Source organism: Boleophthalmus pectinirostris, unplaced genomic scaffold (assembly GCF_026225935.1).
Source record: "Boleophthalmus pectinirostris isolate CB_2022bp ecotype Guang Dong unplaced genomic scaffold, ASM2622593v1 HiC_scaffold_4, whole genome shotgun sequence".
In the NCBI taxonomy this organism is placed as follows: domain Eukaryota; kingdom Metazoa; phylum Chordata; class Actinopteri; order Gobiiformes; family Gobiidae; genus Boleophthalmus; species Boleophthalmus pectinirostris.
In genome coordinates this window covers 37,292,954-37,437,132 of record NW_026571353.1, presented here as the reverse complement: position 1 = coordinate 37,437,132, position 144,179 = coordinate 37,292,954, and the positions used below count along the sequence as shown (strand labels likewise).

At 41.2% G+C, this 144,179-nt stretch overlaps 3 protein-coding genes and 1 pseudogene across 3 annotated transcripts; 3 read left to right on the top strand and 1 right to left on the bottom strand.

Moving 5' to 3' along the window:
* Positions 1-13,803: 13,803 nt before the first annotated feature.
* foxb2 (forkhead box B2) lies at positions 13,804-14,679 on the top strand. The gene has a single exon (XM_020926960.2). It carries the CDS (start codon positions 13,804-13,806, stop codon positions 14,677-14,679), a length of 876 nt encoding a protein of 291 aa, XP_020782619.1.
* A 21,590-nt stretch (positions 14,680-36,269) lies between these two features.
* Positions 36,270-38,577, top strand: LOC129411331 (C2 calcium-dependent domain-containing protein 4C). Its single transcript, XM_055161966.1, has 2 exons — positions 36,270-36,773; positions 38,104-38,577. The coding sequence occupies exons 1-2, from the start codon at positions 36,270-36,272 to the stop codon at positions 38,575-38,577; spliced, it is 978 nt and encodes a 325-aa protein (XP_055017941.1).
* A 1,617-nt stretch (positions 38,578-40,194) lies between these two features.
* On the top strand, positions 40,195-130,842 carry vps13a (vacuolar protein sorting 13 homolog A). The gene is made up of 75 exons (XM_055161364.1): positions 40,195-40,367; positions 41,304-41,347; positions 42,505-42,547; positions 42,617-42,712; positions 44,371-44,472; positions 50,076-50,185; positions 50,779-50,838; positions 52,000-52,059; positions 54,125-54,205; positions 54,319-54,376; positions 55,143-55,270; positions 55,353-55,459; positions 56,921-57,092; positions 58,875-58,937; positions 60,568-60,703; positions 61,970-62,064; positions 62,177-62,319; positions 63,708-63,909; positions 64,212-64,326; positions 65,293-65,429; positions 69,609-69,741; positions 70,441-70,558; positions 71,490-71,634; positions 72,393-72,504; positions 72,604-72,770; positions 73,854-74,010; positions 75,446-75,525; positions 75,619-75,678; positions 77,045-77,249; positions 77,373-77,489; positions 77,612-77,715; positions 78,767-78,934; positions 79,647-79,954; positions 80,341-80,488; positions 80,869-81,055; positions 82,009-82,133; positions 83,936-84,105; positions 85,359-85,609; positions 86,041-86,222; positions 86,743-86,886; positions 87,816-88,025; positions 89,106-89,249; positions 89,329-89,430; positions 89,678-89,830; positions 91,237-91,495; positions 94,403-94,563; positions 94,699-94,802; positions 95,081-95,390; positions 95,472-95,608; positions 95,759-96,050; positions 96,195-96,299; positions 97,646-97,792; positions 101,129-101,257; positions 101,576-101,709; positions 105,553-105,685; positions 108,147-108,204; positions 108,291-108,462; positions 108,546-108,702; positions 108,948-109,094; positions 109,244-109,325; positions 109,438-109,507; positions 109,844-109,958; positions 111,089-111,202; positions 111,296-111,441; positions 113,682-113,763; positions 114,212-114,325; positions 114,410-114,485; positions 115,936-116,099; positions 118,105-118,150; positions 118,269-118,392; positions 118,765-118,879; positions 126,642-126,727; positions 127,343-127,466; positions 128,914-128,988; positions 130,358-130,842. The coding sequence occupies exons 1-75, from the start codon at positions 40,268-40,270 to the stop codon at positions 130,406-130,408; spliced, it is 9,771 nt and encodes a 3,256-aa protein (XP_055017339.1). The 5' UTR covers positions 40,195-40,267; the 3' UTR covers positions 130,409-130,842.
* Positions 130,843-138,949: 8,107 nt separating this feature from the next.
* LOC110162086 (guanine nucleotide-binding protein subunit alpha-14-like) overlaps positions 138,950-144,179 on the bottom strand; it is a 21,142-nt pseudogene continuing 15,912 nt past the window's right edge.

Genomic DNA, 144,179 nt, shown 5'->3' with positions numbered 1-144,179 from the left:
CTGAACCAGAACTGGACTAGGACTAAACCAGGACTGATCCTAGGACTGAACCAGGACTAAACCAGGACTGATCCTAGGACTGAACCAGCTCATGTTTTTAAGATATTTTACATTTAGAAAAGTTTTTTGGGGGATAATCTGTTTTAAAGTTATTGAGTCATTAATTAGCTCCAATATTATTCTTTACTGTTATTGTGACAGGCCAGAATCCCGACAGGTCCTCCTCAGAAACAGCAATGAAACAGTGTTTAGACAAGAGGCAGATCTCTGTCCTGGGCGATGTGAGTGAAGTGTCTTGCCTAAGGACACGACAACAACTTCCAGTAAAGTCACCGCTGTCTCACTCTGGCACGTGGTTTTCCCAGAGGTCCTCAGTCCAAGTACTAACCAGACCCAGAACAGACACTGAGGAGGTCTGTCCAAATACACAAACGAACCAATCACAGACAAGCACCTGTGAGTCTCAGCCAATCATCTCTGCTGACACTCAAATACACTCACGTCCCGCCCTGTTTCTCCTGTTTCTCCCACCGCAGCAGCAGAACCAACAGCCTCCTCAGCCTCTTCACCACAGCCTTCTCTCCCTTCATCACAACACTGACTCACAGACTCTCTCACCTCCATTCAGACACATAAACAGATAAACAGATAAATGTTGTATGTTCCGTGTTATCGTTGTCACTCTGAGGCCTGAATAAACCAAAATGATCCGTCTGTGTGAGCGCACGCGGCTGAGCCTGTGTAGTGCTGTGATCCTGAGCATTATGGAGCATTATGTCATCTCTGTTTGTGGATGGGCTCGGGCCTCAGAGTGTGTCGGGGTAAAAAGAGCCGGTGTAATATTTACATGGACCGTGCGCTGTATGCGGCGTGTTATTCAAATGAGCCGCACAGGTGTCTCTGAACACAAGAGCCACTGTTACTGTGGCTCTCACACACAGAGCCGTGGATAACATGCAAATGTGGCTCTGCGGCGCCTCAGACTCGCGGGGGCCGCCGGGAGCAGAACTTGTTGATGTCACGCCTCTCGTGTTCGTGACAGACGCTCGTGTAAACACGGCGGAGCAGACGGAGCGGCTCGGCCCGAGAGCCGCGCAGCCTGCGGGCTTTAGTCGATCTACAGGTGCTTTGGGGAACCGAGGACCGGAGGACCGAGCTGCGAGGCGTTTTCAGCGGCGGCGGCGGCGGCGGCCCGTGCCGATCACGTTTCATTCATACGAGCAAACGCCACTCACCGTGAGCCTGCTCTGGACGCTCCGTAGAAACGCTTCCATGTCGGCCTGCGTCGCTATGATGCTGTCGCAGTTCGCTCCATAGACAAGTTTGAGCCGCGTGCGCCGCCTGGAGCCGCGGGCGTGTGCGTGCGTGAGCGTGCGTCTCTCTCTCCTCGTGCCGCTGGTCCCCCGCTGCGCTCGGCTCACTGCAGCACTGCGAGAGGCTGTGAGTGCGGCTGCTCCCTCCTCTCTCCTCCTCCTCCTCCTCCTCTGCTCTCTGTTCTTCCCCCTCTCCTCCTCCTCCTCCTCCTCTTCCTCTTCCTCTCTCCCGCTGCTGGAGCTCCACGCGCGGCACGGACCCACAGCAGCGCGCGCGGTGGGTGGGTGTGGCGGGAAGAGCAGGACACGAGCGAGGCGCGCGCTCCCTGCGGTAAAGATCAGAGAGCCCCGCTCCCGCCACAGCCCTTCACTTCCTGCCCGCGGTCCAATCACAGCCCGACCCGCTCCCACTACTCCTCTTCCTCCGCCAATCAGCACACGCACGCGCAGCCTTTAATTAAGCACCACGGACAGCTCCTCGGACCCTCCGCACGAGGCCCCGGAGAGGCGCGCGGGGCCCGGATCAAGACTCAGAGCCCGGACTGAGCCGCAGGGTCCGGCCGCGGTTTAACTCGAGAAACACACTCAGAATGTGCTCACCTGACCAAGGAACTGAGTTTGTAAAAGAAGTGAAAAACGCACAGAGTCATGCACAGAGTTTGTTTAGGCGCGTGAACAGTGTGTGTGTGTGTGTGAGTGTGTGTGTGTGTGAGTGTGAGTGTGAGTGTGTGTCCATCCAAATCCCGCTAAACTTCCAGATCACAGAAGAACTGAGCAGCAGTGAAATCTCTGTATCTGTCTGAGTTTTTAATGGACTCATCAGCTCCAGGCCTGATAAGAAACATAGAACTCTAACTCTAACTCTAACTCTAACTCTTCCATAAGTCTTTATTCATCCCGTTGAACATGTTTATAATGTGTGGAGCAGATGGAGCTTTGAAAACCAGAGCAGTTAATCAGAGGCTGAACACAAAGAGTTAACAGCTCTTTATAACACGAGTGTGTGTTCATATTCAGACATGTTTACACAGACACAATGTTCTCTGTGGACATGTGCATTTGACCCGTTCCTTCAGTGTCTCTGGGTTAAACCTGCAGGAGCGGTGGTCTCAGATCTGGAGCTGGTCCTGGTCTGGTGGAGGATTTGATTTGTGCTGTATGTTTTGGGTGGATGGAGGAAACCAGAGTGCGCGGAGGAAACCCACTCAGACGCAGAGAGAACATGCAAACTCCACACAGAGAGGCCTGAGTGGGACCTTCCTGGTGTGAGGTGTGAGTGACGTGTGTGTGAGCAGAGACACACAGCTCCATGTTCACTCGTGCACTTGAGTCATTTTATTGTTGTATTGTTGTAACGACAGGCGTCTGCTGTGGAGCTTCTGTTTACTCTGTGTTTGCTGCAGAAGAGTCCGACTGGATCAGAGTTCACTTAAAGAGTTTATGTCAGAGCTAAAAATAAAAACAATCAGTGTCTTTTACTTGTTACTCATCCTGATGTATTGATGTGCACATTTATACACACATCTATATTATACATCTATATACTGTACATCTATATATAAATATATACACACTCTGTTTATGGAGCCTGTCTGCTCCAGTCTGACTCTGCACAAATAAAAACACTCTGAGACTGTTTGATACACACACACACACACACACACACTCACACACACACACACTAAAGCACGCACACACACCCACACACGCACAAAAACACATACACACACACACACACACACACACACACGCACACACACACACACACACACACAGACACACACACTCACACACACACACACACACACACACACACACACACACACACCACACACACACACACTTACGCACACACAGACACACACACTACAGCACGCACACACACACACACTCACACACACACTTACGCACACACACACACACACACACACACGCACACACACACACACTCACACACACTCCTGAGACACATTTAGACTCCAATAACAACAGAACATGATCCTTCGTGCACTTAAAGCAACATTGTGTAACTTTTTGGTGGCATTTCCTGCATGGCTCAGTGAAAATTCAAACCTTTCTTCAGTTTCCATAGAGATTTATGTAAAACAGTTTTCCCATGATGAGAAGAAGCCCTCCTGCAGGTGTGAGTCAGGTTTGTGGAGATGCAATCCCGCTCATTGTAATAATGCAAAATGTTTTTAGTGTAATACATCCAGAGATTTATCATACAAATATTTACTCTGTGAAGGTGTTATGTTGCGAAAATCTTTTTAGCCCAAATATTATGACAATAAAATCTTCAAGGCTCAAAGAGACATCTGCAAAAAAATGCACAGCACACTCAGATGGCAGATGTCCAAAAGTTTTTTTTTTTTTAAAAAAAGCCTTTGTCAGTACACACAGCACACGCAGCACACGGTATGTACTGTGTGTACTGTGTGGTATGTACTGTGTGTACTGTGTGTACACCGTATGTACTGTGTGTACTGTGTGTATGTACTGTGTGTACTGTGTGTACACCGTATGTACTGTGTGTACTGTGTGTACACCGTATGTACTGTGTGTACTGTGTGTACTGTGTGTACACCGTATGTACTGTGTGTACTGTGTGTACACCGTATGTACTGTGTGTACTGTGGTCCAAAGCAAGAAAAATATCTGACAAAGGCTTTTTTTGGCGAAACGTTATTTAAAAATAAAAAAGCTTTTGGACATCTGCCATCTGCGTGTGCTGTGCATTTTTTCACGTTTGTCTTGCTGCTCGTTGCATTGGCACCTCTACAAGAATTTTGTTGTGCGTGTTCTGTTTCTTTTAATTCAAAGAGACGTCTGACCACACTTCTGTTGAGATTAATAACCTTTATACTTTGTCCCCACGGGGAAATGTGTCTGCATTTGACCCGTCCTACACAGTCTCCAGGTTAAACCTGGGCAGAACTCCCTGATCTGTATGTTCTGGCTGTCTGAAGCCTTCTCCTGTCCAGTGGCAGAGTGGTTAAGACCCTCACCTCACAGCAAGAAGGTTCCTGGTTTGGTTCTTCTAGAATGTGCTTTATAACAAATGACATTGTTTATTTTTCTGTTATTTTGACAGAAGTACAGAAGGTTCATCCTCCAGTTCCAGACTTGCTCTGCTCCTCACAGGTTTCTCATGAAGCACTGAAACATGGATCTTTGAAAACTACAATTACAACATTTACTGAGTTTGAGTTTTGGAGGAATTGTACAAATTATTCTGAAAACATGTTTTACTTATTCTCCTGTACAGGTCTATTATTTATTTCTGAGAGTTTCACACTGCTGCCAGAAAGATGACGGATTTCCATGGTAATGACCATTTTTTGACTCTCTTAACAAACTCTATTGATATTTTGCATTGTTGTCATGCTGGGGGTGCTTTGCATGTATGTGTACGGTGGAATGTTCAGCAGTTACCATGGTGACACAATGCACGTATTCATTAATACAGCCAAAAATTCATCCATCCATCCATCCATTTTCTTCTGCTTATCCGGGGCCGGGTTGTGGGGGCAGCAGTCTGAGCAGGGACTCCCAGACTTCCCTCACCCCAGACACTTCCTCCAGCTCCTCCAGGGGAACCCCGAGGTGTTCCCAGGCCAGCCCAGAGACATAGTCCCTCCAGCGTGTCCTGGATCTTCCCCGGGGCCTCCTCCTCGTGGAGCGTGCCCGGAACACCTCCCCAGGGAGACGCCCAGGAGGCATTCGCAACAGATGCCTGAGCCTCAGCTGCTCCTCTCGACGTGGAGGAGCAGCGTCTCTACTCTGAGCTCCTCCATTGTGACTGAGCTCCTCACCCTGTCTCTAATGGAGTGAACAGACACCCTGCGGAGGAAACTCATTTCAGCCACTTGTGTCAGCGTATCCAGAAAATTATTTTATTTGTTCAAATATTTAGATGTGTCAGAACACCACTGTTATTCATTTTCTATATATTTTATCTGTAAAAATATTTAGTCATGTGGCCTTTTACTTTGCCCCAGAAGTAAACAGAGAGTGAGAAAAAGAGAGAAAAAGACAACAGAGAGAAACACAAAAAAGTGTAAAAAAAAAAAAAAAAAAAGACGTCAAACTTAAAGATGTGCTCTGTATTGCTGATGTACAGGCGAACACTGTAAATATATTGTTTTGTATTCTGTATGTTATTCTGTCTTTACCCTGGGCCGTGTCTCAGGGGCAGCAGTTTAACCAGGGAGGTTCAGACTTTCTTCTCCACACACACGTCCTCCAGCTCCTCCGGGGGGATCCTGAGGTGTTCCCAGGTCAGCCCAGAGACACAGTCCCTTCAGTGTGTCCTGGGTCTTCCCGGGGCCTCCTCCTCCTGGTGGCACATGCCTGGAACACCTCCGACCCTCCGCTGCTCCTCTCGACATGGAGGAGGAGCGGCTCTACTCCGTGCTCCTCCCGTGCGACTGAGCTCCTCACCCTGTGTCTAAGGGAGCGCGCAGACACCCTTGATCGTCCGAAATGAGAGGAAACTCATTTTGGATGATCTTGTCCTTTTGGTTATTACCCAAAAATTCAGTCTGAAAACTAAATACAAAATACAAAATTGATTTAAACAACCTGTGATCAATACAAGTGTTCGTGGTCCTGTTTAAGAGTTTAATTTTCAGCAAAAAAAACAAGAGTGACTAACTGAGCTGTTTGGACTGTAAAATTATTTGAGAGGAACTTGTTTAACAGCAAAAATCATTTCAGCTCTAAGTCCTTTTTGGTCAGATTATGTGAAAACAAAACTCAGATTAAACTCTAGCAAAGCCTCAGACAGAGCAGAGCCTCTAGTTAACATCACACCTCCAGGGAATTTTGTTAGTTTACTTTTGCTGCAAAGTATCAACACATAAGTTCAGAATCGCACTGCGGAATATTTCAAGGAAATCAAGATTTTTTTTAAGGGAAGAGAAATACAGTGACAGTCCTTTTTCAAATGTTGTGCACGTGTGACACCACCTTCCTCCTCCACAGCCTCAGTAGAAACATCTCCTCCCGCCTCTTTACTCTAGAAATCACGTTTGTTCAGAATTAGTGTTGAAGTGACCGGTCTAGAAATAATTTAGTGACCGACACGTCAGTTTTTAGACCCTTCGACTGCTTCATTCGCGCAATCGCTGCAAGAGATCTCCAACAATCACCTCAGTTTGTCTTCGCTCCTTTTCCCCTTCTCTCTTCTTCTTTCCTCAAAAACAGTTTCTTTCTTCGAACTGGTCGTGGATTCTCGTCCGCCGTCGCGACAAACTTTGTGCAAACAGCGAGGAAGCTACAGTTTAAAAAAGCCTCTAAGAACCGTTGCGTAGACCAACTAATCCCCGCGCGTTGGCGAGTCAGTTACACTAGAAACGTAGGGAGTTTGATTGACAACCTAACAGCCAATAGAAAACGAGGTAGCCTTGTTTTCTATTGGCTGATGTTTATCTGGCCTCACTACTTCCACAGTTGATGGATTTTCATTCTTTTTTTTTTTTTGGTCATCATCAATTATAAGGCTGCTGCGACTCTGTAAAGGTATTTTAAACTTTCACTGACAATTTGAACCTATAAAAAAAATCCTCCATGCCACCTTTAAATGATTAATTGGGAGACTTCCTTGGATAATACCTGGAGTAAGTTTGAGTCCACGTGCGTCCTGTGTCAAGTGTCTTGTTTCTGAGCTGCATCATGACATAAACACATGAACACGTAATAAAACACGTATTATTGCACCGCCACACACGTCGCTCCATCCCATAATACTCCTCCTTAAAACAAAGCGCCGCTAATTGATTTGAATGTGCTCCTCCGCCATGCTCCGCGCGCCCCTTATGAGCTGAGAGCCTCTTTAAGACTATTATTATTAGTGTAATTGCCATTAGCCCCGCACTTTGAGAGACGGAGGAAGACGCGTGCCCTTAAGCTCAGCAAATAATTATTCGAGACAGGAGCAAACAGACGACAGCGAGCGCACACACACGCACACACACACACGCACACACGCGAGCGCACACACGAGCACCTTGGAGCATCAGACCCACCGAGGTACTCCGAGCGCTAGAGAGATCGTCGCCATGGCAACCGACAACCAACCCACATCCTGCTCCGTCGGCCATGTTGCGAGGGTAAAATTTTGGACTTGGAAAATGAATATAAAATGGAGCTGGACTTACTCATGGCGATTGTTAATACTGAAAAATTATACTTTTTTATATTTGTACGTTAACGGATGTTCTACTACACCTTGAAAGTCCAAAAAAATATTTAAAATAAATTAAAAATGTGTGAAGTTTGTGGAATTATTGAAAATTGTGTTGTGGACTGACAATAGCCTGATTTCACTTCGTAAAAACCGTCTGACCTCGCAGCGTTAGAATTCGTAGATGGGTACTTTTTTTTTTTATTTAACCAATCGCTGCTATTTGGTCGTGACGTACGTAATGCTCCGCCAACGAGGAAGGACAATAACGTCTTTCCCCTTTAATAAATTCACCAATCATTCTCTTTGTTCCGACTTTAAATCCTCGATCTTGGGAATCGTTGATAACACAGAATATTTGACTCTTTGCTAGTGCCCGAACTCGCACTTCAAGGGGTTTTGTGAACCGTCTAATACAGACATGTCAAATTCAGACCCGATCATATCAAACATGTATTAGAGCTCCAGATAGGCTGTAGAGGCATTATTATTATAGACATTATTTATTTAAAATTTAGTTTATTAATTATAATTATTTTATATGATGCTTGTTCTGGATTCAATGTTTAAGCCAAATTATTATTAAACATTTATTTTAATAAGAAAAGGTTTAACATTACATATCTCAAAAGAAGAGGAAATATGCAGATGTTGCTGAAAATGTTCAATAAATATTTAGTTTGGCCCATGACTTAGTCCCAGATTTTACACAGGGTCCCCTCTGTGAATCTGATCTTGAATTTGGGTGCTGGTCTAGTGTATTTTGATTTCTGACCTAGTCTCTGGAGAGAAATGAAATTGAGCAGAGGCACTAGGTGACGTCAGACTGACTAGACTGACACACAAACATGGTTTAATTCTGCGTAAAATCCAGACCAGTGCAGGGTTTTTCCATACACTTTGACAAAACTTTACAAAGACGAGTGGGTCTGGAGCTGTATCCTTTCTCCCTGATTTTAGCGGGACCATGATTGACAGGTGGATTAACCAATCAGAGAGACGCACGCTCTGTTTGGGTCAAAACAAACACGGCTGCTTACGGATAAAAAGGTAAAGAAAACAACATAAACTCTGAGAAACAACAGATTTCTGAAAAATCAACAATCGAATCACCAAACTCTTATGTATCTCAGGTAAAAGAAGTTTTAGATTTAGTTCTGACTGATACAAGAATTTTAGAGAGGACATGTCTTCCACAATTGAGAAATCCATGATACTGAAATATTGTTTGAGCATTTGATATGAAATAAAATCATAGCAGAGTATATTGGAGTGAGTCAGATCTCCTTTTTTCATCCAGTAAGTCATTTTCCCACTTGGGATCTCCAAAGAGCACCTCATTATTATTATATTATTATTTCATTGCGGCGGTGATCCAGCGAGCGCTCTAACTAACATCTACTTCTAAAATATTGCAATATTCTGGTTTGGAGGGAGATTTGTCCCGCTATGATCCGATTCCAAACCAGGGTAGTTGCAGGGTCTTAAAAGTCTTAAAAAGGTCTTAAATTTCATGTTCCTAAATTAAGGCCTTAAAAAGTCTTAAAGTATGTTAACCAAGTCTTATTTTTTTCACAAAGGTCTTAAATTTCATTAGTCTCTTTTGGGGTTTTTTGGACATTCAATCAGGCAGCAGATGTTAAAAGGAGGGAGGAAAACAACAACGTGAAAACATGTAACGTGAATGGACGTCTAATTTGGAGTATGACATTCATTCCAGTCTCTTACAATCACAAGATGGCCGCTCTAATTGTTCATTCTGAGCGCACTCGCTGCGTGTGTGTGTGACGTCGTCGTGTTTAAAGTTCACACTGAGATCACACACAAGTCACATTTAACTGGAAACGTGAACGACCTCGCAAACAAAATCCCATTTCACTAAAAAGTCCGAATTGAGCTTTAATCCCTGCAGTCTGAACGGAGCCTCTGGAACCACAAAAGACGGATTGGATGGATCATGAGGAAGTGTAAATTTAATCCACAGTGGTTCTAGAAATAATAATTGTTTGGTCATTATTAGAGTTGGATCTGGTGTTTTTCGCCTGCATAATGGGTGCGATGTTGGTCTTAATTTTCACTTAAGTGGTTTTAAAAGGGTCTTTAAAAACGTCTTAAATTTGGGGTAGTCAAACCTGGGGATATTCTGCAGAAGCTCCTGGACTCTAACAGAATGTAGAAGGAACTGGCTTTCAGGTAACTGCTTTAAAAGTAAATATAAATTTTCATAATTCTGATAAAAATGTCCTAACAGAGACAGGTACAGGTAACGTCCCGTGCATTAATTAAGTCCACAAATACACCGTTATTATCTATTGTCAGTTTAAACACTTCATCAGTTAATACCAAAGCCTTGTGCACGATTTGTTCTATAATTTCAGTCTCTTACAATCAGTGTTGGGGAGTAACAGATTACATGTACCAGCGTTAAGTAATCAGAGTACAAATTATGAGTAACTGTATTCAGTTACAGTTACTGTTTCAATGAGTGGTAATTACAGTTACTTTGTTGAAATAAATTGATTACACGACTGGATTTTCCTGTTTTCACATTTTGGGCTAAACCAGGACTAAACCAGGACTAAACAGGACTAAAACCAGGACTAAACCAGGTCTAAACCAGGTCTAAAAGCAGGACTAAACAGGACTAAAACAGGACTAAACGAGGTCTAAAAACAGGACTAAAGCAAGACTAAAACAGGTCTAGAAACAGGACTAAAACAAAACTAAACCAGGTCTAAAAGCAGGACTAAACAGGACTAAACTAGGAGTAAAACCAGGTCTAAACAATATGAGACTTAACATTAGTGTGGACATAATTTAAAGCAGCAGTGATCTCATATAAAAACTATTTCTCTATCAATAATATTTTTAATCTGGTTAAGGAAAGACTGGACTTTTTATTTTCTTTTAGCAGATAAAACATCTCATGTTAAGATTTCCTCGTCTTAAATCTCTTCATGGAGACTTGGGCTCAACAGACAATTTGAAGAGAACAAACATGAATTTTCAGGATGTGGTTTTTACATTCATGTCTTTTTAAAAAGCATAACAATATCAAGTAATCCAAAGTATTCAGATTACGTTACTCACTTTAAGTAATTTAATGGATTACGTTGCAAACTACATTTTGGTGTATGTAATCTGTAATCTGTAGGGGAATACATTTTAAAAGTCACCTTCCCAACACTTCTTACAATCACAAGATGGCCGCTGTAATTGCCACGGTAACGGGATGATGATCTCTCTAGTCTTTATTGTACCTCAGCTCCCCTCGCCCCCCTCCCCTCGCCCCCCGGCCCCGCAGTCCCCCCGCTGCCCCGCTCCTGCGCACTCCCGCCTGTAATTTATGCAAAATTAATTGATACATCTCTTATAATTGATGTGCTGTAAACTTAATGAGTAATTTATGTAATTAGTCAATTAAGGCTAATTCCAGCATATGTTCCGTATGCCCAGAAGGTGCGCTTTACAACTAGTTATTTGTCCAGGAGTTGTGCACAGGCACGAGCCGCAGCCTAATTAATTTTGTTATGCAGATGAGCGCGCGCGGTGTCTGTTTAACGGCCCCCTTTGCGAAAACAGATTTAATATTGATCTTTCCCGGGCGTTTACGCACGAGCCTTCATCCAAACGGCCTCGGAGGGCACGCGCTGCAGCCCGCTCGTTTTTCACGCGCCAGAAAAACACTTCACCAAAACAAGTTTAGAGGGCTGCCGCGGGCGCAGAGCCGGGGGAGCGCAGGTCAGACACACAAATATTACAAAAGATCCGCTCCGAGTAAACAGCGAGAGGGAAACGCGATGTCAAGTGTGTGTGTCTGTGTCTGTGTGTGTGTCTGCGTCTGCTATATTTAACTTGGCTGATGGACACGTCTCATGAAGTGATTTCAGTGATTTAAAAGTGTATGCACCAACAGAATCAAAAGCACCATGTGTTGGACGTGTTTTTGGAGAGTGGGAATGACTTCCACCGAGAAAAACGATCTTGTTTTGAATTTTGGTAAATGTTTAAATTTAGATTATTTGGCTTCACATAATTACATCGTTTCATTACAGCCAATTTATTATTCTTATTTTGAAGCTATTTTTAGAGAACTGAAAAACGCTCCGCACGTAAATGTATAAATTATTAGTCTAATATCATCATCATTTTTATTCCAGACTTTAAAACAGACAAGGACAGTGACAAAACAAAACAACAACATTTATGTTTTCAAAAGACAAACACCAGTGTCTCCACATGTTGGACTGATCTTATTGCTCTGAATCTCAAATTTGTGAGTGACATTATTATTATTTCATTGTCTGATTTGTTCAGTCTGCAAATAAAACTGTACATTAAAATTTTGATTGCAGCTTCCAAAGTGTTCACTCGTACCTTAATAATTCCATTAATTTGATTGATTTGAGAACATCCCGATGTTTTTTTATTAATATAGAAAAACAAATATCTGCTCCATTAAAGTCAAAATTGTTGTTTCATGTAATTTCTCACATTTTTAAACAACACTACATATTTGATAAACTGTGGAACATTCTCAATAATTAATAAAAAACGATTTGATGCGCGTAATAAGCGTGCGTAAACCGTGCGTAAAACTAAAGCCCAACCGCCCCCGAGCGCTGCTTTACCAGAACACTTTCTCCATCAAATCTTTTCCTCCTTAATTCCTCCAAAGCGCTCTCCGCTGACAGTTGACCTTTGAGGGGGCTGAAGGACTGAGTGTAACGCCAGACACGCGGCGCCCTAATGAATTGACACAGTTTTGAATATTCATCGCTTAATATCGCTTCGTCCTTAATTACAATGTTGGACTTCTCTCGGAGGAGCCTAAATCACGGAAGGCTTAATTATTGTAATGTATTCGCGCGATCCGAAGGGGCACGAGGGCTCGGGAGGGGGGCCGCCATGACACCTGTCCGGAGATAAACGAGACGGCACCGCGCGCTTTTGTTGTGCGTCGTGCGTAAGAGTTTGTTTACCACCTCCTCGCGCTCGCAGCCGCGCACCTGACGCACCTGAGAGCCTCTGGAGCAGACACGAGACGGACTCCCCTCTCTGCAATTAATCAACATCGCGCACACGCTCGCGCACGCAGGCTCGCGCGCGCTCGCACACACAGGCCGGATGCGCGCTCGTGCGTAATGAAGCCGGTGAAGGCAGAAGAGGAGCGCGCAAAGGAACACATGATTTATTGTTGGCAAAGTCTGAAAGTGCAGTCGAGCACATTTCATAAAGAACTCGTTTGTTTTGGGCTTTTCTTGTTGTTTCAAGTAAATAAGCAACTTGTTCCAACACGGTCTCACGTGACAGACGCAAACAAGACGTGCATCTCCGCGGAACACGAGCAACCAGAGCGAGGATATGAATATGAATGAGACCAAATGGAGTTAGAAAATACAGTACTTAATTTAATAACAATAGAACTGGATTCAGATTTCAAGTGCGCGGTGTCCATTAAGAAGAGGAGAAGAAGAAGAGTATTTTTGTATCAATTACGCACACTTTGAGTTAAGAAATATTTTTGTACTTATGTTTTCATAGTGTAAATATTATAAGTAAGTTTAAATCAGTTCTAGGCCCAGCTGGTAGTTTATTCAAAACGTCACTAACTCCGTAATAAAATATCTCATCATCTCTTTTAAACGTGAATGTTGAATTTGTGCGTCAGAGCTGTTTGACTCGAGCTCGTGTCTCTCTAAACACGCTCTAATATAACTGTCTCCGCTTCTGTGTAGACCAAGAGGTCAAAGGTCACGGTGCACTACAGTGCCAGGCTGAGTGAGACCGGCGCGCGCTCAGTTCGGTCCTGAGCCGCTCCTCTGGACTTGGATTGGCACGCGCTCAATTAGAGTCGTCAGACGTCAGTGAAACACGCGCCTCCCTCTCTGTATTCACCGCTCATGTCTCCCTCTCTTTCTCTATCTCTCTCCCTCGAGCCCCTCACGTCTGGATCACGCATAATAGAGGCTGCGACCTGCGGGGGTCTCAAAAACAGCGCTCTGACACTGAGCGCGTCAGACCCGCATTACACGGAGCAGAGGAGCGTTTCAGCGGAGACAAACTCAGTCAAAGCTCAAAGCAAAGAGACACGTCAGCCAACACCAACCCCGCTCCTCCAGAGTCTGCAGAGCCGCTCCAAGAGGTCAGACTTTACGCACGGACTTTTACGCACGGACAAACCCTCTGGGGACGGTGCTTACTGAGGACGTGTGGAGAGACTCCAGCGGACCGCCGTGCGCTCCGGTGATGGCCTAAACCTCCGGGACAGTTTGACACAGACAGAGCCGAAGAGGAGCAGCCATGCCGCGGCCCGGGAAGAGCTCCTACAGCGACCAGAAGCCGCCATACTCCTACATCTCCCTCACGGCCATGGCCATCCAGAACTCCTCCGAGAAGATGCTTCCGCTCAGCGACATCTACAAGTTCATCATGGAGCGCTTCCCCTACTATCGCGAGAACACGCAGCGCTGGCAGAACTCCCTGCGCCACAACCTGTCCTTTAACGACTGTTTCATCAAGATCCCGCGGAGGCCGGACCAGCCCGGGAAGGGCAGCTTCTGGGCGCTGCATCCAGACTGTGGAGACATGTTTGAAAACGGAAGCTTTCTGCGCAGACGCAAGCGTTTCAAAGTCCTCCGCGCGGAGCACGTGTCCTGTAAGAGCGCGCCGATGATGCATTACTTTCACCAGCACCACGCGGGCACCAAACCTCCGGGTCACCACGAGCACGCGGCGGGCGCCGTGGGCTCGCGCCTGCCGCACTTCCAGAGCTACACGCAGCCCGCGGCCTTCAGACACCCGTTTGCCATCGAGAACCTGATCGGGCGAGAGTACAAGGGCGCGCTCCCGCTCAGCGTCATGCACCATCTGGGTTACCCCGTGCCCGCGCAGCTCAGCAGCATGGTCAACTCCATGTGGCCGCACGTGCTGTCGGAGCCCGTGCCCGCCGCCACAGACTATGGGCCTTTCAGTGTCTCCAAAAGTCTGTACCACAACCCGGGCGCGCCCCCGCTGCCCGCTGTGCCCGTGCCCATCAAAGCCACGCCAGGACTTGGGCCCGTCCCCGGCCTCAGCGCGCTCCCGCCTGGAGCTCAGCTGTGCGCGCCCCCGGGGGGTCTGGACAAGTCTGACCTGCTGGAGTCCAAAACCACAGCCCTGCACCCGCTTCTGCTGTAGAGCCGAACCAGGACGGGTCCAGCCGGGCCAGAGCGGGACCGCAGTGTCCCGGGAGCACACGGACAGTCCCGCTCCCGGCGCTCCGGCCCCGGACACGCGGACACAGACTAAAATGAGCGGGAGTGTGTTCACAGACACTGCGCTCCAGAGTCACCCCCAGGTCCCGCTCAACCCGAGACTGATCCCTGAAGATCCGTGAAGATCCGTGAAGATCCGTGAACCGTTTGCACTTTGTCCCGCAGCCTCTCCGCGCGCGAGCCCCAATCACAGCCGCGCTCCAAAGACCGAGGCCTGCTGCACTTTGTCTCATGTGCGCGCGCTCAGCCTGTACTATTCTGTGTAGTTAAGATTATTATTATTAAACATTTATCTCCTCTTTCTGCCACGCTTTATTTCACTCTTTATTTATCCCACACTAAAAACTCTCCGGAGGCGCGTTACATTTATTCTGACGCGTTTCTTAAATGTTTCTGGAGAGTGTGTTCTGATGCTGCGCGTAATGACGCGCTCAAATATGTTTCTCTTTTTTACAAAGAAGCATCCAGAAAAACGGCCGAGCCTGTCCGAGTTTAAAGATTAAATGATCATTTTGCAAAGACGAATCACGACGCGCGTGAAATGTGTGAGGCTCAGAAGAACCGAGCGGACCTGGTTTATTTTAAATTAAAGTCTATTTAAAAGGACAGAAGAGCCAAGAGTGAAAATATTTTACATCCTCTGCATCACGCGCACTCACACACGCGCGCGCTCCTAATGCCAAATGTTTTATCCAAATGTTTCTTTTTTTTTTCTTTCCGCGTCGGTGAGTCTGATGTCTCTTTTCTAAAAGGAAGGATTTTGGATTTTGCATTTTGGGTCAAATATTCTCCGATCTAAAATTGTAAAATGTAAAAGACATTTGAGAGTTTATTTGTCTGCGCATGAGCCGATACATGAAATCACATTTATGTGTGTTTCCCCTCAGTCTTCAGGTGCAGGTTATTTTATAAGAATAAAAATAATTCTAAAATAGTAAATATCTGATTTGATTTGACACACTGGAGCTGGTGTCTGTTTAAAAACGCGACTCTGCGGCACGAGACTCTTTAACATGTTTAATTTTCTAGTTTTTTCATTTCGTGATGAAAATCACAAATCCACAATTTGGGCCTTTTCTCTTTTTCTTCTTTTTATTTTTGGAGGAGGAACCTATAATAATTACTAAACCACTGTCTGAGTGTTCTCTGCTTTATTATGACTTCAGTCATATTTAAAAAATAAATACATTTTGTAAGTGTTAAAATGAGTCATTGTTTAATAATGTAACAAGCAAATGAAAAAAGAACTTTCATGAAATAAAAGATCTCAAATATATTTATTCACTCTGTGCGTCCTCCTCAAATGTTAAGAGTAATTTATTCTTCCTTTTAAGCTGTTTATCATCTGCCCATATTATTATTATTATTATTATTATTATTATTATTATTATTATTATTATTATTATTATTATTATTATGTTGAGTGTGAGTGAAATTGTAGCTGAAAAATTTCACATTTATATCACTTTTTAAATTGGTTGCTATTAAATCTTACTTTCAGTATGTTCTCTTTTTTTGGCGTATGTTTTCAGTATGTTGTTTTTTTTTTTGGCGCTTACAGGGACAAACACGAGAAGCAAAATAAGATGACGATTTTGCAGCTGTAGTGGTGAAAAATAGGAAAGAGTTTCTGTTCTGCCGCAAACACAGAACAGAACAGAACAGAACAGAAGAGAACAGAACAGAGTCTCTGAGTCTCTGAGTCTCTGAGCCGTGGATTCATTAGATTCTGTTTTGTTCTCACTCGATCATGAAGCTCACAGTGTGACTGGGGACACAGTGTGACGGGGGACAGTGTCAGTGTGACGGGGGACACAGTGTCAGTGTGACGGGGGACAGTGTCAGTGTGACAGTGTGAGGACAGTGTGACGGGGACAGTGTCAGTGTGACGGGGGACAGTGTCGGTGTGACGGGGACAGTGTCAGTGTGACGGGGGACAGTGTCAGTGTGACAGTGTCAGTGTGAGGACAGTGTCAGTGTGACGGGGGACAGTGTCAGTGTGACGGGGACAGTGTCAGTGTGACTGAGGACAGTGTCAGTGTGACGGGGGACAGTGTCAGTGTGACGGGGACAGTGTCAGTGTGACGGGGGACAGTGTCAGTGTGTGACGGGGGACAGTGTCAGTGTGACGTGAGGGACAGTGTCAGTGTGACTGGGACAGTGTCAGTGTGACGGGGACAGTGTCAGTGTGACGGGGGACAGTGTCAGTGTGACTGAGGACAGTGTGGACAGGTGTGACGGGGACAGTGTCAGTGTGACAGTGTGAGGACAGTGTCAGTGTGACGGGGGACAGTGTCAGTGTGACGGGGGACAGTGTCAGTGTCAGTGTGACGGGGGACAGTGTCAGTGTGACGGGGACAGTGTCAGTGTGACGGGGACAGTGTCAGTGTGACGGGGGACAGTGTCAGTGTGACTGAGGACAGTGTCAGTGTGACGGGGGACAGTGTCAGTGTGACGGGGACAGTGTCAGTGTGACGGGGACAGTGTCAGTGTGACGGGGGACAGTGTCAGTGTGACTGAGGACAGTGTCAGTGTGACGGGGGACAGTGTCAGTGTGACGGGGGACAGTGTCAGTGTGGGGACAGTGTCAGTGTGACGGGGACAGTGTCAGTGTGACGGGGGACAGTGTCAGTGTGACGGGGGACGGGGGACAGTGTCAGTGTGACGGGGGACAGTGTCAGTGTGACGGGGACAGTGTCAGTGTGACGGGGGACAGTGTCAGTGTCGGTGTGACTGAGGACAGTGTCAGTGTGACGGGGGACAGTGTCGGTGTGACGGGGGACAGTGTCAGTGTGACGGGGGACAGTGTCAGTGTGTGACGGGGGACAGTGTCAGTGTGACGGGGGACAGTGTCAGTGTGACGGGGGACAGTGTCAGTGTGACGGGGGACAGTGTCAGTGTGACGGGGACAGTGTCAGTGTGACTGAGGACAGTGTCAGTGTGACGGGGGACAGTGTCAGTGTGACGGGGGACAGTGTCAGTGTGACGGGGACAGTGTCAGTGTGACGGGGGACAGTGTCAGTGTGACGGGGACAGTGTGTCAGTGTCAGTGTGACGGGGGACAGTGTCAGTGTGACGGGGGACAGTGTCAGTGTGACGGGGGACAGTGTCAGTGTGACGGGGGACAGTGTCAGTGTGACGGGGGACAGTGTCAGTGTGACGGGGACAGTGTCAGTGTGACGGGGGACAGTGTCAGTGTGACGGGGGACAGTGTCAGTTTGGTAAATGTGTTTTTTAAATAAGACAAAGTGAAATATTGGCCCATTAAACACACACACACTCACACACTTGTGTCCCTGTAGGAAACTCGTCCTCTGCATTTGACCCGTCCTGACGCTGCTGGGTCAAACCTGGAGCAGTGGGTGAGTCTCTGGTCTGGACTATGGGACATTTGTGCATGTTGAGGTTAATGAGGAAACCCCATGACACAGGGAGAACATGCAAATACAGAGCAAATGAGAAATTCATTTTGTCGACTGGACGAAAGTTTCTTTGGTGGAATATGTTTCACAGCTCATTCAAACTGCTGCTTCAGTTCATAGAGAAGTGAGTTCATTCAGAACTGAAGAAGCAGCGTGGATGAGCTGTGAAACATATTCCACCAAAGAAACTTTTGTCCAGTCGACAAATTGAATTTCTCCTTTGCTGTGGATTCTACCTGGACGACTGAGGGATTTTACACACATGTAAATACAGAGTCAAGCAGCAGTGCAAAGATCAGATGATCTGTGTTTCCACCACATACGAGCTGAGGCCTACAGGCTGACGGAGAAATACGGGTGATACTTTTTGAAGCAGTTTTCGGGTTTGAAGCCTGAAGAAAGGCCAGGATCAGGTCTTACTCTAATACAGTGAATACTCTTTATGCATGTCTTCTAGGGACGTAACAATAACTGAAATATCGTGATATCGTATCGTCAAAAGTCTAACAATAACACCGTGGGCATCACAATATACTGAATTACAAGTCTCTTTGTTTAAATTCATTGTTTTGGTGCAGCAATAGCTAAAAAAAAAAAAAAAAACTGAGTGAACTACACATCCCATGATCCTTTGCTCCATTACATGCACACTACATGAAAAGTAATACAAATAATAATACTAGGCATAATTTTTAAGCTTGTTTAAATTTTAGGTTTGTGACAGAACACAGATCTTTAAAGGCATTTTAAAAGGAAATTGTTGGATTTTCACAGTTTTGTTCGCCTCAACCAAATATCGCAGTAAATATCGTACTGTGGGACATATATTGTGAAAATACTGTATCGAGAGATTTGAAGATCGTTACGTCCCTAATGTCCTATTATTTTATATTGGACTTATTTATTTCATGTTGCCCCATATCACTGAAGCACATGTTTGATTTGGTTCAAGTTTGGTTCAAATGTTTGGTTAAAGGACAGGGCTCGGGAACCATCTCCAGGTCTTGGTCAGGTCTTGGTCATGTCTTTGTCCGGTCTTTGTCTAGTCTAGGTCATGTCTTGGTCAGGTTTTGGTCAGGCCTTGGTCAGGTCTTGGTCAGGTCTAGGTCGTGTCTTGGTCGGGTCTTGGTCAGGTCTTGGTCAGGTCTTGGTCAGGTCTTTGTCGGGTTTTGGTCAGGTCTTAGTCAGGTCTTGGTCAGGTCTTTCAGGTCAGGTCTTGGTGTCTTGTCAGGTCTTGGTCAGGTCTTTGTCGGGTTTTGGTCAGGTCTTTGTCAGGTCTTGGTCAGGTCTTTGTCGGGTTTTGGTCAGGTCTTAGTCAGGTCTTGGTCAGGTCTTTGTCAGGTCTTGGTTAGGTCTTGGTCAGATCTTAGTCAGGTCTTGGTCAGGTCTTTGTCGTGTTTTGGTCAGGTCAGGTCTTGGTCAGGTCTTTGTCGGGTTTTGGTCAGGTCTTAGTCAGGTCTTGGTCAGGTCTTGGTCAGGTCTTGGTCAGGTCTTGGTATTGGTCAGGTCAGGTCTTGGTCAGGTCTTGGTCAGGTCTAGGTCGTGTCTTGGTCAGGTCTTGGTCAGGGGTTTGTCGGGTCTTGGGTCAGGTCTTTGTCAGGCCTTGGTCAGATCTTGGACAGATCTTGGTCAGGTCTTGGTCAGGTCTTAGTCATGTCTTAGTCAGGTCTTGGTCAGGTCTTGGTCAGGTCTTGGTCAGGTCTTGGTCATGGTCTTGGTCAGGTCTTGGTCAGGTCTAGGTTGTGTCTTGGTCAGGTCAAGGTTGTGTCTTGGTCAGGTCAAGGTCAGGTCTTGGTCAGGTCTTGGCCAGGCTTTCTTCAGGTCTTTGTTGGGTCTTGGTCAGGTTTTAATCAGGTTTTGGTCAGGTCTTTGTCAGGTCTTGGTTAGGTCTTAGTCAGGTCTTTTCAGGTCTTTGTTCATTTCTTAATCATGTCTTGGTCAGGTCTTTGTCAGGTCTTGGTCAGGTCTTAGTCAGGTCTTGGTCAGGTCTTGGTCAGGTCTTGGTCAGGTCTTGGTCAGGTCTTAGTCAGGTCTTGGTCAGGTCTTGGTCAGGTCTCGGTCAGGTCTCGGTCAGGTCTCGGTCAGGTCTACATGAATGATATGAGGAGGTCACTGTCACTGTGGATCTTTGACCCTTATGGGACTTTTCTGGAGCGTCTGCCACCTCCTGTCACCATGGAAATGTTTTGGAATGTTCCAGAGTATGGCAAAATTAACACACGCACACACACACACACACACACACACACACACACACACACACACACACACACACACACACACACACACACACACACACACACACACACACACTCTCTCCTCTATCATGGGCCCACAGTCTCATCCATCTTTTCTCTTTATTGTCGCTCATCAGACAGAACACAGGAGCCACTTCAGACAGATCAGGTTCTGCTCTTTGTGGAGGTGGAGGGGCCCTTAACGCGGGGCCCCGGACTGCACCTAACCTGACCCCAAACGGCCCCGGGGCCAGCGGCTGCACTGGGGTCAGGCAAATATTAGACTCTTTAAAGTGTCAGTCCATTGTCCCACGTCTGTGTGTAGATTTACTCATTTGATCTGAGTTTACCCCGTGTGTGTGTCATAAAAAAAACACATTTGAACATTTAGAATTTGACTTTTGTATGATTTTGTTTTGAATTTAATTTTAAATTCACTGTATTTGATTTCCACTGTCTTTGCAGTGGTCCCAAGTTACTCTTTATTCACCTTCTGCTTTCAGAGCAAATTACTCACCACGAGGAGTTTATAAGTGTATTTCATAATATTTAGAGACAAAAGCAGAGTTTTACCACCACGGTAATTCAACAACAACAACTAGCATGTTAACTGTGCACTAGGGCTGGGTATCATTAAGAAGTTGCCACAATACAATACATATCTCGATACAGTGCACTTTTGATTCAATACGATATATTTCAAATCGATTCAATACGGTTCAATAAAAATAAAGTCTAAATCATGACTGTGATACTAAAAGTCTTTGTTAAACCACTTCTTGTGCAAAGTTCATATGAAACACAAACATTTTAATCATCAAAACAGTGAAAATGTCAAAATGTGTTTGATAAAAAAAAAAAAAAAGTTTCCATCCTTTAAATAAGCAACAAAATTGTAGCTGTAACAAAATCATTTAGTCAAATACACCAAAAAACGCTCTTGGCGATATATCGATACAGCAGCCTGTATCGATATCCTGTATCATCACATTAAATGATACGATATAACGATATTTCAATATTTTTGCACACTCCTACTGTGCATTTCTTGATTTTCAGACAATAAGATGATAGAGAAAGTTCACCATGGAATTATTTTGACCTCAAGAGTTGTTTATACATTATATCTGACCTGGGCCAAGACACATTTTGCTTAAATACTTAAACTTAAACAAACTTTACTGATCCAGGAGCTCAAATATTTAAACACAGAAGCTCACAGGCGGCAGAAGCTCAGTTGGTCGAGCGTTCGTCCACTGATCTGAAGGTAATCGTCCGAATCCAGCTCTCCATGTGAAAATCCCAGGTTGTGCGATCGAATCCACTGAGCCACAGGTTGACGGTGCGATTCCAGCTCCCACAGACGAATGCTGTCGTTGTGTCCTCGGGCAAGACACTTAACCCACCTCCCCGCAGTGTCTGTGTTCACTGGTGTGTGATTGTGTGTGTGAAAGTGTGAGCGGTTCCTTGTTGTAAAGCGATTTGAGACTCTTGAAGGTTTACATATTTACAAATCATAATATAATAAGAGAAAATAATAAAACAATATAATATAATAATATGCAGTAATAAGAGAAAAACATAACATAATAAGAGAAAAAATGATAATAAATTCTAAATAAGTAGCAAAAATAGCAAGAGACTGATTAAAATAAGGCATTAATATATAAATGTAAATGTATGATACTTCAAGGCGGGTGAAGAGTCTTGCTCAAGGACACAACAATACATCCTGATCTGAGAATCAAACCACCGACCTGCTGTGGCACTGTCACCCCAGAGTCAGTGCTTTTTGTACAGACGGTTATGTAAAAGAAAACATGTAATAAATGCCACGAAAAAGACAAAATAAATATTTAAAAAAAATAAATTCAAAAGTAAATTAATTAAGACTTTTTCCATGGCATGAGAATTTGTGTGTTCTGACAGTATTTTATTGATTTTATCTTCTATTTTTTGTATTTTCTATTTCTTTTTTTTAAGATATCAGAGACTATTTTATTTTATTTACTATTTTATTTTATTCAATTTTTAACCTAGATTTAAATACATTATATAAATGTGTTTGTAAAAGTAAAAATCAAATATAGAAATACAAACACAAATACATCTACATACAAGAGGTCGTAAAGACAAAATAAACGCAAAGAAAATAAACACGACGAAAATCCTGTCCAGGTTCTTTTAATTCTTTGCGTTTTTTTTCAGTTTTGTGTGTTTAGTCACAACATTTGAAATCCCAAATCACAAGTTTGGGTTTAGATTTTGAAGGGACAACTGCAGGTCTGGTTCAGTGTTTAGAAATGAGGAATTAGAAATGTGATAAAATCAGACAGAAGCTTTTGTGAAGATGAGGAGGAACTGAAGCGAGACGTGTTCTGGGTTTTTGAGAAGAAGAAAAAAAACACTGATCTGGGGAAGTTGAATTAATTAAACCATAATTGTTAATGTATTATTAAAGCATTAGACTAATACAGAGCTTTTCAGACTCTCAAAGACGCTCTAAAGATGCATTATGTAACTTTTTGGTCGCCGACTCATCTCTGCCTGGAATGTTCCACAGTGTGACATTAAACAGATCTACCTTACATATTTACATTTATTCAATTACGGGTGGTTTTATTACTCAAAAAGGCATTCTCACTCTCACCTTTTTGCAAATCTGGCCCGTAGCTTGGTCTGGTTTGGTCTCCATGACGACAGAAAGGTTCAATGCCATACCGTGTAACATTCCAGACAAAGCGAAAATGAAGAAAAGCGTTCGATGGACCCTCCTCCACCGGAAAAGTTACGCAATGCATCGTTAAAATACTGGGCGTTGTTCGTCACTTCTTGCAAGGCGGCGGTAAGACACTTCAAGGCGGGTAAAGAGTCTTGCTCAAGGGCACGACAACACGCCCCGGTCCGAGAGAATCAAACCACGGACTGCTGTGGCGCTGTAACCCCAGAGTCAGTGCTTTTTGGACCGACGCCAGCACAGCAAAAATCCGTTTGTTAATGGAGACAAACAGACTGAGCTGCACTTTCTTGTTCTTGTGGTTTTACAGCAACATCACGTCTCGGTCTCTTTGCAGTGGAAGGTGTTTCTTGGTGAACAGCTGGCAGTGTTGGGAAGGCGACTTTTAAAATGTTTTCCCCTACAGATTACAGATTACACACACCGAAATGTAGTTTGTAACGTAATCCATTAAATTACTTAAAGTGAGTAATGTAATCTGATTACTTTGGATTACTTGATTTGCTGTAGAGAAGCAAAGACGAGGAAATCTTCACATAAGATGTTTTGTCTGTTAAAAGACAATAAAAAAAACTTTACTTAACCAAATTAGAAATAGTATTGATAGAAGAGGAGGAGACACGGTCCACGCGGCATAGTTTAGTCCTGTTAAATCCTGTTTGAGACATAGTTTAGACCTGGTTTAGTCCTTGGTTTAGATCTGGTTTAGACCTGGTTTTAGACCTGGTTTAGACCTGGTTTGGACCTGGTTTAGTCCTGGTTTAGTCCTGGTTTTAGTCTTGGTTTAGTCCTAGTTTAGACCTAGTTTAGACCTGATTTTAGACCTGGTTTTAGACCCAGTTTAGACCTGGTTTGGACCTGGTTTTAGTCCTGGTTTAGACCTGGTTTTAGACCTAGTTTAGACCTGGTTTGGACCTGGGTTTAGTCCTGGTTTTAGACCTGGTTTGGACCTGGTTTGTTTTTCCTGGTTTAGTCTTGGTTTAGTCCTGGTTTAGTCCTGGTTTGAGTCCTAGTTTAGACCTAGTTTAGACCTGATTTTAGACCTGGTTTAGACCTGGTATTAGACCTGGTTTAGACCTGGTTTTAGACCTGGCAATGAGTGGAATTACAGAAAAAAAAAAAAAGAAAAAAAAAAAGGGATATCGCCCAAAATGTGAAAACAGGAAAATACCTCCGTGTAATCCATTTATTTCAACCAAGTAACTGTAATCTAATTACCACTCACTGAAACAGTAACTGTAACTGAATACAGTTACTCATAATTTGTACTCTGATTACGTAACTCTGGTACATGTAATCTGTTACTCCCCAACACTGACAGTTGGAGCCTTTCACTTTGGCGTTGACTTTTTAAATTCATAACCGAGGTGGAGCGAGGCATCGGGATTTTGCTTTGTTGTCGCTCCACATACAAAATGTTCACTGCAAACTCAGGATGATTTCTTAGACAGACAAATGTTTCCTTTTTGGTTCTTCCTGTGGATCAATCCTGCCCATCACCTTCACCTTTCACTATTTTTCAATTCCGTTGGGAAGAGAAACAGTTTGAACAGAGGTTTGAGTCACACACATCTGATTCCCTTTTGCATTTATGGAGTTCGCAAACTTTCAAAGCCCGTTTTCCGTTGTTAGGATCCAACAACCACACAATTACAATGTCTAAATCCAAAAACTAAAATATGACAATATCAGAAGCAGAAACAAAAGTGATTTGGTTCAAAAGACTTGAAAAGATCGACTTTGACAATAGACACATCCCACTGGGAAAACAAACATGGTGGTTTGATGCTCAGTTTTTCGGAGGATCCTTCCCAGTGTGACTTACACGATGACCAGAAGAGCGAAATTCTGGATGCATGTATTCTTCGTGAAGACAAACAACTGACACCACAAGTAAAAACAAGTAAAAACATTTAACTGTCTCTAGAAAAGTTCCACAGTGCACCTTTAAAGGACCTGAATCTGCTTTTGTGACGTTGCGCAATGACACAAAAACAACCGTCTGGGATTGTGCCGTGCATTTGTTTCCTTATTGTTCTTAAATTACGAGAGAAAACACTGTAAACTGTCTTTATTTTTTCTTATTTCGCAGCTTTTACTAAACCCTGCATGATGTCGAGAGCGTTTATCTGGAGAAGAATAAATGAAAATCAGGTTTGATCAGACGTTCCGCGGTCTTGGCCTTTTGTTCGCTGTAACTCCACTTGTTTGCAGTAATAAGTCCTATATCACTCTGTGCTCCTTTTAATTACTCTCATTAGGAGTGACGAGCGCCGGTGTTTCGTGTGGATATGAATATGGACCAGGCCGACGCTAATGGAACGCAGCGCGAGTTCAGAATGAGCGCGTTAAGAGGGGTCAGAGGTCGCCGTCAGTCCTGCACGAATCGCAGATCGCAAATTAAAGAGAATTATCCCCCGCTCAGGTCTGAAGTGACGAGGAAACCAAAACCGAACAAAACCGAACCAAGCCTGGGTCTGGCTCACGACGCATCAGCCTGCGAAGAGACGGTCTGAGCTGTGGACCGACCACCAACGGATTCAAATGTCAAACTCGATTTCAATACTAAGAAATAGACTCAATACTCGATACCGATTCCACAGTGATAATCAAAGGCTACGTTCAGACTGCAGGGATTAATGCTCAATTTTTTGTGTGAAATCTGTCGCCTAAACCACAGGTGTCAAACACAAGGCCCGGTGGCCAGATCCGGCCCTTCAAGACCTTTAATCTGGCCCTCGGCTGATATTTTCTATTAAAATATTTGTAATTTTCTGTGTCGCTGAGCATATCAGCATCTCCAGTGTCTCTGTACGTGGCCCCTCCCACTAGAGCAGCACAAATGAAGACTTGTCTCTTTCCAAACGCTCTTAAAGGACGATCGTTTTGACTGTTGACCGTGACACCCTCATCAGAAAAATGTTCAAAATGAGAAAAGTGGAGCCGAGTGCAGGATTTTACAAGAAAAATGTACTTATTCCTATTTACATACAAGTTAATGTTAAAACATTGTGTTGAAATGGCATTTTTCTTAAAGCTTCAGGTTGTTCATAATATATAATATTTTGTAAAAGAAAGAGTTCATCAATTAAAAAAGATTTCTGTAATAGATTTGCGTTTCTCTGCACAAATATTTGAACTTATTGTTATTTTTAAGGTTTATATGACATGAGTTTCAGAGTAGGTTGGATACGGCCCCCGGACCAAAATGAGTTTGACACCCCTGTCCTAAACGCTGGGCTCGTCTCCCAAAATACGGTCCAGTTCTTCGTGAAAATGAACAGTTTACACGTCTACAGCTGCTTCATTTGTTTGAGTCTTTATCCTCCTTGCATTTGGCTCGCAGACTCTATTTTTCGTTGACGTCGCAGCCGGGTCTGTAGCCGCGCTCTCACATTTCTTTGGCAATCATTTCAAAAACCGCCCAGTTCAGATAAGACTCCTCTAATTTGTCCCGAATACAGTGATCCCCCCAAATATGAATTCACTTGCTAACCTCTCTTCCCCTCCATTGACAAGACTCCAAGCGTGGGATGAATGTGACCTGGTCGTTCAGACTGAAGTCGCATGTCAAAAGATCGGATATTTATCGGTTTTAGGAGCACATATCCAAGTGGCCTGGATCACGTTTGAAAAAATCTGATCTGTGTCGTTCAGACTGTCTTTAAAAGATCAGATACAGTCTGAACGTAGCCAAAAACTGTCTTTCATAGCACATGTGCTGCACACCTGGTGTAGTCCTGGTCCAGTCCTGGTGTAGTCCTGGTCCAGTCCTGGTGTGGTTCTGGTTCAGTCCTGGTGTGGTTCTGGTTCAATCCTGGTCCAGTCCTTGTGTAGTCCAGTTTGTAGTCCTGGTGTAGTCCTGGTCCAGTCCTTGTGTAGTCCTGCTCCAGTCCTTGTGTAGTCCTGGTGTAGTCCTGATGTAGTCCTGGTCCAGTCCTTGTGTAGTCCTGGTGTAGTCCTGGTCCAGTCCTTGTGTAGTCCTGTGGTCCAGTCCTTGGTGTAGTCCTGGTGTAGTCCTGGTCCAGTCCTTGTGTAGTCCTGGTCCAGTCCTTGTGTAGTCCTGTCCAGTCCTGTGTAGTCCTGGTCCAGTCCTGGTGTAGTCCTGGTGTAGTCCTGGTCCAGTCCTTGTGTAGTCCTGGTCCAGTCCTTGTGTAGTCCTGGTCCAGTCCTTGTGTAGTCCTGGTGTCCAGTCCTGGTGTAGTCCTGGTGTGGTTCTGGTTCAGTCCTGGCGATCGACTCTGCAGTTGTGGCGCGTATGTATTTATAATCTGCTAATGACATGGTGTAGGTTCAGTCCTGGTTTAGTCCTGGTTTAGTCCTGGTTTGGTCCTGGACTATTGGGTTGTTGGACTAATGGTCTGACCCCGATTTACCACAGGCATGGACAGGTAACGGGTGGTAACGGGTCCAGGCAGGTGTGGATTTCATGTTGATATAATCTCGGGTTAACGGCGAGTGTGGTGCTGCTCAGGCACGGCTCTCCAAAAATGGACCAGTACAGGACTGTGAGTCGCCCACATTCTCCACCACCAACCGCCTCAAACCCCTGAACCCTTGAACCCTTGGGACGGAAGAGCCCATCTCCTGAGCTGAAGGAGAGGAGAATTCGTCAGTAGTCCACAGTATAGTTTCAGCTGACGTCATGCGTTGCTGCTGGGAAATATTTTGGTCGGAGGCAAGAAACACGGTAGCGTCAAACACAGTGCGTAACCTCGCGTATTTATCCCCGATAATGGTAAATTCCTGCTGCATTATCGGATGCACAAATAGAAGCACGGAAGAAGGAAAATTTATTTTTCGTCTTCTGAGTGAAAAGAACCACTAACGGTGAATTAAACGACTTTCAAACATCCACAGAGCAAACGTAGAAGATCCTAACAAACCGTGGACTCCAACAAGTTCAACAACACATAGACTCTTGGAGGTTTTCATCTTTTCTGCTGTGAATGGCCCAGGAGTTTCCACCAAGTCATTGTGGATGTCGCCCAAGTGAATATTTGTCCAGGTAGTTGGTGATTCTGACCAGAAATTTGGTTTGGTCCACCTTTTGTCGGGGTTGAAAAGGGTGATTTGGCTCCGTCGATGCTTATGACCAATTTCTGGTCAAATGGTCTTGGCTCCTCTGCCGTTAGAGTGGATAAATAACCGGGATCAATACCCTTTACGTGCTTTCTCTCTCCGTCCGTCATGTTGAATTAGTGTTTCTTGCCGCTGACTGAAATAATTCCCAGCATGCAACGCGTGCTTTTGTCAACAATGAAACTCGCCTATAGTCAGTGATGTTCGTGGTGCATTTTGGACTCCCCAGGGCTGCCCTTTGTCACCAGTTCTGTTTATTGCTTTTACAAAATTTCTAGATAAATAGTGTAATAATTCTGGTTCCACGGGATCTCACGTGTGCTGAAGCGTCGAGTGAAACAACAACGATGAAATTAAAAACTATAGTGGCCATTGTCTTTGCTTTAGACAATGGCTTTTAGCAAACTGTCCCTAAACCTAATCTCACTTATGAAGTTTGCAAAGCCTCCCCCCTCCCTCCTCCTTCTCTTCCTCCTGTCGTGATGAACTGCCCGGGTCACTTTTTATCCTCCTGGAGCCAGTTCTGAGCGCACAGCATCTTCAGCCTGTCAGCCTTAAATACGAGCGCTCATTAAAGGCGTCATCTCATTATCACATTATTACCACACTTTCATTCAGTGCAGGTCGCTCGGGCTCATCGGCGGAGTGCGCTCGGACGAGGCCAAAACTCCAGACTTTTCGCATTAAAGTGAATTAAAACGTGTCCTCGGCTTTTTACGGCTCTCTAAAGTTTGGAAGTCACAAGGCAAAGTGGAAGCAGCGTCTGTGCAAAAAGTTGGTTTAGTGAATGTCTGTGTTCACACGTACAGCACAGATCCGATCGTTATCTGATTTCTGGAGTAATCTGATTATTGAAATGTCACGTAAACAGCTGATTGGATTTCTTTGTTCGCGTGTAAGTTTGGCGTGCAGTTTTACTCTTTCTCCACGGATCTGATCTGTAACTTGGCCTGTTGGTGTCACTCGCTTGTCTCAATAAAGTTAATGGAATAAAATGGAACATTCCAGGTTAAGTAATAACATCTCCATGGAGACAAGCAGGTGGTTGACTCTATACAAGAAAAGTTACACATTCCTTTTGCCACCACTGTGCCTGTTCAGTGGTTCTGGCAGCTCGTTTTTCCACCAAAAGGCTGTTCTTCTCTATTCTAGCATTTTTATTTATTTTTTTACTGTGTTTTAAATTTATTTTTGACTTTTTCGTTACTTACATTTAGTAAATCTCAACTATGAAATGTAACTTTCATATTTAGCATTGAACTGGAACAGGTTCAGCTCTGGTGCTGAATCAGGTTTCAGCTCCAGCAGCAGCAGGTCAGTGTTTGGACTGAGACGTGATTCTGAAATGAGCCCCGGCCCAGTCTGGTGGAACAGGCAGAATACAGGGCAAGTCATATGGGCAGCGGTCTAAACAGGGACTCCTAGACTTCCTTCACCCCAGACACTTCCTCCAGCTCCTCCGGGAGGACCACAATGTCAGGCCAATGATGTTCATTATGTCTTCTTATATACTTTAACTTCTTAGGTTCTTTTTAAAGACCACGCCTACAGGAAGTAACAACAGCTGATATACGACACGTCACCACCAACACCGGTGACAGTTCTGAAGATGGCTTGCAGCTAGCAGCCAAAACATGTCAACAAGGTAAATACACTTTACTGCATTGTCTTTAAAAAGAACCTAAGTTAAAGGACCACAATGTGTTCCCAGGTCCTAGGTCTTCCCTGGGGCCTCCTGCAGGTAGGACACGCCTGGAACACCTCCCGAGAGAGACGCCCTAAAGGCATCAGAACAGATGCCGGAGCCACCACAACTGGCTCCTCTCGAAGTGGAGGAGCAGCGGCTCTACTCCGAGCTCCTCCCGTGTGACTGAGCTCTTCACCCTGTCTCTAAGGGAGCGTCCAGCCACCCTGCGGAGGAAACTCATTTCGACCACTGGAATTCACGATCTCGTCCTTTCAGTCTTCACCCAGAGCTCATGACCATAGGTGAGGGGAGGAACGGACATTGACGGTAAATTTAGAGCTTTGCTTTTCTGCTCGTCCTCCATCCTCCCCTCACTCGTGAACAAGACCCCGAGATACTTGAACTCCTCCACTTGAGGCAGCGACTCTCCACCCACCCGGAGAATTCAAGACATCTATAAACGTGAAAACATACTGAGTTTTAACACATGATCCACAACTCTCCTCTGACCATCTCCACCGCAGCAGCAGAACCCTGAGCCGCTTCAGCCTCTCCACTCATCTCCTCCTCTCCACCTCCAGTATAATAGCGGCATAAGTGGTAATAATCACGGTGAAATACAGCAGCAGATTTAAAGTGCCTCTCGTATCATTGTCCTGTTCACTCTCTTTCTCATTAGCGCTAATTGCAGCGTCTCGGGTCTGTCCCATGTGACCTCCGCTCTGACCACGCCCCCTCCGCTTTTATTAGAGCCATAAAACTGTTCTGAGGAGGACATGGACTCCAGACCCTCACAGACCCCTGCCCCCTCCTCTCATTTAACACTTTGTATTGTTAAATCCTTCAGAAACTCAACACATGAAACTCTGCTGCAGCTCTTTTATTTCCTTTATCTTAAAGTCACATTGTGTAACTTTTCCATGGAGATGTTATTGTTTTGTTCTCTGTATAAAATGAAACATATGTCGCCGTGGACCCAAGCAGGGGACGCCACCAGGCCAAGCAACAAGTCAGGTCTGTGGAGAGGCGACATGCTCACAGTATAAATGCAGGTTTTTTATTGGATCTTTGAGCTCTAAAACACCTGTAATAAAACTAATGTAATACGTTTAATGCCACACTGTGGAACTTTCAGGTAAACCAACAATAATCTCTGAACCCCAGAAAGACTCCGTGCACCTTTAAGTAGATGATTAGATTGGTTCAAAATGTAAAACTTGCAAAATGCTTTTATATTAACATTGTATTTCTGAATTTTACCATAAAATTGCATTAATATGAAACTTCAAAGTTGTGAGTGTTTGTGGAGGTCGAGGGGCTGATGGAGCAGATTGTCAGCCTCGCTTCAGTCAGTCTGCCCCTACAAAAGTAAAAGACCTTAACTCACCAGAGTGTGAAACTGAGAAAAATGACTTCAGAGTTTTTGTTTTGTCCAGACAAAAGTACAATAGGTAGGTCTCCTAAAATTTGACAACTAGTTGCTATAATGAAGAAATATTTGTATGCGGGAAAATATCTACCTTTGACTCTTATTTGTCAGTTCCTGTTCTCTGCCTTTGTATCATGAGTCAAAAATAAGGAGACGTGCAAAGACAAAAGGCAGAAACTGACATCGTTATTATTTGCTTGATTTTGACTTTCATCCATTATAAGTCCACTGATCTGAAGGTTGGCGGTTCGATTCCAGCTCTCGACATAAAACATCACAGGTTGAGCGGTCAGATCCACTGACCCACAGGTTGGCTGGTGTGATTCCAGCTCCCACAGATGAATGCTGTCGTTGTGTCCTTGGGCAAGACACTTAACCCACCTTGCCCACAGTGTCTGCGTACACTGGTGTGTGAATGTGTGTGTGAATGGGTGAGTGGTTCCTTGATGTTAAGCGCTTTGAGTGACTTGAAGGTGGAAAAGCGCTATAGAAAAATGTGACCATTTACCATAAGAACATCTCACCAAGGTCGAGTCATCATGGAGTTTGTTTGAAATGACGTAGAAGAGCTTTGGATTTCCTGTTTAGTGCTGATGAGGATCGTGCGGCGACACTTACACAGTTTGACACACACATGACTTTGCAGTATAGTGTGTACAGTTTGAATAAATACACAAAATACTTTCACATTAAAGATCATTTAAGAATCATTGAATACAAAAAATATATCTATATTAACAAAATCACAAACAAAACATACACTGTTATTGCCTTTTGTCTTTGCACGACTCCTTATTTTTGGCTCATGATACAAAGGCAGAGAACAGGAACTGACAGATAAGGGTCAAAGATCAATTTTGAGCTCAGTATTTTTCAAGATATTTATTCACACAATAAAGGAGGTCTCAAATACAAACAAAATGACTTGAACCCATTTCTGACCAAACATGATGTTACAGCGTTGGGCCTTTTGTAGGACAGAGCTGTGAAAAAGAGTGAGGATTTTTAATTTTCTTCATTTATACAGAGAGAGTCCGGTGAGTGGACCAGACTCTCTTTTTCATGAGCTTAGACAGTTCAAACGAAACAAACAAAACAGTAAAACAGACAAACATTTAAAACAGGGGCAGGTGTGATTATAAATGAAGTGAATGAATGGTGAACAGTGTTTATAAAAGTATTATAATTCATTTAAAAAACATTTAACAAAAACTAAACACCAGGACCGATATTGAATAAATGAAAAACTAGATATTATAAACATTTCAATAAAAAAAATACAGGTTTTAACGCTTCTTCTAAAAAAAAAAAAAAAACATAAGAAAATAAATGAGCCTAATTCCGTACAGTTTGTTTAAGGAAATACAAGTGTGCCCTCTAGTGGTGGTAGTCAGTAGTACTTTTCACCTGTTTCAGCTTCCTGTCCTCACCTGTCCTGTTTCTGTCCTAACTTAACCTCACAGTTTCAGAAAGTTTCCCCCTTTAAAAGATATAGTTAATATTTTGTTTATTTAATCGCTATGGTAACAGCGTCATTTCCCATCATTTTAAACCCTCGTATAAACCCCTGAGAGGGTCTGACCTGGTTTAGGTGAGTCGAGCTCCTGCTGCGAGTGGCCCCTGAGCTAAAGGTGAGTCCCCAGAGGAGCGAGGCCCCCCGCGGTGCCCCCTGTGGTCAGGCTTTGAACTGCAGAGGTCAGTGTGTGATCAGAGCGCTCGCACCGTCCACTGCAAAGGACAAACCAACCAACAAGAGTGTGTCAGTGAATCTAAAGTATTATTGTATTTAAATGTGAGAGTAAATGAAACCTGCACTTTTTAAAACATACAGAGTCATTATTTTCTTACTACAGACAGTGTTGTGAAGGTGACTTTTAAAATGTATTCCCCTACAGATTACAGATTACAGATTACATACACCAAAATGTAGTTTGTAACATAATCCATGAAGTTACTTAAGGGGAGTAACGTAATCTGAATACTTTGGATTACTTGATATTGTCCTGTTTTTTAAAAGTACATGAATGCAGCGACCACATCCTGAAAATTCTTGTTTGTTCTCTTCAAATTGGCTGTTGAACCCAAATCTCCATGAATAAGCAACTGTTTACTGTAAAGTAGCAAAGACTAGGAAATCTTAACATAAGATGTTTAGTCCTGGTTTTAGTTCCTAGTTTAGTCCTAGTTTAGTTCTGGTTTAGTTCTAGTCCTGGTTTAGTCCTGGTTTAGTTCTGGTTTTAGTCCTGGTTTAGACCTAGTTTAGTCCTGGTTTAGTCCTGGTTTAGTTCTGGTTTTAGTCCTGGTTTAGACCTAGTTTAGTCCTGGTTTAGTCCTGGTTTAGTTCTGGTTTTAGTCCTGGTTTTAGTCCTGGTTTAGACCTAGTTTAGTCCTGGTTTAGTCCTGGTTTTAGTCCTGGTTTAGACCTAGTTTAGTCCTGGTTTAGTCCTGGTTTTAGTCCTGGTTTTAGTCTTGGTTTAGACCTAGTTTAGGCCTAGTTTAGTCCTGGTTTAGTCCTGGTTTACTTCTGGTTTTAGTCCTAGTTGAGTCGTGGTTCAGTCCTGGTTTAGTCCTGGTTTTAGTCCTGGTTTAAACCTGGTTTTAGTCTTAGTTTAGGCCTGGTTTAATCCTGGTTTAAACCTGGTTTTAGTCTTAGTTTAGGCCTGGTTTAATCCTGGTTTAGGACCTAGTTTAGTCCTAGTTTAGTCCTGGTTTAGTCCTGGTTTATTCCTGGTTTTAGTCTTAGTTTAGGCCTGGTTTAGTCCTGGTTTAGACCTGGTTTAGTCCTACTTTTAGTCCTGGTTTAGTCCTGGTTTAAACCTGGTTTTAGTCTTAGTTTAGGCCTGGTTTAGTCCTGGACTGGTTTAGTCCTGGTTTAGTCCTGGTTTTAGTCCTGGTTAGAGGCACACAGTAGACCTGCATGTCTACGCTGTACTGAAGGCAGACGTGGGATTTAGCCCAAACATGAAAATGTGACAGGAAAATACCTCTGTGTAATCCATTTATTTCAACAAAGTTGTCACGTGGAAACAGAGGGAGGACCCAAAATGCAGGACTGCTTCAAAAATATTTAATGTCAAATCAAAAAATCCAAAACTCAAGACTAAATTGCCATGACAAGAGACACAGAGACACTCGGACAGAGACAATGGACCAACCAAGGGCAGAGGAGAACACAGGGTATAAATGCAAACACATAGACACAGGTGAAACACATTAGGGCGGGGCAAACAATCAAGACAGGAAGTAAAACTCAAAAATACAAGGTGACAGGACAAATGTCAAAATAAAACACAAACTACAACCACTACAAAACATGAACCATGACAAAAGTAACTGTAATCCAATTACCACTCACTGAAACAGTAACTGTAACTGAATACAGTTACTCTAATCTGTTACTCCCCAACACTGAGTACAGAAGAGTTCATTTGTAAAACCAGATACAAGTCCAGTTTAAAAAGTATTGAGAAGCTTTACACTGAACTCTTTATATACCAATATTTTCAAGAGAAGAAAATAAAAATAGGTCTAATTCTGGTAAAATGTATCAAAATGCAGTAATCCTGTTTTTGGGATTGAACCAATTGTTGACTACATGAATAAAGTTAAAATACTTAAATACTTCATTCAGAATATGCAGATTAAGACATTTTAAAGACAGATTTATAGGTTAAATTTGAGTTATTTTATCGGCTGTAGATTTTCAGAGTCACTTGTTTTGGGGTCGGTGAAGCGGAGAAAACGATTGTGACTCAGGCGTGGGCAGAGACCGAGGGCTATATAAAGACCAGAGGCACACGCAAGACCCCAGACCTGAAACAGACCAGACTAGAGACCTGAGACCAGACCAGAGACCAGAGACCAGAGACCAGAGACCAGAGACCAGAGACTAGAGATCAGAGACCAGAGACTAGAGATCAGAGACCAGAGACCAGAGACCAGAGACCAGAGACCAGAGACCAGAGACCAGAGAGACCAGAGACCAGAGACCAGAGACCAGAGACCAGAGACCAGAGACCAGAGACTAGAGACTAGAGACTAGAGACCAGAGACCAGAGACCAGAGACCAGAGACTAGAGACTGGACTAAAGACCAGAGACCAGCAACCAGAGACCAGAGACCAGAGACCAGAGACCAGAGACCAGAGACCACTAGACCAGAAACTACAGACCAGAGACCAGAGACTAGAGACCAGAGACTGAGACTAAGAGACCAGAGACCAGAGACCAGAGACCAGAGACTAGAGACCAGAGACCAGAGACCAGAGAGACCAGAGACCAGAGACTAGAGACTGGACTAAAGACCAGAGACCAACAACCAGAGACCAGAGACCAGAGACCAGAGACCAGAGACTAGAGATCAGAGACCAGAGACTAGACCAGAAACTACAGACCAGAGACCAGAGACTAGAGACCAGAGACCAGAGACCAGAGACCAGAGACTGGACTAAAGACCAGAGACCAGAGACCAGAGATCAGAGACCACAGACCAGAGACCAGAGACTAGAGACCAGAGACCAGAGACTGGACTAAAGACCAGAGACCAGCAACCAGAGACCAGATACTAGAGATCAGAGATCCAATTAAAAACCAGACCAGAGACCAGAGATCGAAAATAGCCCTCAAAGAAGACCAGAGACCGAAGACCAGACACCAGAGAACGAAGACCAGAGTGAATTTTCAGGTGAGTCTAGAAAGTGTGGACTTTTTACCAACATTGTTGTAATGAGTAAAACAGAAGTGTGATTATGTCGTATTTCAACTGGAGGGCAGGAGTCAACTAAACTCAAATACTATTGAATTTCACTCTGTTTTAAAAGTTGAAACCATTCCAAGTACTCCTGGTTGGATTACACTTGCAGAATGTCATAATTTTTAGCTGCACTATTGAGTATTTTTCTTCCACGGTTTGGTTTCAGGATGTGGGTTCTGGAGAAGTTGAAGGACACCGTGTCTTTGGACTGGAGCTTTTTCCTGGACAAACCCGAGGCGTCCGGATCTTCTCGCCGCCTCCATCAGAACATCATCACTCCAGAGCAGATCCCAGAGTTCTGTTTACCCCCCCGACTGTGCAAGAGCCCCTCCCTGCCCCTCACCCACCCGGACCCGCCCCACAGACCCCACCGACCCCACAAACCCCACCCGGAGAGACCCGTCCGACCCGAGAGTCTGGGTCTCTACGAGCGCCCCAACACCAGACGTAAAGAGTCGCTGTTCCACGCCAGACGCCCGCTCTACCTGTTTGACCGCAGCCCGGGTACCCCCCCTCCTGGGCTCAGAGCGGCGGGGGCGATTAGCGGCGCGGTGGCCCCTCAGTCCGGGTCCGTGTCGTCGGTGTGTGAAGGCCCCTCGTCCAGTGGCTCGTCCCCCCTGGCGTCTCCCAGCATGCTCCGGGGCTCGGCCTCGTGCCCCGCCCTAACACAGGTGAGAGCATCTGCGTGTCATTGGTTCATTCGTTTTTCAAAATAAAATTAAAAATAAGAAAACAAAAAAACAACAGTTCTTTTCATTATTTGTCTCCAAAACCAAAGTGAAAAAACGGATAAAGGATTTTCAGTTTTCATGACTTAAACTGCAGGACTGAACCCGGACTGAACCAGGACTAAATCAAGACTGAACCAGGAGTGTAGGGACTGGCCCAGAGGTGCGCCCACGTAGACTGCCAGGTGACCAGGACTGAGACCGGGACCAGACCGGGACAGAGACTGGGACCAGGACTAAGCCCAGGACTGAGACTAGTTTAGTCCTGGTTCATTCCTGGTTCAGTCCTGTTTTAGTCCGGTTTTAGTTCGGTTTTAGTTCGGTTTTAGTCTTGGTTTAGTCCTGGCTCAGTCCTGTTTTAGTCCTGTTTTAGTCTTGGTTCAGTCCCGGTTCAGTCCCGGTTCAGTCCTGTTTTAGTCCTGTTTTAGTCTTGGTTCAGTCCTGTTTTAGTCCTGTTTTAGTCCTGGTTTAGTCCTGGTTCAGTCCTGGTTCAGTCTTGGTTTAGTCCTGGTTCAGTCCTGTTTTGGTCTTGGTTCAGTCCTGGTTCAGTCCTGTTTTAGTCTTGGTTTAGTCCTGGTTCAGTCCTGTTTTAGTCCTGGTTTAGTCCTGGTTCAGTCCTGTTTTAGTCTTGGTTTAGTCCTGGTTCAGTCCTGTTTTAGTCTTGGTTCAGTCCTGGTTCAGTCCTGTTTTAGTCCTTGTTTAGTCCTGGTGTAGTTCTGTTTTAGTCCTGGTTCAGTCCTGTTTTAGTTCTTGTTTAGTCCTGGTTTAGTTCTGTTTTAGTCCTGGTTCAGTCCTGGTTCAGTTCTGTTTTAGTCCTGGTTCAGTCCTGTTTTAATCTTGTTTTAGTTTTGTTTTAACTGAAAAAATGAATCATTATCTGTTTTTTTCATTTTGGTTTTGGAGACAAATAATGAAGAAAACAGTTGTTTTTTCATTTTCTTTTTTTTTTCATTTTACTTTGAAAAAAACAAATGAATGAATGTTTGTAGTCGAGAGTTTCTCAGTGCAGTGTTTGCATGTGTGTATTTACATTTTAGGGCTGTTAAATCAAATTTGCATTTACATATTTTCTGTTCCCTTATATCTTTTGTTTGTTTGTTTTTTTTTTTTTGGCAACACCAAAACGCACTTACACTTTTTATTAAAACAGTGCAGCTTTAGTCCATGCATGAGATAAAATAATGTTTAATTTGTAATTCCAAATTATCTTAAAAGGACCGGTCAGAGTCAAATAAAGTGATTGTATAAACGTCTCTCACATGTTCTGGTTCAGATCCAGAGGAGCCCCGCAGGCCTGTGCCCCCCGCTGCTCTTCCCCCTGGACGTGCTGCGCTGCTGGGACAGACTGCCCACAGAACACGAGCTTCCTCTGGAGGGACGAGGGACCATCCGCCTCTCCATCGAGCACTACCACACCCACGCCGCCCCCCTGTCGCCCGGCTGCACCGTCCGCCTCCGAGTCGCGTCTGTGGAGCGGGTGTCGGCCCTCAGCTGTGCCCTCCACGTGTGCCTGATGCCCGGGAGGAGGCAGAGGCAGAGGAGCGCCGTCATCAGGCAGAGCAGGGTCACGTACAGGTTTAACGAGGACTTCTTCTTCACGGAGCTGGAGGAGGGCGAGCTCAGGGGGCTGGAGCTCAGGGTGAAGGTGGTGGATAAGACTGCAGGGGGCGCTAGACTCAGGAGAGGGGCCCTGGTCGGTGAGGTCATTAAACCACTGAGAGAGCTGCTGCCCATTGACAAGCAGTAGAAGAAACATGTGTTGGTAGAATTATACGTAAAGTGTACAATATTATGATGTCATTTGTGTTAGAAATTATGAATGTTTGTCCGTTTAACCGTGGTTCTTAAACTTTTCACACAAAGAACTGGAAATTAGAACTAGAATAATATATGTTGCCATCCGAGTGCCACCAGATCTAAACCAGGACTATTCCATGTCTAAATTAGATCTAGCTATATCAAATTTAATAAATAATAATCTTCATTTCTTTGTTCTGTTATTGCTACAGTTCCAAATGAGGATCATCCCAGAAGAAAATAAAAATGTGGATAAAACTGACTCAAACTGGAAGCTTTCAAAACTGAAGAAGAGCTTCAGTTTGACCAGAGGTTTGAGAACCACTGACCTATAATATTATGCTTCTTTATGCTGTTATTAAGAAACCATTTACTTCCACTCTAAATACTTTAAATGAATGTAAAACATTGTGTAAATAGTAAATATTACATTTATAACATAGCTGTTATCCTATATGATGTGACATTATTAGCAGCTGTTAGTTCGATGTAAAGTTCAACGGTGCTGTTTACATTGTGAGTGCTTTACTCAACAGGTCACACAATAAACCTTCAAACTTATTCATGTTTTGTTATTTGATAAATAGTGGTTTTAAATGTACTTTAAAGCTATAGTATGTAACTTTTTAGGCAAAAAATAGACTGTGTTGGAGCATAAAGACACTTGCGAGGACCCTGCATTCTCCAAACGGCTTCTGCTCTTTTCACCTGAGCCTGACTCTAGTTCATTCATAAAAAATTTTAAATGAAACGGTGTCATATTAGATTGAAGCACAGTGGTATAGTAAACATAAAGGGAAGTTAAGATTAAAGAATGGCAGTAGTTCATTTGGTAAGAGCGTACACTGATCTTGACATTAACGTCCTTCGTTGAGTGGTCAGATCCACTGACACACAGTTTGGTTGTTGTGTTTCCAGCTCCCACAGATGAATGCTGTCATTGTGTCCAAGGGCAAGACACTTAACCCACCTCGCCCCCAGTGTCTGTGTACACTGGTGTGTGAATGGGTATGTGATATATATATATATATATATATATATATATATATATATATATATATATATATATATATATATATATATATATATATATATATATATATATATATATATATATATATATAAATAAATAAATAAATAATAATAACAATAAATAAATACATAAATATATAAATAAGGGGGGCGCCAGTCTCAAAAAATAAATAAATAAATTAAAAAAACTGTTGTTGTGTCCTTGGGCAAGTCACTTCATACTTGTCCTTGGGCAAGTCATTTCATACATTGCCTAGTATGAAAGTGGTGTGTGCGTGAGTGTGATGGTGGTGATCGGAGAGGTCGATGGTCGAAATATATATATATATATATATATATATATATATATATATATATATATATATATATATATATATATATATATATATATATATATATATATATATATACATAAAAAAAAAAAAAAAAACATTTTCATTATAGATCCATGGTTGCAGCAGCGGGCGGTCACCTTACGTCGTGACGCACCGCCCTCCCTCCCCCCGTACGTCACGTCACGTCAGCCCGTGAGCCGAGCAGTTGTAGTCCTGTGATGTAAACACTGTAGTCCAACATGACGCTTCCATGAGAGCAGCGCACATTACACCATGGTTTTCGAGAGCGTGGTGGTCGACGTCCTCAACAGGTTCCTGGGGGATTACGTGGTGAACCTCGACTCGTCACAGCTGCAGCTCGGCATCTGGGGAGGTAAAAGAAACAAAACGTGAAACTAGTGACACATGCTAACAAGCTAACGTGCTACCTGCATTGGAGCTAACGAGGAGCGGAGCAGTCACCCGAGCGGCTCCCTCCTTCAGCTGTCAGTGTCAGTTTGTCCTTAAATCACTTCTGCTCCACTTCCTATTGTCATTTTCAAACATTACCAACGCGTATTCATTCAGACATGATCATAGATTGGTACGTGATTGCGTTTTCTGTGTGCATTTGTGGACTTGGAGTGTGTTGCTGCTTCCCAAGTAGGTTTACACTGGACCATAGACTGTAAGCACAAATAGGTAGTTCTGGGTCACACCCTTTTTTTTTTTTACACAGCGAGACTCTGAGATCACTGTAGGCTTCTATTTCAGCTCCTCCGGGAAGAAGACTACCCAGAAATTTGCCTTGAATTGGAGGACAGGCGTCAGAATGCCATTGTAAACAAGCTGAAACGTGCAAGTGTCATGTCACGTCGAGCTACATCCACCCCCTCTGGCTTGTGTTTGTTTAGTGATTTTTATACATTATTCTATAGCTCAAAGTTACCATTTTTGATTACACGTGCTGGTTGTTAACAAAAATAGAAAGCGAAACAAAAAAGTAATAAAACATGCATAGAAAGTAGTACAAGGAAAAACTACAGGTGCATTTAAACACAAAATTTGAGTTTTTGGTGTTGGGTGGTTAAGAATGATCACATTTTGTTTTGGTTGAAAGTAAATTGGACTTTGCTGTTTAGACATTATGGATCATTATTGTAGTTCACTGGGGTAGAAGTCAAGTCACATGACAGAAAGCAAAGACCTGAAGATAGCTCTGTGTTTACGGGTCTCGTTCCTAAATATGCTCAGTAGTAGTAGTGCTGGTGGTGCTGGTGGTGCTGGTGATAGCAGTAACCTTTCTTAACCAAATGTATTCTGTTCACAGGTGATGCCATTCTTAAAAATCTTGAAATCAAGGAAAATGCTCTGGTAGGTACACATCATATCGAAACTGGAACTAAACTAGGACTAAACCAGGACTAAACTACGACTAAACTAGGACTAAAAAAGGACTAAACCAGGACTAAACTAGGACTAAAATTAAATTAAATACTGCATACTGCAAAGCAAATAAATAAACAAATAAATAAATAAACCAGGTCTAGCACAGAACTACACCTAGCCTACATCAAGACGAAACTAGAATCAAATTTAGGCCACACCAGAGTCATATCAAAATGCTGACTAAACCATGACTAAACTTGAAACTAAATCAGGACTAAACCAGGGCTTAACCAGGGCTAAACCAGGACTAAACCTGGGCTAGAACAGGACCAAACCTAGTCTATATCAGGACTAAACTAGAATAAAATCTGGGCTAAACCAGGGCCATATCAAAATTGTGACTAAACCTGACTAAACCATGACTAAACCAGGACTAAACCAGGACTAAACCAGGACTAAACCCTGGCTAAAAAGGACTAAACCAGGACTAAACCAGGACTAAACAAGGGCTAAACCACGACTAAACCAAGACTAAACCCTGGCTAAAAAGGACTAAACCACGACTAAACCAAGACTAAACCCTGGCTAAAAAGGACTAAACCAGGACTAAACCAGGACTAAACCAGGACTAAACCAGGACTAAACAAGGGCTAAACAATGGCTGAACCAGGACTAAACCAGAGCTTAACTAGGACTAAACCAGGACTAAACCAGGACTAAACCAGGACTAGATAAAGACTGAACTAGCCTCAAATCAGGACCAACCCATATATATATATATATATATATATATATATATATATAATATATATATATATCCGGACTAAACTGGAATCAAACCAGGACAATTTTAGACACAGCCTCGGGCAAAAATATCGATCCGTGACCACAAGGGAAATTACTTGGACAGTAACTCAAAATGCAATTTAGGAACACAGAGCAGAGGTTGTTTACATTAATAACAAAGAGCTAATACAATATTAATAGAACACTGACTAATGCTGTGCTGGTGCTCACTCTTACAACAAATTAATGGTGAGACTAAACCCAGAACTAAACCAGGACCAAGTCTACGAAACCAGACTCAAACCTGGACGTAACCAATATACTGTAAGTGGTAACACATTTTTCATTTCTTTCAGAGTCAGCTTGACATTCCCTTTAAAGTAAAAGCTGGGCACATAGGTAAGAAAGTGCACGGAAAAATGATAATATTTGCATTCATTTAACTAATAATTTTGAATGTGTTTGTAGGACGTTTGGAGCTTAAAATTCCCTGGAAGAATCTTTACACACAGTCGGTGGAAGCTACACTCGATGGGGTCTACCTCCTCATAGTCCCCACAGCAAGTAAGTTCAATAGATGCATCACGAATTTCGGACTTCAGGTCATCGCGCAATGCATACTGGGAAGGATTTTCTGAAAAAGCGAGCATCAAACCTCCATGTTTGTTTACCTAGTGGGATGTGTCTATTGTCAAAGTCGATCTTTTCAAGTCTTTTGAACCATATCACTTTTGTTTCTGGTTCTGATATTGTCATATTTTAGTTTTGGGATTCGGACATCGTAATTGTGTGGTTGTTGGATCCTAACAGTGGAAAACGGCTTGAGAAATGTGTTTATGAACTCCATAAATGCAAAAGTGAATCAGATGTGTGTGACTGCAAACCTCCGTTCAAACTGTTTCTCTTCCCAACGGAATTGAAAAATAGTGAAAGGTGAAGGTGATGGGCAGGATTGATCCACAGGAAGGACCAAAAAGGAAACCTCTGGCTGCCTAAGAAATCATCCCGAGTTTGTAGCGAACATTTTGTATGTGGAGCGTCAACTAAACAAAATCCTGATCCCTCACTCAATCTTGGTTATGAATTTAAAAAGTCAACGCCGAAGTGAAAGGCTCCAACTGTTCACCAAGAAACAACTTCGACTGCAAAGCGACCAAGACGTGATGTTGCTGTAAAACCACAAGAACAAGAAAGTGCAGCTCAGTCTGTTTGTCTTCTGTGCCTCTCGATTAACAAACAGGATTTTGCTTAGCCGTCGCTCCACATACAAAATATTCGCTGCAAACTCGGGATGATTTCTTAGGCAGCCAAATGTTTCCTTTTTGGTTCTTCCTGTGGATCAATCCTGCCCATCGCCTTCACCTGTCACTATTTTTCAATTCCGTTGGAAAGAGAAACAGTTTGAACGGAGGTTTCACATAGATTCACACAGATCTGATTCCCATTTGCGTTTATGGAGTTTGCAAACTTCCAAAGCCCATTTCTCGAGCCGTTTTCCGCTGTTAGGATCCAACAACCACAGAATTACGATGTCCGAATGCCAAAACTAAAATATGACAATATCAGAAACAGAAACAAAAGTGATATGGTTCAAAAGACTTGAAAAGATCGATTTTGCCAATAGACACATCCCACTGGAAAAACAAACATGGTGGTTTGATGCTCAGTTTTTAAGAAAATCCTTCCCAGTATGTATTACACAGTGACCGGACGTCCAAAATTCATGATGCATGTATTAATATAAGATTGTAGATGATGTGTAATCAGTGGCTTTTGTGTTTGTAATTTAACTCCATTTACAATTTTGAAATTAAACAAAATATTTATTAGTTCTTACTTCTTGGGCATTCATAATTGTCTCATTTAAAGCTGTACAATGAAAGTTTTTGGATGTTATTGTGTTGCCTGAAATGTTAAAATTACAAAAAGAGACAAACAGGTGACGCTACCAGGCCTAGTTACAGATCTGTGGAGAGGCGAGCCCTCTCGCAGTAACAATGTGTGTATTGTTTTTGCAATTAAAACCACATGATAGTGAATAAATGCCAAATAGAAAAGTTTAATCACATACTGTTCCGGGCAAAGCAATAAAATTTCCATGGAGTCAGATGGTAGCAGACACTCCACCAGAAAAGTTATTACGCAAAAAGTAGTAGCACCTATGCAGTATTTATGAAGTGCTTTAAAATGTGTAATAAAGCTTGATTTGTGTGTGTTTCCAGGTATAAAATATGACGCGGAGAAGGAGGAAAAGCAGTTCTTGGAGGCTCGACAGAGGGAGCTGCAGAGGATAGAGGAGACCAAACTCAAGGCAGCTGAGCAAGGTACAGAGCTGTGAATCAATCAATACTATTATTATTCACAGTCAATGAATAAATAATAATTGTGAGGCGCAAAAAATGAAACCCAAAAGTAAACCTTAACCTTATGATATTTATAGGTTTAGTCTCTTTTTCTAGTAATTTTGAATAGTTTTAATTATAGACTCTATGTACTATTACTCCGTTTTACTTCGTATTTTAACGTTTATGTTTCAAATTGTCATTGAAAGTTTAAAGTACCATTACAGAGACACAGCAGCCTTGTAATTATGATGACCGAAAAAAAAAAGAATGAAAATCTATCAACTGTGGACGTAGTGAGGCCAGATAAACATCAGCCAATAGAAAACGAGGCTCCCTCTTTATCTACTGGCTGTTAGGTTGTCAATCAAACTCCCTTCATTTTTTGTGTAACTGACTCGCCGGCGCTCAGGGATTACATGGTTTATGCAGCGGTTCTTAGGGGCTTTTTCAAGCTGTAGCTTCCTCGCAATTCGCACAAAGTTTGTTGCGATGGCGGACGAGAATCCACGACAAGTTCGCCGCAAAAGAAAGTCCGAAGGGTCTAAAAACTGACGCGTCGGTCGCTGAATTATTTCTAGGCAGGTCACTTCAACTGTAATTCTGAACACGCACTGGATGTAAACAAACGTGATTTGTAGAGTAAAGAGGCGGGAGGAGGTGTTTGTACTGAGGCTGTGGAGGAGGGAGGTGGTGTCACATATGCACAACATTTGAAAAAGAACTGTCGCTGTATTTCACCTCCCTTAAAAAATCCTCTATACAACCTTTAAGCTTTTCCCAAATCCCGTAGGAAGAAGGACAATAACGTCTTTCCCCTTGATAAAATTCACCAAACATTCTCTTTAATCCGGCTTTAAATCCTTGATCTTGGGAATCGTTGCCAACAAAGAATGTATGGTTGGGTGACCATATTTCCGTTTGTGAAAACCCGGACACCTTACCGGGGGTGGGGGATTGGACCTCGACATTCAGCTACTCTCACCTTGCAAACTGTGCATGTGGACTCCCACTTGTCCTGACCGGGACCGAAAATGGAGAATTTCTTGTGCAAGTCATTGTTAAATGCACATTTGTACTTCGGCATGTTGCAGGCTGACCGACTGTTTGTGTCTGCTCGCTCCTTCTGAGTCACAGAGAGCTACAAGAGACACTCAGTTTAATGGCCCCAATGAACGGCAATGAAAACCCAGACATTTCCATCACTTAAAAAACAAAAACAAAAAAACGGATGCCCAGGAGAGGACGCAAAAAATTGACATGTCTGGGGAAAAACGGACGTTTGGTCACCCTAATATATGGCTCTTGGTTTTTGTGAACTGTCTAGTGTATTCTGATTCCTGATCTAATCGCTGGAGAAAAATTAATTGAGCGGAGGCACTAGGTGGTTCCAGCCTGGCTATACAGTTAAATACTCAATGTTTTGTAATTTTGCATATCTTCGACTTCAAAACAACAAGTTGTGGTAAAAATAAATAGCTTTTTTTCTGATCGTATTTATGAGATTATATATGTTAAATATGACTGTTTATGAATTAATGTCAAAATATACCTGTGACTGAAATAAATAAATGAATAATAATAAAAGATTAATTTAAGTTGCTCATTCATAAAGTTTGATTTGATAAAGCTGCTCACAGACTAGACGAGTGCTGCTCTATTAGACAATGTGAATGTAAGGGAATGAAAAATATATTGGAAAAAAAAAAAAGAAATTCAGTAATTATAAAATTGTAGTAATGCCTCTTCTCAGAATATTTGTAACACTAATAGTTTGATTTTTGCAACTTTCTCATTCATGTCAGGTCCAGTTTAGCAAATCTTCGGTATTTGTCCATCTACATTACTGTTAGACCTTCACTATTACTATTAAAAAAAATGAAAATGCTTTTTTTAAATTTATTTTATTTCTTCATTTTCATTCCCGCTTTAAGGTAGATTGTGTAACTTTTCTGGTCAAATGCTTTTCTCCGTGAACATTTTATTACTTTGTCTGGAATGTTTCACAGTGTTTCGTTAAACCTTTGTATTTTCACGGAGAACAAACCAGACCAAGTTACAGGTCAGATCTGCGGCGAGGCAAGCCCGTTCCTAGTCAGAGTAGTTGTTTTTGTAGGTATTTTTGAGCTGTAAAACCACCAGTAATTGAATACATTTATGATAGAGCTGTTTAATATCACACTGTGGAAAATTCCAGGCAGAGCAAAGACATCTCCATAATCAAAAAGTTACAAAAAACACACAAAATAGCCACATTTCTGCCTCCAAAAGTCTCCCCTCTGCTCTAAACCACACATTTTTCCTGATTAAAAAGAGCCAGGCTGATTGTTGACCATTACAAACGCCCGGAGCTCGAAATGAATCGAATTACACGGCCCCGAAGCTCAGTTATAGTGTTTGTTTTGGTCACTACTTTACATTATAGCAGCTAAATGCACAAACATTAGAGGAGATAGACTGTGGCGGTTGTGGTTTCCTGTGTTATCTGGCTTCACACTGGTCTGTTTTGTGGCGTTACACTGTGAAAAACAAAGTGACCAACTTCCCCCAAGCTCTTCCCCGTGACACTTGAACAGGCAAAATGAAGCTAAACTACGTTCTACGAAGAGCTTTTTGGTGGCTCACTGACTCATATTGGGTTCAGTTTTATTATTGTGTACTCAGTAGTGTTATTAAAGCGGTATTAAAAATGAAAACACAACATCAGTACTGAGGAAAACAGAGAGAATAAAAACACACACAATGTTTTTAGGCAATAGTCATTTTCTTTCTTTCGTTTTATTTAAAGTTGAAATTGAAACTGGAATTAAACATAGAACTAAACATGGAATTAAACCAGGACTAAACCAGGGCTAAACTAGGTCTAAACTAGGGCTAAACTGGGACTAAACCCGGACTAAACCCGGGCAAACAAGATCTAAACAAGATCTAAACCAGGGCTAAACTAGGGCTAAACTAGGGCTAAACCGGGGCTAAACCGGGGCTAAACCGGGGCTAAACCAGGGCTAAACCAGGGCTAAACCCGGACTAAACCCGGGCAAACAAGATCTAAACAAGATCTAAACAAGGTCTAAACAAGGTCTAAACTAGGGCTCAATCCGGGCTCAATCCGGGCTCAATCCGGGCTCAATCCGGGCTCAATCCGGGCTCAACCAGGACTAAACCAGGACTAAACCAGGACTAAACCAGGACTAACCAGGGTCTAACCAGGTCTACACCAGGTCTAACCAGGTCTAACACCAGGGCTAACCAGGGCTACACCAGGGCTAAACCAGGGCTAAACCAGGGCTAAACCAGGACTAAACCAGGACTAAACCACGATTAAACCAGGGATAAAATAGGACCAAATCTTGTCTACATTTGGACTAAACTAGAGTCAAATTTAAAGTTGATTTTAGTATTCTAGTATTGTTAACAGTAATAGACGAGTGCATCAAACCATCACTGTAAGCACACACACGCACACTAACACGCACTCACACACACACACACACACACACACAATCCGGGATAATTCATTTCAAAACAAAACAACAATAGTGTGACAGTAAAGTCCCCATTTCGGTAATTTTCAAAGCCTTTCAATAAACTGATGCGAATGGACATTTTTATTATGTTTATAAAACCTAAAAATTCTGAGCTGTTGCCTCCAAGACGCTCAGCTCTTCCCACAAGTATTTTCTTTCTTGTTTTAATGTCCTGATAAATGCAAAGACCAGGCTATAAAAGTTTACGAAAGGTCCAGTTTTGTCCTATCAGTGCTTTTTTTTTAGTATTGGTACTACAGATACGTTTCTAGTTTTGATAGTTGTTGTTTTTTGGCTTCTAGGTATCTCCTTTTTTTTTTACAATCCTTATACAGAGAGATCCAGTGTCATTCGATAGTTCTTATTTTATGACTTTGAGCTTTGGTCTGCTGAGGTCATGTGTCCAGAAGAGTCTAAAAACTGTGCAGCTTGTTATGGTTCGTCTTGTGGTTGAGAAATAGAACAAAGGTTTTCTGTGCTGATTCATTAAATGTTACACAAACTTGACTCTTGTGAGCTTTTAGCCATCTTAGAGTGCTGTTACCTCCTCAAAAACATACCTGGAGTTGTGTTTTGTTTGTTTTGTTTCATTCACACATGTTCCTCAAAGCTCACAGTGGTCCACCTTGTGATGTCATGTAGTGGTTAGGAATGGGACAAGATCTCATGAGACAAAATTGCCACAAGACTGTGCACACATGATGATCGAAATGACCTTTGGCTTGGACAAAAAACAACAAAAACTGTTAAAAGCTGATGAGTTATGCAGTTTGAGAAGCTGTCGTTCCAAAAAGCAGTAGTACAAATGACCGCTAAAGTGTTTTTGTTACATAAAATAAATGAAGCCAACATTGTGAAATGGTTGCACGAATTATGTAAAAATCTCGTCTTGTCTCGTTCTCGTGGACCTAGTTTCGTGGTGTGTCTCGTCTCGTGAAAATTGTGTCTCGTCCCACCCCAAGTACCGTATTTTCTGGGCTATTAGATGCGCTCTTAAGCCTCTGACCTCATCAAAAAACGACCGCGCGCCGCACAATCCAGAGCGCCCCATACACAAATCCACTCGGGTGTCCCAGCACGACTTCAGTAAACTACAAAGCTGCACCACCCGCAGAGCACGCAAACACACACGGAGCAGACAGCGACCGCACAGAGAAAAACACCCACAGACACACTCATCACTCCACGCCGACGAGGAACGGAACAGAGGAACGAACCGAAAAAGCGAGTGCAATGTGCCACTTCTAGACACGACTGAACAACTGAGTCACTGCGAACACGCCGACAATCCGTTGGTCCCAGACAGCACCCTCCCTACACGCCACAACTGAACAAAGCCCAGAGTCACCGTGAACGACACAAACAAACAAAACCACTGACCCATCCAACTGTTGTGTTTCCTTTAAAGTCCGGTGCGGTTTATTTGTGAAAAAAGTTCAAAAATAGACCATTTAATGATATTATAATCCAGAGCGCCGTATAGTGCGGAAAATACGGTAATGGTAGTTTTCAAGTCAACAGCTACAGAGCTGAAATCATCCAAAAGATTTTATGTATAAAGTTTAAAAACACAGTGGAGCACTACCTGTATCACACGATGGAAGTGTTTTCTGTTTGAGAGGAGAACTCAGCCGAAATATGTAGGGTTTGTCTGTGAAACATGTGAATAAAACAAAACACAGATCAGAAAATCGCGTAATATGAGCCCTTTAATGTGAAGATTTTAGATAATGTAAGACCTGTGTAATATAACAGCTGCTTTACTCCACCCACTCCTCCTGTTGATCAGCTCCTGTGAGGCTCAGATGAAGTGACAGGTCACAGTGAAGTGTAAATAAAATATTATCCGTGACCAGGTATCTCCTAAAGTAAATACCTTCTTAGACTTTTCACAATGTGCATGAATTGGGATGAAATTATAATGAACTCTTAATTCATCCCTGACAATATGAACCTGTGGTATTATTTAACACTTTATAAAACACTCGTCTTGTTTACATGTGTGTATTTCTCTCGTATAAATGTGTGTGTTTCTTGTGTACGTCTTTTGTGTGGCAGAAAACCCTGGTCTGGAGAAGCAGGACACGTTTGTGGAGAAGCTGGTGACTCAGGTCATCAAGAACCTTCAGGTGAAGATCTCCAACATCCACGTCCGATATGAAGACGATGTAAGTCAAACCAGGAGCTTATATCTATACTTGTTCCTCTGTTTTACTGTTTTAGCATCTCTCTCTAGCAGTTTAGATATTTTGACTTGTTGCCTGCACCACAAGAGTAGAATAGTTTGTCTAATCCTCTCGAGAACTTCACCAATCTGTGTATTCGTAGAGCTTTATGCAAATTATTTTTAGAATTTTTTTCACCAAATTATTAATTACTAAAAACCCATCTACTGTGTACAAAGCAAGTGCTCAACACAGGAAAAGTTAATAATACAAATATGACAACCAAAGCCTTGTTTCCCTCCAAACATGTAAGAGAATAAGCTTTAAAAGCCAGAACAATAAAAGGTCCATATTTTGGCCTGATTCACGTTCTTATTTCTAAAAAATTACGCAGCAAACAAGTAAATGTTAAGAGACAGTTTCTTCACTTGACTTTGGAGCATGTACATTTTATGAAGACTACATTATGCTGTTCACATTTGTGTGTGCTGTGCAAGCAATGAAGTGAAGTTTATCTATCTAATTAACTAATTAAGGTCTTTTATTTGTTTAAGTTTAAGCTGACTTAGACTTTGACTCTGTCTCTGTTTTCTCAGGTCACAAACCCAAACTGCCCTCTGTCGTTTGGAGTTTCACTGGAAAACCTCAGTCTCCAAGTAAGTTTATCACTACTTTAAATAAAATACTATTATTACTGCTGCTCACAATCCTGAATGATCTTGTCTTGTACATTATTGCTGCGTATTAACTGTCCTAACGGCAGCATGTAGAGACTGAACAAAAGGGGGCCCAGGATTGACCCCTGAGGCACCCCACAGGTCAGGACCATGTGATCTAAGACACAGTTTCCAATTTCAACAAAATACTCCCTGTCTTCAAAGATAGAACTTGAACCATTTTAGTGCAGTACCAGAGATGCCCACCCAGTCCTCTAGTCTCTGTAAGGCTACGCTCAGACTGCAGGGCTTAACGCTCAAATCCAATTTTTTTGTGAAATCCGATGTTTTTGCGAGGTCGTTCACATTTCCAATTAAATGCGACTTGTATGTGACTCCAGTGTGAACATGAAACGGCCCGAAAGTGTCCCGCATGTGCACTGGAGACACGACGACGTCAACCGCAGCGAGCGTGCTCTGTGTTTACGGAAGTTGTCCAAACATGGACGTGAGCATTGAGCACCTGGAGATTTTAAAGTTCCTCTCGTACCGGAGCCAGAACATGAACAACTTACTTGTTTTAAGGAGGAGATTGAGAAGGACGAGGTTTTTGGCCGTGGCGTTTTGTAGGATAGCAGCAGCGACGTCCGTTGAAAGGAACGTGTGGATGTAGAGACGTAGCCAAGAGTGGTGAGTGGTGATGTGTTTCACTTCAGTCACACGGAGTTTATTAACAATTTTCGCCTACTTCAGTGCAGAATAGTGACGTTTGTGGCTTGTTCATAACATGTAGGTGGATGAATGCACTTTGGACGTTCAGACTGAAGTCGCATGTCAAATGATCGGATATGTATCGGTTTCAGGACCACATTTCGAAGTGTCCTGGGTCACATTTGAAAAAATCAGATCTGTGTCGTTCATTAAAAGATCAGATACAGGTCACATAGGGGCCAAAAAATCGGATTTGGGTCACTTCAGGCTGCAGTGTGAACGCAGCCTAAGAGGATCTAACAAGACTGAGACTTTGCCTGCATCAGTGTTCAGGCAAACGTCATTTGTCACTTTGATCAGAGCAGTGTCAGTGTCAAAACCTGACTGGAAAACATTAAAGGACTTGTTGATTTGGAGACATGATGTTATTGTTCATTTTTCTTCTGACAGACTGCGGATCAAAACTGGAGACCTACTCTCCTGGACGAGAAGGCCAAGCTGTTCTTCAAGGTACAGAACGTGTCCTTACACTTTACTCTGACTTCTGCACTTACAGCTCTACGTTTATTCTATTAAAGGCCCTGTACCTGACATTTTCCTGACATGTTCTTTGCCCCAGTACAGATTGTATACGCAGCTCCTGAGGTCAAATTAAGTCTGCATCTAATTATAAACTGTTGTACTGTCCTAGAATCAGGAAGTGTGCAATATCCTGTTAGTTGCTGTCACGGCAAAATCTCCAAACAGTTCAAACAAAAGCTCTTATAAACTCATTGCAGTGAATAATTAGGACGCTCTGTATGCATAAGAGAAGTGAGGAATAACTATGGACCGCAGCAAACTGTTTCAAATGAATTAGGTCGGGTTTTAACGTTTTCAGTGCAGTAAAAATCGTTTTGAATGCAGCGTCTTTAACTAGTTTAGAATTCATGAATCATCTCAAATAATATTCCACTATAAAAATGTAAAGAGTTACTTGTACCATATTTTCTGAGCTATACGGCACGCTCAAAAGTCTCCACCAACCCCATCAAAAAAAGACTGCGCGCCCCACAGTCCAGAGCGCACTATACACGAATCCACTCGGGTGTCCCAACTAGGGATGGGCATTCGAAGAAATTTTCTTAATCGATCGTCGGAAGAATTAACGATCGATTATCGATTAATCATTAACGTTTTTATATTAAAATTATCATCATTATTATTACTATCTGCACTACTAATCTGCATAAATAAATTCAACTTTACGACATATAAACTGTAACGACTCAAGAGCCACATCAATACGTTTTAGATTATAATGTGTTTAATTCAGTTTTGTTCAAATCTCACAGAAACAAAACTTAAAACCGCATCACTAATTTGCATAAACTCAGCGAAGATAAAACTCCAGCTCTTGTGTCGCTGATGCGGTCAATTTCTGTCGGATTAAAAGACATGATTCAGGTGAATACAGGTTAGTGTGACCAGATTTGCGTTTGTCAAAACCAGGACACTGTACGGGGGGAGGGAGGTGGGGACTCGTCATCCACATTGAGCGACTTCACCTGGTAAACTTTTTCCCACTGGACACCGAAACATATGTTCCTGCTTTATACACTGTGCACATGGACTCACACTTGTAAAAATTATCGTTAAATACGCATTTGTGCTTCGGTACGTTGCAGACTGACCACTGTTTGTGTCTGCTCACTCCTTCTGATGCAGAGACACATGTACAGACCTGTTTGGTCACACTACGCACAGCAACCTACATTCGGTTTGTCGATTAAAATTAACGTAATCGATGAAATTCTTAATGATCAATTATCGATTAATCGATTAATCATGCCCATCCCTAGTCCCAACACAACTTCAGTAAACTACAAAGTCGCACCACCCGCAGAACACACAAACACGCACGGAGCCGACAGCGACCTCACAGCGAAAAACACCCACAGACACACTCATCACTCCACGCCGACGAGGAACGGAACAGAGGAACGAACCGAAAAAGCGAGCGCAATGTGCCGCTTCTAGACACGACTGAACAACTGAGTCACTGCGAACACGCCGACAATCCGTTGGTCCCAGACAGCACCCTCCCTACACGCCACAACTGAACAAAGCCCAGAGTCACCGTGAACGCCACAAACAAACAAAACCACTCACCCATCACACTGTTGGGTTTCCTTTAAAGTCCCACGCGGTTTATTTGTGAAAAAAAAAAGTTTGAAAATAGACCATTTAATGACAGTGTGCCTTATAATCCAGAGCGCCTAATAGTGCAGAAAATACGGTACATTCACATATATTACTACTTGAATTACAATATATATTCTTGCAAGATATTTAGAAACTAAACCAGGACTTGACCACTTCTAAACCACCTCTAAACCTCGCTCATACTAGGGCAAAAGTGAAACCGCATTAAACCGCATTTTCATCAACCACAATTTCATCATCTTGAACCAGTTCGTTTGGTTCTTAGAAGATCTGTCGACTCCTAGAAGATTATTTCGTAATGTTATGAGTAAACTTGTTTAAAGTTAATTGGAGCCATTGCTAATCTAATTGTTTTGTTTTGTGTACACAGTTGGTTAAACTCGATAACCTGTTTGCCTACTGGAACGTCAACTCTGTGCTTTTCTCCAGTCACCAGTCAGAGGAGGCCTTGGTAAGACAGTTTTCAAGCGGATTTATTTCGCATGGATTCATATGTTCTCTTAACATGTCTTTAATCATTTCAAAATAATATAATATAATAATTTCTTTTGGCTTTTGTTGCAGAAATGTCTAAAGAGCAGCATGAAAAGTAACAACAATTATCCAGTCACCCATGAGTTCAGTAAGTTTTCCAGAAATTCTACCTGCATTTTTAAAAAAGTACAAAATGATGTTGGTATAGACCAGGGGTGTCAAACATACGGCCTGGGGGCCAGATCCGGCCCTCCAAGACCTTTAATCTGGCCCTTGACTGATCTTCTACTAAAATATTTTAATTATATTTTCTATTAAAATATTGGTAATTTTCTGCGTCTCTGTACGTGGCCCCTCCCACCACAGCAGCACAAATGAAGACTTGTCTCTTTCCAAACGCTCTTAAAGGACGATCGTTTTGACTGTTGACCGTGACACCCTCATCAGAAAAATGTCCAACATGAGAAAAGTGGACGATGGGTGCCGGATTTTCCAAGAAAAATTGACTTATTCCTATTTACACACAAGTTAATGTTAAAACATTGTGTTGAAATTGAAGGTTTCAGGTTGTTCAAAATATTATAAGATTTTGTAAAAGAAAGAGTTCATCAATTAAAATGATTTCTGTAATAGGTTTCCATTTCTTTGCACAAATATTTGAACTTATTGTTATTTTTGGGGTTTATATGACATGAGTTTTCTGATCCGGCCTTTTTGGGATCAAAGTAGGTTGGATATGGCCCCCGGACCAAAATGAGTTTGACACCCCTGATGTATAGACTTTGTTAGATGACATGTTGCTATTACAGATGTTATAACGTCTGAAAATAAAATACAATAACATAAATCATGAATGGGATAAACATAAAGTGGCCAAATGGAACCGTTGTATAATCTTGTTTTCTTGTTCACAGTTTTCCGTCCGATCTCAGCCGACGCCAAACTGAAGATGAACCCCCGGTCTGACGTGGACTTCTCGTCTCCTAAAGTCGACCTCATGGTGAATCTGAGCGAAGTGGCCATTGAACTGAACAGGCCGCAGGTGAGTGACGTCTGTGCCCAGGTGAAGTCACACGTTTTTACTTTCACACCCGTTTGAATCGTTGTGTTCTTCGTTGTGACAGTACATCAGCATCCTGGAGCTGCTCGGCTCAGTGGATATGATGTCCAGAAATCTGCCGTACAGGAAGTACAGGCCGAACGTCCCAGTCCATCGAAACAGCAAAATCTGGTAAGACACTGTGGTACAATCGAATGTAAACTGATGCTATAAATATACAGTATAAAGCTTGTATCAAAACTAAATACTAGGGGTGTAACAGTACATGTATTTGTGCCAAACCCTTTCGGTACGGGACGCTCAGTTTTGTCCAGGGCTGTGCACGAGTGAGTTTGCACAATTTGTGTGTGTTTACCATAGACTATATATGAGTGGACATAACGTTCTAGCCGCCGTGTGCCAAATAGGAAGTTCACCAGGAGACTCTTCCAGCTCCTTCTGACTCTGGCTCTAATTGACTAACATTAGGATCTTGATTTCTCTGTAACTGCTGCTGTGAGCCTCGTCATTTTGGTCTTAAAATCTTTGTATTAACCTGCTCTACATGATCCTGAATTTTTTTCCTGCTATTTTGTTTCTCCAAAAAATCCTATTCATAACATAGAGTCTGGCTTCAGATTCTCTTCTGTAACCGTGAACATCGTGAGCCTCATTTGAGCGCCGCTGAACGCTGTGGGTGACGTCACACTCGCTTAGTGCACTTCTTTATACAGTCTACAGTGTTTATATTCTGCCACTACATGTGCAGCTACACAAAGGCTTAGCTTTTTAATATTCCACACGAAGAACTTATCCGTGATTGGGGCAGTGTTTCCCACAGCGCTTTATAGTTAGAGCGGCCGCATTGACAACAGTTGCCCCCCTCCTTGACTACGTCCCTCTGAACCACGTGAATCCTCGCAAAACCACAGTCATTGCACCCTGGTTTTTACTTTCGCCTTTTGCTGGTACGGAATCTCCAGCCGCCCCACCCCCATACCCGTGACCTCTGACCCTACAGAAAGGGTATTTTCAATCGCTGGGGACATTGTAACTGCAGCAGATCAGTACTTACTGCAGACAATGTGGACAAGGTGGTATTTCTGGCCAAAAATATGAAGATTGTTTAAAACTTCATGCTAGAACTGTTAGTGCTACACTTTACTTTTTGAAAAGTTTTGTTTACTGTTTACAAAGAATACATTTTTTATAATATTTCATACATTTGTTGCTTATTTGAGAATATTTTATTGAACTTATTAGTATTACCAAGCAGCACATTGCATTTATTTTATTTTCCTATTTGTATAATGTTAAAACAGAGTTTTGGTTTAAAAAAAACACAAATGGTTGGTGCATTTTGTTCCCAAGCTGTTCCGAAAATGAACCAAACTGTGACCTCAAAACCGTGATTTTTGTGTACCGTCACACCCCTACTAAATACTCATTTGAGTATGTATCAAAGCTAAAAAAGTCACGTAAACAAGACAAGACACAGTTTGAATTACATGAAGCTTGAAGCAATGCGGAGATGCTTTTACTTGACTGTAGCTTCATTTTTAACTTTTTTCCATCTGGTTGCCTCTTTTTTATTTGATGAGCATGGGTCCATTTAACAGTAAAATCAGTAAAATATAATAATTTGTGTGTAAGGTGGAAGTACATGATAACGAGTGTTCTGGAGGTGGACGTGAAGCCCCGCCTCCACATGTGGTCCTGGACTCGGATTCGTCAGCACCGTCAGGCGGTGAAAAAGTACAAAGAGGAGTACAAAACCAAGATCACGTCCAAGAAACCCAGCGAGGAGCTTCTGCGCAGACTACAGGTGAGCGACGACAGGGGCCCAGCTGTCTGAGCCAAAGTAATTCATCCATTAAAGAATTAAGCCTTTTCACTTAGTATTGACCTGTTTACATCATTTACATTGATTCATTGTAACAGGCGTTATTGATCTAAAACTCACTAAATAATAGAAACAGGTGCATTGATTTCCTGTTCAGAACTTCAGAGAGGACCTGTCTCTTCATAGTGATTTTTCACAAACAGCTCCTTTTCATTTACCGTATTTTCGGACTATAAGTCGCTCTGGAGTTTAAGTCGCACCAGCCAAAAAATGCATAATGAAGAAGAAAAAACATATATAAGTCGCACTTTTTGGGAGAAATATATTTTATAAAATCAGAGACCAGGAACCCATATTTCATCTTGAAAGTCAAGTTCTAGTAGGAGGTGGAGATGGAGGTGGAGATGTTAGAGCTTTGTTTTTGTCCGTAAAAACTGCTTTGAAAAACATGGATTCTCACTGGAAGTGTGGTCACCTCTCCACAGATCTGACAAGTAACCAAGTACCGTGTTTTCTGGACTATAAGTTGCTCCGGAGCATAAGTCGCACCAGCCAAAAAATGTATAAGGAAGAAGAAAAAACATATATAAGTCACACTGTACTATAAGTCACAATTTGGGGGGAAATTTATTTTATAAAATCAGAGACCAAGAACAGCCATTTCATCTTGAAAGTCAAGTTCTAGTAATAACAATAGAAGAGAGAACAACAGACTGTCAATGTCACATATGAACAGTTCTTCAGATAAACTATAACATAAACAACAGAACAGAACAAGTTTAACCAAACTCTCCATCTCACTCCAAATCACTAAATCCATTCAATTCTTCATCCTCGGTGTCACTTCTGAGGTAAACAGAACACCGCTTCCTCTTCTGTGTCGCTGTCGTCAGACTCAGCATCAGTTCCAGTTAGAATTATTCTGGTCTTTTCTGAATCCAGACAGGATGGTTTCGGTGTCACTGAAGTCCAGGTTTTGTCCATCCATCCAGTGACTTAAGGAAAAGTTTCATGTTGCATCCTCCCAGTGTCACAAGTTTCTCACTCACTCCAAACTTCCTTTCTGCTGCTCGATTATCGTTTTTCAGCTGCAGATTTTCACGACATGCAGCTTGTTACAGCTTGATTTCCTTTTTGGGGGCATTTGTGGCTCTTTCTACAGGAGACATGCGCAGTAGAGTGAAGTGACAGTGGTACAGGAGGAACAGGAGCAGCAGATACTCACACACAAGACTAGAGACTCTCGACGCTTCAGTGTGAAAATTTTAATATATAAATCACTGTAAACACCCAAACCATGAAAAAAAGTGCAACTTATAGTCTGAAAAATACGGTACTTGTTTTTATTCCAGGAGACGGCCAACCTGACATTTTAGAAGCCTATGTCCTAAGTTCAAATATTCAAATAATCCCTAAGATAAGTACAGGGATGTGGGCAGGGATGGGCATGCAGATAATTATTCAAACTTGTTTGAATCACTCAAACAACTTTGAGTAAGATCATGACGACGGAGCATCGTTTGTGTGTTAAATGTGTGAATGAAACAAACAAAACTCCAGATTTAGATCAGAAAGTCGAGTAATATGTGCGCTTTAATTGTAAGTTTTACGTTGTCCGGTGCACAGCGTTCTTCACCTCTCTGTTCTGTTACTCACTTCAGATGTCCATGATTTGATTAAGTGTTTTCCTTCTAAACTTGGCCCATCACATTACAGAGGCAGGTGCATTCTGAGCTTTAAACGCTGATCGATGCTTTGTTCCAGGAGCCGGAGAAGACGCTGGATATTTTTAACATCACATTAGCCCGACAGCAGGCCGAGGTGGAGGTAAGCTGCAGCCTCACATCAGCGCCCACATTATAGTCTCATGTTGAAGAAGACTGGAGCTGTCTGTTTAGAAGAGTATCTCGATGTATTTCCTGTTTGTTTTCCACTGTGTTGTCAAAGTTGGTGTTGATGACTGTTTGCTCTGCTCTGTCTGAAGCTCTGTTAGTTAGACTTTAACCTGAGCTTTGTTTTAACACAATCTGACCATAAATAAGTGTCCTGTTTGGAAAGACAACAGGTGAGCTGATTGGTGCTGTAACATTTTTTCGTAATTTTTTAGTCACTCTCACTTTTTTGTTCAAAATCAAACTCCTAAACAGACCATCACAGGCTGAAAATGTGCCCTTTAAATCAATTTTGCATTTTTTTGCAAGTTTTCAGACGATCTTAAATAGGGGTGTGCAAAAAAATATTGAAAGATCGATATATCAAATCGTTTAATCTGATCGCCAAGAGTATTTTTTGGTGTATTATTTTGCTACAACTACAATTTTTTTGCTTATTTAGAGGAAGAAAAGTCGTTTATGTGACACATTTGACATTTTCACTGTTTTGATGATTAAAATGTTTGTGTTTCATACGAATTTTGCCCAAGAAGCGGTTTAACAAAGACTTTTAGTGTCACAGTCATAATTTAGTCTTTATTTTTTACTGAACCGAATCGATTTGAAATATATCGTATCTAATCAAGTATCGAGATGTATGTAGTCTCTCGTGGCCTGTGTATTGAAGAATGTATCTTATATCGTATAGTTTCTTGACAAAAATATTGACATATCGATATATCATATAGGTTAATGTGATGATACAGTATCAATATCGGGGGCAGCTGTATCGCCATATTGCCAAGAAAGAGTATTTTTTGGTATATTATACTTAATTATTTTGTTACAGCTACAGTTTTGTTGTTTGTTTAGAGGAAGGAAACTCGTTTGTGCGACACATTTGACATTTTCACTGTTTTGATGATTAAAATGTTTGTGTTTCATATGAACTTTGCACAAGAAGTGGTTTAACAAAGACTTTTAGTGTCACAGACATCATTTAGCCGTTATTTTTTTATTGAACCGCTTCGAATCGTTTTGAAATATATCATATCGAATCAAAAGTATCGAGATGTATGTATTGTATCGTGGTGTTTCTATTGAAGTATGTATCTTATATGGTATTGTTTCTTGAATTTTCAGACTAATTTAAGTAGGAGTGTGCAAAAATATTGAAATATTGATATATCATATAGTTTGTGATGATACGGTATCGATATCGGGGTCAGGTATATCAGTATATCGCCAGGAGTATTTTTTGACATATTATACTTAATTATTTTGTTACAGAGCTACAGTTTTGTTGTTTATTTAGAGGAAGGAAACTCATTTATATGACACATTTGACATTTTTACTGTTTTGATGATTAAAATGTTTGTGTATCATATGAACTTTGCACAAGAAGTGGTTTAACAAAGACTTTTAGTGTCACAGACATGATTTAGTCATTATTTAGTCATTATAAAGATACACGTAGAACAAGCTTCAGCATGATGTCACTGGAAATGATCACATGAGTATGAATATTTGAGTGTTTTTGGAATCACTACCTGAAAGAAACGTTTGCTTGTGTCTGGTTTCGTAGGCGAGTAAAGCAGGCCTGAAGATCTACCGCCCGGGGCTGAAGATGGAGGAGGAGGAGTCTCAGGGCTGGTTCGGTTGGATGTGGAACTGGGGCGGACAGGGCGAGACCGAAGTCAAAGAGACCAAGGGCGGAGGAGGTAAAGAGAAAAAGAGACTAAAGCTGAAACATGATGAAAAACAACTCCTGAAAAACTAAACCTGCTGGTGCATTTCAACTCGATCACATGTTAAGATCATTTAGTTCCGCTGTTTGTCACCAAAAAACACCTGTTGCCTGAACCTATTGGAAGTCTTGCTCTGATTAAAGATGTCAAGATTATTCAGTTAATCAATAATTAAGGGTTTTCCAAAATATTGAAATACTAAAATTTATCATACACTATAAATATTTTGGGCTGCTTTATAAGATGAGAAGTAAGAGAACCTTTATTTGTCCCACAGTGAAGAAATTTCAGACATACCAACACACCAAAAATACTGAATATGTTGTCTCTGCAGTCTGTTTACAAAACAAAAAAACACAGTGAGAAAAATGTAAAAAGAAAATATTAATGATTATTTTGAGTTCTTCCTTTTCCTTTGTGTCACATTTTAAACAGGCTATACTGTTTTTTATGTATTTATCTTTTGATCTATGTTATAATTAGTTGTTTCCTCATAAAAAAACAAATCTGGAGTTTTGCTTCGTTTCATTCACGCTTTTAACACACAAATCCTGCGTATTTATAGTGTTCTTCTCTCAAATAGAAACCACTGTTCCACCTTGTGATGTCATATGGTAATACCAGAAGTGCTCCACTGTGTTTTTAAACTCCATACACTTTGACTAAAGTTATTTAGATCTGGAGTGTCAAACTCAAATTCACAGAGGCCAAAATTAAAAACTGGGATTAAGTCGTGGGCCAAACTAAATATTTACTGAAAATTTCCAACAACATCTGCATGTTTTCTCTTCTTTTGAGATATGTAATGTTAAACCTTTTCTTATAAAAATAAATGTTTAATAGTAGTTTTGCTTAAACATTGAATCCAGAACAAGCATCATATAAAATAATAACAACATTTTAAATAAATAATGTCTCTATAGTCTATCTGTAGCCAGTGGGCAGTTCTAATACATATTTGATATGATCTCGCGGGTCAAATATAATTATATTGCGGGCCAAATTTCGCTCCCAGGCCTGAGTTTGACATGTCTTATGTGTCTTATGTGTGTTTGAAATTTGAAGATGTAGAGTGACTAATAATAAAGGGTTACTCAAACATGTGTGAATGAAAAAAACAACAGCTTTTTTTTGACGATGTAACAAATTATAACATTACTAAAAGCTCACGAGAGTCAGTTTTGAGTATTATAAGACCCTGTTATGTTGCTATTCTTGTTTTTTTTCTCTTTGCTTTAGGTTTTGACGAGCTGCTGACCCCCGCTGAAAAGGCCAAACTCTACACGGCGATCGGTTACAGCGAGACGGCGGCCAACCCGAACCTGCCCAAAGACGTGAGTCCATTACACCTGTGTGACCAGAGACCGCACTTCCTCTGAGTCACTGCCCGCTGTTACGTAAGACCACATCCTGCTCCACTCACACGTGTGACTGTTCTGTGTGCAGTTCGAGGACATGAAGGTGAACTTCCACATGGAGAAACTGTCCGTGTCCATCAAACACGCCAAAGACAGGAACGAGATCATCCGTCTGACAGTGGGAGAGCTGCAGTCCATGCTCACACAGAGACCGGGCGCACAGGCTCTCAAGTGAGTCACAGTTTCAATATTCTTTATATTTGGAGCTGGAAGATAATACTCGCTTATACAACAAGTGTGTAAACAACAGTGATTGGTCTGCACTGTCAACATGTTACAAATGTTGTGGTTTTTTGATGTCTCATTGAAATTAATGGGATAGAACATGTATTGGTCCTTTGCAGCTGACCAGAGGCACTGTCCTGTCTGACGATCTGTTACTCAAGTTAGACTCAAACTGGAGCTTCATTTGAACATAATCTGACCATAAATAACTGACTGGAACTAGAAGAGATGAACTGATTTGCACCTTTACACAAGTCTCTCTCAAATAACATTACAGTCAGAAGTGGGAATGGGCATTCGATGAAATTTTCTTAATCGATCGTCGGAAGAATTAACGATCGATTATCGATTAATCATTAACGTTTTTATATTAAAATGATCATCATTATTATTACTATCTGCACTACTAATCTGCATAAATAAATTCAACTTCACGACATATAAACCGTAACGACTCTAGAGCCACATCAGCCCGTTTGACATTATAATGTGTTTAATTCAGTTTTGTTCAACTCTCACAGAAACAAAACTTAAAACCGCATCACTAATTTGCATAAACTCAGCGAAGATAAAACTACAGCTCTTGTGTCGCTGATGTGGTTCAATTTCTGTCTGATTAAAAGACATGACTCAGGTGAATACAGGTTAGTGTGACCAGATTTGTGTTTGTCAAAACCAGGACACCGTACGGGGGGAGGGAGGTGGGGACTCGTCATCCACATTGAGCGACTCTCACCTGGAAAAACTTTTTCCCACTGGACACAGAAACATATGTGCTGCTTTATACACTGTGCACATGGACTCACACTTGTCCCGACCGGAAAGGAAAGCGTTGAATTTCTTGTACAAATTATCATTAAATACGCATATGCACTTCAGTACGCTGCAGACTGACCGAATGTTTGTGTCTCGCTCCTTCTGAGTGCAGAGAGACACATGTACAGACCCCTGTTTGGTCACACTAAGCTACACACAGCAACCTACATTTGGTTTGTTGATTAAAATTTACATAATCGATGAAATTCTTAATGATCAATTATCGATTAATCGACTAATCATGCCCATCCCTAGTCAGAAGGTAGTCAGCATCAGTCAGCTGTTTTTCAGATAATCACTCTCCCCTTTTTTGTTGAAAAGCACACACCTAAACTATGAGTTTTCAGACAATCTAAAAACTTATCAGGCTGTGTTTTTGCCATGATAACAGCTGAACATTCTTCCATAAACATACATGCAGCCCCCCCATGCAAAGTGTCAATGAGCGACTCCAATCGTCTCCTTTAATGGTAAACACTGATTACTGAAAAATTCCGTATTGTTTCGTCTGTTTCCAGAGTGACTGCTCAGCTGACTCTGTTCGAGGTCACGGGCCTGGCCAATCAGCACCCGGCTCCCACGCTGCTGTCGTCGAGGAAGGCGGCGACGGGGGCGGGGACTCCTCTGCTCTGCATCCTGTTTGAGACCAACCCCCTGGACGAGAGCGCCAACCAGAGGCTCCACGTCACGTCACAGCCTCTCGAGATCATCTACGACTCTGTGAGTGCGATGGCAGAGCATGTTTAAATAAGACATATATTTTTGAACATTTTTATAATAACTACTGAGAATGAGAATGATTCAGGCTTTGTTGCTACTTAACGATCTGTAGTTTTATTTATTTTTATTCAAACATGCATGTATCACTCAAAATACAACTCTGGACGGGCTAATTATGAGGGAACACTGTTATAATTTGGCTAAAAGTACATTTTGAATAATATGTCTTACGGAAAATATCATTTGGTTGCTGCACTAAACATTTTCAGACTTTATAAACCTGAACTGTCTCTCTCCTGTAGACCACAGTGAACGGGATGGCTGCGTTCTTCAGACCTCCAGACGACCTGGAGCTGGACGAACTCACCAACGCCACTCTGATGAAGCTGGAGCAGTTCAGGGACCGCACAGCCACCGGTCAGTGCACTCATCTGTTATACACATATGTGACCCTTTTGTATAATATTGTGATCTAAAACCCTGCTTTGGTTGACAGTGTAGAGTATTAAATGAAATGAGTATGAAAACTGTATTTTATTATTAATACTTATTTTGAGCAGTGTTTTAGTGGAGCGAACAGGTGATACAAAGAGGAATATAATCTGTACAATTTCAGTCCAAGATTGACTCATACAAATTAAAGATTGCTGTTTGAAATGGAGTAGGAAGAATTAAGACTTATTCTCCTCATCCCAGTGTCGATTCTTCTGTGGCATGAGCTACAGTATTTACAGTCCAGTATTTAAACTGAAAATGACAGGATCCCCACAACATCCTGAGAAGGTCATTTGCTTTGTGTTTATTTTCTTGGTCAGATCAGATCAGAATCTGACATTCCATCCACACAGTTTTAACCCCAAACACACTTGCACTTACAAGTGACAATATATTCTACAAGAGTCTGGAAATAATTGTTTTAAAGTTGTTGTTTTTTCTGATGTTTAACACTAGAAACTAACCAATGATCTGAAAAGATTTTTTAACAAAACGTTTAATTTAGCTTATGACTGTTTAATATAAAGTAACAGCAGGGACTTTCTGGTGGAGTTCCACCACCTGCTCACGCAGATGTTACTGCTTTGCTTGTAATGTTTCACAGTTTGGCATTAAACTTATTTATTCTGCATTTTATCAACTACCGTTTTTATTGCTTAAAGACATTGCTGGTGTCTCTATGGCTATAGTTTTTTTTAATACCGTAGACCTACTGTGGAACTTTCCAGACATAACAGTAACATCTCCATAATGAATAGAAAGTTTCAGACTCTGCACCAGAAATGTTACATATTGTGTCTTTAAAAATATACTATACTGTACACAATGTTTATTTTTGTCAGTATCTGCTCGCTGTGTTTCCATTCCCCGCTGTGATCTGTGCTGCAGGTCTGATGTACGTGATCGAGACTCAGAAAACCCTGGACCTGAAGGTGAACCTCATGGCCTCTTACGTCATCATCCCTCAGACCGGTTACTATGACAACACCCAGAACATCCTGCTGCTCGACCTGGGACACTTCAAGGTACGACTCGACCGTTTGGAGACAGTTGAGCGATAAACAGAGACCAAGATAACGTGACTTGGTTTAGTACTGGTCAGTCCTGGTCTAGTTCTGGTGTAGTCCCAGGGTTTGACTGTTCCTTATCTACATGAGTGAATAACTCCACCTCTTTTGGATTTAAAAATACACATATAAAAAGACCCAGTAAGTACAGAAACAGAGACAATTTGTCATTTTAAGACTCTTCAGAGTGTTTGAGTTGTGAGGAGCTCAGTGTAAATTGTAGGTTTTGTATCACATGAACCCAGCCTGGAGTTGTTCGGTCCATGTACCAATTTCAATTAAGAATGAAAACAGTTTGATATATTTAATTACTCCACTTTAGTGTCAAGAAACAAAACAGATTTCAACCTCTATTTCCAATATTTAATTAGGTTTTTATTTGATGGTGTTGGTATTTTATTCTCTCTGGTTTATTTCCCCCAGAAGTTCTGCTGCTAAAAGGACTTACCTGAAAAATCGTTGCAATTTTGTGGACAAACATCTCCTCTTCTTTTATAGCAACGTGTTTACTTTTGCGTCTTAGTCATTGTTGAACTCCATGACGAGGAAGCAGCGAGGCCATAAACTCTCCTTTGTTTGTTCAGGTGACACTGAATTCTTGAATTCACACACAGCACTAAGCAGCATAATTTCCCAGGGACAAATAAACCAGAGAGAATAAANGCTGACTCTGTTCGAGGTCACGGGCCTGGCCAATCAGCACCCGGCTCCCACGCTGCTGTCGTCGAGGAAGGCGGCGACGGGGGCGGGGACTCCTCTGCTCTGCATCCTGTTTGAGACCAACCCCCTGGACGAGAGCGCCAACCAGAGGCTCCACGTCACGTCACAGCCTCTCGAGATCATCTACGACTCTGTGAGTGCGACTGCAGAGCTCACATGTTTAAACAAGACACATGTTTTTGAACATCTTTATAATAACTACTGAATACTGAATGAGAATGAGAATGATTCAGGCTTTGTTGCTACTTAACGATCTGTAGTTTTATTTATTTTTATTCAAACATGCATGTATCACTCAAAATACAACTCTGGACGGGCTAATTATGAGGGAACACTGTTATAATTTGGCTAAAAGTACATTTTGAATAATATGTCTTACGGAAAATATCATTTGGTTGCTGCACTAAACATTTTCAGACTTTATAAACCTGAACTGTCTCTCTCCTGTAGACCACAGTGAACGGGATGGCTGCGTTCTTCAGACCTCCAGACGACCTGGAGCTGGACGAACTCACCAACGCCACTCTGATGAAGCTGGAGCAGTTCAGGGACCGCACAGCCACCGGTCAGTGCACTCATCTGTTATACACATATGTGACCCTCTTTGTATAATATTGTGATCTAAAACCCTGCTTTGGTTGACAGTGTAGAGTATTAAATGAAATGAGTATGAAAACTGTATTTTATTATTAATACTTATTTTGAGCAGTGTTTTAGTGGAGCGAACAGGTGATACAAAGAGGAATATAATCTGTACAATTTCAGTCCAAGATTGACTCATACAAATTAAAGATTGCTGTTTGAAATGGAGTAGGAAGAATTAAGACTTATTCTCCTCATCCCAGTGTCGATTCTTCTGTGGCATGAACTACAGTATTTACAGTCCAGTATTTAAACTGAAAATGACAGGATCCCCACAACATCCTGAGAAGGTCATTTGCTTTGTGTTTATTTTCTTGGTCAGATCAGATCAGAATCTGACATTCCATCCACACAGTTTTAACCCCAAACACACTTGCACTTACAAGTGACAATATATTCTACAAGAGTCTGGAAATAATTGTTTTAAAGTTGTTGTTTTTTTCTGATGTTTAACACTAGAAACTAACCAATGATCTGAAAAGATTTTTTAACAAAACGTTTAATTTAGCTTATGACTGTTTAATATAAAGTAACAGCAGGGACTTTCTGGTGGAGTTCCACCACCTGCTCACGCAGATGTTACTGCTTTGCTTGTAATGTTTCACAGTTTGGCATTAAACTTATTTATTCTACATTTTATCAACTACCGTTTTTATTGCTTAAAAACATTGCTGGTGTCTCTATGGCTATAGTTTTTTTTAATACCGTAGACCTACTGTGGAACTTTCCAGACGTAACAGTAACATCTAATGAGTAGAAGGTTTCAGACTCTGCACCAGAAAAGTTAGTGTGTTTTTAAAAATATACTATACTGTACACAATGTTTATTTTTGTCAATATCTGCTCGCTGTGTTTCCATTCCCCGCTGTGATCTGTGCTGCAGGTCTGATGTACGTGATCGAGACTCAGAAAACCCTGGACCTGAAGGTGAACCTCATGGCCTCTTACGTCATCATCCCTCAGACCGGTTACTATGACAACACCCAGAACATCCTGCTGCTCGACCTGGGACACTTCAAGGTACGACTCGACCGTTTGGAGACAGTTGAGCGATAAACAGAGACCAAGATAACGTGACTTGGTTTAGTACTGGTCAGTCTTGGTCTAGTTCTGGTGTAGTCCCAGGGTTTGACTGCTTCCTTATCTACATGAACTCCACCTCTTTTGGATTTAAAAATACACATATAAAAAGACCCAGTAAGTACAGAAACAGAGACAATTTGTCATTTTAAGACTCTTCGGAGTGTTTGAGTTGTGAGGAGCTCAGTGTAAATTGTAGGTTTTGTATCACATGAACCCAGCCTGGAGTTGTTCGGTCCATGTACCATGTACCAATTTCAATTTCAATTAAGAATGAAAACAGTTTGATATATTTAATTACTCCACTTTAGTGTCAAGAAACAAAACAGATTTCAACCTCTATTTCCAATATTTAATTAGGTTTTTATTTGATGGTGTTGGTGTATTTTATTCTCTCTGGTTTATTTCCCCTGGAAGTTCTGCTGCTAAAAGGACTTACCTGAAAAATCGTTGCAATTTTGTGGACAAACATCTCCTCTTCTTTTATAGCAACGTGTTTACTTTTGCGTCTTAGTCATTGTTGAACTCCATGACGAGGAAGCAGCGAGGCCATAAACTCTCCTTTGTTCAGGTGACACTGAATTCTTGAATTCACACACAGCACTAAGCAGCATAATTTCCCAGGGACAAATAAACCAGAGAGAATAAAAGATCAAAATTGAAAAAGGCATAATCACTGCTTTTTGATTGGTGTTTACATGAAATAAACTTTTAATTAAATATTGGAAATAGAGGTGAGAATCTGTTTTTTTTTTTGTTTGACACTAAAGAGTAATAAAGAAATAACAAAAGCAAAAACAAAAAAGAGCATATGGTACATGGATCTTGTTACGATACTAAAATTTCAAACTCTAATTCATCACTAAGGAATAGATTCGATACTAAATACAGATTCCTATACCAACAATGAGAGTAAAAAATATGGTAGTACTTTCTTTTCTATTCCCATGTGTGTTTATATATGTAATTCTGATACAGCTTAAGATCATTCTAAAGATATACAAGGAAGGTTCATTTCTGTCCTCTGAATATGAATTTTTTAGTATCGATTAGAGCCCGACCGATATGGATTTTGCTGTGGCCGATATGAAACCGATATAATGGGAGTTTGTCACTGCCGATAGCCGATATAATCGCCGATATATTTAGTGATGTAAAAATTCACTGTAAATGTTGAATTGTTTAAAAAACTTAGGTTTGGCTCTGGTGGATTTTAAATTGGGTTTATTTAGGCAACATTTATTGTTATTCTGCCTCTTTACATCATATTTACAGACAGTAGGTTGGCTTAATGGCATTTTTGCATCACATTCTAGACACTAGTGATGGGTATTCCAGTTCTTTTTAGAGAACCGGCTCTTTTGGCTCCCAAGTGGGCTCTTCAGATTGTTTTGTTGCAAGCAGGTCTAAAGCATGTCTAAAGCAGGACTGAATCAGGACTGAACCAGGTCTAAACCAGGACTGAAAAAGGACTAAACCGGGACTTATAGCCGATATGCCTCCAGGTGCCCATATCTGCCGATATTATCGGCCAACCGATATATCGGTCGGGCTCTAGTATCGATACTTGCTCAAATGAGTCTCTAGTTTCGATACTAGTTTTAGTGTCGATTAGCATCAGATTTTTTTATACTTTTGGCGTCCTAACCCAGCCCGCAGCGATGGAGCCCTGACAGAAGTTTATTGCTCTCACAGATGTCGAGCCAGAGCAGAAAGCACCTGCCGCAGCTGTCCGTCACCTGCAGTAACATCGAAGACATCATGTCCAGAGCCTACGACAGCTTCGACATCCAGCTCAGCAGCCTGCAGTTCCTCTACAGCAAACCAGGTACGGCTCAGAACACACTGGAACGGACAGGCTCATTACTCAAACTCCTCACAGCACGAGAAGATGACAGCAATCAGGGTTTTCTTTTTTTTGTCACTTTATTTTTCTTGAAGGTTTTCACAATAATAGAACAAAAACATGTACAGTGAGCATACATTTGCACAAAAAATATGACTTTTGTATGATCCACAATTTCATATATGCATGAATAGCGCAACACAAACCATCTACAAGACTTCAGTTTAATATTTAGACCATTTACATCATCTTGCATCATAAACATCAAGCAGTTAGGGTTTTCACGCTGTAGAAGCTTTTACGGCCTCTTGCTTCACTGCATATTTCTCTGATCTGGCCAAGATTTTAAAACTTATCTCAGGTTATTCATCTTGTTTTCAGATTTATTATCGACTTACTAGTTCTGGGACTGCTTAATTCTTGTCTTGAGGTAGTTCAATTTAAGATGACTTGTCAAGTACAATTATCTTGCTGCATGGACAGATAATTTCACTACTTTTAATTTAAGTGTTTATATCTTAAATTTTGGCCTAGCTTTTTTTGCAGTGTTGGACATTACAGCTAAAACCAAACTTTAAATTTTTTCCTGAGATTTACATACAAAAGTCCATGGCATACATATTCTGAATAACTGATTTAAAGATGTAGTTAATTTCATTCCTTTATATTGTTTTGTGTCAGATGGAGATTGGAAAATGGCGCGTAAACAGAGAGAGTCTCCTCTGCACATCCTGGAGCCGGTGGATCTGAAGGTGGTGTTTAGTCGTGCCATGGTCGTCAAAGACTCCCGCATGGCCAAGTGAGTCTGTCATCAGCTCTGGGGTTTCATGACACGTCAGATTAAGACTGAATGTATTTCTCTTACAAGTACCGTATTTGTCGGACTATAAGGCACACTTAAAATCCTTTAATTTTTCTCAAAAATCAACAGTGTGCCTTATAATCCAGTGCGCCTTATGTATTAATTCATTAATTAATTGTGCTTATTGACCTTGAATGGATTTTATGTGGTACACGGTGCTCAAAAATCTATCAAAATGTTTTAGTACGACTTTGTTAAACTATAAGGCCGCACCGCTTGATGGATTGTTGGAGCATTATGGCTACTGCAGTCAGGAGCCTCGCAGAGTAAGTGAGTCGTGTTTAGCCCGACAGAAGCTGAACAGCATCAGCGCACAAGGAGCGAGCTGTTTTTTCAGCGCTTATAGTTTATGCAAATGAGTCATGTGGTTTTAAGTCTTATTTCTCTAAAATGTAAACAAATGTGTGCAAAGTTGCATTAAACACCTTATTACTCGACATATATTTGAGATCTCCTTGTAGGAAATAAAAAACAAACTTAAATTATCCACCCACATTTACGTTCATAATACACATTCACCAAGATAGGGAGGCAACGGCGGGCGAAATTATGCCGCAATCTGCTAATGGATCGTGGACGCCTGGGCTAAAGTATCAGTCTCAAGTTTCGTCCGTTTGTTTCGCTTAATGCGTCTTATAATCTGGTGCGCCTTATGTATGAAAATGGATGAGAGAATTCAACATTATTGATATTGCGCCTTATATTCCGGTGCGCTTTATAGTCTGAAAAATACGGTATTTGAGCTATTTGAGTTATACATTACAGTAAAAAGGTTCAGTTCAAAAGTGCACAATTAAAACTGCTAAACTTTTACAAAATTTATATGCTTTCAGAAGTTGCTCCTGCTGTAACCCTTTCCTTTCTGCAGGTATAAGCTGTCTGGAGAGCTCCCGCGTCTGTCTCTGCGTATTTCTGATAACAAACTGCGCAGTGTCCTGGAGCTGGTGGACAGTATTCCTCTGCCTGAGAGCCGGCCCCCCGCTCGCTCCAACCCTCACCAGGGCTCCATCAAGGTACAGACACGAACAGACCAGAAACATCAAGATACAGACACAAACAGACCAGAAACATCAAGATACAGACACAAACAGACCAGGAACATCAAAGTACAGACACAAACAGACCAGGAACAGTCAAGATACAGACACAAACAGACCAGGAACATCAAGATACAGACACAAACAGACCAGGAACAGTCAAGATACAGACACAAACAGACAGACAGACAAACAGACCAGAACAGATCAAGATCAACAGACACAGACCAAGGATCACAGACACAAACAGACCAGGAACGTCAAGACAGACAAACAGACTCAAGACAGACACAAACAGACCAGAACAGTCAAGTTACAGACACAAACAGACCAGGGCTTTATCAAGGTACACTTCAAAAAAGCGTGCCCAAAATTTATAAAACACTTAAATCTATCAGAAAATGACTTAAAAGTAGTGAAATTATCTATCCGTGCTTGACAAGTCAAATCTCTAGACTAGAATTAAGCATCTCAGAACTATTAAGTAGATAATAAAACTGAAAACAAGATGAATAACCCGATGTAAGTTTTAAAATCTTGGCCAGATCAGAGAAAGTTCTATCCCTAGTTTGTGTTTTGGATTGGCCGTTCCATTGCACTTTCTCGAGGTGAAGATCGTTTTTTCCCGAGTCCTGAGCACAATAGAATGCAGCATAAGATTTTTGTGAATGCCAAAGATTCTTCTCTTCATAAAGTCATTATATTATAGATGCCTGTTTCTCCTCTGTCTTTAGCCCAGGAGCTTCACTCCTCAGCTCACACACAGACGCCCCCTGAGCCTGGGAGACCAGCGCTCCTCTTTCATCTTCGAGTCCTGCGAAACCATCACCAGCCTCACCTCAATGGGTAAAGAGACGTTTTACTGCCACAATCTCATTACAATTTTAATTCCATGTTTCTCCAAAGCCCTAAGTGTAAAGTCCCATTTGTGCGTGTGTGTGACAGGCTCAGAGGAGGAACTGTTCTACGACGCTCCCACTTCTCCTCTGGACGATAAACCCTTTTTCCCTGATGATCCCAGACCTCTGCGCACCATCAGCAAGAGAACAAGCCTGCAGGACGACGCCAAGAAGAACATGACCGACCTCGTACTCAACTTCGAAATAGACAAGGTACTTACACTGATGCCAAACGATTTATATCAGACGTGGCACAAAGTTTGACAGTGTAATCTAGTATAAACAGACATGAGTGCTTCAAGTAAATGACTGTGAAACTACTGCTCAAGAAGGTATGAAAATCCATTAGAACTCTGCTCAGATCTCTCTATGACCAAATGTGAGGTTAACGCATAAACTATGAATAGAATTTAAATTTAACAACAACAAAGGCTAAAAGCATACCTTTATATTCTTGTTTTTGTTTTGTTTCATTCTGGCCAATATAACTGTTTCATATTTTATGTGAATATGTGACCAAATCAGCCCCAGTTTTGTAACTCCCGAGACTTTTTAAAACGTCTCATCAGATGAACTGAGGATAAACTGAGAATGTCACATGGACACACAGAGCAAAATACTGGAGCTAAATATTAGTGATCAGTGAGAGACCTGGCCTAGGTAGCAGCCAACACAATCAATAAAAACAATAAAATCATAAAGTACCAACCACATTATAAAACAGGGTTCTCATGGTCATGGAAATCCTGGAAAAGTCATGGAATTTCAGTATCTCTTTCACACAACTACAGTGTTCTGTTAAGTTCTCATGAGGCTATTCTGATTATTTCTGAACATCTGCACCTTTTGTTTAAAAGAGACGACAATAAATACACTGACAGTATTTTGAATGTTAAAAAAATGTAATACCAAACCATAAAGTGAGTGGAAAGGGTTAACATTTAATATTTAACCCTAAAAGTCTGATCAGTTCACATGTAGGTGCCGTAAAGTGCCGTAAAATCATGGAAAATTCACTTTAGGTCATGAAAAAGTCATGGAAAAGTTTTGAAATTTTGTCAATGAAAAAGAGTGGGAACTCTGATAAAACCATTTGCGTCTCTCAAGAAAAACATACACACCTCTTGGTCACCACAATTTTGAGAAAAATCTTGAATTTATCAAGTGACACCTTAGATTCCAGTGTAAAATCTTTTATTTGTAAAACTATATTAGTTTTATTCTGATCTTCTGCGAGCACCAGAGCCAGTATTAGCGCCCCCAGTCTGAGTCATGTTTGTGTGTGTTTTTGTCCAGTTCTCGGTGGAGCTGTGTCGCCTCTCGGAGGCCGTGGAGATCACTGTTCTGCTGCTGGAGATCGAGGGTCTGGGCACAGAACTGAAGCTCAGAACCTTTGACATGACGTCCAACACCTACCTGAAGGAGATCTGCCTCAAGTGCCCCGAGTACATGGGTCAGTGTCAGGAAGGAGGTCACAGTCTCTTTTCTGTTTTAATAATTGAAATATGAATTACATTTTTGAATATATTAAACATAAACATAAACAGAACAAAAAACAGAACAGAGAGGCACAACATTAACAAATTCTCGTTCCTCATATTCCTCCCATATTTCTAAAACCTGGATTATTCACTGCCATCGGTTTATAAGCCCCATGAATCAACGGAACTTTAACATTTGCAGTAAATTTTTTGCTTTTACTAAATATTATCTGTGGACAAAAGATCATATTTTTCACCAAATAACAAGGTGCACATCGACAGAAGTTGGCTCCTGTGTTCTATAGGGTTCTGAATGCAAGATCTGTGACATTTTTGTCCGTTGTAGTGTTATATTTTAAACTGGCTCTCCAGATTTGTATCAAGAAGCAGGTCTGAATGCCACAGTGTAAATCACAGGCTGACTCACTCTCTGCACTTGGCACGGCTTTTCAAAAGGCAATCAGAGCCAATTCTTTTTCAGAGCTGTTTTTTCTTGTAACGGCTGAAAATATGTTTGTTGATGTAATTAAATCAATAAAGAATGGACTGTAAAAATTAGAACGTAAAAAAAAAAAATATGATTACACACTGGTTTAGAAAAAGTGAACCTGTATCTTATAAAAAGGACGAGCCGCAGGGGCCAGTCTAGAATCCGTGTATCATTCGTTCATTTGTTTTTCAATATAAAACCAAAAATAAGAATGGAAAAAAACAACAATTTTCTTCATTATTTGTCTCCAAAACCAAAATGAGAAAGCTAATTTAGTTTTTTTCATTTTTCGATTTTGTGTTTAAATGAATAATGGAAAAAACAGATAACGGCCGTTTCCCGTTTTCGTGACTTACACTGCAATGCCGGACTGAACCAGGACTAAAACAGGACTGAACAGGTCTAAACCAGCTTTAAACCAGAATTGAACCAGAATTGACTTAACCGGGTCCCGATGTCAGTCCTAGTCTGGTCCTGGTTTCCTGATCACCTGACAGTTCTGGTTTAGTCCTGGTTCAGTTCTGGTTTAGTCCTGGTTTAGTCCTGGTTCAGTTCTGGTTTAGTCCTGGTTTAGTCCTAGTTTAGGACTGAGACCGGGACTGAGACTAGGACTGAGAACGGTTTAGTCCTGTTTTAGTCCTGGTTCAGTCCGGCATCGCAGATCAAGTCACGGAAACGGGAAACAGACATTATCCATTTTTTCCATTATTTATTTAAACACAAAATCAAAAAATGAAAAAAAAACAAATGGTTATCAATTTTTTCATTTTGGTTTTGGAGACAAATAATGAAGAAAATAGTTGTTTTTTTGTTTTCTTATTTTTGATTCTATTTTGAAAAACGAATGATACACGGATTGTTTAGCTCTATATGTAAGTTGTGTTTAAAGTATTGTGTTTAAAAATGTTTTCATGTAGATTCTGAGGCCAAAGAGGTTCAGCTCATCACCACACGAGACAACTGTGAAGAGGACCTGCTCACGCTGGAGTACATCAAGGTCTGAGCCACAAGAACCAAGAGATTGAGTTTCATACAGTATACAGAATGTTAGACTTGTTTAATTGTTTGTTTTTTGTGTGTGTGTTTTTAGGCAGATAAAAACGGCCCTGAGTTCAAGTCTCTGCACAGCAACACGGAGCAGCTGACCAAGGTGAGCATCAGTGACAGCTATTAATGAGATACTGGAATTTGAAAGGTCACAAATGGCAAACCATGAGGGCTGAAATGTCAACGTTCTTCTAAAATGCATGTGGTTCCTCTATTGTTGCATTTCAGTCTATGCCCAAATGTTGAAACCACATCATATCACCAAATCAATAACTCATCTTTATTTTATTTTCAAAATACACGATACATGGGCCCAGTCAAGCAGAAGTAAACAACAAGGCCAAAAATTCAAGTTAATGCATCTGATATAAAAATGTATTGAACAGATACATATGTACTCTAGTTTATGAAACTGTTGACCTTTTTTCTGTACCATTTTTGGTTCTAAAGTTACATATGTTTTAAACAGACCATGTATGAAACATGGAACAAAAATTATTTCCCAAATTTCAAAGACCTGCAAATCATGTCAATAAATGGATGTATTTCATCATATCTTGTGTTATTCCATCTTTGAACTGTTGATGAAGGTACATGATTTAAAACAAAAAAAGTATTTAAAATTATAAAAATTTGCTTGGAAGGACTGACATATTTTATAGAAAGTTTCCTTTCATTTTGAAGTAATATTAAAGTTTTCAGAAGAAAAAAGTTGACAAATTATACAAAATCCTGCACCTTCTACTTGTTTGCACAATTTTCCCTCTGTTACTTTTCCCTCCGTTACCATGACCTTTCTTAATAAAAAATCTCATTACTCAAAAAGTAAGAGGTTTTTCAACCTAATCTTGTACCATATGGTAGAAAACTATATGAAGCAAATATTCTAAACCAGTTTGTTAAGGATATGTAAGTGAGAACCACGAGTTATCACTGTTTGTATTTATTGACCAAAAAGTGCTGCATATTTCATTCCCTCCGTTACCAACATGAGTTTTAAAATTTTTTGTCAACAACTTGAAAGAATATCACAGGTTTAACTTGACCCTGTTGGAGTGTAACTCTTTCCTACATTCTGATACTTTACTTATTTCAATAGTCCCTCTAGTTTCTGAATAAGAGACATTTGAATGTAAAAAATCTGCCCCTGTTTCCCTCCGTTACCACTTGACCGAACCCACATGTAGGATTCAGCGGCGCTTCATAGCCGTTTTGGCACAATTTGAAAATGAAAAAAAATCACTTTTTGCTCCCATGAACTGTACCTGTCCATAGCAATGGACTTTTATCTATTCAGATATTCTATATTTATCTAATCATTTTAGATCTACATTGTGGTTTAAAATGATCAAAAATAAATAAAAATCTACATCTGACATAGATTATAACTATATAGCAGAAAAAGCATGATAGGTCTTCTTTAAATGTAAAAAAACTCAAACAAATGATTCTGTTGTCGTGTTGATCAGGTGACCTTCTCCTCTCTGGACGTCCACCTCCACACAGAGGCTCTTCTGAACACCATGAACTTCCTGGACAATCTTCTGCCAAAAAAGACGTCCAGCCCGAAGGAGGTGGGCCCAGAGGAGCTGCCCACCATCCCAGAGGAAGATGAAGGCGACGGCGAGAAGGAGGAAGAGAAGAAGGAGGAGACCGCGCTCGTCAGGAGACCAAGTACGGAAACAAAAATGACAAATATGATCTTGAAAAGGCGGTTGTCAGTACAGGAGCTTGCCAGAAAGTAAATAAATAATGCAATGTTTTTGAGTAACACTCTTCTTTTTTTTGTTTCTTTAGGTGTTAAAAGCTCAAAGTTTGCAGACATAGTGAACATGCACATCAGAGCTGATCTCCGCTGCCTCAAAATCTTCATCCGAGGACAGAAAGCCAGAATCTCAGAAATCAGCATCGAAGGTCATTTTTTATTTTACTTTTTAAAACATTGTCCTTCAGAACGTGTTCCAAAACCACCGCCCAATGAATGGTGGATGGTGAAGTTTGCTGCCATTGTTTTCATGTTTGTTCCTCCTGTGCAGGTCTGGTCTCTGAGGTTCTCATGAGGAAAAAAGAGATGGAGATTCTGGCTCATTTGAAGAACATCATCATTCTTGACTGTGACAAAGACGCCCTGTACAAAAAGGTACATGTAACTATTATAAAAACAGTGGGGTGGTTAGCACTCTCTTCTCCCAACAAGAAGGCCCCACTTTAGAGTTGGCATGTTCTTCCTGTGTCTGGGTGGGTTTCATTTGAGTACTGCATTTTTCGGGCTTTAAGTCGCACCAGCCAAAAAATGTGTAATGAAGAAGAAAAAAACATAGATAAGTCGCACTTTTTGGGGGAAATTTATTTTATAAAATCTGAGACCAGGAACAGACATTTCATCTCGAAAGGAAAGTTCTAATAAAAACAATAGAAGAGAGAACAACAGACTGTCAATGTCACATATGAACAGTTCTTCAGATAAACTATAACATAAACAACAGAACAGAACAAGTTTAACAAACTCTCCATCTCGCTCCAAAGCACTAAATCCATTCAATTCTTCGTCCTCGGTGTCACTTCTGAACAACTCCACGACCTCCGGAGGTAAACAGAGCGTCGCTTCCTCTTCAGTGTCGCTGTCGTCAGACTCAGCATCAGTTCCAGTTAGAATTATTCCGGTCTTTCTGAATCCTGACAGGATGGTTTCGGTGTCACTGAAGTCCAGGCTTTGTCCATCCATCCAGTGACTTCAGGAAAGTTTCATGGTGCATCCTCCCGGTGTCAGAAGTTTCTCGCTCACTCCAAACTTTCTTTCTGCTGCTCGATTTCCGTTTTCGGCTGAATATTTCACGACTTGCAGCAGGACAGAGACTCTTTCTGCAGGAGACATGCTCAGTAGAGTGAAGTGACAGTGGTACAGGAGGAACAGGAGCAGCAGATACTGAAATTTTAATATATAAGTCGTAGGAAACACCCAAACCATGAAAAAAAGTACGACTTGTAGTCTGAAAAATACGGTACTACGGTTTTCCCCAACTACCGAAAACATGAAGCCCAGTCCTTCAGAAACACATCTGACTTTATCTGGAGCTGGAGTTTATGCTGATTGAAGAATGGTTCAAATGAAAAATAAATTTGATTAAAATGTACAAATTATTAAAATAGTCTAAATAATTTACATAAGTGGTTGATTCTTGTGCTTGTAGGCTGTGTCCATTGCTGATAAGGAGGTGTTTGACTTCCGCATGGTGAACTACACCTGTGCCACTCAAGGAGACGCGTACCTGGACATGTCTAAAGTGGACACATCTGTCACTCTGAATGTGGGCTGCATCCAGGTTGTCTTCCTCAACAAGTTCCTCTCCTCCATACTGGTGAGTAAAACCTTACCTTTCCTTATAATAAAATATGCATAAGAAAGTTTTTAAAGCAGTGTATTATGCAAAGTTTGATCAAAAACACACTCAGATACAATTCACACAGGTTTGAATCACAGTCTTTTCTGAGCCTTGTCCCTTTCTAAGCAGCAGACTGATCCATAAGAGATCAGTGTCTACAAGTCTTTATTTATGTCCACAAACCAATGTCTGATTCATTCTGGGTGTTTTTAATCATTTAATTAGGCCAAGCCTGCTTGGAAAAACTTATTCTTCACATCTCTGAAGCTTTGTTAGTTTTTGGATGGGAGGCTGCTGGGATTACCAGGTCCACAGAGGGCTGCCAGTGGGGCACAGTCTGCCCCAGGGCAGCTGTGACTAAAGTGTGTGGAATAAAGGAATGAATGCCTAAAATCATGTCTTTGAGCATCTGGAAAAGTGTTGTATAAGACTGATGCATTATTATTGAGGAGGGTGAATGCCACCAAATCATTTTTTAAATACTTTTTTGTATTTTTGACTGTGTTGTTGAATGTATGTGAATACTAACTACGTGTAAAGGGGTTTGTGAGAGCAAGTTAGTTATTTAAATACCTACCTCCCCTTTCACAGTTTGAAAAGCAGCTAGCCTAGCTTTAAATTAGGTTAAATATTAAATGGAAATTAAATTTTATTGGTGACGAACACCTGTTGTGCTCTGTTGTTCCAGGCGTTCATTAATAACTTCCAGGAGGCGAAGGCGGCCCTGGCAGAGGTGACGGTTCAGGCTGCAGAAAAGGCAGCGTCTGGGGTGAAGGAGCTGGCCGAGAGGAGCTCCCGGATCTCTCTAAGTGTGCACTTTAACGCTCCCGTCATCTTCCTCCCTCAGTCCTCCTCTTCCTCAAACGTCATCGTAGCAGATCTGGGCCGACTCTCCGTCAAGAACCGCTTCGTCACAAAGCCATTCAAGTCCGACGCCAAGATCCCCCCGGTGGTCGATATCATAAAAGTCAAACTGACCGACCTCAGGATGTACAGGTGAGTGAGGAGGTGTTCATTTTGACAAGAAATAAAAAATAGTTTTGATGAAAATCACTTTAATTTGATAGTAGATTTAGTCAAATAATTCCTTTTTAGTTTTAATCTAGTTTTAATGTAAATGTCATGCTAATTTAGTCGACTGTGGAGTGTTTCCTCTTACCCCAGAGGCTCGTGCTGGTGTCACAACACATGACATGAAATGCAATTTATGCAATTCTGGAGTTTCAGTAAACTATTGGTTCTACTTAATATAATGTAGGCCTAATTATTTTATTTCAGAAAATACATTTTTGTGGTGGTAACAAACTCTTTTCTTTTTGCACTGTGAGGTTGATAAATAATAATAATACAGCAATAAAACTGTGCTGTGGTTTGTATTTCAGAACCACGTACAAAAACGATAAGTTCCAGGGGGAGACTCAGCTCTTGATGCCCGTGAGTCTGGACCTGGAGGTTCTGAGAAACCTGTCGTCAAACTGGTACCACAACATCCCCGACATCGAGATCATCGCACACCTCAAACCCATGAACGTACGTATCCATTAAAGCTGCCATCTGTAATCAGACTGACAGCTCCGCCCCTGTCGTATTCTCAAATATCAACACTAGAGACTGTCCAAATTACTGCAGTCCGCTTTGGTCTGACAGAAGAAGACCAGAGAGCACACGTGAGCCAGAACAGAGGCCAGGTGAGGGGGAGGAGGGGACAGATGAACTTACAGATGGCAGCTTTAAGTTTGAATAATTAGAAGAAAATACAAATATGTTTAGACTCAGACAAACTTTATAGATCATTAAGGGAAATTACTTGGAAACAGTTTATGTAAATCTGTGTTTTTCATAAGAACTCTTGACATTGAGACTTCCACTGCTTCCACATTTACATCTCTGTATTTCTCTGTGTCTGGCAGCTGATCTTGAGCCAGGACGACCTCACTGTGGTGCTCAGGACTTTGAGTGAAAACCTGTCTGAGAATTCCGAGCTCGGTGGCCCCTCGGAGCCTCCACCCTCCTCTGACCCCGGTGACCCCGGTGACTCTTCCGACCCCTCCTCTGACGCCTCCACCCGCGGCTCAGGCACCTCTCCACCCAGCCGAAGTGAGCATGAGTGATTGATTTTGATTAATTGTTGTTTTTATTTCGAATACATTTATACATTTAGACTTAGGAACAGTCCAAGTCTCTCTGAGGGAAATTGTTTGGACACAGTAGCTCACACATCACAATAAATATAATAACCAGGATCGCCGCAAGGTCTTAAAAGTCTTAAAAAAAGGTCTTAAATTTCATGTTCCTAAATTAAGGTCTTAAAAAGTCTTAAATGATGTTGTCCAAGTTTTATTTTTTTCACAAAGGTCTTAACTTTCGTTAGCCTATTTTTTTGTAAACTTTTGTAAATATATTTTAACACTATAAATGATTTTTTTTTGGCCATTTTACCAGCAATGCATACTTCTATAAATGAGTTCTGAATGAGATTTTATATTTAAAGTATTTTTTGTTGTTTAAAGCAGTGAGTAATGGTCATTATTAGAATTGGATCTGGTGGTTTTCGCCTGCATAATTGGTGCGATGTTGGTCTTAATTTTCTTTTAAGTGGTCTTAAAAAGGTCTTTAAAAAGTCTTAAATTTGGGGTAGTCAAACCTGGGGATACCCTGACCACAAACACCAAAAATATGAATGGTTTTAAACAAATATATAACTTAAAATAAGAAAAGGAGAAGTTAAATATGAAACTTATGTAAATCCTATCCCCCTTTTCAGCTCTGGCATCATTCAATGAACTATAATTTTTTTTATTTTTTTTATTGCTGAGGTGCACATTTTTCACCACATATCAGGAGAGAGCAATGCATGTCATATTTGTTTTTCATGTTGCTTAAATGAAGAATATGTCATCTTGATTTGAGTAGTTTTGATTTGTCAAGTTAAAAATGAGCTAAAAATGTGAATAATATTCTTAGTTTAGTTTTGTAATATTTGAGCCAACTTCAGTAATTGAATGTGAATGAAAACAAGACTGAAAGTGGTTTCTGTCTTGTGTTTGCAGATAACACAGTGGTGACTTCTGCTGTGGTCGAGTCTCAGAAAAACACCAAACCCAAGACGTCTCTGAAGTTAGACTTTAAGTTTGACTCCATGACCCTGGTCCTGTTCACTCCAAATGGAAATGAGGTAATTTTCCACATCTCGGTTGTATGTGAATTATGACAAAAGCCTGAATTCTTCTCTACCTATTGGAGAGATGTTACGAAATCTGGAATATTGTGACATAATGGTGTTTTAAAAAAGTAGTGCTTCAGTTTTCTGCTCCTGTACCAGTGCATACTGACTTTAAATCCTTAGGCTCTTGCTCATCATGAATGTGGTGTGAGTGTGAGTGAGTGAGTGTGCCTGTGAGTGTTGGCGAGGGTCTGAGGAGGTGATAGTGCAGACTAGTGGCCTCACCTCTTTGTCACTTCTGCCCCAGGGCAACTGTGGCTACAATAGCTGCTTACCATCACCAACTGCGGAGTGAGAGGGATGTAGTGCTCAACTAGCCTGGTTGATCAGCCGGTTTTACTTTGTTTCACTTTGTACAAACCGTGTGACCTCGCAGCCTTAGATTTCGTTCGCTCGACGGTAGGCGAGTACTTTTTATCATTTAACCAATCGCTGCTATTTGGTTGTGACGTATGTAATGCACCGCTAATGGGGATAAACGGTATATTAAGCTTTCCCCAAATCCCTTAGGAAGAAGGACAATAACCTCTTTCCCCTTGATAAATTTCACCAAGCATTCTCTTTATTCCAGCTTTAAATCCTCGATCTCGGGAATCGTTGACAACACTGAATATATCACTCTTCGCTGATTGGCTGGTGCCTGAACTCACACTATTGTATTTTGATTCCTGACATAGTTACTGGAGAGAAATGAAATTGAGTGCAGGCACTAGGTGGCATCAGCCTGGCTAGTGCTCAACAGCGGTGTAGTGGGAACATATAAGATGGTCCTGAGACCAATTCATAAAGACCTGCATGCCTGCACGGAGTCAATATTATGCTTATACAACTCGCTATCTTTTAGTAGGGGATTGTGCCAAGGACACTGTGTTTACGAAAAACAGGGCATCCTGCCCCATTGCCAGTCTCAGAAGACTGGACATGGGACAGGAATGCGCCTCCATGTATGTGTGCGCGGTGGAGACTGGCCCTCTCTGCACGCACAGGTGCATGAAGAGAATATATAGAGGCGGAGGGAAAGCACCCACTTTAGAGTCTGCTGCGGGTTACGTACGAACGCCCAGCCGGGTTTAAGCCACTCTGCCGTGGGTTGTTGGCTCTCCAGCCCAGTGTCAACGGTGAGTTTGATTTTCTTATGTGCCAGTTTGTGTGATGGTTGATGCTTAAACCCATTGATTGATTGATATGATTGTAACAATGTTGAGCGGGAAATAAACTGACATATTCATTCTAGCCTCATTGTGTGATGATTGCAATGTTGAGCGGGGAGTAAACAGACACATTTATTCTAGCCTCATTGTGTGTGTAGCAATGTTAAGCGGGGAGTAACCGGACACATTTGTTCTAGCTTCATTGTAACAATTATTGAGCGGGGAATAAACGGGCACAGTTATTCTAGCTTGTTGTAACAATGTTAAGTGGGGAATAGACAGACACGTTTACTCTAGCTTCATTGTGTGCTGGCATTGATTGATGTGAAATAGTGATTGCCTGGTTGTGACTACTTCCCACGAACCTTTTTAGATATTTCACAAACAAGCGGTGTAGTGATTTAAGTTTGCACATTTGTGGTTTTATCACCTCAGTGTTGTGGGTTTATCTCCCGGCAATGACTGTTTCCCAAATGTATCTCACCTCTCTGTCCCTGTTTTACACTACAGCTGGCCTGACCAATGCAGTCTTCACTCTCGAAAATATAAAAATATCTATCTCTATCAATCAAAACTAACATTCCTCCTGCTGCTCTCTTCAAGGCGCAGTTGTTGGACTCTCACGATGAGCAGCTCAAACTGGCTGAGTTCACTCTGGGCACCATCTCCACCTCGTTCCACATGTTCTCAGACAGCTCCATGAGGGCCCTGGTGCAGCTGGCGGCCTGTTTCCTCGACGACAAGAGACCCAAAATCAAGATGGTCACGTCCAGGTACTGAAGGCACAGGCTGGAGCAGTAACATCTGAGAGAAGACTGAAAGAACTGATAAACTACTACAAGAATCCTGTGCATTTCACATGTCTGTAGAGGTTTAAACTACTATACACCAGGGCTGTAGTCGACTAAAGAAATTCTTGGTTAACTAAAGACATGTCCTGCTGATAGATTAGTCAGGGGGTGTGGCAAAAGCTCTCAAAACTATTTCATATCTTTGTGTATCTGACCCAAACTGCACTCACAAGACTACACCTGCAGGGGGAGCTCATGCAAAAACAACTATTTATACAGAAAAAAGTACCATATTTTCCACACCATAGGGCAAAGCTCAAGGCAAGGCAAGTTTATTTGTATAGCACAGTTCGTACACAAAGTAATTCAAAGTGCTTTACAGAATAAGAAATACATTAAAATCATAATAAAAACAAATCAAAAAATAAATAATCATGAAGATTAAAATTAAAAAAAGAGAGACATAAATTGGAGAGAAGAGGCTCATAAGCCTCCAACCCCATCAAAAAAATATTGCGCGCCCCACAATCCAGAGCGCCCTATACATGAATCCACTCGGGTGTCCCAGCACGACTTCAGTAAACTATAAAGCCGCACCACCCGCAGCGCACGCAAACACACACGGAGCAGACAGCGACTGTGCGGCGAAAAACACCCACAGACACACTCATTACTCCACGCCGACGAGGAATGGAACGGAGGAACGAACCGTAAAAGTGAGTGCAATGTGCCGCTTCTAGACACAACTGAACAACTGAGTCACTGCGAACACGCCGACAATCCGTTGGTCCCAGACAGCACCCTCCCTACACGCCACAAGTGAACAAAGCCCAGAGTCACCGTGAACGAACAAACAAACAAAACCACTGACCCATCACACTTTTGTGTTTTGTTTAAAGTCCAGTATGGTTTATTTGTGAAAAAAGTTTGAAAATAGACCATTCAGTGACAGTGCGTCTTATAATCCAGAGCGTCTAATAGTGCAGAAAATACGGTACGAAGTATAGGACAGAATAAACTTGACTCCTGAGTTTTCATGAGTTTAATTTGCCCTTTTACATATAAATACCAGAAAATACCATCCTCACTTACTTCTCTTTTCTACTGACACATTTATGGGACTTTTTCTAAATAAGTGGAATGAAGCACAGGGTGTTAAATGTTTGTGTAGGACAACCTAAAAGCCTACAGAAAATGCTCTATAATTTCCCTGACTGTAATTTCCGCTCTCACAGAATGATGGCGCTGCGTCCGGGAGCAGAGCAGAACATGATGGTGGAGGTGAAGTATCGTCAGGGCAGAGAGGGCACAGTCCTGGACACGTTGGTGCAGGACATTTACCTCTGCGCCAGCATGGAGTTCCTGCTGACGGTGGCCAACATCTTCCTGACGGCCTCACAGCAGGGCTTCGGTCAGGCTCCTCAGAACAAGAGCAACGCCGGAGCAGAGAAGAAGAACCCCTCCTCTGTGGCGTCCAGAGAGTCCAGTGAGTGTTTATTAGTGGTACATCCGATTGATAGTTTGCTGTAGGGCTCGGCGATATGGAAAAAAAAGAATCAGGATTTTTTTTCCCCCATATTGACGGATCTTGATTTTCGATTCGACATACACAGGTGGACTTCAGGCATAAATGACACGGTGTCAAGATCACTGCAGTTTTTGTTTCATGTTGATAGGACCAAGAATTCCAGAGAAATCCACATTTAAAGTTTCAAATGAGTTTGTACAATATATTAAACATAGAAGTATGTACAGCCCACATCTATATGCACAACAGATATACATTTTAGAGTTAAAAAAACTGAATGGGATCTTTGCTTTGGATTTCAGATTTGTGTCGTGCAATAGACATGTACATAATTTAAGTGTTCGTTTATGATTGTTGTTGTATTTAATCTGGTGCCTCTGCTCCATCAGCCTCGACTCCTCCCCCTGCGTCTAAGGAGATTCACGTTGTGGTGAGAAATCCTGAGATCGTGTTCGTGGCCGACCTGAGCCGCGGCGATGCCCCCGCCCTCGTCATGACGACGCAGTGCGAGCTCATGATGAAGAGCGGTGCCAACGGGTCACAGACAACCGCCGGGATCAACGACCTCAAGGTGAGATCAGTGTTTGTGTGATACATAAGTTTTAACACATCCTGTGGAAGAAATTATTTATCAGGGGTGAATAAACTCTGATCTGATTTATGCATAGATATTTGAGATGGAACATGTAAATCTCATTGAGTGTGTGTACATGCACATCAGTATGCCGGTTATTAGCCATATCCCTGTTATGTCAGATTCGGGTTACTGCGTATACATGCACGCTGAGAAACCGGGATACTCATATCCCTGTACAGGATCAAATGTAGTATGCCGGTTTCTTGACATAATCTTACAGGATACTGGGTATACATGAAGCAGTATCCCGGTTACTACCTGAATATACCAGCTACAGTATCCCGGTTTCTCATAACTGGGATACTGCCTTATTCCGAATACTGAAACTGGGATACTGCTTATACATCCACCATGACGAAACTGGGATACTCAAAAAATCCGATCATAACCGGAACACTGATGTGAATGTAAACACACTGATAGTGTCTGATGTTGGGGTGTGTCTGTGTTTCAGGTGGTGGCGTGCCCGTTCCTCAGAGAAAAGAGGAAAAACAATGTGACTACGGTCCTGCAGCCCTGTAAGGTGTTCCTCCTGTCCTCCGAGACGCCTCACACGCCTCAGGTCAATGAGATCACCATCAACTCCCTCACGCTCAAGGTTTGGACAAGAGCATTTTTCAGAACACACATTATGCATTGTTCAGATTTTCATTTGTCAAATTTACATTTTACAAGACTAACATACTGTGTATCAGTCAGAGCCTTACTTTACTCAGATAATGGCAACTATGTACATAGGGCTGGTGTCGTTAAGAAGTTGCTGATACGATTCATACCTCGATACATAGGCCACGATACGATACATATCTTGATAGAGTGCACTTTTGATTTGATACCATATATTTCAAATCAATTTGATGCAGTTAAATAAAAAATAACGGGTAAATCATGGCTTTGTTTAACCACTTCTTGTGCAAGATTAATATGAAACACACCCATTTTAATCATTAAAACTGTGAAAATGTCAAATGTGTCGCATAAACAAGTTTCCTTCCTCTAAACAAGCAACAAAACTGTAGCTGTAACAAAATAATTTTGTAAAATATACCAAAAAATACTTTTAGCGATATATCGATACAGCAGCCCATATCAGTACTGTATCATCACATTAAACGATACGATATATCAATATTTTGATATTTTTGCACACTCCTATATGTACAGGACTGTGGGCGGGGATAGGGGGTACGTGAAAACAGGAATTTTCTGAGCTCTCAAGCCTCTAATCACGGACATAGGATTACTCAAACGTGCATGAAATTTAATAGCCAAATAAAAATCACGTAGAGCGGGTTAAATTATTTAATTTTATGCTTACTGCTCACTTCGTATTTTGAATGCAGCGCCTACTAGGTTAGGTATGTCCATTTATATTTCAGTCTGTGGGTAAAGCTGAGAAAACAGTTTATAACAAGGTAAAAAGTTACTTAAAGCTGATTTAGGTAATCTTCCGTACCCTCTTTGTTCTAGTGATTTATTCATGAAAAACACAAATAAAAGATTACAGAAACATTGTGCCTCCCTCAGGTCTCTCCCATCATCATAAACACAGTAATCACCATCCAGTCTGCCCTGAGCCCGACCCCAGAGACCCCCGAGGAGCAGGACAGCCCCGTGCCCGTCGACCTGTGGGAGCGCCGCAGCTGGAGGGACCTCAAACTCTGGTTCCTGGAAGAAGAAAGCGACGAGGACCAACAACAGCAGGCTCCACTCATCCCGTCTGGAGAGTCTCTACAGGTAATACACCACACGACCTACAGAGGGAGTGTGTACAGGTAATACCACTCACTACTCATAGGAGGAGTCTCTACACTTTCAACTACTGTATTTTTCGGACTATAATTGGCACTTTTTTCATCGCTTGGGTGTTTTCCTGCGACTTACACTCAGGTGCAACTTGTATATTAAAATATATAATTTCACATGTTCGTTATTTTCACACTGACAGCCATGAGAGGGCGGTCTAGGCTTGTGTGCGTTTACCACTGTCACTTGGCTGTACTGCACATGTCTCCTGCAGAAAGAACCACTGTCCTGTCTGTATCATGTCAGTGTCCTGTAGGATTTCAGTAGATTTCAGGCTCTCTCAGAGGGCGGAGCTAGTTGTATCGAATAGATATGAGTGTCCGGCTACTGAAGTTTGAGACATTACATCTTTTCATTCACACACTCACCTACATTTAACGCATACGGGTCATTAAGATGTATCCCATTCACTAATGTTCATTTTGCATCATGACTTATTTTATCACACAGTGATAAAGGTAATCATATTTGCCAGGTTAGTAGCTGCAAGCAGTGAAATATGAGACTAGTGAAAAGCAGAGAAAGTTAATCGCAGGCAAAAAGCTAGATGTAGCTAGAGTTGGCAGAGTAGCTCAGAAGTGACACCGAGGATGAAGAATTCAGTGGATTTAGTGATTTGGAGTGAGATGGAGAGATTGGTAAACTTGTTATTTTATGTTGTTTATGTTATAGTTATCTGAAGAACTGTTCATATGTGACGTTAACATACTAGACGCCTGTTCAGCCTCTTATTCTCTGTTCTATTGTTATTACTGTAACTTGCCTTTCAAGATGAAATTTCGGTTCTTGCTTGCTGATTTTATAAAATACATTCCCCCCAAAAAATGCTACTTACAGTCCAGTGCGACTTATGTTTGTTTCTTCTTCATTATGCATTTTTTGGCCGGTGTGACTTATAGTCCGGAAAAAAATACAGTAGTTACTGTTAATGCAGTGGTTCCATTCATGGATCTACTAATCATTTCTGACCCTCACACTGAAACACTGTATTGTTCATTATCTTTCTTTTAGATGAGCATTAAGTCGATCTGTCTGACCCTGGAGGCCGGTGTGGGACACAGGACGGTGCCCATGCTCCTCGCCAAGTCCTCTTTCCACGGAGACGTCACCAACTGGTCCACCCTCATCAACCTGCACAGCGCCCTCAGTCTGGAGGTCTGTGAACTGCATTTGTCATTATGAAGTTTTAAAAAACACAAATGCCTGATTGTTAAATGTGTGGTTTCTGCTGCAGGTTCACTATTATAATGAGATGTTGGGCGTGTGGGAGCCTCTGGTGGAGCCTTTGGAAGATGAGAAGAAAGAAGGGTTTAAGCCCTGGACACTGGAGCTCAGGGTTTGTTTAAATGACAAACACAAACTCTATAAAAGTTTAAGCAGAAGTACCCAACTTCTTTTGTCATATATGAGTAAATTCTGTTCTGGAACAAGTTAAATCCATTTAAATACCTTCTTCCTCTTTTGACGTTTTAAAAATCAGGAATCACAGCTACTCTCAAAGCATTTTTGTTCCATCTATTATTTTTTTATCTTGTCGTGACAGGCCTATTTGTTGAAACTGTAATTTTATTCTTTGTTCACAGATGAAGAAGAAGCCGGTGAAGTACTCGGGGATGTCTGATGAGGTGGATTACATCGTCCCTGATTATAAAACCGTCATCGTGGTCAGCAGCAAAGACCAGCTCAACATCACAGTGTCCAAGTGTGGGCTCGCCATGCTGAGCAACCTGGGCACGGTGAGTCTCGTACTGTACGGGGGCAGATATTGTACACGAGGGGTTTCTGCAAGGGTCACACTGCCCCTGGGCTGAGAACTAGTCCCGTCCTGGTGTAGACTTACTTTTATCATTAATAATACTTTAGATGTATAGCACTTTTCAAGACGCTTTCGAAAACGCTTTACAGATCATTATTCATTCATTCTACACTCAGTGGGGTAAGATACTAGATTCATCAGCCGGTTTCACTTTGTGGAAACCGTGTGACCTCACAGCATTAGGATTTGTTCGCTCGACGGTAGGCATGAACTTTTTAAATTTAACTGGTCAAGCTGCTATTTGGTCGTGACGTATTTAATGCACCAAATCCCGTAGGAAGAAGGGCAATAACGTCTTTCCCCTTGATAAAATTCGCCAAACATTCTCTTTGTGCCGGCTTTAAATTCTCACTCTCTGGAATCGTTGCCAGGACAGAATGTATGTCTTCATCTACATCCATCTCGACCGCTTTGTTTATTTAGTGTTGTGTTGTACCACAAAAGGACCCAGACAGGTGCTTGAGTTTGACGTCATGGCTTCACAGCTCTTCACTGATTGGTCGGTGCGCAGTCTGCAACTTCCGGTGTTCTTGTAAACCGTCTAGTGTATTCCGTTTCCTGACCTAGTCACTGGAGAGAAATGAAACTGAGCAGAGGCACTAGGTGGCACCAACCTGGCAACGAAGATACTACCACAGTTGTCCTGGCCCCTCTGACCACCACTCACACACCACTTTCATACTAGGAAAATGTGCCTGAAATGTTTTGCCTAAGGACACAACAACAGTTTTTACCACTGGCGCCCCACAGTGACACCTGGTAATCTCATTGTTCTTCATCCAAGCACTAACCAGACCCAGCCCTGCTTCGCTTAGCCCGTGTGGTTAAACCTGTTTCTTCTTTCAAAACAAGTCAAGTTCTGCTTTGTTTTTTCTCATTTAAACCAGGGAGATGTTTTTTTATTAGTTCCTTAGAAAAAAACAACCTAACTGTCAGATATCCAGCTCACTATTAAAGCATTAAAGTGTAACTCAGTCATAAAAAGCCACATTGGTTTTGTCACAGTTCATTTAATGTAGTTCCTAATTATTTTTAATGTATGTCTGCTCTATTTAGACTCATTCCCCGTAGGCTGTGTTACCCCAACTCTATGTACAGCAAAGGAAAACTCTCTAAAACTTGTTTCTCTGTGGTTTCCTGTTATACCACGGCATTTTTGGCCTTTTTCATCCACAGTATCTGTCCAAGCCAGGCTGATCCAGGTTTATAGACTCCTTAAGTTTTATTAATGATGCACATGTGTCATATATTATAACAAAACATACAGCAGACAAAAGCAGAATCTGTCTTCTTCACTGTAAACATTTGTGTTGTTGTGTATTGAAGGCGTTTGCAGAGGCAGCTAAGCAGACGGCCGAGTGCTTTCAGAAGGATGAGGCTCCGTTTGTGGTAAAGAATCGTCTGGGGCTCCCTGTGTCTGTGCGCTACAGCGAGATGTTCAACCCCATCGGCCTGGAGGCCCCCACCCGCACTGTGGAGCTGCAGGACGGAGGAACTCTGGGCATGGACTACTTTGTGACCACCGACTCAGACCAGTTCTCTGCTATGATCTCTCTGAGCGGCAAGGACTACTACATACAGCCCAGTGAGTACTATGATACTACACACAGCCCAGTGAGTACTATGATACTACACACAGCCCAGTGAGTACTATGATACTACACACAGCCCAGTGAGTACTATGATACTACACACAGCCCAGTGAGTACTATGATACTACATACAGCCTAGTGAGTACTGTGATACTACACACAGCCCAGTGAGTACTATGATACTACACACAGCCCAGTGAGTACTATGATACTACACAGCCCGGTGAGTACTATGATACTACATACAGCCCAGTGAGTACTATAATACTACACACAGCCAGTGAGTACTATGATACTACATACAGCCCAGTGAGTACTGTGATACTACATACAGCCAGTGAGTACTGTGATACTACACACAGCCAGTGAGTACTATGATACACAGACAGTACTATGATACTACATACAGCCCAGTGAGTACTATGATACTACATACAGCCCAGTGAGTACTATGATACTACACACAGCCCAGTGAGTACTATGATACTACACACAGCCCAGTGAGTACTATGATACTACACACAGCCCAGTGAGTACTATGATACTACACACAGCCCAGTGAGTACTATGATACTACACACAGCCCAGTGAGTACTATGATACTACACACCCAGTGAGTACTATGATACTACACACAGCCCAGTGAGTACTATGATACTACACACAGCCCAGTGAGTACTATGATACTACATACAGTGAGTACTACCACAGCCCAGTGAGTACTATGATACTACACACAGCCCAGTGAGTACTATGATACTACATACAGCCCAGTGAGTACTGTGATACTACATACAGCCCAGTGAGTACTGTGATACTACACACAGCCCAGTGAGTACTATGATACTACACAGCCCCAGTGAGTACTATGATACTACACACAGCCCAGTGAGTACTATGATACTACACACAGCCCAGTGAGTACTATGATACTACACAGCCCAGTGAGTACTATGATACTACACACAGCCCAGTGAGTACTATGATACTACACACAGCCAGTGAGTACTATGATACTACACACAGCCCAGTGAGTACTATGATACTACACACAGTGAGTACTATGATACTACACAGCCCAGTGAGTACTATGATACTACACACAGCCCAGTGAGTACTATGATACTACACACAGCCAGTGAGTACTATGATACTACACAGCCCAGTGAGTACTATGATACTACACACAGCCCAGTGAGTACTGTGATACTACATACAGCCCAGTGAGTACTGTGATACTACATACAGCCCAGTGAGTACTGTGATACTACACACAGCCCAGTGAGTACTATGATACTACACAAAACCCAGTGAGTACTATGATACTACATACAGCCCAGTGAGTACTATGATACTACACACAGCTCAGTGAGTACTATGATACTACACACAGCCCAGTGAGTACTATGATACTACACACAGCCCAGTGAGTACTATGATACTACACACAGCCCAGTGAGTACTATGATACTACACAGCCAGTGAGTACTGTGATACTACATACAGCCCAGTGAGTACTATGTGATACTATACACACAGCCCAGTGAGTACTATGATACTACACACAGCCCAGTGAGTACTATGATACTACATACAGCCTAGTGAGTACCGTGATACTACACACAGCCCAGTGAGTACTATAATACTACATACAGACCAGTGAGTACTATGATACTACATACAGCCCAGTGAGTACTATGATACTACACACAGCCCAGTGAGTACTATGATACTACACACAGCCCAGTGAGTACTATGATACTACACACAGCCCAGTGAGTACTATGATACTACACAATACTATACATACAGCCCAGTGAGTACTGTGATACTACATACAGCCCAGTGAGTACTATACTACATACAGCCCAGTGAGTACTATGATACTACATACAGCCCAGTGAGTACTATGATACTACACACAGCCCAGTGAGTACTATGATACTACACACAGCCCAGTGAGTACTATGATACTACACACAGCCCAGTGAGTACTATGATACTACACACAGCCCAGTGAGTACTATGATACTACACAAAACCCAGTGAGTACTATGATACTACACACAGCCCAGTGAGTACTATGATACTACACACAGCCCAGTGAGTACTATGATACTACACACAGCCCAGTGAGTACTATGATACTACACACAGCCCAGTGAGTACTATGATACTACATACAGCCCAGTGAGTACTATGATACTACACACAGCCCAGTGAGTACTATGATACTACACACAGCTCAGTGAGTACTATGATACTACACACAGCTCAGTGAGTACTATGATACTACACACAGCCCAGTGAGTACTATGATACTACACACAACCCAGTGAGTATCTCTGGATACTTATAAATGGACTTTCAAAGATTATTCCCATTCAAACTGCAAATTGAACTAATTGATGTGTTCAGTTCTGTTCTACCATTTAATGATAATAATTGAATCCCAAGGAGTGCTCCCTATAAAAGTTTCAAATGTGAAACATGTTTTTTTTTGTGGTCCAGAGACTGTAGTTTAAAATAAGATACTGTGAGATGGAGGTCGCTAATACTACTTTATTTCTATTACTCCCTAAACAGAACAGAGTAGCAATTTTGCTCCACAAACTGCATAAACTGCACTCAGTGGCCTGTGAATTCAGCTGCTGTGTGAGGCTTTTATGGTAAAATGATGTATGATTAAAAATGCACTTCTGTCCTGTCAGAATAGGGAGTGAAGCTGCCAGTGCCAGACGTTGCCTCGCTTGGACAGTCCTAGTATTTACAAGGATCTATAACATTTACATTTTGAATCTTTAGTAGCAGATTTGACCTCAGAATTCTTTGATTCTGCCACTGTTTGGACCTCGTGTTTATTATTTGAAGTCTTCTTTACTGTCCCTCCCTGTGTGCAGCTCCCGTGGGCCACACCCCCACCAGTGTGATCCCTCTGATTAAAGTGGGCCGGGGCATGTACAGTGTGGTCCACAGAGACTCAGGAGTCACGCGCTTCCTCGTCTGTCAGATCTACTCTGTGGAAGGAAGCAAGTACGTCAAGATCCGCTCCCCTTTCCAGGTACTATACATCTCCTTTTAGAATATACACTGTTCTAATGCACTAAAAGAAGTACCAAGTTTAAAAGCAATTCAGTCTAAACAGTTGTTTTATTTCTGTTTAATTCTTCACCACCTTCTCTTCTGTCTTTTGCAGATCATAAATCACTTCTCAATCCCGTTTAAAGTTTTTGAAGGAACAACGTTTCTCGGGACAGCGCTCCCCACAGAGGAGTTCTGTGTGCCCCTGGACTCATATCGGTAATGACACAATTTACTCAAGACTTTAAAATCACATTTTCTGAACTTATATTAAGTATTCCCAGCCCTTTACAAAAGTGTCTAATTCACATAGTTCAGATCATTTTAAGCTCGTAAATGCCAGTTATTTTTGCTCTCAAGCAAAAGAAGTGGGTTGAAATAGGATAATTCTACGTAAAATATTGGCCATTTAAGCTTTAGGAACTAATGTTGGGGCAGATTTGAAAAGATATTATTAAAAAAAACAGCCTTCATCCCTCCTGCGCTGCCCCCCTCAGGTCAGAGTTGTGTCTGCAGCCGGTGACAGGGGAAGAGGAGGAGGAGGAGGCAGAGTTCTGCTGCTCAGAGGGCTTCAGTTATGAGGACCTGAGTAACCAGGCTCCAGAGCAGAGGATCCAGCAGACGTGTAAACACCGCTTCACCCAGAGCCAGGTGCTGACGGTCAACATGGTCCCTCAGAAGGACACGGTCTCCTTTACTCACACTGGAGGAGCTGGGGAGAACTTCGACGTGCCCTTTGTGCTCCACCTGTGGCCCTCCATCCTCCTGAGGAACCTGCTGCCCTACCCCATCACATACAGACTCAAGGTGGGCCCTGGAGCATTTAACACTGATGTTTATAATATAATGGTTTAATAGGATTTATTTATACCTTCTATGTTTGAACAGGACAGTGGAGAGGCGTCCCCTGCTGCCACCCTGGAGCCAGGACACTCTGCTCAGCTCCACACGGCCGTCATCGACCAGTCCAGTCTGGACCTGTGCCTCATCGACTACCTGGCCCAGGACTGGGCCTCGGAGTACAGGTGGGACCACTGTGTTTTTAAAGACAAGAGGATAGGAACAATTTTCCTATTTCCTATTCCTATAACTCAGGGACTGCAGATAGACAGGACAGGCAAAAATAATTCCATTCTAATATTCCCTAATGTTGTTTTTATTTTATCCTGTTGCAGCCTCTGCAGTGACCAGGAGGAAATCACATTTGTGGTGTTTAAGTCTCTGCGTGAGGAGGAGGACGTGAGTGACGGAACAGAGATGAAGAGGGCGGAGCTCGACATCGCGGTGCACGTGAGTTGCGACCAGGGCCAGACCGTGGTGGCTATTCACTCCCCCTACTGGATGATCAACAAAACAGGACGTCTGCTGCAGTACAAGGCCGATGACATCCACCGCAAACACCCCATGGACTACGACATGCCCCTCCTCTTCTCCTTCAAACCCAGATACTTCTTCAGGAACAACAAGGTACCATACCAATAAATGGATTTTGATAGAGTGATATTACATTTGAAAATCACAATATCACAATACAAAATGCTTTTTGAGCATGGAAAATTATTGCAGTAATTTTTAGTTTTACACATTTTCACTTTTTATGGACATTTCCAGGTTCGTCTGATGATCTCGGACAGTGAACTCTCTGATGATTTTTCCCTGGACACAGTCGGTAGCCACGGAGAAGTCAAGTGTAAAGGACGCTACAAAGACTATCTGGTACGGCTCCTTTATTTTCACTTAATTTTATAAAATAGAAGCGGTCTGCACTGAGAAGAGATGTCAAGAGAAGTCTGTTAAAGGGCCCATATTACGATATTTTCTCATCAATGTTCTAATCTCCTCAAAAACAGACCCGGAGTTTTGTTTTGTTTCATTCACACATGTTTAACTCTCAAATCCTGCATATTTAGACTGTACTGTTTTCTCAAATGGAAAACTTGTCCCACCGTGTGATGTCATGTGGTAATACAGGAAGTGCTCCACGGTGTTGTTTAAAGTCATGCACCTTCAGTAGAATCATCTGGATTATTTCAGACCTGAAATGACCAATCTGCACTAAACTGAAGGTAAAAGATATCTGTTAATGTGAAAACGACCCTGACATCATAAGGTGGAACGGAGCATTTGGAGCTTTAGAGATGTAAACAGATAAAGGATTACTCAAAGATCTAAGAATGAATCAAAACACAACTACAGGCATGTTTCTGATGAGGTAACATTGGACATGGCTTAAAGCATCATTTCCCAAAGACTGGGTGGCAAGAAATTTTTTTGGGGTCGCCTGATTTGCTGCTGCGCTCTCCTCCTGCAACCCGGACTGGAACGCACTGCAAAAACGCAGACAGGCCCACCTATCTCATTAGAAATGTTGAAATTGTAAGACATGTTTTGTGTAATTTCTGATATTTTTGTAATTATTTTATTGCTGTTTCAGTTACTGTTTTTCATTGTTTAAAACTTAAGTAATACTGATTGTTCAGAGAGACATGATCATTCAGTAATGTCTATTGACTTGGGTCGCAAAGTTTGTGACTTTTAAAATATAGGTCTCCAGAAAAAAAGTTTGGGAAACATTGGCTTAAAGAGTCATTTTTCGATAGTACATTATCTTTAATGGGTAAAGTCTGGGCGATTTGACAAAAAATATTTTTTATCGTATTTATTGGTCACGTCTTTGTATTCTTTTTCTTTTTAGAAGCAAATCTCAGAATATGCCTTTTTTACAAAAAATATTATTGGCTGTAGATCAGATCCATTAAAAAGACCCAGTAGATTAGAAATGACTCTTGATCTTGATGAAAAGGTAAATGTTTCTATAGCCACAATGTAACTGTAGAAGTAAAAAAAAGCATCCTGACAATCATTTCATTTCAATACTGAAGTAAACCTAGTGTGTTTAATGAATCGATTAGTTAATTTTTTCTGTTGTTTAGTGGTAGTGTCAATAATTGTGGCGTTTATTTACACACTAAAATTTGATTCTGTGCCGTCTCATTCTGACAGACATTTGTAATCATGTGCGTAAAATACAGTTACACTGACAGACGTGTATTTTCTCGCAGGTGGGAGTGAAGATCGATGCCACCAGTTTCAGCCTGACCCGGATCGTGACCTTTGTGCCCTTTTACACTCTGGTGAACAGAACCAAGCACAGTGTGTTTATCTGTGAGGAGGGACTGGACAACTGGACCGAAGCTCAGCCCGGACAGGTCCGAACCAGAACTACACTGAAAACTGTAGAACTAATACAAGACTATTCATGGGCTTCAGGAAAATTATTTGATTGTGTGCGGATAATTTCTAATTAAAAAGATAAATCATTTACAGAGGACCATTGCCATCCCAAATCCTTCAAATAAGAAACAAATCTTTATGCCTGAAACCCATGAATACGAGACTGTAGAGTGAAGGCAAATGCTACAGCTTGGACAGGTCCGACAGATCTGTGCATTAGAGTGTGTAGTGCCAACGCTTCCACTGGGATTCTGAGCTTGAAATCTTTTGCAGAATCAACTTTGAGCTGTTCTGATTGTTTCCTCTTCTCATTTGCCGTCTCAAAGTTGTGTTTAGAGTGATTCATGCATGATTGAGTGAGTAGTCTTTATGCCATTACCGTACTCTTAAAATTCCTGTTTTCTCTGTATCTGTATTTAGTATCGAGTCTACAGGTGTGCAAAAATATCAAAATATCAATATATTGTGTTGTTTAATCTGCTGATACAGTATTGAAATCATGGACTGCTGTATCACTATATCGTCAAGAGTATTTTTAGGTATATTTTACTAAATTAATTTGCGTAAGAACTACAGTTGTGTTGGCATTGTCACTGTTTTTAGTCAGGCTGGTGCCACCTAGTGCCTCCCTCAATTAAATTTCTCTTCAGCGACTAGATCAGGAATCAGAATACACTAGACGGTTTGCAAGAACCCAGGAAGTTGTAGACCATGTACTGGCCAATCAGTGAAGAGCTGTGTTAAACAGCACAACAGTAAACAAAGCATCGAGATGGATGTAGACAAAGACAGACATTTTGTGTTGGCAACGATTCCCGAGATCGAGAATTTAAAGCTGTAACAAAGAGAATGTTTGATGAATTTTATCAAGGGGAAAGACGTTATTGCCCTTCTTCCTATGGGATTTGGGAAAAGCTTAATATTCCATTTAACTAGGGTGACCATATTTCCATTTGTGAAAACCCGGACACCTTACCAGGGGTGGGGGGGTGAGGCCTCAACATTGAGCTACCCTCACCTGTGCACACGGCCTCCCACTTGTCCCGACTGGGACAGAAAATGGAGAATTTCCTGTACAAGTCATTGTTAAATGCACATTTGTGCTTTGACATGCTGCAGACTGACCGACTGTTTGTGTCTGCTCGCTCCTTCTGAGTGACAGAGAGCTAAAAGAGCCGCTCAATTTAATGGCCCCATTGAAAGATCATGAAAACCCAGACATTTACATCACTTTAAAAAAAACAAAAACACGCCCAGGACAGGACGCAAAAAACGGACATGTCTGTGGAAAAACAGACATTTGGTCACCCTACAGTTTGCTGTGTTAGCGGCACATTACATACGTCACGAACAAACAGCAGTGATTGGTTAAATAAAAAAAGTACCTGCCTACTGTTGAGCGAACGAATCCTAATGCTGCGAGGTCAGACAGTTTCCACAAAGTGAAACCGGCTGATGAATCGGGCTAGTTTTTCATATTAACTTTGCACAAACTTGGTGGACTTTTAGTATCGCACCCATGAGTTAGCCTTTGTTTTTCACTGAACCGTATCATTGTTTTGAATCGAAAAGCTCACTGTATCGTGTCGTATCTGCAGCTTCTTAATGATACCCTGCTCTAATCGAGTGTATTCTTTATGATCACAATCACATTTGAAGTGTGAGTATTGTGACGACTCTAGTGTGACTTCCTGTTCTGTCTTGAGCTCAGTAGTGTGACTCTAGTCTGCCCCCTGCTGCATGGCCCTGCTCTCGCCCTCCTCTGGGCTCTGGGCTTCGTGAAGGTCATTAAAGCTGTTCTATTGCTGTTTCTTCATTAGGTTCAGGGTTGCGTGTGCCTAAAGCGTTCGTCGTCCTGCGGCCCCGGTGAGGCACACAGCTCACAGCACCAAGAGGAGCCCACAATAATATGCATAGATTCTACTCAGGTGGTCTAATCAAACAGATAGGCCTGTCATGATAATTACAAGAGTGAATTATTGTTCAATACTGACGCTGTTCTACATTTATATATTTCTATTTTGGGGCTGAATATTTATTGTGTGCATATTTTTGTTGGAATAGTAGTGATTTCTGCTCTCTTTTATGTAATATGGTCAAATTTGAGCTGTAGAGGGATGAAAAATTCACTTCCAGGACTAATTATTTGTTCATTCTGCATTTATTTGTTGTAGTGACCTGGTTTTAGATCTGGTTTTCGACCTGGTTAGTCCTGGTTTTAGTCCTGGTTTTATAACTGGTTTTAGTCCTGGGTTTAGTCCTGATTTTAGTTCTGTTTAGTTCTGGTTTTGAGGCATGGTGTACGGTAGGAGGCATGGTTTAGACCTGGTTTAGTCCTGGTTTTAGTCTGGGTTTTAGACCTGGTTTAGACCTGATTTAGTCCTGGTTTTAGTCCTGGTTTTAGTCCTGGTTTTAGTTCTGGTTTTAGTTCTGTTTTAGTTCTGGTTTTAATTCTGGTTTTAGTTCTGGTTTTAGTTCTGTTTAGTTCTGATTTAGTTCTGGTTTAGTCCTGGTTTTAGTTCTGGTTTTGAGGCATGGTGTATGGTAGGAGGCATGGTTTAGACCTGGTTTAGTCCTGGTTTTGTCCTGGTTTTAGTCTGGGTTTTAGACCTGATTTAGTTCTGGTTTTAGTTCTGGTTTTAGTCCTGGTTTTAGTTCTGGTTTTAGTCCTGGTTTTAGTCCTGGTTTTAGTCCTGGTTTTAGTCTGGTTTTAGTTTTTAGACCTGGTTTAGACCTGGTTTAGACCTGGTTTAGACCTGGTTTAGACCTGGTTTAGACCTGGTTTTACCTGTTTTAGTCCTGGTTTAGTCCTGGATTTAGTTGTGGCTGAGTCCTGTTTCAGTCCTGGTTTTAGTTTTGGTTTAGTCCTGGTTTTAGTCCTGGTTTTAGTCTGGGTTTTAGACCTGGTTTAGACCTGTTTTAGTCCTGGTTTAGTCCTGGATTTAGTTGTGGCTGAGTCCTGTTTCAGTCCTGGTTTTAGTTTTGGTTTAGTCCTGGTTTTTGTTCTGGTTTTAGTTCTGTTTCAGTCCTGGTTTTAGTTCTGGTTTAGAGGCATGGTCCACACTGTTTACGGAGGGGGGGTTCACTCTTTTGCATTCCGGTACCAAACGATCCAGCGGCCGGGTGTTTGTGGACCCCTGGCCTAAAGTACTTTCCGTTTTATCCTTTGTCATGGTATTTATTTATATTTTATATTGGTATTTATATCGTGCTTCATAATATGTTATCGTGACAGGCCTAGAAAAGCAACAGTTAAAACCATCATTTGATCTGTTTATTTATGTATTATGTATGTGTTGATGTGACTTCAGTCTGCAGTTCCTTTCTGGCCCGAAAACGACACAAAGAAGCTGAAGATCAAAGTGGAGGGTCTGTCTCCTCCTCAGATCATCGACTTCACACGACCAGAGAACTGCCTCCTGCTGCACCTCGACAACTCCGTAAGAACTCTGATTTTAGGACTCACTATTTTCTGATCTTTTATAATGTTGTTTCCTCATCACAAACAGACCCGGAGCTGTGTTTTTGTTTCATTCACACATTTATTTAACTCACAAACGCTGCAGATTTAGGCTGGAAAACCGTCTATTCCACCACCACTTCATACACTTTCACTAGAATCGTTTGGTTAATTTCGGATCTGGAATTGCCAATCTCTATTAAACTAAATGTAAAGTGTTGCTGTTAACTTGAAAACTACCACTTCATGACATCACAAGGCGGAACAGAGCATTTTAAGATTTTGGTTTTTTTTGCAGGTGGGCGGGATCATCGTGGACGTGAACCTGTCAGAACACTCGGCCACTATCCGCTTCTCCGACTACCACGACGGGGCCGCGCCGTTCCTCATCATTAACCACACCAAGAATCAGACTCTGCTTTTCCATCAGAGGTGAGAGGCACTCATGACGAGACAGGGTTCCCACGGTCATGGAAATCCTGGAAAAGTCATGGAAATTGAAAATGTCATTTAGGTATTACAGGGTATACAGCAGCAGTTACAGAGAGAGGGGCGACGTTTTTTTCAATAGAAAGTGAACTGCAGCCGGAAGTGCGCCCGTGCTCACTTCCTATTTGGAACACTGCAGTTAGTGGGTTTGCAATGTCCATACAGAGGAAAATCACAGGTTCAGTTCTCCTGGACCAAGTGTGGAACTTGTACTTTCTGCCACCAAAACAGTAGATAGAAATGAGCAATTCAGCCTGGAGATACAGAAAAAGGGAGGGTTATACAGGGTAGCGGCGGGATCTTAAAAGTTTTAAAAGTCTTAAAAAGGTCTTCAATTTTATGTTCTTAAATCAAGGCCTTAAAAAGTCTTAAATTATGTTGTCCAATTCTTATTTTTTTCAAAAAGGTCTTAAATTTCATTAGCCTATTTTTTTTGTTTACTCACCCGAGCTGCAGTGCGATGTTAAATGGAGAGAGGGAAAAAACACCTTGAAATCACGTAATGTGAATGAACAGTACTTTGGTTTCTGGCGCCGGCGAAGTCGTTGGATGGATCATGGGGAAGTGCAGGTTTAATCCCCAGTGGCTCTTAGAATCTAGATATTGTAGTTGATTGGTCATTATTAGAGTTGGATCTGGTGTTGGTCTTAATTTTCATTTAAGTGGTCTTAAAAAGGTCTTAAAAGTCAAACCTGGTGATATCCTGGTATAGATTTAGGGGCAAGAATAAGAAACAATGTACAGTGGTTCTCAAACTTTTCCCAGATGATTTGTCTTTGTGAGTACCACCTGTTTTAACCCTGGACTAACAGGTCAACATTAGGGTTAAACCAGATCTACAAAATGAGGCTAAACTATATGAGACAGTTCTTTATAAAACTCAGAAAACAAAAGACTTTTTTTATAGATTTGTCTCTAAACAAAAGTTGTACTCAACAGACTATTGACCATTGGTACACAACACTAATGGAGCACGTCACTTTAGTGTTTGTACAATTGTATAGTTTAACTGTACAACTGTCTTCACTAACCCTTTTTTGTGTTTGTATATTGTTTATTTGTGCATATATTTGTATATTTAACATTTTTGTTGTCATCTATGCACCGGATGCCCAAGACAAATATCACAATATCTAACTTGACTTTAAACCAATTTCATGGTTTGATAAAAATTAATGTGAACATTTTTTAACGCCAATTTTGACATCAACCTTTTCGAGGACTAAAGGACGAAATGACCAGTTCTGCTTTAACCTGTCACAAACATGGCTTCTCTTTTGTAAGTCAATGTTTGAATTTGCATTGTCCCTGATAAATAAATTGAAACTACACTAAAACATTGAATTCATCCTCAGCTTTAGAGCAAATGAAATGAGCCTTTGTTTATCAGGTGATGTTTAGGTTTTATATCATTTCAAATCATTAATATAAACTTTTTTATCTGTTGTCCTGTGACCGCATGCAGTTTGATTTTGAGTTTCCAGTGAGTGGACTAACAGTTTGTGTCTGTCTGTGGCGCTGGTGTAGTGTTACACGTGAGCCACTGTGGGTCCCCGATGAGCTGCTCGACCTGCCTGACCTGCCCTTCTCTGACAGGGACAGGTACAAGACAGACCAGGCTCAAGGAACCGGGAACCGCCCTGCACCCAGACTGTAGTGAAAAACATGATTCTTCATAAGATACAATCAGAATAATGAGTGGAAATACATGATTCAACCAAAAGTTTATGAGGAAATCCATTTGAATTTTAATCCAAGGGCCTGTACCTGATTTTGAACCATGAACAGAAACATGTTTCAGTTTGAGCTTTTAGCCCTTTAGTGCAGTTCTGGATGAAGCACTCAATTTGTTTATTTTACTAAAAGTACAGATGGAGAGACAGACTCATGTAAAAGTAAAAGTTACACATAAAAAATCTACTTAAGTAAAAGTATTTAAAAATGCAAAAGTATTTCACATAGATTTTGATAGTGTTGTTAATGTTTTAAATTATATGTAGTGATGTTGATTTAAAAATTATAAAGATATTGGCCAACACTAATCAATTTCTTATATATATTTTTTATTCTTTTTATGTTTTTTTTTTTTTGTTTACTGAAAGCCGATAGCCAGGCTGGTGCCTCCGCTCAATTTAATTTCTTTCCAGCAACTAGGTCAGGAATCGGAATACACTCGACGGTTTGCAAAAACCCTGGTGGTGCGAGTCCGGGCACCAGCCAATCAGCGACGAGCCATATATTTTGTGTTGGCAATGATTTCCGACATCGAGGATTTAAAGCTGGAACAAAGAATTTTTGGTGAATTTCATCAAGGGGAAAGACGTTATTGTCCTTCTTCCTACGGGATTTGGGAAAAGCTTAATATACCAGTTAGTCCCGTTAAGCGGCGCATCACATATGTCACGACCAACGAACGAATTCTAATGCTGCAAGGTCAGACGGTTTCCAGGAAATGAAACCGGCTGATGAATTAGGCTAGAAAGCCAAAGCTTGAACTCAAAACCTTTAGTGAAGATCTTAACACAAACATAGTTTAAATAACCCCTCAGCGCGCTACTGTCTGAGATAGAGTCAAGCAGTTGTGCCGAATATTTGCTTTTTATCACTTTTGAAAATGAACTACAACAGAGGTTGTGTCTGGGATAGTGTTGGCTTCCCATGATTCTTAGCAACAGTGTTCCTGATTTGATGAAAAACGGTACCTTGTGGCTTAACTATTGAGTGAGAAAATCCTATGTGAATGAATAGATTATATTTTACATATTTTTATTTTCATTTTTTATTATTTAACAGCTTTTACCAAACACTGCATGACAAAAAGAACATTTATCTTGACAAGAACAAATAAGAATCAGGTACAGGCCCTTTTTATAATCGACTGGCAGTGAATTATTATGACTGAGATGAGTGCAGAGTGTGTCCAGGTCTTATAGGGAACAGGTTTGTGAACTACAAGCTGCTTCTGAACCAACCAGTGAAGAACACACATAACCAAAGGACCCTCTGTTTTCTCCCCATTCTTCCCATATTAGAATCTAAACCAGAATAAAAGCTAAAAACAAAAATGTATAAACTAGCTATGTGCTTTAGTGCAACTTAAATCAATTAATAATAGCAAAAATTCCACCTGTAATGAGATAAGTTATTATAAAAATCTTCATTGGTTGAGACTAGAGGCAGGTTGGTTGTTTTTGTGTCTTTTTAAAACTGTCTCTTGTTCCCAGCGTGCCGCCTTCTGTCTCTGAACCTGCTGTGACTCTGCCGTTAAACTCTTCTTCAGTAGTTGTGCTCGTTGGGCTTGTTTTTGTTCTTTATAATGTTTTTTTTCTGATGTGAGTCTTAAACATTAGGCTACACAATAAATGCCAATAAATAATCTTTAAAAATATTCACATTAATACAGTTTAAGGTTCAAAAAGCTTTACTAATGCACAATATTGTACCTTTTAAACTAAGAACAATGTTAAGAAATACGTTTTATTATGATAATTATGGAAAATCTCTGTCAAATTAAGTACATTATTCATTATTCTCCAACATATTTTGGTTTATTGTGATATAGAAACATTGTAATTTATTGTGCAGCCCCAGTTAAAGGTTTCTCTGCTTCCTGGTGTCTGCATGGGTTGTTCCCGGTTGTTCCTGGCAGTATTTTCTGTGGAATGCCCTGTGTTTCTGGATCAGATGCAGTGCCTCTGGTGGTGTTGGACTCTTAAATTGCTCCTCTCTCCTCCGCTCTCGTCTGGTCTCTGTTCTGTTCTCACTTTGTGTTTGTTGTGGGTGTAGTTCTCAGGGGGAGGCGGAGCAGGAGGAGCTGGAGCCAGGGAAAGCCGTGTACTACACCTGGACGGAGCCCACCGGGTCCAGGGAACTGTGCTGGAAGTGTGGCAACTACAGCGGCAAACTGGAGTGTGTCAAGGTAAGATCTAAGTCTGTAGACGCAGTTCAACTTTCATTTCAACCTGGAGAGACTCAGACAGACACAAAGAGAATGTATTATGGATGGGCATGATTAGTTGACTAATTGATAATTGATCATTAAGAATTTCGTCGATTACATTTCCAATTAGGGATGGGCATTCGATGAAATTTTCTTAATCGATTGTCGGAAGAATTAATGATCGATTATCAATGAATCATTAATGTTTTTATATTAAAATTATCATCATTATTATTATTACTAACTGCATAAATAAATTCAACTTTACGTCTTAACGACTCTAGAGCCACATCAATCTGTTTGACATTATAATGTGTTTAATTCAGTTTTGTTCAACTCTCAGAAACGAAACTTAAAACCACATTGTTAATTTGCATAAACTAAGCGAAGATAAAACTACAGCTCTTGTGTCGCTGATGTGGTCAATTTCTGTCAGATTAAAAGACATGACTCAGGTGAATACAGGTTAGTGTGACCAGATTTGCGTTTGTCAAAACCAGGACAGTGTACGGGGGGAGGGAGGTGGGGACTCGTCATCCACATTGCGCGACTCTCACCTGGCAAAACTTTTTCCCACTGGACACCGAAACATGTGCTACTGTGCACATGGACTCACACTTGTCCCGAACGCAACAGAAAGTGTGGAATTTCTTGTACAAATCATCGTTAAATACACATTTGTGCTTCAGTACGTTGCAGACTGACCCACTGTTTGTGTTTCGCTCCTTCTGATGCAGAGACACATGTACACACCTGTTTGGTCACACTACGCTACACACAACAACCTACATTCGGTTTGTCGATTAAAATTAACATAATCGATGAAATTCTTAATGATCAATTATCGATTCATCGACTAATCATGCCGATCCCTATTTCCAATCAACAAACCGGGCGTAGATATGAAGCTGCGTCTGACAGCGCAAATAGTGGAGTTGCGGCCTCAGTCCCACGTTTGGGCTCTGGCACCTCCTTGGAGACACTGTACCTCTCAGTGAGTGTGTTTACATGCACATCAGTGTCCCGGTTTCGTCATGGTGCATGTAGACGCTGTATCCCGGTTACTGCAACATAAAGAGCTGCGCTAAACCTGCACACGTACGATCTTTGAAAACATCACGACACACAGAACAGACTCACCTTCAGCATCAACATCCCTCTGTCACAGAAAGAACACTCATATTCCACTGAGTCGTGTGCTTTAGTCCGACAAAAGTTGAACCACATCAGCGACACAAGGAGCTTTTTTTTTTTTTTTCCTCGCTTAGTTTATGCAAATTAGCGATGCGGTTTTAAGTTTCGTTTCTGTGAGAGTTGCGCAAAGCTGCATTAAACACATTATAATGTCAAACGGGCTGATGTCGCTCTAGAGTGGTGATGGTTTATATGTTGTAAAGTTGAATTTATTTATGCAAATTAGTCATAGTAATAATAATGATGATACTTATATAAAAAGGTTAATGATTAATTGAAAATCGATCGTTAATTCTCCCGACGATCGATTCATAAAATTTCATCAAATGCCCATCCCTAGAATGTATCAGAGGTTTTAAAGGGACAGTTCGGAATTTTGGACGTAGAGAGAAAGTTGGAGACGTCACATCTGGAGACACTTTTAAAAAAAATATTCCATCCAGTCCTTGTATTTGCAGAGGTCGCTGGTGCTAGACTAGTGCATGTCAATGGTCATAGTTTATCCTGCCACTAAAAACAGTCTTACCCACTCCACAAAACACATGAAGCAAATCTATTATTCCACCAGACTGTCCATGTGAATGTCTGTGTTGATAGAATAATTTTAGAAGTAAAACCAGCCTTGCATTTGGAGGATTTATGTCTGAGCAGCAGCTAGTTGTACGTCCTGGCCACGTTTGGAGGACCCGATGCTTTTGATGACAATTTTTTTTTCCAACGAACCATACCTGTATGAGTCAGAGTACACAGACGAAGAGCTGAGAGAGATGGATACTGAAAGGGCTGAACGAGGGAGAGCTTTTGTAGAGACAGCCCCCGCCGAAGCTGCTGCAGAAAGCCGACACAGAAGAACCAGAGATTGGTGGTGCCAGTGTGGAAAATGCACACAAATGGAGACAGAGGAGGAATTTTTTTGCAGCAGGGAGTGGGACTTGGTTATACCACAGATGCAAGAGCTGGAGCTAGACACATCTTTCCAAAATCTAGATGGTAGGTGAGGTAAACAGGAGTGAAGGTCGATCTCTCCAGGCTGAATTAGATCTGGACGAACCAGACGACGAACTGATGGATTCTCTGACATTTTCAGCTCTTGTCCCTCACCTCAAAGATTCTAATACAGAAGTGCAAGATGCATGTTATGTTCCTGTTATAATACAGATTCTAAAATTAAAATGCTTAAAACATTTTAGAGTTAAATTCCACATAAGTAAATACCATCTGTGTTGTATTTTTTCTGTCTTTTCAGGACCATAACGAGGACATGAACAAAGACGGGAAGCTCTATGTGGTCTCGTTTTATGAAGGTTCGCTCTCCTCTGTCTCATACATTTTAACATTTGACCTCTTTTTGTTTGACCCACATGTCTGAGCTCGTACTGTTCCTCCCCAGGCCTGCAGAGGGTGGTGCTGTTCACAGAGGAGAAGTCCATCTTCCAGCTGCTGTCGGAGAGTGAGAAGGCCCAGCTGGCCGAACAGGAGATAATTCTGTCTCTACAGAGTGTGGGCATGTCCCTCGTCAACAACTCCACAGGACAAGAGGTTTCCTTCATCGGAATCACAAGGTGCAAATGCTCACACCCGTCTCATGGGCTGAATAAAAACATAACACATCTTCATTAACTCACCACTGTGTCCCCTGGTGCAGCTCTGACGTGGTCTGGGAGCACAAGCCCAAAAAGAAGAAGGATCGTTGGAAAACTCTGAGCATCAAAGAAGCAGACATCCTGGAGAGCAGTTATCAGACTTACCTCTCCACAGAGCCGGTGGACAACGGCATCGTCGACCTGGAGAACAACTTCCAGGTCTGAGAAAGTTCATATTCAAACTTTAATGGTTTTCTGTTTATGTTAAAAGAACTCGAGTCATGGATTTTGTTTAGCAATTAAATTTGAACAATTGAGAGTTACAAATGTAACTATGGTTCTATGAATCCTGGATGACCACCACAGGGCCGTGTTGAAAGCACTGAAGCTCCTGGCTCATTTTAGAATGATGACTTCATTGCTTCCATATTTTTGACCCTGTCCATGTCTGATGTCTCTCTCAGGTCTGCTTCACTCCTAACGGCACAGACATGAGGATGCTGCAGCCCACGGACGCCCCCTTGAGGAGGCACTTCCTCCCTGGAGTGAAGGTCGAGTACAGCGTGTCACCGCGACAGAAGTCTTACCGCATCCAGATCCACCGCATACAGGTGAGGCCAGGCTAATGGTATTAATAATTTCTATCTACAAATGTCTCTGAATAAGAGCAGATTATAACAGGAGCAGAACTTTCCTCTACAAGAGCAGTGTCTCCTCCTCTATACTTTTACTCAGATAGTCATTCTGTGTTTTGTTTCAGATCCAGAACCAGCTGCCAGGAGCCATCTTCCCTTATGTGTTCTACCCCGTCAAACTGCCCAAGTCCATCGTCATGGAGGCAGGTCTGTGCTAATGCCTCTGCTGTTACACAAAACTGTGTATTCATAATAAAATAATACATTTGATATGAATAAATATGATATATGTGCTTTTTTATTTGATCTTTTTGTTCAGAACCGAAGCCTTTGACTGACATCAGCATCGTGACCAGAACAGCCGGACACTCCGATATCTCCAGAATCAAGTATGTGACATTTGCCACATGTAACATTTTAGCCAAATAATAGACTTTATTGCACTTAAAACATGACTCTGACTTTTATTTGACCAAGAGGGGGGCCTCCTCCAACTCCTTTACTTGGAAATGTTGTTGCTTGGCTGTAATACATGACACAAAACATAGAAAATGTTTTAAAGTACAGTGATGTGCCACTTCCAGAAAATTACATTCTGTAGCTTTGAAGTAATTTTAATTAAAAAACAACAAACATTAACCATAAAACAGGTCAACAAATCTGCAATCTGACTATAGGCACTTTATTACGATACCACATGATCAAAGTCTTTGTGTTTCTCGTAGGTATTTCGTGGTGTTGATTCAGGAGATGGATCTAAAGGTGGACTTGGGTTTCTTGTACGCGATCTTAGACCTGTTCACTCCAGAGAACGCCAGCGCCGTCACCACGGAGCAGGAGGTACTGTCTGTGGTCTGTTGTCTGTGGATTCGGTCTGAGCGAGACATCAGGTTTAAATGCAGATCGATGTTCAGTCATGTGTAATCGTCAGTGATATGATTGAAGGTTTTTTATCAAGAAGAAGTCCACAGCCAATGCCCTGTCAGTAGTGTGTGGTTTAGAGTTTAGATTTGGGAGGATTAATTGAGCCTTTTTGTGTCAAACTGTATTTATTAAATCTTTCAGTTCAATTCAGTTTATTTTTGTGTATCTCAAAATCTAAACCAGGAGTAAACCAGGTCAAAATCAGGAGTAAATCAGGTCAAAACCAAGACTGAACCAGGTCTAAACCAGGACTGAACATGAACTAAAAACAGGACTAAACGAGGATTATACAGGACTAAAACAACAGGACTAAGCCAGGTCTAAACGAGGTCAAAATCAAGACTGACCCTGGTTTAAAGCAGGTCTAAACCAGGTCTGAACCAGGTCTAAACCAGGTCTAAACCAGGTCTAAACCAGGTCTAAACCAGGTCTAAACCAGGTCTAAACCAAAACTGAACATGAACTAAAAACAGGGCTAAATGGTGATTATAACAGGAATAAACCAGGACTAAAACAGGACTAAACCATGACTAAACCATGACTAAAATAGGACTGAACCAGGACTAAAAAACAGGACTAAGCCAGGATTATACCAGGACTAAGCCATGACTAAACCCATGTCTAAACCAGGTTTAAACCAGGACTGAACAAGAACTCAAAACAGGACTAAAGAATTATTATACCAGGCTTAAACCATGACTAAAACCAGGTCTAAACCAGGTCTAAACCAGAACTTAAACTAGGACTAAAAACAGAACTAAACCAGGATTATACCAGGATTAAACCATGACTAAAACCAGGTCTAAAACCAGGTCTAAAACCAGGTCTAAAACCAGGTCTAAAACCAGGTCTAAATCACAACTGAACATGAATTAAAAACAGGGCTAAACAGTGATTATACTAGGACTAAACCATGACTAAAACTAGGTCTAAATCAGGTCTAAACCATGACTAAAACCAGGTCTAAACAGGTCTTTTTTGTTTTTGTTTTTTTGTACACATGGCCCAAGCCTGATCCAACTGTGTTTTCCATGTGTTTCCTGCAGGTGGAGCTGTTTGAGAAGGACATAGAGTACATCAAGGCCGAGCTGAACAACGGCTCTGCTGCGGATAACTCTCCCATCAGTCTGTTCGAGTTCTTCCACATCTCTCCCATCAAGGTCTGTGCTATTTACTCTGCACTTTTTTTTTTTTTTTTTTTAAGGTGTGAACGACTGTGCAACTGCCTGATGTTTAAAATGTTGTTTTCTCAGATGCACCTGAGCTTCTCCCTGAGCACGGGAGGAGAGGACGGTCTGAAGGAGAAGAGGGACAAAGAGCTGATCCCTGTGCAGAGTCTGAACCTGCTGCTCAAGAGTATCGGAGCCACACTCACCGATGTGCAGGACGTGGTCTTCAAGTACGCACCGAACTCACACACGCGTTACTACATGATGCTGGAATCAGTTTTTTAACATACATTACTGGTCAAAAGTTTTAAAACACCCACATTTTTCCAGTTATTTATTGCAATTCAAGTCATGCAAGTCAAATGAAGAGCTTGAAATGATACAAAGGTAAAAACTGAACAGCCAGAGATGATGAAAATAGATAAAAGATAGAAAACACAAGTCCAAACTCTGCCAAAACTACCTCAGGAAAAAAGAACAAGATGGTAAAACTTGAAAACATGGAGTGTCCAGCAGCACAGTGTCCAGACTTAAACCCCATCCAGCTGGTTTGGGATGAACTGGACAGAAGAGTGAAGCAACCTGCAAGTGTCACACATTTATGGAAACTTCTGCGACAGACTTGGGAAGAACTTTCTGAAGTTTAGAATACATCAACAGTAAACAGTAGAAATCTGGAAAAAGTGTGGTGGTCTAAAACTTTTGACTGGTAGTGTAAGTATAATACAGGTTATGTTAAAACAAAAGTCCATGCCTTAATTTACTAGTAGTGTGACTAACATTTCAAACTCAATATTCAATACTAAGGAATGGACTTGATAACATGATGATGATGATAGAAAACACTATTTAGAAAACAGAATGTGATTTTCAATATTAAATCATAGTACTTACTTTTATATTCTCATCTGTTCTTCTATCTGTGTAATCCTCAGTGGTCCATGGGTGTTTATTAGTCTATGTGCTCTTAAACTTGTTCTGATACAGCTCAAGATCTTTCTAAAGCTTCAGGAAAGGTTCATTTCTGTCCTGTTAAAGGGACTTTTTTAGTATTGATTAGGGAACGACCGATATGTTTTTTTTTTTTTAGACTTGTTATGACACAGATTAAACAGGTCCATCAGCTGATGTAAACAGCCGATATTGTTATGTAAAAATTCACTGTGAAACTTCAGCTGGTTATAAAACTTAGGTTTCGCTCTATTAGATTTTAAATTGGGTTTATTTAGGCTATATTTACTGTTATTTTTTTATTTATTTTTTATTATTTATTTATTTATTTCGGTCACAGGTATATTTTGACTTTAATTCATATTTAACATATACAGACCGAAAAGGTGCAGGCTGAAGCTTAAGCTTATTATGCCTTTACCCTTTATTCCTTTGTCAGAGCTTCATCTTGACATCAGTTCATCTTCATAAATACAGCAGGAAGAAACAAGCTAATCAGTAACAGAACAACAAAGTTCTACAGCACAAACTAAGTCTCATATTTCATGTTTCTGTCCAGAGTTAAACATTTAAACTTCTTTATGAAGTGAAAGAAAGTGGTGCACAGTTTTAGGTTTTCTGTACAGTTGTTCCACAGCTTCACCCCTTTAACAGATTTACAAAATTTCATAATGTTTGTTCTGATTTTCTTTTTAATAAACTCGGTCGTGCCTCTGAGCTCATATCGGCTCTTTCGGATTTTGAACATGTTCTGTAACGATTTCGACAGGAGATTGTTGTTTACTTTGAACATGATTTTAAGAGTGTAAAGGTCGACTAAATCATAAAATTTCAGCGTTTGAAGGTTTATAAATAATGCATTGGTTGGTTCGTTATAAGTTGATAATGTGATGCTCTTATTGCCTTTTTTTGTAGGGTAAAGATTGGCTTTGTATTCATCTTATATGTATTGCCCCAAATCTCAATACCGTAGGTTATGTAGGGCATTACCAGCGAGTTATATATAATAAAATAATTTTGCCTCTTTACTGTCATATTTAAGCACAGTAGGTCGGTCCTAATGGCATTTTTGCATGACATTGCAGCAAGTAACCAAAGTAAACTACTACTTAGCCTTGAGCACTTGGCCTAAATGCTTGTGCACCTCTCTAATTAGTCATATTAATTAATGAAAAAAATATTTGTAAAAAAAAAAGTGTGTCCACACATTTGACTGGTAGTGTATAATCAAGAAGTTTTTTTTTTTCTTTAAACACATAATTCAATTCAAAACACTGACAAATTCCAGTCTCAACAGTGTTTTCATGTCATTTTAGAGCAGCTGTAGGCAGCCTGACAAAGTCTGTGTTTAAAGCGGGGAAACACCAAGGACCAAGTACAAACACATTCATATACAGTATAAAGAAAACTGTACAGATTTAGCCATTGATGCTCCTTTTTGGCTCTGTATGATAATATGTTAAATAATAATGTTGAATTTTTTGCATTTTGATCTAAACTGGAGACCTCTCTGTTTCAGACTGGCCTTTTTCGAGCTGAAGTTCATGTTCTGCACCACACAGCAGCTGCAGTGGGAGGTCATCCGGCACTACTCTAAACAGGTAACACAGTCAGCACAACTAAATGAATATGACAATGTTTAATTCACTGCATTGACATATGACATTGACATACCTTATTTGCCGCACTATCGGGCACTCTGGATTATAAAGCGTGCAGTCGTTTTTTGATGAAATTAAAGGCTTTTAACCGCGCCCTATAGTGCAGAAAATAGAGTATATTTTTTAATTTATTTTGTTAGAAGTGGACAACCTAATAAATATTACATTTAATATTCAATTCACAGCCAAAGTATTCAAAAAAATATATTTGTCTGTCCTTATTTCCCGATACAGGAATTTACAGTGACACTAACTTCTATTAAATTCTATCATAAGTAATCCATGGGCTTTCAGAGTGATGAAAATAGCTATAAATAAGAATTTTATTGTTAGAATGACTCAAAATGGCATCTATAAAGGAAGTTGAAATGGCGTTTTTTGTTTCCAGGCGATAAAGCAGATGTACGTGCTGGTGCTGGGGCTGGACGTCCTGGGGAATCCTTTTGGTTTGATCCGAGGTCTGTCTGAGGGAGTGGAGGCCTTTTTCTATGAGCCCTGGCAGGTACAGACTCTACGTTCATATAATTGTTCAGAGTTTCAGATGAAAACCGTGTTTGTGCTCTAACTGTTGTGTGGTGTTTCTCAGGGGGCGATTCAGGGGCCGGAGGAGTTTGTGGAGGGCATGGCTCTGGGGGTCAAGGCTCTGGTGGGAGGAGCTGTCGGTGAGTGGGTCCACGTTAACAGAATTATTACAAATGAAACACAAAACACACACCAAAGTTCTTGTACAGATGCAGACGCAAGAAACAGCAACGTTCCAGAACCTTTTTTTTATTTTTAGATAACGTTTTGGCAAGAAACCTTCGTCAGATCATTTTTTTCTCGCTTTGGACCACAGTAGAATGAATTATTACTCCTGTTATAGTAAATAAAACACTTAACAGAGTACAGAGAAATACGCAGCATGGTAATTTAATACATGCAGTGTTCAGAAAGGGACTAAAAATATTTACAAACATGGACAAAATTGTTACTGTGTGCAGAGATTTCCTCAAAATGTTGTGCAACAAAATATTAAGTTAATGGTAGCATTATTTTTGTCCAGGCCAGTTTCATTATTTTGTTTTTTTCAAATGATTCTGTTTAACCCCAGATGAAAAGCAACTTTTGATTTTTGTTGATCAATTTTCAGTAAATTTTTATTTATTATTGCTTTTATCAGTTTCAAGTGATTTCAGTGATGATTGTTGATTTTTCTTTCATTGCCAGTGGGTAATGAAACGTCTGTATGTATATATGTATGTATCTTGTATATGAAGGAAGTTTACAGCTATAAAGTAAACATGTTGTTACGACCCCAAAAGGTGAGTCCCAACATATTTAAAAAGGACACAGGAGTCAAAATATAGCTCTTTAATTAATTTTATTTGTAGCTGGTTCTTAATTTTTTTTAAACATTTTTAAAGAAATTTAAAAACCCTCCCGTGCCTCCCAAAAAATAATGAAAAGTAATGAACAGAAACCTGAACCCAAAAGAAAAACGAAAACATGACATTCGGTCTCACCAGGTCAAAACAAATGGCTCATGGCGAACGAAGATTCTACGGCAGCCGCAAAAATAAACCATAAACAAAAATTACGCAAAAAGGACTAATTACAACTTACTACAAAAGGGAATAAAAACAAGTAATGATCCGAATCAATGTGCCCACGCGTAACACATGTACACACCAATCATAAAGTTTTTGTTTTTTTTCTTAAGATGAGATATGCCTTTATTAGTCCCACAGTGGGGAAAAAACAGATAATAAATAATAACTTAAAAATAATTTAAAAATAGACTTAAAAATAATAATTGCACATGGATATAATTGAATGGCACAAAACATAACATAAACAAGCACAATTAACATTTAGAAGCAAATATTTTATCTTCTGAATGGTGAAAATTACTCAGAAACGTGCTTTATAAATAGGAAGCACAGATCCTTGGATTCATGGCATGGTCAAGGTGTGGAGTATTGGAGTATTTTTGCAGTATTTGAGTATTTTTAAGCCAGTAGGAGTTGAATGGTTGAAAGGAATCGGCACAACTATAAGCGGACAGTACATGCTCAAATAAAGTATTCCAGAGTCCTGTGTTTGACCTGTGCTTCCTGCCTGTTCCTCCAGGGGGCATCGCCGGCGCCGCGTCCAGGATCACGGGGGCCATGGCCAAAGGCGTGGCGGCCATCACCATGGACGAGGAGTACCAGCAGAAGAGACGAGAGGCCATGAACAAGCAGCCCAGCGGTCTGAGGGAGGGGCTGGCCCGAGGAGGCAAAGGGCTCGTCTCTGTGAGGAAACTTTATACAAATACACCAGCGTTTCACAAACTTTTTTACTGGGGACACATATTTTAAAAGTCACAAACCTTCACGACACAAGTCAATAGACATTATTTGACCATTATTGAACATTAATGTGGATATTTTATTGTTGACGGAGTGATCGTGCCTCTGAACAATTAGTATTACTCAAGTTTTAAACAATGAAAAACAGAAATTGAACCAGCAATAAAAGGATCCATAAATATCCTGAAGTGGACTGACCTTTGCTGATTTATCACTTTTCTTTTTGGACAACAAAGCAAACATTTTTCATCTTTAACTGCAGGAAGACTCGTTCAGGGCAAGCACCTCTCACTAAATAAAAATAAATAAATAAAAACTCATTCTCTCATGTATTAGAAGTGTATATTGCAGACCTACATGCAGATCAGACCAAAAAAAATCTCTTGCGACTCACCTAAGTCTTTGGGAAACAATGTAATACAGGACACAGGGGCTTTAGCTGGAGTCTGATCATAACAGTCACCAACTTCACTCATTTTGGTTCTTTTCAAAGACTAAATGTAATAACTTATTGGACAAGTTTGGGCTGTGAGGCGTCTTTAAAACGGTCACAGATCAGCTCTTACTTCCTGAGGCGTGGTCAGATTGAGGGACCGTTGACCCTCACCTGAAATGGTCCAACTGATCGTAGACACCTTGCAAATTTAAGTTATTCTACCACTGCAACCTCAATAACACCACCCTGCACTGTGATACAGACCTGAAGTGAATGTTAAAGGTATTAAAAGTAAGTAGGCTCTGTGAAACGTGTGTTAAATGCACCAGTCTAAACAACCCCTGTACTGACCCCCTGTTTGTGACTCCAATTCAGAAAAGTTTGAATATGTGGCTCTCAGTAGAAAAAATGTAGAAACCTATCACAGAGGTTTCTCTGGACTAGGGCCATGCAAAAATATAGAAATATCCATATATCGTATTGTTTAACGTGATGATACAGTATCGATATCGTGGGCTGCTGTATCGAGTATCAAGTATTTTTTGGTGTATTTTACTAAATTATTTTATTACAGCTACAGTTTTGTTGTTTGTTTAGAGCAGGCGTGTCCAAACTATGGTCCAAAAGCGGGCCTCTGATGAATTTTTGGTCCTCAGCCTTCCATGGGTTAGGGTTAGGTTAATATTTAGTGTGTGGTTTTAAGGATCTTAGCATGAATAAAGACTGAGGTTCATTCAAACGTGTTAAACATGCACATATTTCAATTATTCACTGTGTTGAGCTCCAGTCTACGGCCCTCGATCAACCCTCTGCTTCTTCTGTGTTTAGAGATGTGGCTCTTGATGAATAAAGTTTGGACACCCCTGGTTTAGATGAAGGAAACTCGTTTATGCAACACATTTAATATTTTCACTGTTTTCATGATTAAAATGTTTGTGTTTCATGTGAACTTTGCACAAGAAGTGGTTTAACAAAGACTTTTAGTGCCACAGACATGATTTAAGCCACGATACGATGCATGTCTCGATACAATATGATATATTTCAAATTGATTCGATATGGTTCAATAAAAATAAAGGCTAAATCATGTCTGTGATACTAAAAGTCTTTGTTAAATCACTTCTTGTACAAAGTTCATATGAAACACAAATATTTTAATCATCAAAACAGTGAAAATGTCAAATGTGTCACTTAAATGAGTTTTCTTCCTCTGAACAAGCAACAAAACTGTAGCTGTAACAAAATAATTTAGTAAAATTTACGACAAAATACTCTTGGTGATATATCGATACAGCAGCTCATGATATCGATACTGTATCATCACCTTAAACAATACGATTTGTCGATATTTCAATATTTTTGCACATCCTTACTCCTAAATGTGTCTTTGAAAAGTGCCAAAGTTAGTGATTAGCAGATTGGAGAATATTCTATAAATAATTATCACACTTTAATTAAATAAACTAATTGTATTATGAGGATGTTTTCACTATTGTCTGCTGTTTTGTCCAGGGTTTTGTGAGTGGAATCACAGGAATCGTCACTAAACCCATCAAAGGTAAGTTCACATGTTTCACAGCCCCGACTCACTGCTGAATCTACTTTAGAATCATCTCCGTTTATTGTGCGTTTTATTTTGACTGTGTCTCTGGTCCTTGTGTTTTCCTCGTCTCCAGGCGCTCAGAAGGAGGGGGCGGCCGGCTTCTTTAAGGGCGTGGGGAAAGGGCTGGTGGGAGCTGTGGCCCGACCCACCGGAGGCATCATCGACATGGCCTCCAGCACCTTCCAGGGCATCAAGAGGTCAGACATCGCCAAACGATCGCTCAAAGATCCCCACATCAGCACTAAACCTTCGCAAACCACCACCAAACTCAAACTATAACCAAACTGACCCACCTTTGTTTAACGCAGTGCTTCTCAATTATTTTTTGTCACACCCCCCTCTAGGAAGAAGAAAACATTTTGCGCCCCTCCACTCTCCGTCAACACTATAAACAGTATCATTTGTATGTCGTTAAGTGACGCCTTAAGTTATTTGGCTTCATGCTGTCCACTGCCATCATTTTTAGACACAGTAAACACACCAGTCGGTCCTCGCACAGCGGACGTCCCTCTGGAGAAGACGATCTGCACTAACTTTTCTTAACTTGAGACTTTTCCTGTTTTGTTCAGAGCCGCGGAGACGTCTCAGGACATCGAGTCTCTGCGTCCCCCGCGCTTCATCCACGAGGACGGAGTCATACGCCCATATAAGGAGAGGGAGGGGCTGGGCAGTCAGATGCTCCAGGTGAAAACAATCTATTCATCCATGTGTTTTACGCTCAGTGTTGGGAAGGTGACTTTTAAAATGTTTTCCCCTACAGATTACAGATTACACACACCGAAATGTAGTTTGTAACGTAATCCATTAAATTACTTAAAGTGAGTAATGTAATCTGAATACTTTGGATTACTTGATTTGCTGTAGAGAAGCAAAGACGAGGAAATCTTCACATAAGATGTTTTGTCTGCTAAAAGACAATGAAAAAAAAACAGTCTTTACTTAACAAAATTAGAAATAGTATTGATAGAAGACGAGGAGACACGGTCCACGCGGCATGTTTAGTCCTGTTAAATCCTGTTTGAGACATAGTTTAGACCTGGTTTTAGTCCTGGTTTAGACGTGATTTAGTCTTGGTTTAGTCCCGGTTTAGTCCTAGTTTAGTCCTACTTTAGACCTAGTTTAGACCTGATTTTAGACCTGATTTAGACCTGGTTTTAGACCTGGTTTTAGTCCTGGTTTAGTCCTGGTTTAGTCCTGGTTTAGACCTGGTTTTAGACCTGGTTTTAGACCTGGTTTAGACCTGGTTTTAGACCTGGTTTAGACCTGGTTTAGACCTGGTTTAGACCTGTTTAGACCTGGTTTAGACCTGGTTTGGACTTGGGTTTAGTCCTGGTTTAGTCCTGGTTTAGTCCTAGTTTAGACCTAGTTTAGACCTAGTTTAGACCTGATTTAGACCTGGTTTAGACCTGGTTTAGACCTGGTTTTAGACCTGGTTTTAGACCTGGTTTAGACCTGTTTTAGACCTGTTTTAGACCTGGTTTTAGACCTGGTTTAGACCTGGTTTTAGACCTGGTTTTAGACCTGGTTTTAGACCTAGTTTAGACCTGGGTTGGACCTGGGTTTAGTCCTGGTTTAGTCCTGGTTTAGTCTTGGTTTAGTCCTGGTTTAGTCCTGGTTTAGTCTTGGTTTAGTCCTGGTTTAGACGTGATTTAGTCTTGGTTTAGTCTTGGTTTAGACCTGGTTTAGACCTGGTTTAGACCTGTTTTAGACCTGGTTTTAGACCTAGTTTAGACCTGGGTTTAGACCTGGGTTTTAGACCTGGTTTAGACCTGGTTTAGACCTGGGTTTAGACCTGGTCTAGACCTGGTTTTAGACCTGATTTAGTGTCCGGCAATGAGTGGAATTACAGAGAAAAAAAGAAAAAAAAGGGATTTAGCCCAAAATGTGAAAACAGGAAAATACCTCTGTGTAATCCATTTATTTCAACCAAGTAACTGTAATCTAATTATCACTCACTGAAACTGTAACTGTAACTGAATACAGTTACTCATAATTTGTACTCTGATTACATAACTCTGGTACATGTAATCTGTTACTCCCCAACACTGTTTACTCTTTAACAGCAGGTTTTACACAGAATAAGACCAGATGGAGACAGGGTTGTGCAGCTGTCATCTCTGCTGGTCGATGCAAACTCATTCATATATTTTACACTTCATCATAAACGTAGAATCGCAGTCGCAGTAAAGTCTTTTTTTGAAGCTGGACGCCAAAATTATTATAGTTTATTGTGGAGGGGGAAAAGTCAAGATTGTGTTTGTGTAATGGCAGTCAAATGTTCTGGGTCTGATCATCTTAAAAACAAAAACACACTGTTGTTGTGAAAGTGGGTGAAATATTTCCCTCGTTTTTAATTACCAAAATACCAGAACAGTTTTTTAAAATATAAACTTTTCTCCTTAAGGATTATGTTCTGTTTATACTGTGTCATTGTGAAGTCCGAGTACTGATACTACTACTACTACTACTACTACTACTACTACTACTACTACTACTACTACTACTACTACTACTACTACTACTACTACTACTACTACTACTACTACTACTACTACTACTACTACTACTACTACTACTACTACTACTACACTACTACTACTACTACTACTACTACTACTACTACTACTACTACTACTACTACTACTACTACACTACTACTACTACTACTACTACTACTACTACTACTACTACTACTACTACTACTACTACTACTACTACTACTACACCACTACTACTACTACTACTACTACTACTACTACTACTACTACTACTACTACTACTACCACTACTACTACTACTATTACTACTACTACTACTACTACTACTACTACACTACTACTGCTACTATTACTACTACTACTACTACTACTACTACTATACTACTATACTACTATTACTACTACTACTACTACTACTACTTACTACTACTACTACTACTACTACTACTACTACTACTACTACTACTACTACTACTACTACTACTACTACTACTACTACTACTACTACTACTACTACTACTACTACTACTACTACTACTACTACTACTACTACTACTACTATTACTACTACTATTACTACTACTACTACTACTACTACTACTACTACTACTACTACTACTACTACTACTACTACTATCATTACTCCATTTAGTACAACACCTCTGACTACTACTACTAGTACTAGTACTTTGACTACTACCAAAAGTATTACAACTATTATTACTACTATTCAGTTTAGTACTTCACCTCTGACTACTACCTGCTACTACTGTTTAGTACAATATGTCTGACTACTACCAAAACTACTACAACTACTACTAGCACTACTACTTCTACTACTATGAGTGCTACCATTACTACTACTATTACTATTACAGCTTGTACTCCCAGAACTCTAACTACCAAAACTCCTTCTGCTTGTTGTTTGTCTAAACTCTCTCTGCTCTGGTTGAACTGTGTTTTTGTCGCTGCGTCTGGAGCAGTTTGTCTGGAGCGAGTGGCTGCAGTTTTGTGCGTTTCAGATCCAGGTGGGACTCGTCTGTTCTGGATGTTATGGAGTTGTGTGTGTTACAGTTACAGGTAGTTTAGTTGTAGTTCTGTGTAGTAGTAGTAGTTAGGGCTGGGCGATATGGATCAAAAAATATATCTGGATATATTTAGCTATATCTCGATATACGATATTTATCTCGATATCTGTTCAAGAAAAAATAACCCCCTAAAACTGAAAACTGCAAAAACAAATCTGCCAAATTCCACAAGGTCTTTTTTTTTATTTTTTGTAAGAGGTCGGCAGTTCATATAGAATATTTAAGATTACAAAAAATAATAATTTAACTGTAAAATAAAAGAAATAATACATATTTCCTTCTTTTCATTCATAAATAAAACAACTCAACACAAACTCATCTTTGCATTAACTCTGTTAACCAGAACCAAAACCATGAGCTCCTTTAGCAGAAGAAGCTCAGGATGTTCCTTATTTTAACAATAGATCCATGTTCCAGCGTGAGGAGCTCTGAGGTTTAATCCCACAATCCACTGCAGATCAAACCCCACGTTTCCAAACACTGTTGTACAAGTGACACTGCAGCAGATTATTCATTAAAATATTCTGCATAAATAAACTTTACATTACTAAACTTTACAATAAATAAAGCATAACGACTCTAGAGCCACATCAGCCCGTTTGAGATAATAATGTGTTTAATGCAGTTTTGCGCACGTGTGTTTACATTTTACAGAAATGAAACTTAAGCACATGGCTCATTTGCATAAACAGCACTTCTCACGCAGCTCAGCTCGTTCAGCTTCTTTCGGGCTAAAGGACGCGACTCGGTGGAATATGAGGATGTGCTGCTGGTGGTTTTGTCTGTAAATGGTGGAAAAGGTTCGTGGTGCTTGAAGCTTTTCACTGGCACCAACTTTGGGCGTTCAGGGCGATAGTGACGAGTGAAGGAGACACGAGCAACAAAATCAGGGAGGCGGGGGCGACGAGAGAGAAGATAAACAAGCGAAGCGGCGAAATCTAAATTTAATATAAGCATTATATCGATATATACGATATGTCAGAATTCATATTGAGTTTAAAAACTATCTCGATATATTTAAAATATCGATATATCGCCCACCCCTAGTAGTAGTTTATGGATTTGTAGATACAAATGTTCTAATGTTGTTTTCTCATCATAAACTGACCTGGAGTTGTGGTTTGGTTCATTCACATGTTTAGAGCCGGGTGTACACTGCGATTTTTGGCCCTTTTAGAGCCGATTTTTCACTCATGCGACTGTTTTTCGAGTTTTGGCTTAATCGTGTGTCGTGCTTTGTGTAGTAAACATGGGGTAATGAGAACCGATGAATACCTCACGTCCAGCTCCCGATCATAGGTCGCAAGAAAATCAAGCGTGTTTGAAATCCAGTCGCCTCTCTTGAGGGTTTTGCTCTGTTGAAGTCGTTCGTATAGTGTGAGAACATGAATCTTAAGCTGTGAACTTTTAAACCCTGCATACAGTTTGTTCGTACAGTTTGAGAACAAAGAAAGAATCTAAAAATCAGAACTAAACTGCCAGGATAAGACAAGACACGGATAATGACAAAGGACCAACAGCGGGCAGAGGAGAACACTGGGTATAACTCTGCGTTCAATTATCCTTCCGAATCAGTTTTCCGAGAAGTTACCCAGCGGCACACGTGACACGCCCCTTTTCCTGGGACAGCCCGACTCGGACCTCGGTAGCGGCAACAGTAGACCGAGCAAGGATTTCGAGTCAGAATTAAAGATGGCTCCGCCCACTGTGACATGTAAATATGAAGTGTTTTCATTGTGTTTGGACGCTGTGGTGGTTTAAATGACAATTTCAGTCACTCGTATCACTGCAGTACTTTACCACGTCTGTATCACTGCCTGTGGGTCTGGTACTCGGTGTTGTGGTGAGGCCAATACTTTATTTAACAGCCATTTATGTCCCTAATGTTGTAACGGTAAAGTAATCATAACATAACATAAAATGAAGTTCCAAAAATGTAATTAATTAAAGTGGCAGCGTTTTCATAAGATGAGGGAATAGTCATAATCATAATCCACGTAGTCCGACACGCCATTCAGGCTCGGACGTGATGTCAAATCCGAGGTTCAAGTGGGAGTCTGAAGATAATCGAACGCAGGGTAAATACACACAGACACAGGTGAAACACATTAGGGCGGGGCAAACAATCAACAGACAGGAAGTCAAACTCAAAACTACAAGCAGACAGGACAAATGTCAAAATAAGAGCAAGAGCACACGACGCTATAGGAAAAGATGCACCAAAATAAGCAAAAACAATGACTACAAAACATGAACCGTGACAATATCTCACAGTGTATACTCAGCTTTACAAACAAATCCTGCAGATTTAGGAGTAGGAGTTCTTCAGAAAACTTCATTCCAACTTGTGATCCATTGTGTTTTTAAACTCCACACACCTTCACTGGAATTATTTGGATGATTTCACACCTGGAATTGCCGATCTCTACTGAACTACGTGACGTCCCAGGTTGGAACAGAGCATTTTGAGCTTTGGAAATGCAGACAGACAAATAATAAAGCGTTATTCAAACATGTGTGAATGAAACAAAACACAACTCCAGGTCTGTTTTTGAGGAGGGAACAGCTTTATTACATGGCAAAAGCTCACAAGAGTCCTTTTTAACCTTGTGATCTGCGCTGTAGCTGACACGTGTTTGTGAAGGAGAGACGTGACTCTTTGTGTTTGGGTCCACAGAGGAGACTGGCCTACAGGGGGCGCTGTAGAGAAGCAGAGGAAGAGGAGGAGAGCAGCTAGTTCAACCGTCCACTCACTTTCAGTTTCACTTTCACTTTTCTGTGTTTTCATTTGATTCTTTTTGTCATTCAGTTCTCATAAATAAATGACACTTTTCCTGAAGTTTTCTCCCTTTTTCATGTTCATCCCACATCATTCACCGGATAAGTTTTACATTTTTAGTTTTTATTTTTGGTTTTGGAGATGTAGTAGTAGCAGTAGGAGTTGTAGGAGTAGTAGTAGTAGTAGTATAGTGGTATCTAAGTGGTCATAGGTCAACAGAGGCACAGTCAGTAAAGCTCTTGCCATGTAACGCAGAGGTTTGTGGTTCAATCCCGGCTCCCAGTGTGCTCTAGTGTCTAGTGCAGCTGTTTCCAAAGTGGGGTTCACGAGATGACTTGGCCCCGTCCACACTAGTACATATTTTAGTCGTTTTTGTTGTGGATGCAGTGTTCGTCCACACTAATCCGGCTCCAGAGACGGAACGATTTGGTGCCTCCAGCTCCCACGAATTCAACTGAGTACAGATCTGATCCGGCACCGTGTGGACGCCTGAAAACGCTGATACTCTGATGTAGATCTATGCACCGCGAAGTAATTCACCACCAAAACGCTAAGAGGCTAGAATATTTGTCCATTCATATATACAGTCTGTGTGTTCGACCTGCAGACGTATAATCTCTGAAAAGTTTAACATGAACCATCTTCAACACGACAGAAACACAGAACAGACTCACCATCAGCAGAACATCCCTCTGTCACAGAAAGAACACTCATAATCCACTGAGTCGTGTCCTTTAGTCCGACAGAAGCTGAACTGCATCAGCGCACAAGGAGCGAGCTGTTTTTTTGAGCGTTTGGTTTATGCAAATTAACCATGTGGTTTTAAGTTTTGTTTCTGTAAAAGGTAAACAAATAAGCGCAAAACTGTGTGGATAGGGAAGACTTGCGGACAGAGAAATGACGTGTCTGGACGCAAATCATTTCTGATACGGTGATTTGTTTCAGTATAAACGTGGCCTTGGAAGATATCATTTTAAAATAACGACACTGTATATAATCTACTTGAATTGAAATGGACTATTTAATGAATTTAGGCCATAGACAAACGGACACTGTTTGTCCTAATAAATCTCACATTTTGTAAGTAAGACGGTGTGTGGGATTTTTCTTTTTTGTTCTTGGGCTGCTCCCTCTCCTCCAACGCACCCGTCTCAAGTAATTGATGTGAGAAGTTCTTATTCTTTTATGATGAATTTACGTCAAAAACACAATAAACGCCTCCAACAAACAAAATTAAACCTGATTTAAATGTTCTGAATTTAAATGGTCTTTTGTAAAGAGATTTGGTGGACCCCGGCCAAAAGTTAAAGTTACACTCTGTAATTTTTCTCACTTTCAATCACTTATTTGTCTCATATTGATGTTACTGCGTTGCCTGGAATGTTTCACAGTGTGGCATTATAGTTATCTGTCTTTATGTATCGTCATTTGTTCAATTCTAGGTGTTTTATTGCTCAAAAAATACAAACATGCATTCTGACTGTGAGCAGAGCCGCTTCTCCACAGATCTGACCTGTAACTTGACATGATACCATCACCAAAAATTAAAGTTTAATGCCGTATTGTGGAAAATCCCAGGCAAAATAATAATAACATATCCATGGAGACGAGCAGGCGGCGGACCGTCCACCTGCAAAGTTGAAATCCATTTATTTGACTTATTTACTGCGATTTTATGTTTTTGTTTTAATTTGATTTGATTGAGTTTTATTGTTTTAGGACTGGTATGATCGGATTTTAGCAATTTATCTTTTTGTTGTTTTCGTTTTATGATTTGGAAACAGCTTTGTTAGTAAAATGTGCTATATACGTAAAGTGGACTTGGATTTGAAAGTTACGTAGTGCAGCTTTAAGTGTCCAAAGCCCTGTAAAGATTGTAATAATTATGAAAGAGCCACTACAAAAACACTTCTGTAGTTTTGTCTGTGTGAATGTGTCGGTCTGTGGCTGGGAAACGCTCCTTCCGTGTGACTCCGGAGAGAATGAATACCGCTCTCGATTCTGAAGACGCCTGGAGACCCGAGAAACGCCGCTTTGTTAAAATATCTGTATTATAAACATTACTCCACTTTCTCTTTCAGAAAATTGAGAACGGGCGCTTTGCCAAGTACAGGTATTTCGCCCACGCCAAGGTCAATGACTCAGACTTCCTCATGATCACAAAGAGGTGAGTCCTGCTTTTACAGACGGATATTATTTAGCATAGTAAAGTTAATTATACCTTCTTTTGTGTTCAGCCTGGGATGAGCTTTCAGTCGTATTTATTGTTTGTATAAAAGAATTTCCTCTTGGAGTCTAAAGTCTAGTCTAGGGCTGCTTGATTATGGAAAAAAATCACAATCACAATATTGAAACGATTAATTTTTAGTTACACGATGCATTCATTCATCATTTCTCTCTCCAAAATACACTTTGTTATTGATAATTTACGCAAAACTTTCAAATTGAAAATAAATACAGGCTGCAAATATGAACCTTAGAGCGGTTATGTTTTTTCATTTTGGTTTTGGAGACAAATAATGAAGAAAGTAGTTGCTTTTTTGTTTTCTTATTTTTGATTTTATACCGAAAAACGAATGAACGAATGATACATGGATCTAAATGGAACTGACTTACCTGAAAACCATGTCTGTTCTGTATTTTTGTAGCTTTGATTACTCGTATTTAATGTAGTTTGTTAACTCCACTGTACCACCCAGCCCGGCCTATACAAAGTAGAGCTCATTCTTTATGTTAAACACCACTTTACTTACAAATAAATCGTGTGTTTTTGTCTCTTCAGGGGTATCTTCTTCGTGACTAAGGGCACGTTCGGACAGCTGACGTGCGAGTGGCAGTATCTGTTTGAAGAGTTCACCAAAGACCCGATGATCGTGGAGGATCGCAGACTGCGCATCGAAGCCAAGGTCCAACATTTAAGCAGAACACCTGACAGAAACTGAAATCTGAACTGACGAGCACAACACGAGCGTTTCAGGACATGTTTGTAAAGTTTAAAGTACAGGGTTAGTAGCTTTGAGACAGAATAAAACCTCATGGAGACACAGGGAGGGCATCTGACACACAGGGACATTTCAGAACATGCCTGTAAAAGTTTACAGTACAGGGTTTGTGGCTTCGAGACAGAATAGGCAAGGCACAATTCGTACACAAAGTAAGTGCTTTACAGAATAAGAAATACATTAAAATCATAGAGCACAGAAGACACAGTTAAATGTTTTGAGTTCAGCACAGTCACATGTTCAGACTGTTTCAGTCAGTGTTTCACTGACAGTGAGCTGACAGCACTAGTGAGTTCTAAGAGATGTATGAGCTGATGAGCAGGAGGCTGCTTGTTCAGTAGACTTCTGGATGTTCAGAGACAGCAGTGAGAAAACTAGAGACCAAAGTTTGTGATTTTTGATTTACTCTGACATTTCATACCTCAAAAGATGTTCTGCTGCCGACCTGCTCCGTCCTCTCGCTCTCCCCTGCCCAGGTTTATTTTGAGTGTATTTCTTTTCGTACTCCAGCCTGATCGTTCTTTTTTGGTGACCCACCTTTTGGCTTTCACAAACTTGTCACGGAGATTACCCCAAACATTTCTACACCGATTTTCGTCCGAGCCTAAAATGTCTGCGATCTCCCTCCATGAATTTCTTGCCACTCGGCGTCTTTATAGTTATTGAGCATCATGTCATTTAGATGTTTGTATTTTCTCACCATTTCTGTCAGCCTTGACTCAAAACCATACGTTCTTTTTTCTTGATCCGCACCGGCAAAGAATCAGATAAACCACACACATGTAAATAAGCAATCAGAGCGAAGATGCTGGACAGCGCTGCCGAAACGAATAATGTTCTGCTCAGCTGAGGTGTCGAGAACTGATAAACAGGAACCGGACAAACAAAATGATTCTTATTCTTATGTTCTTATGAAGTATGAATAGGCCTTAAAGCGATTTTATTAGCAGTAGCTCATCTAAAGAGCTCCAGTTTTCTGATTTGCCTGTTTGTAATATAAAGGTTGCCTCCTTAAAAACACTTGGAGTTGTTTTATTTTATCCACAAATGTTTGAGAAATTCTTCATTATTAGTCTGTCTAAGATCAAAATGCTCTGTGCCACCTTGTGACGTCATGAAGCGATAGTTTTCATGTTAACAGCTCCTTTTACTTTTAGTTCAGTAGAGATCGACAGTTCCAAGGCTGAAACTATTCACATGATTCTAGTGAAGGTGTGTGGAGTTTAAAAACACAGTAGAGCGGTTTCTGTACCACATGACATCACAATGTGGGACAGAGGTGAAACAAAACTAACAAACATTATAACATTTACGTTTCTTTTTTTTTTTTTGTCCTTTTTGTTTCCTTCAGGAGAGAGTCAAGTCTGTGTTTCACGCCAAGGAGTTTGGGAAGATCATCAACTTCAAGACTCCAGAGATCGCCAAGGTCAGTGTGGGTCCAAAGCGGCGCGGCGCAGTACAGTAAACTCGCCTCGCAGCAGGAAGCTCCCGGGTTCAGTTCCCGAAACCCCTCGGCGTTTGCATTTTACTGGCCTTTATTTAGCCAGGAAAGTCCCACAGAGATAGAGAGTAGAGAGTCTTGTTTAGAGGGGAGTCCTGGAAGGGGAAACCAGAGCGACGAGAGGAAACTACGCACGGGGAGAACATGGAAACTCCACAATCAAACCCAGTCAAACCCAGGAGCTTCTCTGGTCTGTGGGGAGAGATTTCTAACCACCGCATCACCGTATCGCCTTTTACACACAGAATATATTTTAAAACAAAGACAGCTGCATTATTAAATCAAAATATAAAAAAAAAAAAGTGTGTATGATTGAAAAAAATTAATTACCGTATTTTTCAGACTATAAGTCGCTCCAGAGTATAATTCGTACCAGTCAAAAAATGCAAAATGAAGAAGATAAAAACATATATAAGTCACACCAGACTTTGTTGCTCTTTTGGGGGAAATTCAAAGACAAGGAACTGATATTTCAAGTTCTAGTAAAAACAATAGAAGAGAGAACAACAGACTGTTAACGTCACATATGAACAGTTCTTTAGATAAATATAACATAAACAACAGAACAAGTTTAACAAACATCTCACTCCAAATCACTAAATCCATTCAATTCTTCATCCTCGGTGTCACTTCTGAGCAACTCCACGACCTCCGGAGGTAAACAGAGCGCCGCTTCCTCTTCTGTGTCGCTGTCGTCAGACTCAGCATCAGTTCCAGTTAGAATTATTCCGGCCTTTGTGAATCCCGACAGGATGGTTTCGGTTGTCATTGATTTTAGAAAAAAGGAAACATCAGGGAGACTCACCAGAACACAAAAAGACGAAACAGAGCAGGAAAACCTAAACTCCGCCATATCAGACCAAAGTAAAAGAAATAAGCACATATGGATTGTGTCGGGGCACAAATAAATACAAGGTAAATACACTTTACTATATTGTCTTTAAATAGAACCCAAGAAGTTAAAATTTGGTGGTTATGATCTGACAGAGCAGCTCAGAGTCACAAACACGAGGAGCAGCGGCTTCAAAATCACACGCGAAGACACAAAGTCGGGTCACGTCGCCTTGAACTCGTGGAGAAGCAAATCGCAGCCAAAATCGGGAAAATTCTCCTGTAGTTTGCAACAGCCATTATGTGTGAATGTGGGAGTCAGTGTTGATGGCGTTGGGAGGGGCCGATGAGCAGCCATACTTGTTGGTTCGCCCCAGGGCAGCTGTGGCTACAATAGTTTCTTCACCTGTTTTCGGTGTTTTATCCCGTCTGCTTATTCTTGAAAATGATTTGTGTTTTTCAGTGGGTTCTTGCCAAACTGGAGGACGCCAGAGAAAGTTTACCTAAATACTGACCCGTAAGCGGCCGACTCCGACTTCTCAGTGCCTTCGCCTCCTGTAGCGCCACCCGGAGGACCGTGGAGGGAACACGTGTGCATGCCTGACTACTAAGTGCTTTACGTCAACGAATATTTACATTACAAACCCCGTTATGTGTGTGCGCCGTAAGTTTTAGGTATGTCCTAGTTTACACTCTGCTGATGCTGCTACGAATACTATTTTATTCAATTATAAGAAAGAATTTTATTTACTCTCCTTTATGTGTAAAGGCGCTGTACCTTATTTTTACTGAAAAACAGAACTAGTTCATTTTAAACAAAGTTCTTCCTCACTCACCTTTATGCATTTAGAACTTTCTGTTTACTCACAACAAAGTGTTTAGAATCTGTGTAACATCCGTTCATTTGTGTTTTAAAATAAAACCAAATATAAGAAAATGAAAAAACAACTATTTTCTTCATTTATTGTCTCCAAATCTAAAATGAAAAAACTGATAACGATTCATTTTTTCAGTTTTTGATTTTGTGTTTAAATTCATAAATTAATTAAGTCATTAACGGAAAAAACGATAACGGACGTTTCCCGTTTCCGAGACTTAAACTGTGATGCCGGACTAAACCAGGACTAAACCAGGACTAAACCAGGACTAAAACAGGACTGAACAAGAACTGAACCAGGACTAAAACAGGACTGCACCAGGACTGAACCTGGACTAAACCAGGTCTAAACTACAACTAAACCAGGACTAAACCAGGACTGAACTAGGACTGAAACAGGACTAAAACAGGTCTAAACCAGGACTAAAATAGGACTGAACCAGGACTAAACCAGGACTGAACCAGGACTGCGCCAGGTCTTTACTAGAACTAAACCAGGACTGAACGAGGACTGAAACCGGTCTAAAACAGGTCTAATTCAGGTCTAATTCAGGTCTAATTCAGGTCTAAACCAGGACTAAACCAGGACTAAACCAGGACTAATCCAGGTCTAAACCAGGACTAAACCAGGACTAAACCAGGACTGAGTGTCAGGACGGGCCCAGAGGTGCACCCACATAGGCTGTGGGGTGATCAGGACTGAGACCAGTTTAGTCCTGATTTAGACCTAATTTAGACCTGATTTAGTCCTGTTTTAGTCCTAGTTTAGACCTGGTTTGGACCTGGTTTAGTCCTGTTTTAGTCCTAGTTTAGACCTGGTTTGGACCTGGTTTAGTCCTGTTTTAGTCCTAGTTTAGACCTGGTTTGGACCTGGTTCAGTCCGGCATCGCAGTTTAAGTCACGGAAACGAAAAACATCCTTTATCCTTTTTTCCATTATTTATTTAAACACAAAATCGAAAAACTAAAAAAACAAATCATTATCTGTTTTTTCATTTTGGTTTTGGCGACAAATAATTACAAGAAAATAGTTGTTTTTTGTTTTCATTTTCTTTCTTTTGATTTTATTTTGAAACACGAAAGAACGAATGACACACGGTAATGCTAACAACAACTAGCATGCTAATACGCACCTCCTGATTTCCGGAGAATATAACGCTTTCTAATTAGGAGGCATGCGGCTGACTTAGATCATATAATCAGCTCTTGAGATGCAGTATCTGAAAAAAAAAAAATCAGGTACAGAGCCTTTAATCCAGAGGAAACACCTTAACGACCAAACTCGCCATGAACCGAACTGTTTTTCCGTCTGCCATCATGTTTTGCATTTATTTACACAGAAAATACTAAAAAAACGTCACTACATCGGACTTCTTACGTAGTTTTACATTTGCCTGGATTTCAAATGGGCTCGGTTGCATGTTTTTATACAGTCTGTCTGTGTCGTTAAAGGGCCGATATTACGCACATTTAGTCACGTTCGAACGATGTTTCCTCCTCAAAAACTGACCTGGAGTTGTGTTCTGTTTCATTCACACGCGAGTAAAACTTTTATTATGAGTCTGTCTACATTCCCAAAGCTCGAAATGCTGCATTCCACCTTGTGATGTCATGTAGTGGTAGTTTAAAGTGAACTGAGCAAAAGGAAGATGTTGCTGAAATGAAAGTGCATGGACTTTGGACGACGCTGACTTTGGACGACTTTGGATGACGACTTTGGATGACTTTGGACGACGACTTTGGATGATTTTGGATGACTTTGGATGACTTTGGACGACGCTGACTTTGGACGACTTTGGACGACTTTGGACGACTTTGGACGACTTTGGACGACTTTGGACAACTTTTGGACGACTTTGACGACTTTGGACGACTTTGGACGACGCCGATTTTGGACGACGCCGACTTTGGACAACGTCGAGTTTGCATGACGCCGACTTTGGACGACTTTAGACGAAAACGACTTTGGATGACGACGATGTTGGACAACGCCGAGTTTGGATGACTTTGGACAATGAAGACTTTGGATGACTGGACGACGACGACTTTCGACAACGACGGCTTTGGACGATGATTGTGGATGACGACAACGGTGGACGAGGATGACTTTGGATGACGAAAACTGTGGACGACGACAACCGTGGACAACGATGACTTTGGATGACGTCAACTTTGCATGACGACGACTTTGAACAACTTTGGACCAAAAAACTTTGGATGACTTTGGACAACGAAGACTTTGGATGACGACGACGACTTTGGATGATGACGACTTTGGATGATGACGGGCCGATATGACACAGATCTCCATACAGTGAGCTTTCGATACGATATATTTCAAATCGTTTTGGCACAGTTCAATAAAAAATAAAGTCTAAATCACGTCTGTGATACTAAAAGTCTTTGTTAAACCACTTTTTGTGCAAAGTTCATATGAAACACAAACATTTTAATCATCAAAACTGTGAAAATGTCAAATGTGTCGCATAAACAAAAACAAAAACTCTTGGTCTATGGAGTGTCTGGAGTTTAACAACCACAATGGAGCACTTCCTGTATCACCACATGACATCACAACAATGGAACAATGTGTTTTTAGTTTGTGTTTGAAAGTTTGTGTGTGAATGAAAACACAAAATACAACTCCAGATCTATTTTGTGATGAGGAAACGACATTATAACGTCGATCAGAAAGCAGCGTGATATTGGCCCTTTACGTGAATTATCATTTGTAAATATATCTATGAGCAGTAGTCTGTATAAAGGGAGGATTTTTATGTTTTTATACCACAATTATGCAATGCCAAGTCCCGCACAATGCAAAAATGTAAAAGAAAGATCTTAAAATGTGTATTTAAAAATGGATAAATGGCTGTTAATATTTCTCCGCGTGTTTCTTTTGGTTCATAACTCGGCGAGGAGGACGGCGATACCGGCAGAAAGCTCGTCAGGTCTTAAATTATTACAATAACTATAATTATGTTTTTGCAATTAAAGTTTCATTATGTAACTTTTCTAGTGTGTGTGGGTGGGGGGTTTCCGTGGAGATGTTATGGCTTTGCCCGGAATGTTCCACGGTATGTCATTAAACGTACATAAAACGACAAATCAAGCTGAGTGACTTAAAGGTTTACAAGTTTAATGCGTCACTGCGGAACATTCCGGGCAAAGCAGCAACATCTCCATGGAGACAAGCAGACGGTGGAGCCCTAATCAGGAAAGTTACACAGTGCAGCTTTAACCGCAGACGTGCAGAACTATCTCCTTATAAATACATGTATAATAAATATGATCCCTGTTTAAATATTGACACGTTTTTTCTTTTCCATTTTAAAGCTACAGTGCGTAACTTTCTAGAGGTGACTCCTGCTCGCTTCCATGGAAACAAAGTTAAAACCATACTAAGGAACATTCTCCATGATGATAGACACATTTTATGCCATTCTGTGGAAGATTATAGCCAAAGGGCAGGGTTCCCACGGTCATGGAAATTCTGGAAAAGGCATGAAAATTGAAAATGTCATTTTCCATGTCTGGAAAAGTTATGGAATTCTGTAAATTCAATGAAAGTTTTGTAAAAGTTATGGAGTTTTAGTATCTCTTTCATGCTACCACGGCGTTCTGTTAAGTTTTCATGAGACTGTTCTGATTATTTCTGCTCCTTTTGGTTAAAAGAGATAATAAAAATAAAAGCACTGACAGGATTTTGAAGGTTAAAAAACTATAAAACCAAACCATAAGGTGAGTGGAAAACATTTCATATTTAGCCCTAAAAGTCTGATCAATTCCATACATGTGGTTTAGACCTGGTTTAGTCCTGGTTTTAGTCCTGGTTTAGAACTGGTTTAGACCTGGTTTAGTTCTGGTTTAGTCCTGGTTTAGTCCTGGTTTAGTCCTGGTTTAGACCTGGTTTAGACCTGGTTTAGACCTGGTTTAGACCTGGTTTAGTCCTGGTTTAGTCCTGGTTTAGACCTGGTTTTAGACCTGGTTTAGACCTGGTTTAGACCTGGTTTAGACCTGGTTTAGACCCTGGTTTAGTCCTGGTTTAGAGGTTTAGTTTTAGGTTTTTTTTAGTCCTGGTTTTAGACCTGGTTTAGTCCTGGTTTAGACCTGGTTTAGTCCTGGTTTAGACCTGGTTTAGTCCTGGTTTAGTCCTGGTTTAGACCTGGTTTTAGACCTGTTTTAGAGTCCTGTTTTAGTCCTAGTTTAGACCTGGTTTAGTTCTGGTTTTAGACCTGGTTTAGACTGGTTTAGACCTGTTTTAGACCTTTTTAGTCCTGTTTTTTAGTCCTTTTAGTCCTGTTTAGACCTGTTTTAGTTCTTTTAGTCCTAGTTTAGACCTGGTTTAGTCCTGGTTTAGACCTGGTTTAGACCTGGTTTAGACCTGGTTTAGACCTGTTTTAGTTGGTTTAGACCTGGTTTAGTCCTGTTTAGACCTGGTTTAGACCTGTTTTAGTCCTGTTTAGACCTGGTTTAGTCCTGGTTTAGACCTGGTTTAGTCCTGTTTAGACCTGGTTTAGTCCTGGTTCAGTCCTGGTTCAGACCTGGTTTAGACCTGTTTTAGTCCTGGTTTAGTCCTGGTTTAGACCGGAAGGAGTTCACATTTCATATTTAGCCCTAAAAGTCTGATCAATTCTCCACATGTAGGTGTCAAAGTCATGGGAAAATTCAAGGAAAAGTTTTAAAATTTTGTCAGTGAAAAAGAGTGAGAACCCTGAAAGGAGTAACATTTCCATGGAAACAAAAAGCAGGAGTCAGGTTTGTGGAGATGCGAGCCCGCTCACAGTCAGGACGCACGCTTTTGTAAAATTTTCAAAGCAATAAACACAACCAAAATGAAAAAAACAAACAACACACCCTTTTTTGTATGTATTTAGTGGTTAAAAAGTGACATACTGTGGCTTTAACATATATTTCTGGCAGCTTTGTTATTATTTTAAAATGACGCTGTGACGTGTATCGCCCTCCTCTTCTCCGCCATCCTTCACTCACTGCCGGATCACAAACTGCGAAGGGTTTTTCTCTCAGTTTCAACAAGAAAATAAACGTTTAAATAAAAATGATCAAACTTTGTGGCATGTAGTTTATTTCTCACACGTAAATTCGAACAAAAGTTATATATGTTTTTGAAAACTCTGTATAAATAATTAGATTTTTTTTTTAGAAAGCATTATTTACAACAACTACACAAACAGAAGATGCGTACACAGCCTAAAAACAGTAAAAAATCAAACCTACAAACGTCTCAGTCTTAATCATTAAAAACATTCACACACTTTTATTTGTGCTTCTACTTGTGCCTGAGTTTATTTCTAGTTGAGGAAAATGCCTGTCGCTATTGTTAAAGCAGCTCTTTGTGAACAGTAACTCGCTGTTATTGCCTGTGTGGGTTTGAGTGATGAGAAATAAGCACAATTTAAAACTAATATCTTTCGTATGTAAAAAAGTTCTCGAAAAGTTGCATAAAGCCGACACCCGTAAGTATTTTTAAAAGTAATTTTGTTGCATGAAAACCGTAAGTCCCTCTAATAATCTCGTAATAAAGTTGTAAGTTGTAATGGTCTTCACTAGGGATGTAACGATACCAAATCCCTCGGTACGATATTATCACGATATCCACCTCATGGTTGGGCTGTTGCAGTTAGGGAATTTTTCCTGCCGCGCAGTATAGGGGCTCAACAGCACGGTATGCGATCATATCTCACCCCCGCCCCACATCCCCCGGAGTTATAATATTTCCAGCAGCTCTGAAAACTTTCTCTGATGATGCTCTTGTCGCAGATGCACATGTGTCTTGTTTGTCGTGTGGATGTAGTGTGTGTAGTGTGGGAGAAGTAACATTTGGCTTTGGAACAAGTGTCGCTGCATCTCTCCAGCTCTCACTGTGGCAGCTCGGGTCAGAGTCCTGGACCGGCTCGGGTCAGAGTCCTGGACCGGCTCGGGTGCCCATGGACTTAGAGAGAGAGAGCCCCAAGCACGAGCACACGGAGCAGGTGTCTGCAAAGCGCGATCCGGCAACGGCCCCATGCGGCGCGGAGCCACGCTGGTCCTTTCACCTGCAGTCACCCGATGGTCCACACAGGTGCACTTTAGTCCTGGGTTAGTCCACGGTTAGTCCACGGTTAGTCCTGGGTTATCACGTGCGGTAACGGGTGGAATGTTAATGGGTCCAGGCAGGTGTGGGGTCTCTAAAAATGGACCTGTGCAGGACTCTGAGTCGGGTCACGTTGGTCACATGCGGTGATCACGGTGGCTCAACATGCACCGCCGTGGGCCTCTTAGTGCCTCTGTGATTCATTTTTGTGGTTATTGTGACAGCCCGATCTCACGGTGTGATATTTATTGTGATATTTTGAAGAGGCTGATATAATTGTAGATAAGACACTTCTTTTACTTTTAAAATACCCTGACAAGATTTTGGTGTGTGGTGTCATAATCCCAAGAATTCAAGTAAAAACATATTCCTTCATGTTGTCTGCACTGAAACGAATCATGGGATACATAGTTCCTGATGTTTATTAGCCAGTACTACTATAAAACCATGCATTTAAGCAAAGGAACTTGTATTTCGATATATTGTGACAGCCCAAGATATTATTGTGAGACTTTTGACGATACGATAAAACGATATTTTGGTTATAATTACATCCCTGATCTTCACGACTGGGTCAAAATCGGGATCCAGATCCTTTAACACAGGATCCAAACTATGGCCTGATTCATCATCCGGTTTCACTTTGTGGAAACCGTCTGACCTCGCAGCATTAGGATTCGTTCGCTCGACGGTATGCGGGTGCTTTTTGATTTAACCAATCACTGTTATTTGGTCGTGATGTATGTAATGCGCCAAATCCCGTAGGAAGAAGGACAATAACGTCTTTCCCTTGATCAAAATTCACCAAACATTCTCTTTGTTCTGGCTTTAAATCCTCGGTCTTGGGAATCGTGGCCAACACAGAATGTCTGTCTTCATCTACATCCATCTCGACGCTTTGTTTACTTTCGTGCTGTTCCACAAAAGAGACACAGACGCTTGAGTTTGACGTCGTGGCTTCACAGCTCTTCACTGATTGTTCCGTGCGCGGGTCTACAACTTCCGGGGTTTTTGCAAATCGTCTATAGTGTATTCTGATTTGTGACCTAGTCGCTGGAGAGAAATGAAATTGACTAAAAGCTACAGCCTGGGAGCAAAACGAGGTTCAGTTTTTGGGGCCCTCCATTAAAGTTTATCTACACTATAAACAAACAAACTTGGGACTAAACCATAAAACTGTAAATGCAACCTCAACATTTTAAAGCTGAATTATGGCAAAAAGAGAAATCCAATTTGTCAACTGGACAAACGTTTATTTTGGTCGAACACGTTTGCTGGTGGACACTGCCGTATATTCACCTAAATAAACTTTTGACAAATTGAGTTTCTCCTTTTGCCATAGATTTTACCTGAACGACTGAGGGACTGTACACAAAAGATGAATTATGTCACTTTTCTGTTGCTGGATCTGTCGCTTGCTCATCTCCATGACGATGTTGTTCCTCCATATGGCATTAAACTTACAAACAGTATTTTTGAGCAATAAAAACACATATAATTTAACACAGAGATTAGTTTAAGTAAATTGTGTGACTTTTCTGGTGGAAGGTTCATCAAACGCTTTGTCTGGAATGTTTCACAGTACGGCATTAATCCTTTCTATCTTCATGGAGACCAAACCAGGCCAAGTTACAGGTCAGGTCTGTGGAGAGGCGATCCCGCTCACAGTCAGAACACCGGTTTATCTAGGTTTTTTTTTGTTCTTTCTGAGCTTTAAAACTATCTGTAATTGAATAAATGTAAGGTCGAGCTGTTTAATGTCACACTGTGGAACATTCGAACCATAGAAACGAGCAGGTGACGGACCCCCAACCAAAAAGTTACACAGTGCTCCTTTAATGTCGTACGATGGAAGTCAGACTGATGAGGTCCAGGCTTCTCTGAGGTCTGATGTTCACAACAAGAGTCCGGATTCTAACCTGAAGCTCAAATATTCAGTGCTCTACAAATGTTTTCATAGAAACTTTTTAAAACAGTATTAAAGTAAAATCAAACTCTACAATCCGAGTCGGCACAAAGACGAGACACTGCAGGTCAAAAGGGACACAAAATGCTTTTCAAGATCATGTAAATATGAGGCATTTTATGGTGTAAAAACAGACAAAATTGCAAATATTTGGGATGTATAAATCTGAAAAATGGATAGAGCCAGGTTTCAATTTCTTAGTTCATTTTGTTTGGCATTTAAGACATTTGCAGAGGGGATTTTGGATTTGGTATTTAGAGAAATCCAACCCTAAGAAACAGTAAAAGTTGTAAAAGTTTCGCCTGTAGTGTCTCGCCTTAAATAGAAATATTGCTATTAGTGGTTATTCTGTTCTGTTGGGTTTAGACTGGGCTGAACCAGGTCTGACCCCGGACCCTCAGACCAGGTTGAACTCCTTGAGGTTGTGGCGCAGGATGGTGTCTTTGACGGCCACGAACACAAAGCGGATGTTCTCCGTGTCTGTGGCGCAGGTGAAGTGGTGGTACAGCGTCTTCTCTTTGTCGGGGTTTTGTTCTTGGTACATTTTCAGGATGAACTCTTGGGCGGCTTTGACGTCCTGCTGTGGACCTGAACACGACACGAGATAAACACTTTTATTACAGTCTGTTCTGGGCTGTTATCAGGGGCAGAACACACACTGTACAAAGAAGTGAAAGAAGGACCAAGTTTGTGAGTGTGACGTCATTTATATCAGTCAAATGAAACTCTTTGAGGCTCGAGGTTATAGGAGCAAATTCTGACCATGAGTATCGTAACAATAAATGAGCCAAACCGGAGTGAGGCTGCTGCAGGTAACGCCCCTTCCCACTTAAGCTCAACATCAAATCATCTCATCGTGATGCAGAGACTCTGTGTCGCCGTGACCCCCTCCGCAGAGCGTCTGTGTTGACCATCGTGCACCTCTGACATTTTCTAACTACGCAACAAAAAGGTGCAGACAGAAGGGAGAAGCAACGCAGACAATAAGGGCTGTGATTGGTCCTCTTTACATCTTTTCTTTTTTTTTTTCAATTTTATTTATAAATTTTGATTGCACATTACATAGTATGTATACCAAACATAATATTTTTGCTTTTTTTTTTTCCCAAAAAAAATAACCCAAGAAAAAAAAAAAAAAAAAAACAAAACATAGAAGGAAAAAAAAAAAAAAACAATAAAAATAAAATAGATTAATAATAATAGCAATAGTAGAAGTAATAATAAAAGCTAAAGTAAAAAAAATAAAATAAAATAAACAAATGTAAATTATAATAATAACTAGAAAAGCACTCAGAGAGCGCAGACCTCCGCCAAGGACTACCCCCATTTTTTATATAAATTGCGATAAAATCAGTCTTCTGGATCAGATCCGGATCAGCCTTTGGAATATGAAAGAGGATCCCATTGTCCATCCCTGAGTCAAATTTCATGGGGTTTGGTCAATAATTAACCGAGATATTGAGAAACAAATTTTTTGGCCCCATTTACCACAATGTTAACTAAAATTTCAAAGTGATCCAGAATCCAGGATTTCTTCCGGATCACCCCCAAAATGAAATCAGTTCTTCCTTTTCACATTTCCAACAAATCCTGAAAATTTCATCAAAATCGGTCCATAACTTTTTGAGTTATGTTGCTAACAGACAAACAAACAAACAAACAAACAAACAGACAAACACCGGCAAAAACATAACCTCCTTGGCGGAGGTAATAACAAATGAAAAAACAGCAGATAATACAAAGACAGATAAATACACAGCGACAGATTAAGAAAAAGACATACACATACACACCCTAAGGTATGGTGCCCATTTTATATGTGTCCATGTATTTCAAAAATAGCTGCCATGTTTTTTTCAAATTTTGTGGTCGAACCTACAAGGGTAAATCTCATCTTCTCAATGTGTAAAAAATTGAGGGAGGGATCGCTTTCTTCCACCTCAAGAGAATGAGGCGCCGCGCTATCAAAGGAGCGAAGGCTACAGCGTGAGAACAATGCTCCGTGGTCGATACAGCAGGGGGCAGCACAACAAAGAGCGCAGTCAAAGCACTGGAGGGAATTTTAGTTTTATATGCCTCAGACAATAAATGGAACATCTCTCTACATCTGTTCTACATACATTTCCAATACTCCGCTTTCCCCCTTCAAAACGAAGGCGGCAAAGCGACAGTGGCAGTGTGTGTTGACTCGACGCAGAACTATAATTCGCCCTTTAGCTGTCCTCAAATGTAAGTATCAGAGCTCAGATGCTCTGGGGGGATCCTCGGGCGGGAGATACTCGGGAGATGGAGAGAAGGAGTGACTGGAGAGAGGAGACTCAGGACAGGCTTAGGCCTTGTCCATATCTGCTCTAACAACAAGAATAAACCTTTGTCTGTATTCCAAAATCTCATCGGGCTTAGCAAATGGATGAATTATTTATCATCAAGAGATACGTGTTTTTTTCCACAAAACAACTAAAGAGCCAATCGTGAGCGAGGCTGCTGCAGGAAACACTTCTTCCTGCTTAGCAACGCTGTCAATCAAACCTGTCACTAACAACATCAGTCCCTCAGCAGTAGGTAGTTTACGCAGCTGTACTGTGACCACATACTGTTTATACTATATAAGTGAACATACAGGCCACTGTGTTCCAAATAGAGGCTTTGCACCATCACGTGTCTCCCATGGCAACAGTACCTACGCCGCCATGACACTGGCCACACTATGTCATTGACTTCAGCAGCATCAGAGAAACATGGGCAGGTTTTGTTGTGTATTTGGTTGTTCTAGACGCTCTGAAAGGGATAAAAGGAATCGTTTCTTCACTCTTCCTCTGGAAATTACTCATCAGGAGCTCAAAAAAGGGAATTATCAAAAAAAAAGACACGGTTTATGTTCTCTAGCCATAATCCGCGTCTTTTTCCTACAGTACCATCAAGACACCTGAAGTTTCATCAAGGTATTTGCTATTTAAATTGTTTCATAACTTATTTAATGAAAGGAGCACATTTACTGAGCTAAAATTTCATTAATTTATCCAGGAAAACCCGCACTGGTTTACGATTCAGCGAACCCACACTGGGCTCCTGTGATCAACATGGAGCACGAGTCGAAGAGTCTGTGAGCCGAACCTCGAAAGAATCGGCCATGAAAAGATCCTCGCGAACGTTCTGCTCACAAAAAGCGATTAATTCTAGAAGACATAGTTGTGGATAAACAAGACAATAAAGAAAACATGGGTCCTGCGACGAGTGACATGTTTACATGTGCGTAGGAAGATACAGTTTCGAACAACCAAATACACAACAAAACCTGCCCATGTTTCTCCGATGCTGCTGAAGTCAATGACATAGTGTTGCCCGGTGTCATGGCGGCGTAGGTACCGTTGCTATAGGGGTCACGTGACGGTGCAAATCCTCTATAGGAAGTGAGCATAGCCGAGTTTCGACTCCATCAACTCCAATTCAATTTCTGCTGAAAAACCGTGGCTCCTCTGTAACTGCCGCTGTGCGCGTCAACATTCTGATCTGAATGTTTGTATTAACCTGCTCTACATGATCCTGGGGGTTTATTTTGGTATTTTGCCCCTAAATCAAAATATGAACATAAATAACAGACCAACCAGAGGCCTTCTTTCCCTGAAGTCGCTCCGGCTAGTGTTAGCAAAAGTTTTGATTGACAGCAGTACAGCTCCTGCCCAATGCCAAAGCGGAGGAGCATTACCTGCAACCCCCTCGCTCCTCACTGGTCTGTAGTGTGTAAAGTGTAGTGTGTAGTGTAGTGTGTTGTGTAGTGTGTAGTGTGTAGTGTAGTGTGTTGTGTAGTGTGTAGTGTGTTGTATAGTCACGTCTGCGCTGTGTCTCACCTGTGAACTCGGGGAAGTACGTGGCGATGTGCGAGTACATGATCTTCTCCTGCAGGATGTCCGTCTTGTTGAGGAAGAGGATGACGGACGAGCGCTGGAACCACGGGTAGTTTATGATGGTTTTGAACAGGGCTTTGCTCTCCTCCATGCGGTTCTGCGGGGACAGATCTGTGAGGGTCTCACTCGGGTTTAGAGTCACACTTCACACTTCAGGAGCTCACCTCATTATCACACTCAGGCCAAAACCTGATCGTACTCGCTCAGAGCCACCAGGAAGATGATGGAGGTCACGTTCTCAAAGCAGTGGATCCACTTCCTCCTCTCTGACCTCTGACCCCCCACGTCCACCATCCTGTCATCATCACATCACACACACGTAAACACACACACGTAAACACAAACACAAACACACACACACATGTAAACACACTCGAGCCTGTAGAGGAGCTGTGTTCGCCCCGGCCTCACCTGAAGATGACGTTCTCCATGTCGAAGGGATACTCGATGATACCGGTGGTGGGCACTCGGACCCTGAGGATGTCCTGGAGATCGGGCAGATACGACGGCTGGGAGATCCGGTCCAGCTCGCTCAGGTAACTGCACACAGACAATTTATGATGAACTGTTAAAAGCAAAATGAGCTCCCATTTGTATTAATCACGCAAACACCAAAGAAGTGACATTTTAACAACACAACTGATACTTTGCAGCTGATGGACACCAAACTAACTAGAGGCACTGTTCTGTCTGAAGCTCTGTCACTTGAGAAACAAAGATTCAGACAGAACAGAAGAGCAGATGTGAGCTTAATAAAGCATAATACAAAGTGTGCAGTTGGGCCGCTCTCTGGACTCTAGTGGACTTCCAAATTAGAATCAAAACTAAATGTAGACTTCAGTGACAGATGACCTGTCAGGCCGGGACAGAAAATATACATATATATTTAACATTATGCACAGACAGACAGGGACGAACTGGGACCAAAAAACAGCCCTGGACTTTTCCCCCACAATTAATCCTACCATGGGGGGGTGGGATTTTGATTATTTAAATAATTAATAATGAATTAAGTCAGTAATGAAATCATTAAAGAAAACATATACAAAGATTAACTACTTCTGATTGTTTATTAACAAAAACATCTAAATCACTTCATTTCATAGTGACTTAGCTTTTTTGTCTTTAACCTAGCAGGCACAGATTGCCCGTCTGCTCCTCAGAGTTGTGAAGGTGACTTTTAAAATGTTTTCCCCTACAGATTACAGATTACATACCCCAAAATTTAGTTTGTAACGGAATCCATTAAATTACTTAAAGTGAGTAAAGTAATCTGAATACTTTGGATTACTTGGTTTGCTGTAGAGAAACAAAGACGAGGATATTGTAACATACAATTTTTTTTTTTGCTAAAAGACAATAAAAAGTCCAGACTTTACTTAACCATATTAAAAATATTATTGATAGAAGAGGACATAGTTTAGACCTGATTTGGACCTGGTTT

Coding starts and splice junctions, on each gene's coding strand:
- foxb2 (XM_020926960.2), top strand. CDS start 13,804: ATGCCGCGGCCCGGGAAGAGCTCCTACAGCGACCAGAAGCCGCCATAC.
- LOC129411331 (XM_055161966.1), top strand. CDS start 36,270: ATGTGGGTTCTGGAGAAGTTGAAGGACACCGTGTCTTTGGACTGGAGC. Junction 36,774..38,103: donor CGTGCCCCGCCCTAACACAG/GTGAGAGCATCT, acceptor GTTCTGGTTCAG/ATCCAGAGGAGCCCCGCAGG.
- vps13a (XM_055161364.1), top strand. CDS start 40,268: ATGGTTTTCGAGAGCGTGGTGGTCGACGTCCTCAACAGGTTCCTGGGG. Junction 50,839..51,999: donor TGGAAAACCTCAGTCTCCAA/GTAAGTTTATCA, acceptor TTCTTCTGACAG/ACTGCGGATCAAAACTGGAG. Junction 97,793..101,128: donor CCGAAGCTCAGCCCGGACAG/GTCCGAACCAGA, acceptor ATGTGACTTCAG/TCTGCAGTTCCTTTCTGGCC.